Here is a 141,257-nt window from a genome sequence, read left to right on the forward strand (position 1 = left end):
TAACTGGGCGTAACACCCAGAGCTCTTAGTAGTTCCTATTTCTGAAGGAACATCAGACTGCACTGCAAGTTAGTTTGGTCCCTCTTGGAATGTATGCAACCCATTTTAGGCCTAGGTAAATTTATACTTCATTTTTAGGTAAAGGTCCGGATCCCGGACCATTAGGTCCAGTCGTGACCGACTCTGGGGTTGCGGCGCTCATCTCGCTTTATTGGCTGAGGGAGCCGGCGTACAGCTTCCTAGGTCATGTGGCCAGCATGACTAAGCCGCTTCTGGCGAACCAGAGCAACGCATGGAAACGCCGTTTACCTTCCCGCCAGAGTGGTAACTATTTATCTACTTGCACTTTGACGTGCTTTCAAACTGCTAGGTGGGCAGGAGCAGGGACCGAGCAACGGGAGCTCACCCCGTCGCAGGGATTCGAACCGCCGACCTTCTGATCAGCAAGCCCTAGGCTCTGTGGTTTAACCCACAGCGCCACCCGCGTCCCTACTTTTTTTTTTAGAATGAACTAAAAATTGAATTCAGTAAAGAAACTTTTACAGAGATTGTATACAATTAGCAAACTAGTTTTTTCAAACGACAATCTTTATGTAGCCAAAACACTTCTATCCACATACAAGAGAAAAGTGTCACTGAGCTTTGAGAACCCTAAACTTTGCATAAACAAGAGAATAATTAAAAAACATGGGGGGGGGGCAGATCAGCGAGGGCTGAGCATGCTCAGTTGCCATGCAATGCTGGCTGACTACTGGAAGGGTTGGGGAGGGGGGCAGAAATAAGAAAAAAAAACAGGGTTCATAAGGAACATATGTTCTAAAATGGGCATGGCTGGCTTGCTAGGACACCAAAGAAGAGCTTTGGATCCCGAATGCCACAAACCCGTAAGTTACTGTTCCCGTTTGTGAACTATTTTTGGAAGCCGAACGTCTGATGGGGCTTCTGTTGCTTCTGATTGGCTCCAGGAGCTTCCTGCAGCCAATCAGAAGCCGCGCTTTGGTTTCTGAACGTTTTGGAAGTCGAACGGACTTCTGGAATGGATTCCGTTCGACTTCCAAGGTACGACTGTATAGAAGATAACCAGATGAAGAGGCAATGGGATTATTAGATAAAGGTGTTAAAGAGTATTAGACGGAATACAGGGAAGATAAACCAATAATCTTCACTGTAAATGCTGAAGAAATCTACACAAAAAAACATTGTTTTGGGGGATGGCATGGGCAGAGCAACCAACAACCGACAGCAGCTGCAGCAAGTAGTCTCTGAAGCTGCATGCATAGTAAGTGCTTATGAGTTACCCAGATATTGCAGCCGTTATCCAAGGTAAGGAGCCTGTTGAGGAGTTCTAGGGGAAATGTTTGCAATGGGCACAAGTTCCCATGGGAGCTCAGGAGCCAAACATTTGGCAAAGTGGTCCCTTGTGCTAAAGTGCCCTTTCTCCATAGCTACCCATCACCAGAGTTTGCCTTTGCAAACTCAAGGATACATGACACATGGCTAGAGAGAAATTGCCCCATTGCTGCATTTTCCGAGTCTATAGCCTGCTGGAGGTGTGTGTTGTGACTGGAGGTTGTGTTACACTATTCCAACACAGTGTGGCAAATTTATTTCATGCGTTCCCTTCCCCCTATCTTCAAGGGGAGGAAAAATACTTGCATCACACACACACTTAGAGTAAAGTCGAAATGTCACTGTGGGTGTACTTCTGAAAACTATGCTGTGGAAACTTATGCCCTGTGCTTTTATACTAATTTGTCAGCCACCTTGAGGGTGTTCAGGTCAAAAGGCAGGTTATAAATCCTATAAATAGAGGTGATGAAAAATATCATTTTAACAGAATACAGAAAAGAACCCATTTTTTCTGGTGGTGGGGGGACAGGGAGAAGGGGGGGACGGACTATCCTTTCACTCCAAGAAATCATTGTGTGCGCTTCCACTCATTAGCTGAATCCATCCCAAACACTGGAACACCAACCAAGCTATTTGACACTTCTCCCCACAAACAAAAAGAAAATATTTTAAAATTATATACAGTATAGATTACACACTGGGGGAGGTGGGCGTTTTGCAGCACACATATCCAGGTACAATTACTTCACATAAGGGCAAAACAGACACTTAAGAGTCAGGTGCAAGTTTTAAATAATTATTTGATTTAGTGTTCAAAAGCTCCTTAACAATTCATAATGACATACTTTTAGAAATACAGAACTTTGCATATCTCGCAAAGTGAAGTTATACAAACACAAGGCACCTTTAAAACTTGGTAAAGCAAATATAAGGCACATGATTACATTTAACGAGAGAATTAGGTGAAAACTCTGGATCAGAGTTCACTGTGCAATCAAGCATGCTAGATAAACAAGCAACGTAGTTTGACTGGAAAGTTTTTTGAAGATGGGAATTATTTTTAAACCACACCACGCTCCAGCTCATCTGTTTGAAGTGTCCAAGGAGCTTTTTCAAGCAGTGAAAAACACATCTTACTGGAGCAGTTTAAGATGATTAAAATGACTCTTTGAAGTCAGTAACAAAGCAGCACTGTAAGGATTAAGTTTCATTACTTCCCATCGGTTAAATCCCTCCCATTCATTGCCACTAACTAAAGAGGACCAAGATCCCCCCCTTGCCAAGCGATCCAAATAAGCTTTCAATAAAAAGAGAAAAAGATCAGGAAGGCCATTCAGAGCCCCATGAGAAAGTGCAGGAGTACCTTTGAAGGGATACTGAAAGATTCCGCAAATCCTGCAAATCCTAACCAGAGAGAAGCAGGAAGACTGGAGGAAACTGTATAAATTGCTTCCAGTCAAGTAGCTATTTTGTCCTCAAAGCCTTCCCCACTGATCTTAAAACATTACACTTGCATTTACAAACAGCCCATCTGTTGTTTTTTTGGCTAAAGAGATGGCAGGAGGAAGAAACAGCAGGAAAAAGGGAATTATTTACTCACTTTCAGGGTTAGCTGAAATGAGAATAGTAGCTAAAGCAATGAGAATGTTTTGATGAAGGCTAAAAATGCCTGTTTGGTAGTGAAGATTCATAAAAACAGCAGCTTTAGCTAGTATTCTGAACACCAAATCAGAATAATCTCACATATTAAGGGTTGGAAAGGAAAGTATATACTCTCTATACTTATTTTCAAAGATGCTAGAAAATTCATCAAGATAGACTGGAGGTAAGAAGTGCGCCTGGGTGGGGCTAACAGTATGTATCAAACATTTTTTTTTAACTTCATTTATTCACAGATTCAATCCTACATAAGAACCACTAATAAGGAAACACGCTGACAATTCATGGCTCAAGCGACAAGATTTAATTTGGTATTGCTGCTATGAAGTTGTGGGGGTTTTTCACTGTATGTTATTGAACTAGAAGTAGGGTGATTTGATTTATTTTCTAATACGTATATCCTGCCTTTCTTCCATGGAATCGAAGTCTAAATGAAGCAGGGCAGAGATGGGGAGAAACAGAACTGCACGCAGATCCAAACTTTATCACAAGCAACTAGACTCTTCCTAATAGCCCTGTCTACAGGAGCAGTAGGAGGATTCCCTTCTCACCCAACTGCTCTATGCTAAGGGCTTTTCTAGATGTGATTTCTTCTCCAACCCCTGGTACCCAATCCAAGTGTGATTCCTCAAAACAGTGTTTCCATTGCAAATAACTTTTCTCAGCATTAGCCCACAATACTAAATTCATTGTTCAAAAAATGAACTCTCTGCGCAGCAAAAGCAGAAAATATTGAGAAAGTCACTGTGGATCTTCAACAAAAACAAGTGACAGAAACAGGTAAAAGGTGTGTGAAAACACCTGTCACTTGAGAGGAGCAGCACATCCTTTGAATTTACAGATCTATTGAAACTGAGTGCTGTGTGACGTTGGCAACTGTTAGAGATAGCGATATCTCTAGTGATCGATGAAAATTCCTATCTGTCTGTTATTCTGTAGAATTTTTAAAAAAGTACTTGTAAAAAATATTCTACAGAGGCTAAACACTTGCCTACTGTACATGATAGAATCTCCAACAGTGACAGATAAGCACAGAAGTGGGCAAAATCCACAGGAAGCCAAAACTTATATGAGAAAGGCAAACTGAGTTGCAAGAAGGAGAAAAGGGCCAAGTAAAAAACCTTTGCCTTGAAGAGAACAGGGAACATTGCAGTATTGGTAGAAACGCCTGACTCTTCAGCATTATACAGCTGCAAGGCATCATATTATTGTAACCACCGAAGTTTACGACGTAGCTATGCTCTTTGAGCAAATATTGTCGAAAGCATCAAATTCTTAAAGAATGGCACCAGTGTGTGCAAGAACCAAGTTGGAAGTAAAGGATTAGTTTGCAATTTACTAGTTAGTTACACTTTTGTTTCAGATGGACTTAGACCAGGGCAAGTAATTCTTGGTCCACAAATTATCACAGATAGTTATATAAGGCCAGTGATGTAGCAACAAAAAGGAGAAAGTCCAAAGAAGGCACTAATGCTGTAGTGCAAAGCAGTGTGATATAAAGAAAAGCACAGTTCTGTTACTAGAGCAGAACACCTGGTTATAGGCAGGGAACCCAGCCAAAGCAGTATCAAAATTAAGGTATTTCTGTCCTTTGGAGGAATGTTGTTAAAAATAAAGACCAAGCACCTCCATTGAGAGAGAGAGAAATGTTCAAGTATGCAGATGCAGCTGCTAGCCCTCTTTCCACCCGGCACTATCATATCATTATTTGTTTTATCACAGTGACAAAGATCAGTCTACTTCATCCTTAGTCTCAGTACTGAAGCACTCCAAGCACCCTTTTAACTGGTCCCCAGTGCCAAAAAGTCCTGAAATGTCTAACCCTAGAATTATTTCCCCAATAGCATTACCTTCAAAGGATCCTGTGTCAATTTCCACCCAAATGCACGAAGTAACTTTAGCCTCTCAGGACACACGGCCCCAACTATTCTGTTTGGCCACCCACATTTCTATGAGCCACAAAGTAGAGACAGGTCAAGGTTCCTAGGATGTCTCTTGCACAGCACCAGACACCGTAGCTCCACAACTGCTTTTCTTAACACGATTGGCATCTAGTCTTTTCCTTCCTTCTCCTAGCCAAGAAGAACTTTTTGCATCCTGCGCGCTGCAACCATGGCTTCGTCTTCTGAATCGGACTCACTCTGGGAAGTGGAACTCTGAGATGCTGAGCTGCAGGGGGAGGAGCACTCTGGCGAGCACAGGTAGTGCATCAGCGGAAGGCGGTACTTCCCACAGAAGTCCACAAACTTGATTTGTCGGACACAGCTGTCAAAATAGACTCCTACGGGCAAAAGAAACGTAGTTTAAGCTTTCATATTTGTAGTTAAAGTGTGCATGTATCTTATTTGTATAATTCCTATGCCATATTCAACTGGGTCCAGTCAGCACAAGAAATTCCATTAGCACAATGGGACTTCCCCCCTCTTCTTCCCTTGCATCCGCCCCAAATCTGTTCCTAAGGGGTAGGGGGAACCCCCTTAACAGACTGAAGGGGTGCACAGGGGAAGGGGGGGGGGAAGTCCTATTGCACAAGCAAAATCTTTGTGCTGATTACACATTACTGTACTCAGTGCTATTTTAGATGAAACCCTAATTATCTTTCTTCAAAAGGCACTAACAAACAGGAAAACACCGTTGCTGATTTAGGCTGTCTCTGGTTTTAAATTGATGGGCCAGAAAGCAGAAGTGGGTTATGACCCATCCTAACTAGGTTGAATTAGTGGCACCATTCTCTTTTTCCCTCTTGAGGATGGGAAGGTATTTTAAATAAATAGGTGAAAGGGTATTACTGATTGCCAACTGCTGCACTAGGTGGACCGATGAGAAAAACAAATGGGGAAGAGACAGAGATGGAGAAAGATAGATGAAAACAGTAAAATAAATAAAGTCCCATGGTGCATGTTGCAGTTAACCACTGTTGACACAATTCTATTCAAGTCTACTCTTCACTTCATTGGGGCTTATTCACAGGTAAATGTGTATAGGACTGCAGCCTAAGTCTCTGTTCTGAAAAGGGTGATGACTCCTTTCCTAAATGAACTGAAGTTCTCACAGTTCTGATTTAACACCTATTTCTCCAAATTATCTGCCAGAACAGTTATTTTTTTCTGGGCAAGAAAAATGCAAGGTTGCCTTACTGAAAGTTGAGGGCTAGTTTGTTAAGTACACTGGACCCTCCGGATACAAACTTAATTCGTTCTGGGGGTCCGTGCATACCCTGAAAAGTCCGCAACATGAGGAGCTGCTTCTGCGCAGGCATGTGGCACGCAGAGTGTGCGGCAAAACCTGGAAGTGCGTTCGCAACCCGAAAGTTATGTTACCCGACGGTAATGTAACCCGAGGGTCCACTGTTTATCATTGGTTCCTATGCAGACAGGGATATATTTTGTACTAGTCTTTAAATTGCTATGCCCTAATATTAAATAAAATTGACTGAGTAACGTCACATGTGAAAAGCAAGTTAGTTCCTCATGCGTCAGCTTTAGAAATAAACCTGAGCAATTTGGGCCCTAAGTCAAGTCAAGGCTGGGCTTTGCATGTCACCCAAGCCAAAACTTATGATTAGCACAAGCTGCAGCCAAGGTTTGCTCTTGAATGTTGCTCATGGTCACTAAGGAAAGTGTGTAACTATGACAACATGTTTTATCAAACCTTAGGTTGGCTTATCATGGCAGTAAAAAGGAACAGGGAGGAACAAAGTGGCTGTGAGTCCTCTCCTGGTGCCTGTATACTTGTGTAGGAAGGTAGGAGGAATGTCCCACAAGAACAGGGAATAGGACATACCTCCACATTTAGGGTTGGGGCAGTTGCTGGCTAGGCTCAAATAGCGGAGGAGATTCCCAGGGAGGTCACTAGGAACATAAGGAACATTGCGGGTTTTAATGGTGCGTCCAGCCAGTTCTTGGAGACTTGGAGGATTGTAGGTCAAGTCACGGACAAATCGTACAACCAATGGGTTCCCACGCAAACTCAATTCTTCAAGATGAACGAGATTGAGGATTTCCCGAGGAAGGTATGTCAGCAGGTTATTGTGGAGGCTAAGGGAGCGCAAGGAATGCAACCTGGAAACCAAACATCAGAAAACCTGGGGTAAGGCAAGACCATAATTCCAGTCCTCCGGTCCCTCTTTCCCTTACACTTTCCGCAGGAGAGCCTAAGTCTCCTGGATTAGACCTTGAAAATTCCTTTCAAGAACCCAAACATATGCAGTATGTTTAAAGCTCTTTGTATGTTCAAAGGGCATTGGATTGCTGCTTTGATCCAACGGCTTACATCCTGGTTTTTGCTGCTGTGATAACCTCACTTCAAACTTCAGATCATACATAACGCCTTTCCCTTCTCAGGTCTGCATGAGATTATTTCCAAACCATTCAAAGGTGTCAAAATAACATGGCTGATACAGAATGCAAAACTGCATAGACAAAACAGCCCTAAATAGACTAATGAGAAATCGAAAGGAATTACTGCAAGATCCAGTATTGCCATTTTTGCGTAAATTTAACAGTACACATCAATGTGATTAAGCTGCATAATTTCATTTAGAGACTTTGTCATATGACACAATTGCACAATATGTTTGCGACATAAGCGTGCTGTGAAGCCACAGCTAATCACAACTGGCTTGCACGTACAACAAAACACCTTGCATGCTTCTTCCTACACACAAATACCTGCTGAAGCAGGAGTTACCAGGTTCTGAAGAGCTAGATATATTCAAAACAGTTAAATTGCTCAAAATACTCACTGTGCCAACTGAGGGGGAATACTCTGTATCTTGTTGTCACACAGGACTAGGTAATTGAGTAAAGGCAGATTAGCCAACTCTGGTGGAATCGAAGTAATGAAGTTTCCTCCAAGGTACAAAAACTCCAAACTGGAAGACAAAGAGAAAAGCGACACAAAAAGTTTATAGTAATGATTTCTCTCAGCTCAGAATTTCAATTCACAACACTGCCCACTTTTGGAAAGAACACGGTGCAAAGGACCCGTACGGTCCGGAAGAAATATCAACAAGAACCTTTTAATGAGGGGGAAAGAGGAGAGCACAAAATATGGTCTGAAGCTCAACATCCAAAAAACGAAGATCATGGCCACTGGGCCCATCACCTCCTGGCAAATAGAAGGGGAAGAAATGGAGGCAGTGAGAGATTTTACTTTCTTGGGCTCCATGATCACTGCAGATGGTGATAGAAGCTGCGAAATTAAAAGACGCCTGCTTTTTGGGAGAAAGGCGATGGCAAACCTAGAGAGCATCTTAAAAAGGAGAGATATCACCTTGCCAACAAAGGTCCGTATAGTTAAAGCTATGGTTTTCCCAGTACAGTGGTACCTTGGGTTAAGTACTTAATTCGTTCTGGAGGTCCGTTCTTAACCTGAAACTGTTCCTAACCTGAAGCACCACTTTAGCTAATGGGGCCTCCTGCTGCCGCCACGCCGTCGGAGCACAATTTCTGTTCTCGTCCTGAAGCAAAGTTCTTAACCTGAAGCACTATTTCTGGGTTAGCGGAGTCTGTAACCTGAAGCGTCTGTAACCTGAGGTACCACTGTAGTGATGTATGGAAGTGAGAGCTGGACCATCAAGAAGGCTGATCGCCGAAGAATTGATGCTTTTGAATTCTGGTGCTGGAGGAGACTCTTGAGAGTCCCATGGACTGAAAGAAGATCCAACCTCTCCATTCTGAAGGAAATCAGCCCTGAGTGCTCACTGGAAGGACGGATCCTGAAGCTGAGGCTCCAAGACTTTGGCCACCTCAAGAGAAGAGAAGACTCCCTGGAAAAGACCCTGGTGTTGGGGAAGATGGAGGGCACAAGGAGGAGGGGACGACAGAGGAAGAGATGGTGGGACAGTGATCTCGAAGCTACCAGCATGAGGGAGGCTGTGGAAGACAGGAGTGCCTGGTGTGCTCTGGTCCAGGGGGTCACGAAGAGGCAGACACGACTAAACAACTCAACAACAACAGCCATTGATGGCTATGTCTCATACAAGTAGCAGAAGGAAGACTGGTGCGCTCAGAACCTCCTTCCGGGAAGCCTCTGGCTGGTGTTGCTGGGAGCAGGCTTTGAAAGCCTCTTTTCTTTTTTAACAAATTAGGTAAAGGTCAAGGGACCTCTGACCTTTAGGTCCAGTCGTGGCCGACTCTGGGGTTGCAGCGCTCATCTTGCTTTATTGGCCGAGGGAGCCGGCGTACAGCTTCCGGGTCATGTGGCCAGCAGGACTAAGCCGCTTCTGGCGAACCAGAGCAGCGCACGGAAACGCTGTTTACCTTCCCGCCGGAGCGGTACCTATTTATCTACTTGCACTTGGACGTGCTTTCGAACTGTTAGGTTGGCAGGAGCAGGGACCGAGCAACGGGAGCTCACCCCCTCGCGGGGATTCGAACCGCCGACCTTCTGATTGGCAAGTCCTAGGCTCTGGGGTTTAACCCACAGCGCCACCCGCATTCCTTTTAACAAATTAGTTTTCATTAAAGTTTTTTTTTGTTTTTGTGATCCTAGAATTATAGTTGGGAGGGACCCCGAGGGTCATCTAGTCCCACCTCCTGCGATGCCCGGCCTTTTGCCCCCTGCGGGGCTTGAACCCGCAGCCCTGAGATTCCGAGCCCGGCCTGCTCGGGTCCCGAAGCCTCTCGCCCTCCGGCCCTCGGTTCTCTCACCTGCTGAGCTGCTGGATGGCGGGCGGGATGCCCTGGAGGCGGTTGCTGCCCAGGCTGAGGCTCTGGAGGCGGCGCAGGCCCAGCAGCGCGCCGGGGACTCGCGTGAAGCGGTTGCCGCTGAGGTTGAGGACGCGCAGGCTGCGGGCGAGGGGCGCCCCGGCCAGGCCCTTGGGCAGCGAGCCCTCGGCGCCCAGCCGGTTGTTCTTGGCCAGCAGCGTGTGCAGCCGCGGCAGCTCCAGCAGCTCCGCGCCCAGCGCCAACAGCCCCGTCCCGCTCACGTCCAGCACCTCCAGCGCCGGGAAGCGGCGGCCCAGGCCCGACGGCAGGCCGCCCTCCGACGACAGCCACGACGCCGGCGGAGCCAGGCGGCGGGTCGGGGACGCGGCGGCGGTAGCAGAAGCCGAGGCCTCCTCCGCCGCGGCCTCCTCCTCCTCCTCCGCCTCGGCCCGGCCCGCCTCCGCCGCCGCCGCCATCGCGCTCCGTCTGAGGAGGAGGAGGAGGCGGCCCCGGAACCTGCGCGCCGAGCCCGCCGCGCCTGCCGAGCCGCTTCCGTCCTCGGGGCCGCCGGCCTTACACAGGTTCCCGGGCTGCGCCTCCGCCTCGGGCCTCGCTTAGCGGGGCGCCGCTTTCTCGTCAGGTTTCTGCACCGCTGGAAGAAGAAGAAGCGGTGTTCGCCTTCAGATCGCCTCCAAAGAGGAAACGGGGAAAGGGAGGGAAATCGGCAACGCAGCTTAGAAACAGCAGAAATTAAAATACTGAAACAGATGATGATGATTTTATTATTACTATTATTATTATTACTACTATTTTTTATTATTATTTTATTATCATCATCATCATCATCATCATTTCTACAAACCTGCCTACCTGTTTATTTTCTGTCTACCTACCTGTTTCTCTCATTTGTCTATTTATTTCATAAAATTTACACGCCATTGTAAAAGTACAACACCTTCAAAGCGGTTTACAAAAAGATGAAACGGTGAAATTGAGGGAAATCGGCAACGCAGCTTTAAAAACAGCAGAAGTTAAAATACTGAAACAGATGACGATTTTATTATTACTATTATTACTACTAATTACTATCATCATCATCATTTCTACAAACCTGCCTACCTATTTATTTTCTGTCTGCCTATCTGCTTGTTTCTCTCATTTATCTATCTATTTATTACATAAAATTTACACGCCATTGTAAAACACCGCCACCTTCAATGCAGTTTACAACAAGACGAAACGGTGAAACTGAGGGAAATCCACAACGTTGCTTTAAAAATGGAGCAGAAGTTAAAATGCAGAAACTCTCTACCTGCTTATCTATTTATGGTCTACCTTCCTACCTATTTGTTTTTCTCGTTTTATCTATTTCTCCTATAAAATGTGTACGCTGCTTCATTGTAAAACAACACTGCCCCAAAGCGGTTTACAAAAAGATAAAGTGGTGGGTCATCGAATTGGAGATTTGTAGAATTGGAAGGGGCCAATTCAACCCCCTGCACAAATGAAAACAGAGGAGTCTCACCTGTCCCCTTCCCTCGCCATCTGCACCCTTGAACTTGGCCCAGCAGGAAATCAGCAACCGGTGCAGAGATCTGAGCCCAGGTGTTTTATGCTGACAAGATCTCACTCTTGTCCGCAGTAGCGCTGTAGCGTTCTGCACTAACTGCAGCTTCTGGATGAAATGTAAATTATTATATATTTATTTATACCCCCCCCCAAAGAGACGCAAGGTGGCTTACAGATAAAAACATGCAAATTAAAAAGATAGGGGATCATTAAAAAACAATGAAACATAGAACTAAAACTATGTGTGTACACACCCACACTCCCCGCTTAGAACCATGCAAATAATTACAAAAAAAACACACAGCACCAGCCGTTCTATTAAAAAATGTCAGATCCTTGTTGCCACAAGAAAGTCTAGGCATTCCTGACATGGAGGTGGTGACGGGGTGGTGATTAGAGATGGGAAGGCCTGGGGGAAACCCAGAAAAAATAGGGGGGACCGCCCCCCCCATTCTTTCCAAATGGAAAAAAATAGCTTTGGGGAGAAAAATAATTTCCCCCCAATTTTCCTGGGTCCCCCCCCCCGACCTTCCCATCTCTAGTGGTGACTGGGCACATCAGACAGGAGGGACCAGGCCTAGAGTATTCCCTGGCCGGCTCATCTTCCAGACACGGGGTTTGCTTTTTTGTCTGTTGGGTTTTGGTCGGAAGGAGCTAGATTCCATCACACCAGCTGCCCCCCGCAATCTGAAGTGTTCGCAGCCCAGACACGGCCCCTGCCCCACCAATCCTTAGTCAGCTCCCACCTGCCTGCCTTGCTTACAACCAGTCCAGGTGGGTGGTACTACCTGCCAGGTTGCCCCTTCTTGTTTTCAGCATTGCCTTTGCAGGATGGGGGACAAAGCGAGAATTGGTTCCACCTGTCATTGGCTTTGGCTCCACCTACTGTTGGGCTCCCTGCTTTCCACCCTAACAAGCCCAGTGGAAACCAGGCAGCCCTGCACTCAAGATGTTGTCATCTAGCAAGTCATTAATTATTATTATTATTATTATTATTATTATTATTATTATTATTATTATTATTATTATTTATACCCCGCCCATCTGGCTGGGTCCCCCCAGCCACTCTGGGCGGCTTCCAACAAAACACTAAAATACAATTACCTATTAAACATTAAAAGCTTCCCTAAACAGGGCTGCCTTTAGATGTCTTCTAAAAGTTTGGTAGTTGTTGTTCTCTTTGATATCTGGTGGCAGGACGTTCCACGGGCGGGCGCCACCACCGAGAAGGCCCTCTGCCTGGTTCCCTGTAACTTGGCTTCTTGCAGGGAGGGAACCGCCAGAAGGCCCTCGGCGCTGGACCTCAGTGTCCGGGCTGAATGATGGAGGTGGAGACGCTCCTTCAGGTATTCTGGGCCGAGATTAGGCTGAAGGTTGTGGGGACCCAAGTGGATAAGAGTGATGCTGTGTTTTGACATGTACCGTGGTGGAATGGTGAAAAGGGGTTGTCTCCCAAACGTGCCTTCATCATTTTACCGTGAGAAGTTCAATCAGATTATTTTCAAGGCAGCTTACAGGACAGATCCATACTATGAACTGTGCTTGTGTCTTCTGCATACCAGGCATGTGCCCCACCAACAAGCTATGGCTGCGCATGTAGCACATTGGCACTCCAACACTTGCACTGGCTCTCCCATGGTCTTCTAGGTGTTGCTGAATATGTTGGCATTGACCTATAAAGCTTGAAGTGACATACTTAAGATTTGTCTCCAGTATCTCTTTTCCTAATCTATGGGATTTACCAAAACTTCTATCTTCAGTGTACTATCTGTGCACCAAGTCTAAAATGGCAAACAACTGAGGCAAAGCTCCATTTGCTCCTTTGCGCTGGAACTTCCTGCCCTGTGAAGACCCTAGCGGTTAAAATGGTAAAATGCCCTTAACTTCAGGCTGAAAGGGACAGCTAGGAGATTTTAAAGTTGTGGGATACTGGAATTGTCTGTGCTTTCAGGGGATGGAATAAAGGTAAAGGGACCCCTGACCATTAGGTCCAGTCGTGGCCGACTCTGGGGTTGCGGCGCTCATCTCGCTTTATTGGCCAAGGGAGCCGGCGTACAGCTTCCGGGTCATGTGGCCAGCAGGACTAAGCTGCTTCTGGCGAACCAGAGCGGCGCACGGAAACGCCGTTTACCTTCCCGCCAGAGCGGTACCTATTTATCTACTTGCACTGCATGCTTTCGAACTGCTAGGTTGGCAGGAGCAGGGACCGAGCAACGGGAGCTTACCCCATCGCGGGGATTCGAACCGCCGACCTTCTGATCGGCAAGTCCTAGGTTCTGTGGTTTAACCCACAGCACCACCCGCGTGTAAACAAATAGCACGGTCATGGTTATTGTAATTTTTGGGGCACAATCCAGTTTAGAGTTAAGTATGCTTAAATCCCCTGAAATCATAGGCTTAAGTAAATCTATTGACTAGTACCTTTTGAGGGTTGTTGGATTTAAACATTTTTATAATCAACAATTCAATTAACCCTTCTCATTACAATTCCCCCCCTCTATCCTCAGGCCATATTTCCTAAAGTGATGGTGGTGAGAATTGAGAAAGTGGTTCCAACAGTTTGCATGCATTAAGGAAGGCCATTTAGTTATGGGGGGGGGGGCGGATCTTGCCTTCCCTTTTGTCAAAGTCTTCTTGAATCCCTGGAAGTTTTCACTACTGATTCAAATAGCAGTTGGGGGAGATTTACATCAGGGAGGAATGACATGGGGGAAATTGCTTTTGGACTTATTCCCAAAGATTGGGGCTATTCAGAAGGACTTGAAATTTCAATCTAGGATAGAGTTTTCAAAGATAGGCACAAACAACAATGCTTCTGATAGTTACTATACCACTGTGGGGAGATTGAGTCCCCTGATTTTATTGCCAAAATTCCTAAATAGCATGGAACAGTCTCTGGCATCACACCAACAAATGCAATGTATTGATGGGTTTGCATATTCTCCTTTCTTTACTTGGTGTTTTCCTTCCCTCCTTTGCTGGAGGTTCTTTCCTTTCACTGCATGGGAAAAGTTGTGTCAGCACTCAGATCAGCAGCCTGCTTGGATACCCCAGCTGTGCAAGTCTCCTTTTGGAAATTTCAGAACCAGTCCCTAAGTAAAGAAGCACCGGGAACTTACACATCTTAGTGACTGCAGTTCCAAAATTGCTTCCATAGCATGAGGAGAACTTGTACGTGTTTGCCCGACATAATATTTCCTTCCATTTAATGTAACAGGATTGGCCTTCAATTCTTTCTGAAGCGAATAATTCTTCCCCTCCCCTTCCTTGAAGAATTGACCCTGTGGGAGACAGTCTCCTTTGAAAACCCTATCCAGCTCTATTCACGCACGAAAGAAGGCTCTTTACCATCAAGGATGCTGAAATATCAATTCCAGAAGGGCCCCGTATGCTCTGAGCCCCTCTTTGGGCTGCACGGATTTGACTTCTTTGTTACATGCAGCTATAATACAAAGCACGAACCAGAAGTACAGCATTTTTCAGTAACTATAAACAATATCTATAAATCAAAGATACAAAAAGCTCAGTTAAAAGTCATTACTTAAAAAAAAAGGAATCAGTGTAAGAGTGTGATAAGAAAATATACTGTAGCACCTTTGCAAAGAGAGAGGGAAAGAAAATGAGGTCGCTTTGGGACTCAATGCAGTGGGCTATCCGGCTTCTGGCAGAGATTTGGTCTGTGTTCACCAGGAGCTCCCTTACACACAGGCACAGTAAGCCAGTCTGAACGGCCAGATACTCTTTGGGAGCAGAGCATGGACAGGAAAGGGAAGGCGGGATGAAAGTTGTTCACGTGTGAAAACAGAAAAGCCAGTTATCAAGATCGTGAGGCTTAGCAATATCCCGTGGAATATATGCTTAGCCATAGGCACTTCCTTTCCAAGTCCCTGCAGTTATGCTAGTAGCTTTTAGGCTGTCAGCAAAACTCAAGAGAGGCAGCAAGGTCCCACACATGATAGGAGCTCAGGTGTCAGGAATGCTACACCCTACGTTCCCCAGACTAGAATTATTTGTGGTCCTCACTAATGCCCTCAGTTCAGTTCCTTTCCTCATTGTAAAAAAAAACAACCACCATGATACAGAGGGGTTTCTCTTAAATTTTAAAAGAAGCTATTTTTTCTTTGCCCCTCCCCCATTGCTATACAATGTAAATATCTGTGACTGGGCAACAAGTCCTACACACATTTGCATATTGAAATCAGCACTGAAGGAAGACGGGTGGGTGAGTCAGGCGACACACACCGGCTTCGGGCATCTTCCGCTTGCGCGCTTCGCTTACATCTCTTTGGTGGCCGTTTGCTTGGTCTTCTCAGATGTCTCCTGGAAAGGAAAAGGAGAGAAATCTAATGCTGGCACTGTGATTTCACAAGCTGGTGCTAGGATAGGGTGCCCACAGAAAGAAAAAACTACTTATCCGGTCCATTTTATACACTCAGTTCTTATACAGTGGTACCACTAGATACAAACGGGATCCATTCCGGAGCCCCGTTCGCATCTAGAAGCAAACATAACTAGTGATGGCACCTCTGCGCGTGCGCACGTTTCTTTTCGCCGCTTCTGCGCATGCGCGTGACGTCATTTTGAGCGTCTGCGCATGCACAAGCGGCGAAACCCAGAATTAACGTGCTCCGTTACTTCCGGGTTGCCGCAGAGCACAATTTGAACGCGCTCAACTTGAACCATATTCAACCCGAGGTATGGGGCTGTATTAACAGGACACAGTTCTTCCCCCACCCCACTAAGATCTGTCTGGGATGAAAACATGTTAAATATGAAGCTGGAACAAATTTTCAAAATGTTTCAGTTCCAGAACTGTTGTTTTAGGACCCAGAATTACACTTCTGATTTGAGTATTTGTCTATGTCAGGGGTCAGCGACCTTTTTCTGCTTAACTATGAACCATCTGCAAAGGCCCCCTTGAGGGAAGTTTTCCTCTCTCTTGTAACACTAGTACTCAGGGCCACTTGATTTGTGGGATGCTATCCCCAAAGAGGCTCACCGGGCACCTTCATTACATACCGTATTTTTCGCTCTATAAGACACACCGGACCATAAGATGCACCTAGGTTTAGAGGAGGAGAACAAGAAAAAAGATTTTCTCTCCTTCTCTGCTCAACACCTCTCCAGCAAAGCGGCAGAAGAAACAGAAGTGTCTCCGTTTCTCTTCCCGCTTCGCTGAAGAGCCACTGCACGGCTCTCCCTCTCTGCGCAGCGCCCCTTCAGCAAAGCGGCAGGAGAAACGGAGCCCCTTCCATTTCTCCTCCTGCTTCGCTGAAGGGGCGCTGTGCAGAGAGGGAAAGCTGTGCAGTGGCTCTCCAGCGAAGCGAAGCCAGGAGAGCAAGAGGAATCGATCCCTCTTGCTCTCCTGGCTTCAGCGAAAGCAACGCGAAGCCTCCGGAGTGCAGCGGGAGGAGTGCTCCGCTGTGCTCCGGAGGCTTTGGGTGGGTCTCCTGGCTTCAGCGAAAGCTGCGCAGCCTGCATTTGCTCCATAAGACGCACACACATTTCCCCTTACTTTTTAGGAGGGGGAAAGTGCGTATTATAGAGCGAAAAATACGGTATATTTAGGCACCAGGTGAAAATGTTTCTCTTAGGCTTAGGCTGACTGGACATTCAACGGCCATTTAAATGTGTTTGTGAAAGAGGGTATTGGTTTGTTCTTGTTCTTGTTTTATTATGAGTTTTGTGTTCTCTTTTTTATATTGTGAAATGCCTTGTTATCTTCAGGTGAAGGACGGTATACAAACTTAATAAATAATAGTAGTAGTATTAATAATTATAATTATAAAACACAACACAAATACATCCCCTCAAGCACTGCCCACTAGTGTTGACAAGATACATCAAAATGGATTTTGGAGGCATAAACCGGAAGTGCTTATGTGTGGACAAAGGTGCACAAATGTACACATGTAAACAGTGACTCGTGTACGTGTTAAAGCTCTAGTGCGGACCATGGCTCAGGGCAAGGGGTTCTGCATAAAATTCCCTGCATAAAATTCCTTCTTGACTTTGGTGACCAGGCAAGTCACTAAAACAAAACTGGCTGGAGTTATGTTGTATCCCTAGTTATTCTCAGCAGCCTCCAATAGTACAGAATCTTATAGCTGTTCAGCAGAAAGACCTATAGAAATAAATATATAGCCAGCATGTTTGTAAGGCAAAGAAATCTCTACAGTCCCCTTCCAACCTGATGCTTTTGTAGCTCCTGAACATATCTGGCCAGTTCTTCTTCAGTCATCTTATCTTCAGGCTGTTGCCCTTCAGACGGCACTTTTTGGTTCTTGCCTACAAGGATAAGTGGGTTACACAACTGTCACAGTTGGCAGAACACAATGTTTAGGAAGTTTAAGGCAAAGAGAGTAAAGGTAGAATCAGAGCAAGTTCTACCACCACATCAAATTTAACACAAAGTGTTGGCTCTGTTGACCAGAAGACAGAAACCACTGAGGTTGAATACTAGCAAGGAGAAAGAAGCAGGCTTAGAAATATCTCCATACATATCCTATCATAGAGGTGTTCATGGTGAAATTCATAGACACACCAAATTAGTCTAACCTTTGCAAAAACCCAATTCCAGCTGCCCAGTCGTGGTCTTTGCAGGAGCTGCAGAACCCTGGGGTAAGCAGCAAGAATACTGAAATGAACTTCCTTAATGTACCCAAGAACTAATGATGAAACCAGTTCATCTCATTCTCTTCCCTCATCCCCACCCCCTTGGTACGTAGCTTGCAACCAATCACACAACCTCCCCAAGCTTGCGACAATCTTCAGGTAAAACAGTAGCACGCTACTAGACCCCGTTTGCCACTAGGTGGAATTGCTTACTACTTGGTGCAGCCACTTAAAATTCTCGCTGAGGAGCTCATCATGGCAGCCTGTCATCCTGTCAGACCAGCCTTTCTCAGCAGCAGTTAGTGAGAAAATGGAATGGGCCAAAGACTGAGAGGTAAAAGTACTGTCACTGGTTCAAAACATGATGAAGGAAAGGCAGGTCATCAGTTTTATGCCTGGCATGGAGTGAGATTCAAAGAGAGGCAGAAGGAATGGTTACAAGACTAAAACATAAAAGAGCTGGAGTTCTCCCCCTTATAAAGGGATCAGTAAGAGGAAACATAATAAAAGGGACTCTCCTCGCATAATAATAAGAGGCCATCAAAAAGGAGCCTGGGGTTTGGGCACGGAATAAATGCAAATTTTAAGCTGATCAAAGGCAACAGTGCGGCGCAGTTTTTCTAATTAGATTGGAGTTTATTGCCGCTTTGTGTGCCCCCTCCTGGCCATCAGCGTTGCAGCACCTGCTATTTATCCTGCCTGTTCAGTTCTTCAAGCTTCCCACTTGCTCTCCTGGCCTTAGATCTAGAGGGTAAGTGGTTTAAATTGCCCCATGTCCTCCTCAGCTTTGGCTGAACAAAGGCACAAGCTCCCACCTCCTTCAGCCATATGCAACAGCAAAGTTTCTCAGGAGCTTTCTCCTTTCTCACAAGACACGTTGGCCTTTAGCTCTCAAAATGAACTGCCTTGCACCCTGGACAGTGTATGCTGGGCCTTCATCTGCCCTGGGCAGCCTTGGGGAAATGGACCACCCTGAGGGTACAGGCAAGGTCACAGGTCAAGATCAAGAATTTAATGTCATTCAAAGAAATGTAACAAACAAAACCAGGGTCAAACCAAATGCATCTGTGGTTGTTATGGAAGGGCAGGACAAAAGAGGAAACAGCCTCTCCTCTTTTGCTCACCTAAGTGATTAGTGTTGCCATCATTTGTTTTCCACTCGTGGAAGGGTGTGTTAGGATATTTCCATTCCACCTTAAAAGGGAGCAGGCTTTGTGAGTCACAGAGCCTGCGCATTTCCTGTTTCACAGGATGTTTCTGTTGTGTCTTTGCTTTCGTTTCTCTCTCTGTGCCAGAGGCACTGAAGCAGGCAGTCATGTTTTCTCTTTGTTCTGACCAACGCTGAATAAACTTGTAAATATGCTCTCCTGAGTGCATCTTTCGCTGTGTGCATTATCTGCTGATAGAGCGTGCATCAGCTCTGGAATGTGGCAAGCTATTTCTGGAGCTTGTGTCGCTAATTGCTGATACTGCGTGTCTACGGGAGATCGATGGACGTCCGGAGACGACGTGGAGTCATGATGGACTTTGTCTCCCTGGCAGTATCCCAACAGGGTGGACATTTTTCTATTCAACATTTCTATGTGGAGTAGACAGTGGGATCGGTCTTTCCACTCACCCCATTCCACCAAAATTCCGTTGTTCTCCCTAGTTTCCAACTGGCAGTGCTAAGCTGACATTTGGCTTTTCAGAACTTTCTTTTGATACAAATTACAATCTAACATTTACATGTCCTATATATTTGGAAAGCTGCTTGTTTATCTGTTTGCTGTGCATTGGGGCTCCTCCTAAGATAATGTAATCTAATTTTGCATGAGGGTTCCTGGGGTAAAAGAGGAACAGGTTTTCGTCTCCTAAGATAGTAAAGGTCAAGGGACCCCTGACCATTAGGTCCAGTCGTGGCCGACTCTGGGGTTGCGGCGCTCATCTCGCTTTTTTGGCCGAGGGAGCTGGCGTACAGCTTCTGGGTCATGTGGCCAGGATGACTAAGCCGCTTCTGGCGAACCAGAGCAGCACACGGAAACGCCGTTTACCTTCCCGCCGGAGCGGTACCTATTTATCTACTTGCACTTGGACGTGCTTTCGAACTGCTAGGTTGGCAGGAGCAGGGACTGAGCAACTGAGCTCACCCCGTCGCAGGGATTAGAACCACCGACCTTCTGATCGGCAAGTCCTAGGCTCTGTGGTTTAACCCACAATGCCACCTGCATCCCATCTCCTAAGATAGTGTAACCTAATTTTGCAGGAGGGTTCCTTGGGTAAAAGAGGAACAGGTTTTTATACAGACGTACCTTGGTTTTCGAACAGCTTAGTTCTCGAACATTTTGGCTCCCAAATGCCGCAAACCCAGAAGTGACTGTTCCAGTTTGCAAACTATTTTTGGAAGCCGAATGTCTGATGGGGCTTCAAATTGGCTGCAAGAGCTTCCTGCAGCCAATCAGAAGCCGTGCTTTGGTTTCCGAACGTTTTGGAAGTCAAACAGACTTCTGGAATGGATTCCATTTGACTTCCAAGGTACAACTGTACTCCATTTTGAACCAATTCCCATGGTCCTTTGATGCCTTCAAATAATTAATGCCCAAGTAGTCCCCGGAACTGAAGTGACCAGAATAGTACATTGGGAGTATATTGGGTAGTGGGAGAAGGGTCTCTTCTATCACGAAAACAACATTTTCCGATTTCCAGGTTATAAAATAACTGATCCCAGACCAAGGCTGGTTCATGGGATTTCGATCTGGAACTCCTTCTGCATTCAAGTACTTAGAGCAAAAAGCCAACGGTCCAGACATCACATTTTGTCCTCTGAGGAAGAAAGATTGTTCTGAAATGATCCAAGATTTCCTTGGTTGACATACCTTCGCAGGTCATGGCAGTACACACCCAATTCCCACAGGCACAGACACAGCGGTTACACTCCACCTGGGTCTCGGCTCCATCCTCATAGGTTTCATCTTCCAAGGCACATTCTAGAAAGATCACAGAGAATGGAATATTGTCTCAATATACAGTGGTACCTCTGGTTACGAACTTAATTCATTCCGGAGGTCCGTTCTTAACCTGAAACCATTCTTAATCTGAGGTACCACTTTAGCTAATGGGGCCTCCCGCTGCCACCGCAACGCTGGCGTGCAATTTCTGTTCTCATCCTAAGGTAAAGTTCTTAACCTGAGGTATTACTTCTGGGTTAGTGGAGTCTGTAACCCGAGGTACCACTGTATATGAAACCTGTGGCTTAGTGTGAAATGTGGCTTATAACATATGGATAATGATAGAGCAGACTAAAGATTAATGACTAATCAGAGACAGGTTGATAAGACACTGGCTGGTTTTTGAGACACAATTCCAGCCCTAAATCTCTCTGCTCCTTCTACTCTTTTAGGAACCTCAGTCTCTCTCTGTGCAGACAAGGTGTTCCTACTTTTTTCTGGTGGGTTGAAGGCTGGATTGAGGCATTTCAAAAATTCATTGAAGCTAAGCTTCCAGTCAGCATTCTCATCAGAGAGCTCAATGAGGGCATCTACGCAGAGTCCCCTGCAAGGAACACAAAAAAATACAAGCATCAGCCTAGAAGACATCACAGCAAAGCAGGAATGGCTAACATGTTTACAATGAAATGTTGTCAAATCGTTTCACTTGGATTTTCTGAACATGTGAAGCAGCCCACCAGATTATCGGCATTCAATGGCTGCTGATTCTTCCCACGGTCTAAACATGAGCAACTACTCCTTCTCAGGTAACTTGACAAGTTCCACAATCATCACTGGCAGTTACTAAACACCTTTACAGGCAAATGCAGAAGAGCAGGAATGTAGGGTTAGGTTCAAATACTTGGTCATTAGCCTTGCTGCTTTAAAAGGTGACAAGGTTTTTTGCCTGGCAACGGCCAAGAACGGGAGCTTCCTGACAGGTTTGTCTACTGTTTGAATCAGCAGGATTCCAGATCATGACTAGAACCACCCTGTGATATGTGCAAGCTGACAGCGCACTGTTTTTGCTTGTGTTCCTGTAAAGGAGGGGCGGACCGTGGGCCTAATTAGATCTGGAACGGGCCCCAATTTGATCAGGGGAAAGAATCATGAACCTAAGTGCCGTTTGCAGTTTGAATCTCATTCGCTTTGATTTCTGCCCCACGCTACCTGAGCAGCTTGTTGGTCTCTTGATTCACATAGGTGGTGATGTTGACCGCTGTCTCATTTTGTTCCACAAACTTCAGGAACTCACTGGAATCCAGGCGAGAATCCCCGTCATCGAAATTCTACAGAAGTACAAAGCAGCATGCAAGAGAGGCTGAAAACAACAGCGCTGCTTCCATGGACCATTAGCTATTTCCTTTCACAACTTCCACTACTTCTTCACTTGAATGTAGCAGTGGATGACATGGAGGGGCTGTGTCGCTCACCTGACTTCCATGCAGGTGAATCGCTGCAGAGGAGGAGTATAGTGGTGGCAAGGCTAGTGTGGTGTCAGTGCACTAGGAGGAACACTGGATTGACTCCATCAGTGTGTTTGTTCTGCGAGCATTCATGTCATGCTTCAGAGATGCACCTTTGGCCGTGCATCAGCAGAACAAAGCGATTAGAGTCTCTTGCCAGTTTAAGAGTGTTTAATGATCACAGCAAAAGAACACAGCGGCCATTCTCAGAGCGAAGGTGCTCCCCATTAAGTTTGCCTCCTTCCCCCGAGTCATCGTCACTTCCCCTTCTTGCAACCTGATCTCCCAACCACTGAGCCCCCGGCCTAGCAACCTTACCAGCTCTCCTTGCCCTTGGAGAGATAGGCTGGACCCTCTCTAGCGAAGGGGAGTCATTTATCTCTTTTCCTGTTCTGCTTCTTCTAGCTGTTCCTCACTCAGCTCTTCCCAGCTGTTGTTTTCTGAACTATGTCCCTCTGCAAACCAATTCTCTAAATCTATGCTGCTCCACTGTTCCTGAGCAGCTTCAGGATCCTGGTCAGGAGCAGGAAGAGGGGGAGGTTCCCACCATTCCTCTTCAGAGCTGTAATCCTCAGTGTGGTCTCTGGCAGTCCAGCTACCATCACATTGCTCCCTCTCACCACCTGGCTATGCTGGAGCGCCTCAGCCAAACAGCAGTCAGGGGAGTGGCACAGTCCCACTGTTCACCCCCCCCCCCGCTTGATCTTTATTTGTCAAGTGCCTTGATCACCTCAACTGTAATGGAGACAGCATACAGAGTATTATATGGCCATACTGCCACCATAGGAGTCAACTCCTAGGGGGCTGTGGGGGCTTCGGACCCCACAATAAAATATTTGAGGGGGTCTGGCCCTCCACAAAGTTGATGGGCACGTGGTTGATTGTGCAGGGCGGGACTTCCCTGGGCCCCCACAATATTTTATTCAAGTTGGCACCCCGATGGCCAGTGAAGTTTAGAGACTACAGCTTTACGCTTTCCTTTTAGGGGGATGACTTGCTGGATACAGCTTGCTCATGTTCAGGTCTGAATGAATGGAAGCCATATGTGCAGTGGGGAACAAATTCTCTCCCAAATCTGATTAGCTTGACTTCGCTGCCTCAGACCTCTACAGTTTTTTTTCATAGTAAGCTGCTTAATTTTCTGTCTTATTGAAAGGGTCCCAACACTGTTTGTTATTTTTAGATTGTGTGGGAGACTGAATTATACTTGACACAGTTCCAACAGCACCCCCCAGGCCCGCTGTTGTCTGAGAGTATTAAGCTAAGTCTTGCACATTTATCTGCAAATCAGGCATAATTGTTTTGTTGAGAAATAACAGTTTATCCAACATGAATATACAGGCCAGAATAATCTATAATATGGTGATAGTGACTCTCCACAAAGCTGTTTTGTCTTCTGAATTAGCCATGTGTTTACTTGACGATTTCTCATTCATTTACGATCGTGATTGAAGGCTGCTAGAAGATCTAATGGAGGGTTTATTATAGAAGCCTATAATCTGATCACATCTCTTTTGTAAATATAGAAAAGCAAGTGAAGGCTAAAGGCAGAGGTGAGAATGTAGAATATTCACAAGCTAGTTTGCCAAACAAATTAGTGATTCAGGAAGGTTCACACTAATACTATGAAGCAAATCTCTAACCACCTCTTCCATCAGTTCACCATTTCTATTTTTCTTCTCCTGCCATCTGTACCTTGAAGTACTTGTCTAGGATTTCAGTGTAGTTGTTGCCTTTAGAGAACCAGCCGTCAGGAATGATCTCAGTCTCAAGCCACTGGATGACACGACGCCGGAGTTCGTCCCGGTCAGTCTGGTAACAGACAACTATTGAGTGACAAGAAAAGGGGAGAGTTGGACCAGGGATGTCAGAAAGTGGGGGAGACAGCTAGATGGCAGGCAAGAAGCGTCTCTTCATCTCAAGTGCGAAATGGATCAGAAATCAGCAGACTCCCAGCTTATGGAGTGATAGGCCATGTTTATTTTCCTCTGCTGTTGAGGCACATGAGAAACTACCACTGATTATGCACAGTGCTATTTTCAATGGGCAAGATGAACAAAATAAATTCTATGTTTTATTTCTTCAATCCAGAATATTAAAGGCGACAGTTCAGGAGCAGACAGAAGGCAAAATCTCTTTTGCCATTATCCACTGATCCTCAGTCAACCAGCTAGGCTTCATTTTTCATGTTCTACTTGGCACATTTCTGTTATTGTTTTTTATTACCAGCCTGGTGAGGCACAGTAGCCAACTACAACTGAACGGAGACTAAAAACAGAAAAGAAAAGGTAAATTGGGGGGTGGGGAGAGACACAAATTCCCTTATCCTTGAATTTTGCACATGAAGTAAACACTGCAGCTCAAGATATAGAACGTAGCTTAACCCCTTTCGTGAGAAGAGTGTGGTGCCCATAGGCGAGATATTAACCATGATATGTTGAAAGAGGCAGTGAGGAAGGTGACTCATAGCCAGCTGGGATATAGGAGTTCCACTCTGTAAACACTTTTCCAGACAGGATCTGCACCTGAAAGGCATTCGGACACTTTCCCCTTGACCTATATTGAAGAAATGTAACATGAGGAACAGCCCACAGACTGCACAGCACAGGCAAAGGCATATTTACCTGGACTTGCAGCGGAGTTCTCCGGCTTCTTCTCTATTTACAGAAAGAAATAAGAAAACTTCAGGTTGAAGGTACTGGACTGGTCTATGGTTTTCCTGAAGTACACCTCATATCTCCCCCAGACATTGCTGGGGGTGGGGGACAGTATTCAACTAACCCATCCCATTAATTCAATTAATTTCTCCGTGCTCAATAGGGCTTCTCCCCACCCACCCACCGCCCTCGTTCAGAGTCTGGGTGTCTTGCCTAGAGGAATCAACAAAGGCATTTTCAAGTGCAATGGTGCTCACAGGGCACCGCACTGGCAACCCTTGAGGAAACTACTCGAAAGTTTAACATCCTTTTCTTGACATTTTGGTTGACCCCCCCCCCCATTAAAAGTATTGCCCAACTTTTGATTCTGGAACATGATGGTGATGGTGATGTTTTCCCACTTACTGTCAGCTGCACTGGAGGTCAGGTGGAAATATAAGTATTGTAAACGAACAGCTTGTCCCTTACAGTATTGCAAGGAACGTTCATGTGGTAGGACTCAGTAGCACATACAGTTGTTCATCTAGGGCTCCTACTTTCACCCGAGTTCGGCCACAAAACACTCAGCCAAGCTCCAGGGAAATCATCCCTGGTATGGCTGACTGCAGATTGTAAAATCCACCTACTATTGACATTACTTCCCATATCTTCCTCTATTTCCTTGTTACTATGCTGTCTCACAAGACCAGAGAGCGATGTTTTTTCACCCCACAGTCAGGGCTGCACTGCAATGGGCTGGGTCAAAAGTCTTATGTCACAGTGACAACCAGCTCCTTGCTTTGTTGCCCTCACTTCTGGGGCCAACCAATAATAATAATATTATAATAATTTATAATTTATACCCCGCCCATCTGGCTGAGTTTCCCCAGCCACTCTGGGCGGCTCCCAATCAAGTGTTAAAAACAGTAGTGTTAAATATTAAAAACTTCCCTGAAGAGGGCTGCCTTCAGATGTCTTTTAAAGATAGGATAGCTGCTTATTTCCTTCACATCTGAAGGGAGGGTGTTCCACAGGGTGGCGCCACCACTGAGAAGGCCCTCTGCCTGGTTCCCTGTAACCTCACTTCTCACAGCGAGGGAACCACCAGAAGGCCCTCGGTGCTGGATCTCAGTGTCCGGGCTGAACGATGGAGGTGGAGACACTCCTTCAGGTATACAGGACCTTCAGGTATACAGGATCCAACACACCCTTTAGGAGCAATATTCAGTGGAAACAGGCAGGGAATGTTGTGGTACATTAAGTCATGTGCCTTTGAAAAACCAAAATGGTTATCTGGTGCCAGAATTCCCAAAGCTGGATTGAATTTGAATGTCCTCTAACCCAGGACTTACTGGAGTAGTAGCTGTTCTAGGGGTACCCCAGCCCTGAGGATCCGACTTACCTTTGCAGTGACCATCATAGTCCACCTGAATTTTGGAGCCAGTGAGGCAAGCATCGCGATGCAGCTCACAGTGGTTCAGGTATGTCTTGCCGTTGCTGCCACAAACTGGCCTTTTGTGAGGCTTGCATCTCTGCAGCAGCAACCAAAAGAAAATGACAGATCCAATATAACTAGGCTCCAAAGGTGGAAGGGGACACACAGGGCATAAAGATAAGCAGTTTCACACAGGCAATATAAATTAGGAGGGCTTGAGAGGGAAGCCCAAACTACAATTGACATAAATCACAGTTTGCCGCTGAGTGCAGGATTTTCCTTCCTGAATAGTGGGAACTTCCCCACCCACTACAAATAGCAGACATGCGGAGTCCAGTTTGGATTGGCACCACAGTGGGGAAACGTAGTCAGATCAAGGGTTACAACGCACAAAGAAATAATTCATCAACAAACAGAAACAAAGGATCCAGACATGTCTAGGTTTTGATGAGATTAACTTTAAAGTCTGAGTTTGTCCCAAAGCTCATGAATTCTTAAACTAATTCAGGGAGGGCCTGAATAGGGAAAGTGACATACAGGATAAAATCATATGCATACACTGTTGCCGCTTGTTTTTCTTCCCTGATTAGAAGACATCCGCCCTCTCATTCTTCAAATCCCTCCTCAAATCTTCCACAGAGCCTTTAGCCATGCCCAGTGCTTTTTTCTGGGGGGACGCAGGGGTACTCACACCCCTAAACATTTTGTGAATCTTTGTACTTTTGTCCATTTACTATATTTATTTTCCTTGATTTGAACAATAAAATGGTGATTTTCTTGAATAAAAATGTGAGTACCCCCTAAACATTTTTTAAAGAAAAAAAGCACTTATTATCCCTGTTTTAGCTTATTGTAGGGGTCAGCAAACTTTTTCAGCAGGGGGCTGGTTCACTGTCCCTCAGACCGGGGCGGGGGGGCGGACTATATTTTGGGGGAAAAAGAACAAATTCCTATGCCCCACAAATAACCCAGAGATGCATTTTAAATAAAAGCACACATTCTACTCATGTAAAAACACACTGATTCCCGGACCGTCCGCGGGCCAGATTGAGAAGGCAATTGGGCCGGATCCGGCCCCCGGGTCTTAGGTTGCCTACCCGTGGCTTATTGCTTTAGTTCTTATCCTTTATGGAAAACTAAGCCCCACAACGTGTAACTTACTGAACTGAAAGCATTAGTCTCCCCCTAATTGGGCTTATTTACATCTTCTCCCTCCTCTTCTTCTATCGCTTCCTGCTATAATGTGGGCAATATATACTGTAGGCAAATGCACCTTAGGGAAACCTACATTAGTGAAACAACAAGTAATACTGATAATCACAGTCACAGGCTGCATCAAATAGGCGCTTATGACGGTTTGCTAAGTATACTCCGCATACCAGCCAGAAGACCAAAATGCTTTGGAGGGAAGCAGCAGAATAGGACGTGCTGTTAAGTGCTCAGGAAATGTGATGTTGCTACGGTGATACCTCAGGTTAAGCACTTAATTTGTTCCAGAGGTCCGTACTTAACCTGAAGCTGTTCTTAACCTGAAGCACCACTTTAGCTAATGGGGCCTCCTGCTGCTGCCGCGCCACTGGAGCACGATTTCTGTTCTCATCCTGAAGCAAAGTTCTTAACCTGAAGCACTATTTCTGGGTTAGCGGAGTCTGTAACCTGAAGCGTATGTAACCTGAGGTACCACTGTACAATGAAAGAATTACCTTGAGAGAAGATTTGAGTCGTTGATGCAAAAAAGAAGCATACAGTGGTACCTCTGGTTAAGAACTTAATTCGTTCTGGAGGTCCATTCTTAACCTGAAACTGTTCTTAACCTGAAGCACCACTTTAGCTAATGGGGCTACAAGATTTCTGTTCTCATCCTGAAGCAAAGTTCTTAACCCAAGGTACTACTTCCGGGTTAGCGGAGTCTGTAACCTAAAGCGTCTGTAACCCAAGGTGTATGTAACCCGAGGTACTGCTGTAAATGCAACAAACCAAGAAGGCTGGGCAGAAAATCCCTAGGACCACAGAGGAAGCAGGAGGGAGCACACATCAGCCCCTACCACTAGGCGTGCTGGTCCTCCACATTTGGGATGACATCAGCCTTTGATCTCAGCAGTCGGTCCCAGGACTTCGCTTACCTCAATGCAGAGACAGGTGGGCTCGCTCTTCTCCGTCACAGCGCACTCCCGGCCAGCCCCACAGAACACATTAGCACAGATCTTAGATTTGCTCATCGGCTCTTCCTGCAAGGCATAAAAGGAAAAAATAGTTTGTTTGGGAGGGGGGGGAGAAGCCTTCTTCAGATAAAGACTGTGTCTTTTATTTAGCTACTACATTGATATCCTGCCCAATAATAAAAGTTATGGGTGGCCAACAATGAAAGAAAAACTTTAAGAGGTAAAAACCACAAACAGCAACCAATAACTGCAACCTTCTCACAGATCTTAAAAGTTCCAGAAATATCAGAAGAACCACAGATCACTAGCAGATCGAACAAGCCTTTGTGGGTGATTTGTTGACTTTAGCTGGCAGGTGTCAATCAAAAAGTTATTGACACCTTCTCAGTGCCTTTGCCAGAAAATGGATTACATGCACGTCTTTAAATGTTGCAGCTTTTCCTTCAATCCAATCTGCTGCTGTCCTAACATATCTTTCTCAAAATTAAAATTGAACAAAGGGTGTCTTTCTTATTCACTGGGAAGCACAGCAGTTAAAGCACTAGGCTGTGAGCTCCTCTTGGCAAAAGTCCACTTTGAGAGGATGGGCCATGACATTAGTCAGGGTGGGGCAGGAGTGGCCCTCCAGATGTGGTCAGCCATGCTGGCTGGGGCTCATGGGAGTTGCCACCCCACAACATCTGGAGAACCAGAGCTACCCCACCCCTTAGCACAAGTTGGTCTGAGAAGCAGAGAAAACAGAAAAGTTCACCTCTGCTAAGCAAAATTTCACACGCCAATATGCACTAGAATAACCACAGAAAATATTAAGGCTACCAAGGTGCGTTTTTCAAATTAGACAGGAAGTATTTATTGTTGATTCAGAGTCATCTCTCAAAACAGAAGGGCCAGGTCTGTGCATCTGTGGTTATGTATGTGTTATTGTGACCATAAAGAAGGCTGATCGCCGAAGAATAGATGCTTTTGAATTCTGGTGCTGGAGGAGACTCTTGAGAGTCCCATGGACTGCAAGAAGATCCAACCTCTCCATTCTGAAGGAAATCAGCCCTGAGTGCTCACTGGAAGGACAGATCCTGAAGCTGAGGCTCCAAGACTTTGGCCACCTCATGAGAAGAGAAGACTCCCTGGAAAAGACCCTGATGTTGGGAAAGATGGAGGGCACAAGGAGAAGAGGACGACAGAGGACGAGATGGTTGGACAGTGTTCTTGAAGCTACTAACATGAGTTTGACCAAACTGGGGGAGGCAGTGGAAGACAGGAGGGCCTGGAATGCTCTGGTCCAGGGGGTCATGAAGAGTCAGACACAACTAAACAACAACAACAATTGTGACCTGGAGTGTAAGGAGACTGGCATTAATGCCAACCCCCTTCACAACAGTCTGAGCAAAGGGGAAATAACAGCTTTGAGTCTATTAGTTCAAGCACCCCACAAAGCTTCTGTATTAAAATGTCCAACTCTGACAATGTTTTCCCAGCTTGTCATAAATGTTTCCCCACCCTGCTTCACTTTCCGAGACCAGCCAAGCGCAAACTCCACCCATCTTACATCTTACATTCTTGGCTCTCACACTTTCTAACAAAAACCAACTGCAAAATACACCCCCAGGAGGAACGAGGTCGCTGCCTATGCAGTCAGACCTCAAGTCTCCAGGAGGCTGGCCAATCAGAGCATTCCAGAGTGACGTGGTCACAGGGGCTGAAGCCATTGTTTCAAAGGAGCAAGAGCCTCCCAAAGGATCTGGCTGCACAACCCCGGACAGCAGAACATGCAGCTCCCCTGCCCTGTCAGAAGATTGGAATGCCCTTGAAAAGGCAATATTGCAAATATGTGCAAGGAAAGTCACAGCAATGTTTTTATTCCTCTCTTAGCAGCTTTTGAAACTTTCCTAGCACCAAACAGTTGAAACCACATGAATGCAACAAAGACAATGGAAAATCAAATGCAGGAAGCTTCCTCCCCTTGCAGTGCCTCCACTAAAATGTTAAAATGCTACGAACTTAAAAAATAAAACCCTTTCCGTCTCTACCATTCCATGTGCTTAGGAAATCGGAGCACATTTTAAGGAGGACCTAATGCTCAATGCCTAGACTTTTATTTTATAAAAAAAACTCCACTCTTAGAACAATCTGAAGGCATCGAATTGTTTATGTAAAATGTCACATAAGAACATTCAATCTGCATATTCTTAATATTCTCAAAGGCTCCAGCCTGATATAAGAACTCTCGAAACAGAAGTGAAGATCAGGCAGCAGGCCAGGGCCTGACCTAGGCTTAGGTCACTCTGCAGAAGAGTTTTTCTTCCCTCCTCACCAGCTGTTTCGCAGTTCAGTTCTTCTGAAGCCTCCCCAGAAAACTGGCCCCAAACCACCTTCTTTTTACATTTATATTCTACCTTTCCTCCAAGGCAGCTTACATGGTTTCTCCTCCATTTTATAATCACTGCAACCCTGACAGACAGCAGTGAGCTTCATAGAACCTGCACCATCTTAGTCTGGCTCTTCAGGATCAGACCTTATATCATTCAATGTCAGCTAGAGACACGGGTGGTGCTGTGGGTTAAACCACTGAGCCTAGGACTTCCCGATCAGAAGGTCGGCGGTTCGAAACCCCGCGATGGGGTGAGCTCCCGTTGCTCGGTCCCTGCTCCTGCCAACTTAGCAGTTCGAAAGCACGTCAAAGTACAAGTAGATAAATAGGTACCACTCCGGTGGGAAGGTAAATGGCATTTCCGTGCGCTGCTCTGGTTCGCCAGAAGCGGCTTAGTCATGCTGGCCACATGACCCGGAAGCTGTACACCGGCTCCCTCAGCCAATAAAGTGAGATGAGCGCCACAACCCCAGAGTCGGCCACGACTGGACCTAATGGTCAGGGGTCCCTTTATCTTTACTAGGAGCAGACCAGCAATCCAGCCTCACCTCACATGTGTTCGACATCTACCACTTCAACCAGCAAACACACAACTGCTAATGGTAGGTGTGTGTCATGCAACACAATGCATGCCTAAGTATGCTTACTCAGGTGTATGTTCCACTGTGTTCAGTGAGGCTCCCTCTCAAATAAATGTGGTTATGATTTCTTCCTAAGACCAACTTTAAAACTAAATTTATTCACCGCGCTGATCAAAATTCCAGGTCAAAAATCAAAATAGCACTACTAGGGCCACACTACTGGCCCTCTGACCAAAACAGTGACAATGACCCTGAAATACATAAAAGGGATCAGGGAGGCAACTAAAGCAGAACATCTTCATGCACAGGAAGCCACATTCCTGCATGTGCACACAACTCCCTCTCACACACACATCCAAGATGTGCTGCTAACACACTTAGGAGACGTTAAGGCACTTACAGATTCGCTCAGTGTGTTGAACCCAGAGCAAACTGCTTCAGAAGCTCTGCATCTTGATAATCAAGATAGCCCCACAATTAATTGATAGTTTCTGTAACGATGAGCTCCTATATAAAATCATAGAATTGTAGAATTGGAAGGGATCCCTAGAGTCATCTAGTCCAACTTGCTGCAATGCAGGAATGTTAATGTTTATGAATATATGTTTTTTATTCACTTGCTTTGATCTAAGCTAACTGGCTTGCTTTAACCTTATCTGTGGGCTTGGGGTGCTGAGCTCTGAGCCCAGAAAGGGGGACTATCTATTAGATTTGGGTATTGGCCACCTATGCCCTCATCTGGTCAAGTGATGCAAAGTCCTGCCCAAAGTGGCATATGCTGCTTTGTGTACAAAGAATGTATAAACGTTTGCTTGGGCACAGACTAGTCACGGCAACCTCTCATAGTTGGGGTCCGTCCTGCACCTGTAAAGGCAATGTGACTGCACAGGCTATGCTGCAAGCTTACATTTCCTTTTTTTAAAAAAAGCACTAGAACCGATCACTCTGGCATTTTTGACGTCCTTCTTCAGTATACCTGCCCTGCTTTGGTCTGGTGGACCAGGATACTCAGGCTCCAAAAGATGGCAGTGGAGCATCATCGAAGGATGTGGGAGGAGTCTGAGAACTGATCTGGAAAAACAGCTAGATGGCAGCATTGCCCCTCCATCAGTTGTTTGCTACAACTACCTCCTAACTGATGTGTGCCTGCTGAAACAAGTGGGGCAATGTTTAGTGCATTTGCACCCGAGTTGCCCAACTGAGCTTTTTCAAGCAGCCAAAAGTCCTGCTACCTCTTGGTCCACTCAGTAGCCTTTTGTGACCAATTTGCACAACACTTTACAGATGAATTTGCCCAGTTACATGCCGACACAGAGGTCAGTTAGTCAATATAACTTTGGCTCCTGCTTATCCGGTTTCATTTATTTATTTAGATTTCCCCCCCCCTGTTCAGCCCTTCGAATGCTCGTGCCCCCACTTTGGGCAGTTATGTGCACAGCCCAGGGAAATGGACAGACAAGATCCTTGGAGGGGAGAGACCTCCTTGGTGTGAGCGATTCTTAAAGCTCCCCGGGAGACTGGTCAACAGGATAAGGGCATTAGTAAGTGTCTCCTTATTCCAAGAGGACGTGGTGTTGCAAAGTATAACGGCTGCAGAGCTCTGTCCCTCCACCAACTCTCTGATACACGTGAGAACTTTGTCTTGGCCAAACTGTACTGGTGGAGAAATACTCCCTCCCCTTAGCAGCTGGGATCAGCTTCTTCCACATCAGAGACGTAAGGGTCAGCTGGAAAGCTCTCTGCTGGTGAGTGCCAGGCCCACCATTCCAACCACGGATGTGAAAGCCGAGCCTTCATGAGGACTTTCTCCCTTGCAGCATCACAGCCTGGCCACACAGAACAGGTCACTGCACACACAGAGTCCCACTGCAACTCCCTACAGGGGCAGGGATGCATTGTCTCCATCACAGCAGGAGGGAGGCTGAAGCAAGAACATTTGAAGAGCACCACTCCCTTTCTCCCAGTCCCTTTTCCCGAAGCACTCACTGCTCACCCAGGTCCAGACCCCATGCATTGCAGCCACTGATCAACGTTTCCTTGCCTACTCAAGGCTCCAGGGAGTGTAAACCAACAAAGGTGGCATGAGCTTTTCCTTTACAAGAAAAGCTACCTCCTGTTTAAGGGCAGATTAAACAATTCCATTTTAGCAAAGGCATAAACAGGCAGACATAGCTGCACTCAGTAAGACAGGTCCAGAGCCTGGTCTTGACCATTTTACGAATGTGATGAAAAACTGATGTACTTAATAAGAGTACTGTTTCTTTGGCAGGAAGATGATGTGGTTTCTGGTTACAAACCTTTTTCTTATGCAAATAAAGCAATTTACTGATCAAAGGCGCTCTTGTTCACCTTGCCATTACCATCCTTGCCAACAACAGCATCCAGAGCTGTTCAGGAACAGCCAAGAGTTCTCACAACCTGTCACATTTTCCAGACTCCTAAGCCCCTTTCTGCCAAATTACAGCCAAAGAGGTCACAATATGTAGCGCATTCTTTCTTGGCTACATACTGGAAAGGTTTTGCACAAAAGCAGCTCAAACCAAGTGGTGAAAAAGCTGCTTGCTTTCAAAGACATCAGAGGCATTTCTGTCTTACAGTTTCCCCAGTTTGGGAGCTTGTGGTGATCAGTGGAGCAGACCAGACTGCTGGAATAATCTGAGAGTGTGGCCAAGAAAAACCCTCTCCAGCAAGACACACTTAAGAGTGCACTAAGGAATCCCAACATCTGCAGAGAGAACGATCTCATTCTCAAGCGACACCTCCTGATCAGTATCACTCCCGAGTCCTCTGCGCATGGTGAACTCAAACACTGCACCAGGGGAAAAATTAAAACCGGCATTCCAGCCCTCTTCCACTGGCAGAAGACTCTACTCCTACGCCAGTGGAGCACTGCCAGCACATAGGACAAAAAGTCAGCAGAGGTGGAGGCATGGTGAACAAGGAACAAATCTCGGGAGGAATCCTAGGCTTACTCAGGGCTCATTCCTACTCACTGTGATGGCACAGCAGTAGCATCCTGCAAAAGCTGTCATTAACATTAAAACGCACCCTTTGGAGACCATTTAGGTTCTCTCATCAGGGAGCCTTGCCAGGTGCCTAGCCTGAAGTTTTCCTAGTGACAAGTGAAAACTTTTTTATTTGCCTTTGCCTTTTGGGTCAGGGAACCTGCAGCCCTTCAGATGTCACTGGACTCCAGCTCCCATCAGCGTGACCAGGATGATGGGAGCTGGAATTCAGCAACTAAGGGTGCAGGTTCCCCACTCCTGTTCTAGAATCTGTACGCTTTTAATCAGACTCTGATAACCTCTTTTTTTATAGGCTCCTCTCCTGCTGTGTCCTCTGGTCTCAGGGGAAGGCACGGGAGTCAACCTCCTTGCTGAAGCTGAGCAAGTGTGCCAGGACAGAAGACTCTCTGGGAGCCATGTGCCCATTGCCTTGAGTCCCACAACAGAAGAACAGCCAGAAGCAAATGGCATAGACAATTCCGTGTTTCTCGTGTATCATTTTTCAAGCCGTGTTTTAAAATATTCTGCCAGGCACTTGGAGAAGCTTTTACTTGAGAGTGGGGTAGAATATGGGGATAGGGGAGTGGAAGTGGAAGTTGAAGAAAGACTGCAATAGGGGTCATCCCTGGGGATACATTGCCCTGCAGTAAAAGCGCCTTTTTGCCTCCACTTAAATAATGTTGCATGTTGTTGTTGTTTTGCAGGGGGGATCAGGACAAATAGTACAATGACAACCTAAGTACCCAGCTTTCTCTTATCCAAAGGAAACTAAACTTGGTAGCAGTGCCCTTGAAAATATCATCGCTTAGAACCGGGGAGCCATATTTCAGTACCTTTTACCGAAAGCCTTTATTTCTGTTTTGTTACCGGTCCAAAGCCGAATTCACCATCTGCAGTTAATCTATAAAAAAGGGGCAGCGGGCAGCCCACTAGGGACCTCCGACCTCCAGAATGCATATTCTGTCCTTTTTGCCCGCTAGCCCACAGCAGCTTGAGTTTATTTTCTTTAAATCACTTCCACATTTCCCAGCCGTAATCATCAAATATTTTGCCTCTGACCTCATTTTCAGGGAGGCTGCAACTCAGGGGATTCAGACACCATTCCTTCATTCCAGGTCAAACAAAACGTTTGGCTTATGAAAGAGAGAAAAGAGTCCCAGCGAAAATACTTGCGGAGAAGCAGATGATCCTCTAGAAGGGCTTCCAAAAATTTTTTTGAAAAAGAAGGGAGGTGGTGGCACCGCCAAGGCTTTATGAGGAGACCTTTGAGACCTCATTTTGCTCACGAAATTGTCTCCTTATGGGACCTCACCGTGAAGCTGAGGATTGCTTCCCCCCAAAGGAAAGAAGAAAAGCTGTTTCTTAAAAGAAAGGAAACCCATCTTTTCTACCCTGGGTCTCAAGTCTGAATACCCTTGGTACTCAAACAACTTGGAACCCAAACACTGCAAAGCCGGAAGTAAGTGTTCCGGTTTGCAAACTTTTTTCAGAAGCCGAACGTGCTCCGTTTTGAGTGTTACGCTTACATTTTGAGTGTTATGCTCCCGACTTGAGTGTTACACTGAGCTCTGTCTGTTTTTCCTATGTATTTTACGTTTTCATCGCTGCGGCTCTCTTTTTGTTTTTGTGGAACCCAGTTCAGCTCCTGATGGATTGCATGGCTGCAAGTACATCCTTTATTGCTTTCATTTTAGGGATCCATGCTCTCCTCAGACAGCAGCACTCATGTTCAACTGCTGTTTGAGGGGTTGTTTTCCGGAGTCTGGAACGGATCAACCCGTTTTGCATTCCTTTCTGCGGGAAAGCGCGCCTTGCTTTTGGAACGCTTTGGTTTCTGAACGGAGTTGCGGAAGGGATGAAGTTTGAGAGCCGAGGCGCCCCTGGATAAACTCCCTTTTGCCCCCAAAAAGTTCTTTCTTGCTGGAAAAGCCCCCCGCTTCTCCCGCCCGCTTTTGTTCCCCGCCGGGCGGGCGCCTTTCCCGAAAAGCGGCCTCTGGCATTCCGGCCCCTCCTTCCTCCCCGGCCAGCGAAGTTCTCTCTGCCCGGGAGGGTCCCGGGGCGCCGGCTTGGAAGGCCGCCTCTCCCTCCCGCCCTCCCTCCGTCCTCCTTCCCGCCCGGCATCTCCTACCTCCGCGCGGAGCCCCAGGACGGTCCCGGCCAGGACGGCCACGGCGAGGCTCCTCCACAGCTGCTGCAACTGAGGGAAAGAGAAGAGAAGAAGAGAAGCTTAGCGGGCGCCCGAGGAGGAGGACGAGGGGAAACTTGCCCGCCCGCCTCCTCTCCCCCTCCGGCCTCGCTCACCATCTTGGCTGGTCCGGCCGGAGTCGCCGAGGGGAGATGGGCTTCTCGCTGGCGCCTCTGCCTCTCTGCCTCTGGGCGCGGATGCTGAGGGGAAAGGCGGCTCCGCCCCTCGCGGCTCCCTCCTCCTTTTTCGCCTTCTCTCTCTCTCTTTCTTTCTTTCTTCCCTTCCCTCCATCCCGCCCCCTCAGCGCGGGGAGGGTCGTCTGGGGCGCCGAGAGGAGAGGCGGGAAGGCCGGGCGGGGGGGGGGCTGGGAACACGGGAAGAAAGGAAACAGTTTCCCCCCGTTTTTCTCCAAAGCCGTTTTTCCCCCGGGAAAAATGAAGGGGGAAAAAGTGTGTGGAATTTTCAAACTACAGTGGTACCTCGGGTTAAGAACTTAATTCGTTCTGGAGGTCCGTTCTTAACCTGAAACTGTTCTTAACCTGAAGCACCACTTTAGCTAATGGGGCCTCCTGCTGCTGGAGCACAATTTCTGTTCTCATCCTGAAGCAAAGTTCTTAACCCGAGGTACTATTTCTGGGTTAGCGGAGTCTGTAACCTGAAGCGTCTGTAACCCGAGGTATCACTGTAAAGGTGTCTATATCAAGGGGAAGATGAATCTCAATGGGATTCATGCCACTGGTCTACTACAATTGTACCTCAGGTTAAGTCCTTAATTCGTTCCGGAGGTCTGTTCTTAACCTGAAACTGTTCTTAAACTGAAGCACCACTTTAGCGAATGGGGCCTCCTGCTGCTGCCACATGATTTCTGTTCTCATCCTGAAGCAAAGTTCTGAACCCGAGGTACTATTTCTGGGTTGGCAGAGTCTGTAACCTGAAGCATATGTAATCCGAGGTACCACTGTATATCAAACTGCTTTTTTCAATTTTCCAGGAAAACCCCCCCTGGTTTCCCCCCAGTTTTTACTGGGTTCCCCCCCCCCCCAGACCATCTCCAGGGGAGTCCCAGCAACGTTGGTGAGAAGCAGTGGCTCCAAACTAAGGGTACCAGATTTCCTCCAACAAATCCAGGGACACTTTTCAACTTCAATGGATTTTGTATGGGGACTGGTTTGTAAATCTGGGGACTCTCCCCGGGAAACGGGGACGTCTGGTAACCATATTCCAAACCTGTTTTTGGACATGCCCCACCCAAGCATCTCTCAAATCCTGATGACTGCAACCCCCGTGACATATAATTCTTCTTATTCAAAAAGTGAACAGGTCCTATTCATGTGATGGAAAGCAGAGCGCATGGAAACACCGTTTACCTTCCTGCCGCAGCAGTACCTATTTATCTACTTGCACTGGTGTGCTTTCGAACTGCTAGGTTGGCAGGAGCAGGGACCGAGCAACGGGAGCTCACCCCGTCATTGCGGGGATTCGAACTGCCGACCTTCTGATTGGCAAGCCCAAGAGGCTCAGTGGTTTAGACCACAGCGCCACCCACTTCCCTCACTTTGTCTAATGGGTGGGCCAGCCCTGCTTTTTTATTTAGCTGCTGCCATTACCCCTTCTGCCCACTTTCCATGCCCAAGAGGCTTCGCCTTGGTTCCATCAATGCATCCCAAAGGCCCAGCCAAATACAGTGGTGCCTCACAAGACGAAATTAATTCGTTCCGCGAGTTTTTTCGTTCCGCGAGTTTTTTCGTCTTGCGAAGCACCACTGCATTTAGACACTAACAACGGCAGGAAGGGTGGGGAGAAGCAGGGCAGCTGCCGCAGCCGGTACCTCGGACTCACCCGCGCCTTGTGGCCACCGCGCGACGCAGCTGCTGGAGGGCGGTGGGGTCAGGAGTGCGACTCCGGCTGCAACGCTGGTTGCTGGCGGCAACGGCTCCTGAGGGGAGCGCGCGAGGGCGGTGGGCAGCGGCGCGAGGCACTAACCGGAAGGTGGGAGGGAGCCGGAGGAGCGGGAAGTGAGCGTGCGTGCGTGCAGTGACCGTCGCCATGACACGAGAGGCAGGGCTGTTTTGTCTAGCGAAGCAAGCCCTTAGGAAAATCCGTCTTGCGAAGCACCTCAGAAAACGAAAAACCCTTTTGTCTAGCGAGTTTTTCGTCTTCCGAGGCATTCGTCTTGCGGGGTACCACTGTAGTGTCACAAGTAGGGGGTCTGTGAGAGACCATGTTGTCCCCAGCAACACCTCAGCACTCCTCTTTCCTCTGCTCTGCCAGGCATTTTTCATCTGCGACTCCAGCCTAAGCAGCACACACACCTTTGGCCGCACCTTGCCCCCGTGATCTGTGATGCTTGGATACCAATGTGACCCCCTTCTGTCTCTGCATGCCCCTGCCTTCACTCTCGCCAGCCACCACTTCCTTCCTCTCTCAATTCCAGCACAGCCTGGAGAAGAGAATCGAGACACACGGACTTAGCCTCTCCTCGCCCCCATCCACATGTCTAGCAGCTGTGCTGAATAGAAGCAGTGAGAGAGGAAGGGGCAGTTGAACTTTACCTGGTCCCCACTGATGCACCACAGTAAAATTGAGGATAGAGGGAAGGCAGAGAAGTTGGCCAAGGTAGAAACCTAAACTCAGGCCTGATTTATGAGTTTGGAATACAGCCTTCTTGCTTGTGCATTGTTCAGTGTTACCAGTTTCATGCTTCAATTGGGCTCTCAAGAGCGTGGCTCTTCAGCTACCTACTTATGCTCAGAACAATGCATGTATTTCAGTGGCATAGCAGCATTTGCCAGTGCCCGGGGCACGTGTGAGCAGTGGCGGGGTGTGGAGGGTGAGTGGAGCCAGCCCAGCTCTCGCCACTGGAGTCAATGGGCCATGCTGTGCCACCAGCCTGCCTGCGTAGGGGGGAGCCCAACCAGCCGACACAGCCCTTGGCAGGTGAATCCCCTCGACACCCACAATGAAGGAATGCCCGGCCAAGCCATGCTGGGGTCACCGCTTGCCTGTCTCCGTAGGTGGCCATTCAGCAAGGGGGCTGGGGATGCAGCGTCGGGGCCAGGTCACACCCCGGGGTCCAGAGCCCCTGGTGGCAGGCAGGGCAAGACAAGGATCTCGGGGTGGTGTGGAGGTGTGTGTCTGGTTTGCACCCCCTTAAAATTGTGTGCCTGGGGCCACGCTTCCTCCCAGTCCCCCAGACTACGCCCCTTGCAGCATAATTTCCCCGCTATCCTCTCCTTGGTATGACCCTGGAGAAATCCAATACTTGGCCAGTCTTTTATTTAGAATTGCTTCTGGATTCCATATATCTGGAGTGATCTCTCATTTCCCATGCACCTATCAACCATGTTCACAGATCCATGGGCGTAACCAGGGGGGCAGCTGCCCCCCCCCCACAGTGTCAGGTTTACATTTTTTTGGTACAGAAAGTATTGGTTTAGAGTGTAGAGATCTCTTCTATTTAATTCAAGAAGGTTCTGGAAGCTTCTCTGTGTGATGCAAGCTGGAAGTTTCTATTCCTCCTGGAAACAAGCAGAAGGTTCCTGACGTTTGGGTTATTCCTTCCGAGAAGCCGATTGCAGCTGCTTTAAACTGGTCCTGTTATCTTTCCATCTCAAAGTCATGCTGCGCACAACAGCAGCCCAGAGGAACCTGGTTTTCACTTTCTGTCTCTCATTCCTTCTGGTGTGGTGGTCTGTAGTGTGCTTAGTGCTAAGGTTTTAGTCTTTACTGCAGCTGGATTTTTGCTATGCCAATCCTGAGCTTATGGATTTGAACCGTTATGCTCATTTACCTTCAGTCAACTCTGCTGAATGGAGCTGACTGCCTCTGAGTTGTCATTTGGGAACCCTGCATTGTGTTTGAGCCTGAACTCTACAAATTATATGTTGAGGTCTGCTCTGGAGATCAATAGGGAACAAAACTATGACACAAGTGAAACAACAGAAATCAGTGAAGTGACCAATCGGGTTGGCTCTGCCTCCCAACTAAGTCTGCCTCCCCCCAACAAAAATCCTGGCTACACCCATGCATAAAACCATAGAATTCAAAGGGACCTCAAAGGTCATCCAGCACATTCCCAATCTACCAGTGTATCATCCACGATCGGTAACCAGCCACTGCTGAGAAACCTCTGTTAACAGAGAGTGTGCAACATTCCGCATGAGTCTGTTCCACCAATGAACACTTGTGGCCATCTGGAATTTTCCTCATGCTGGCAGGGAGGGAGGGAGAGGAGCTGCTTCCTTTGAAACCCGGGAAATTTAAGGGACATCATCAACAAAGGACAGCAGCGGGACATAGCGTGGGGATAAGGGACTTTCCCGCCAAATAAGGGGCGGTTGACAGCTATGGATGTGTCCAACATGTTGCTGGTGACAGACATGAAATGCATCTTTTATCACAGAATATTTCACTCTGTATATGTTCAGCTGTATGTCTTTTTAAACATTGCCCTTTTTCACATGGTAGCTTTAGGGCAAACGTGAGCTACAAATTCAATGTGTAGGGTAGGATTCTGGGGAAATTGTTTTTTCCCATGTATCATTCTGAATAGTTGAAATATATATTCGTACAGTTTTTTAGACCTATTCAAGTGCTGCTTATGCTATTGTTCTTGTGTACCCATCATAGATTTCGTTCTTTCCCTCCCCTTTTTAGTGTTGCTCTGCTGTGTAATAAATGCTGTATCTAGTTCACCTAGCAAAAAGCTTGAAACTGCTATAGTAAGAATTTTGGCAGACTTCGTTTTTGCACATAACCTTGTACAATCTCAAAACAGAGTCCAGCAACATAAAAGTATATCTGGACTCTATTGTATTATATAATTTTCTTGTTCTTGAATATCCTTGACGTTACAACTGATGACTATGTATTTCTGAGCCTTTTTCTGAAATCTTTTAAGCTAAAAAAGAATCACGTGCAAGAAACAAGTTTGCAGCTACTAATTTTGACACCTTTTAGATCTGTAGAAAAGTATACTGTGTTAAAGCAGCATACAGAAATGAGTGCTGCATTTTTGGATATTTTGTTTTATCTTTAGTTGACACCAACACGGCGTTGTATTCATTTATACCAATTCTAATCTATGACACATTGTTGTAGTATGGATAATTTGTAATCTTTATTTCCCCTTTGTATTCATTCAAGCATCTAAATAAATTGCAATAAAAAATAAATACTGGTTGCCTTTTGAGAGGGGCTGTAGGATTTTAGTTGGTGCCTGATGTGAAAATCTTGAAAATAGAATTGCAGTAGAGACAGGGATGCAACGAGGCAGATTTCACGTTTCTGAAATGGTTGCACTTTTCTGCAAGCAATTATGGCTAAAGACAGGAGAACATGTTCTGAAAACAATGCAGCGGTTTGTATTACAGTATATGAACACAAGGTTCTCTGCAAACAAGACGAACTCAACAGCAAGGTCAGCTGAGTGTCCAGGGAAGGGTGGAGATCAAATTAATCTTCCAGGGAGTAAGTCTATGATCTCATCTAATTAGCACACAATATCCCCCCCCCCCCTTTGTAAATCCTACTCACTGGGGAATGGGTAGTGCTGTTTATCTCATACTCCAGTTGGAGCCAACTGTGTCATTAGCTCTTGGCCGCTGCTACACGGTCTCCTCTTGCGCTCACCTTCTGAGCTGGCACTAAGGAGTCCTGCCTGCCTTAATCAGTGTCAGAATTATCTGTCCTCCAACGCAGATCCCAATGTCATCTCGAGCAGCACAACCTCGAGGAAGACCTATTTTTAACCTCACGATAACTCTGCGTTTCTCTGCGAAGAGAAATTGCCTGACTATCCAATCAGGAAGCAACTCTCTGTGAAGCAGAGAGGCCCTTGAAGAGATGTCTCATGGTCCCGGGAAGGGAAAGAAAGAGTTGTCCAATAACCAATGCAGGGGGTATGAAACACCATCCAATGGGGTTATTTATTAGATTTATAGACCACCTTTTCCTTCCAAGGAGCTCAAGGTGGAGTACATGGTTCTCCTCCTATCCATTTCATCCTCACATAACCCGGTGAGGATGCTTAGGCTATTCCTGAATGTGGCAGCTAGACTGGTGACTGGGAGCGGACGCCGAGACCACATAACACCAGTCTTGAAAGACCTACATTGGCTCCCAGTACGTTTCCGAGCACAATTCAAAGTGTTGGTGCTGACCTTTAAAGCCCTAAACGGCCTCAGCCCAGTAGACCTGTAGGAGCGTCTCCACCCCCATCATTCTGCCCGGACACTGAGGTCCAGCGCCGAGGGCCTTCTGGCGGTTCCCTCGCTGCAAGAAGCCAAGTTACAGGGAACCAGGCAGAGGGCCTTCTCAGTAGTGGCACCCGCCCTGTGGAACGCTCTCCCACCAGGTGTCAAAGAGAGAAAAAACTACCAAACTTTTAGAAGACATCTGAAGGCAGCCCTGTTTAGGGAAGCTTTTAATGTTTAATAGGTTATTGTATTTTAGTGTTCTGTTGGAAGCCTCCCAGAGTGGCTGGTATGGGCCAGATGGGCAGGGTATAAATAAATTATTATTATTATTATTATTATTATTATTATTATTATTATTATTGGTGGTGACTAGCTCAAGGTCACCCTGTGATTTGAACCCTGGTCTCACTCTATCCATTCTTCTTTGGCGATCACTTGTAGGGGAGTAAGATTGTCTTCCATGAGCACAGTCTGATCAGTGAGTCCATAAGTGATTGTGGAGGCCAATTCTGGATCCACACGTCCTTCCACAGTGGGGACATAGGTTTCCGGGCAGGAGTTGATCACAGTGAGGGTTTGCCAAACGTGCCTTCCTCCTAGCACGTTTCTCCCTTGTGTCCTGAGTTCGAGAGTCTTCAAAGCCCACGACACCTTTGGTAAAGGCTGTTCTCCAACTGGAGCGCTCGCAGGCCAGTGTTTCCCAGTTGTCGATGTTCATACTACATTTTTAAAAATTTGCCTTGAAAGAGTCTTTCAACCTCTTTTGTTGACCACCAGCATTACACTTTCCATTTTTTAGGTTGGAATAGAGGAGTTGCTTTGGAAGATGATCATCAGGCATCCGCACAGCATGACCAGTCCAACGAAGTTGATGTTGAAGAATCATTGCTTCCACACTAGTGATCTTCGCTTCTTCCAGTACACTGGTATTAGTTTGCTTGTCTTCCCAAGGGATGTGTAAAATTTTTCGGAGACACCCTTGGTGGAATCTTTCGAGGAGCTGGAGATGGCGTTTACAAGTGGTCCACGTTTCACAAGCATAAGCTATTCATTACGCCACATTGGCTCACGATGGGTTGAATTGATGTCCACCTGCTCTTTCGGTGGTACAAGTTCTGCAAGGTTCAAGGGGCATTGCCAGCAGGTGGCTGGGATTGGCATGTAGGGAAACTGGGCCCATCGCACACCACATCCATTCCCAGCCCATGGCACATCCCAGTTTCAGCCATACCACTGGCTGCAGCTCAATAGTATAGGACCTTTCCACACAGAAGGTCCAGGTTCAATCCCTGGGTTATCTAGGTAAGACTGGGAATGTCCCTAATCTGATACCCTGGTTTATGTATCTCTGTCTGCGTGTGACCTGCTTATGTTTCCTCCGGCTCCGATCCACTTCCGGTCCTGGGAGACAGTGAAGAAGTGGAGGTGAGGGGAGGAGGAGGAGGTGTGGAAGGGCCTAATTCTGCACCAGTTTGGCCAATTTCTCCCTCCTTCACGCATTCTTCAGTCTCCAATCCTGCAGCTTCTCCTGCCTCTGATTCTCTTTTTTTAAAAAATATAATTTTCATTAGGTTTTTTTAACATAACATTTTCAACAGTAATTAAACATACTTTTACAAATTATTCAAATTTTTGACTTCCATGAATCTTGCCTGAAAATTTTCCAATCTAATCTCTCAGTATGCGTTTCTTATCTTCCCTATTACATTTCAAACTCATAACCAAAAATCTCTATCTTTTTCTACTTTGTAACACTTCCTATATTTCTCCTTACAAAACTTCTTGTAGTCCTACTGGCGTGATTTGTTGATTACTGTTGCTCTTCAAATAATTCATATACTTCTTCCAATCTTCTGTAAATCTCTGGTCCCGCAGGTTTCGAATCCTTCCTGTCATTTTGTCCAGTTCTGCATAGTCCATTAATTTCATCTGCCATTCTTCTTTCGTCGGAATTTCTTCTTGTTTCCATTTCTGGGCTAACAATACTCTTGCCGCAGTTGTTGCATATAAGAACAGTTTAACATCTTGCCTTCTCCTGCCTCTGATTCTCGTCTCTCGTCTGTTCCAGGTTACCCAGATCACAGATCCCTTCTTCTTAGTCAGACCTCAACCCTCCTTTTCCCGGTGTCCAGCCAGTCGCTGACACCCTTTCACAGCATGTCAGCAGCAGTATATAAATACCTGCCAGCAATCATTCAGAGGAAAGGTCACACCACACAGCTGTCTCTGTCTCTGTGGCCTCATGTCACACCTACTTAGAGCACACAAAGAAGGATTTTGGGTGGTGATAACGATGGGAAAAGGGTCCTTGGCAGAACAAGATAAGCACAAATATAGGAAGAGCACATTGCTAATACTTATATTTTCCAAAACCTTGCAGCAGCAGGGCTGGGGAACTGATGGGTCTCCAGATCTTCCTAGACTTGCACCCCCATTATTTGCAACCGTTGGTTATGCCAGCTGGGGAATGAAGGTTGCAGTCCCACCACAACATCTGGAGGCGAGTAAGAGGAGACGTGAGAGAAGTTTGTAAAATTAAGCCCTGCATGAAGAAAGTAGATAGAGAGAGATTTTCTCCCTCATAACAGTCATGGACATTCCATGAAGCTGGATGTTGGCAGATACAGGAAAGATGAAAGAAATGGGTGACAACAGGACTCTTGTCAGCATCAATAAATCAAGCTGGGTAGGTATTTTCAAATATCAAAATACAACTATGGGGGCAGCTTCATCTGTTGACATTCTGCATTGCTTGTGTGCAGCACCCCTGATTTACTTTTGGGCTCTAACCCCTCTCCCACCTGCTAAAAGAGGACACACATTTGCATATGACTTAATGTGTACGCAAACTTTATACCATTCTGAGTCTTTTTTGCAAGTGTGCAGATGGCTCAAGTCATGTGCGCATGTACAGTGGTACCTCGGGTTAAGTACTTAATTCGTTCCGGAGGTCCATTCTTAACCAGAAACCGTTCTTAACCTGAAGCACCACTTTAGCTAATGGGGCCTCTTGCTGCTGGAGCACAATTTCTGTTCTCATCCTGAAGCAAAGTTCTTAACCCGAGGTACTATTTCTGGGTTAGTGGAGTCTGTAACCTGAAGTGTATGTAACCTGAAGCGTATGTAACCCGAGGTACCACTGTATTTGTTTATCCGTGGGTGTGGCCATTTCCCCTTTATCCTTGAGCTCCAAGACTTTGGCCACCTCATGAGAAGAGAAGACTCCCTGGAAAAGACCCTGATGTTGGGAAAGATGGAGGGCACAAGGAGAAGGGGACGACAGAGGATGAGATGGTGGGAGGGTGTTCTCGAAACTGGCGGAGGCAGTGGAAGACAGGAGTGCCTGGCATGCTCTGGTCCAGGGGGTCACAAAGAGGCGGATACAACTAAACGACTAAACAACAACGAGATGACACTTGGATAAGAACAGGGGTCTTTTAACCGGCCCATGAGCTGCCCCCGAACCAAGCCGCCCGCTCAGCGAGTCCCAGCGCACTGTGCTAAAGTGACACGGCACGGCACGGGGACTCGCTTCTGCGGTGCTGGAAATCGTGTCTGCGCAGGCAGATGCCAAAAATTGCGTCTGTGCAGGCGCAGGTGTTGGAAATGGCGGGTGCACACGCATGAGCATACACACAATCCGGCCCATGAAGGGATCTCTGCTGGAGCAAACTGGCCCAGGCAAGGGAAACCTTGCCTACCCCTGGATATTATGTACATAAAATGCAGCATTTGAAGACATTGTATTTAAAATACTGTAACGGGAAGTTTGCCTTTGGCAAAAAGGTTCCACTCTGGCAGAAGCGGCAGAAAAGGAAGGTGTTTATGCATTGGCGTGAGATAAGCTACCCTGACGACTCATCTCTGGAAACATGAGCTGCAGAGCTGCTCTCACAGCAGGAAGCTGAATCTCGAGAAGCCAGTGGGGGCCTGTTTAGAGATGCCAAAGGTGAAGCAGTGGCTGCAGATAAGTTCTGCAATGGTGAACAACCTTAGGAACCTCCTCTGAGACCAGAGAAAGGAACGCTTACTGAACTACATAAAGGACTGAACCACACTGCAATGTGTTACTTTGTTACTTTGTAACGTTATCTTACTGTAGAGTCAAACCTTGGTTCTTGAACAGCTCCGTTTTCAAACATTTCAGCTCCTGAACGCCAAAAACCCGGAAGTAAATGCTCTGGTGTTTGAACATTTTTTTGGAACCCGAACGTCCGGCGTGGCTTCCGTTTTGAGTTTCCCTATTGAATTGAGGCTTCCGCTTTCTGTTTTCGGATATTTTGGAAGTCCAACAGTCTTCTGGAATGGATTACATTAGAAAACCGAGGTTCCACTGTAACTAGTATTTAAGACTGTTCTACACAATGCTGAACTGCTTTAACAGGGCCATGCAGAAGCAGCGATCTCGACAGAAGCTGTCACTGAAAAGAAGGGGAGTTTCTCCCAAACAAAAGATTACTGTAATGTCTGTACATTGTATCTCAAGTTCTATCACTGCTAGAAACTTACCTCTATCTTTTGTTTAAAAAATAAAAATAAAGCTGAGAATTGGATGATTGTGGGTTTTTTTTGCAGGGGAGGGTGCAGCAGCAGCAGCGAAGACAGATGCGAATAATTCCTCCAGTTTCTCTGCTATCTCCTTCTCCTTTTGCCCACCTTTCATCCTTGCCGAGTTATGCAGATCACTGCACGAAGACCACTTTCTGGCTCACCTGCCTGCAATATTCGCAGCTGACTACCTCGCAGGGCTGTCCTGAGCCCCCCCGCCTCGCCCCTGCTCCCCCACCCTGCAACATGGAATAGCATCGTGGAAATAATAGGCTTTGTTGGCATTAGCAACTTGCCTAGAAGGGACAATTTTTTTTATTGCTTTTCACAATATTATAGACAAACACATAAGACAAACAAACATAAATCATAGCCTTATTGAAAATTGCACTTATATTAACTTTGTTAACTGACTTCCCTGCTTCCCCCTGGTTGAATTTCATTGCATATCCTTTTAACAGGACAATTTTTTTTAGATGTTTAAACTTAAAAAAAAAGTGAATGTTTCATGAGAAATAAGCCCTGAGTGTTTTTCCCCGCAAAATTTTTTGTTGGTTTTCACAATATTATAAACAAACAAACAAACAAACAAACACAACAAACATAAATCATAGCCTTATTAAAAATTACAGTTATTAACTTTGTTAAGTGACTTCCTCGCTTCCCCTTGGTTGAATTTCATTGCATGTCCTTTTAACGGTTTTCCAAATCCCATTTTTTATGAAATGAAATAAGCCCTGCGTGTTTATTTTATTTTATTTTTAGGGCACAAAACTCCTCGGGTTATTCTGATTCTGGGGGTGGAAAATAACCCAACCCGGGAGAAAAAACCCGCCGCTCTCCCTTCCTCAAAATGGCTTCTCTTCCTCCTTTGCCTTTCTAGGCATTCGGACCCGGAAGCCTCCCTTGGCGGAACAGGAGGCGCCGCTCTCTCCTTTCTTCTCTCTGCGGCGGAGGCGAGAGGCGGCGCTTCCGGGTCAGGGGTCGGGGAGGCGGGGCTCGACCTTGGCCGCCCGCTGCGTCCCGGCCGCGCTCAAGATGGCGGAGCCCCCCTCGCCCTACGAGGCGGCGCCCCTCTTCCCGCGCCCGCCCCAGCTCGACCCCGCCGAGTACGACGCCTCGCCCCAGCAGCGCGCCGCCCAGGCCGAGCGCCTGGCCATCCGCTCCCGCCTCAAGCGCCACTACCTGCTGGAGCTCAACGACCCCCGGAAGACCAGCATCGTGAGTGGCCGAGGGGGGGGGGGCGGGCCAGGCAGCGCTTCCCAGGCTTGGGGGTCTCCAGCTGCGGTCGGACTACAACTCCCACCACTCCTTGCCCATGGTCCTGGGAGCGAGGGATGATGGGAGTTGTAGTCCAACCGCAGTTGGAGACCCCCAAGTTTGGGGAAGAAGAGAAGGGAACGGGGGGGGGGGTGCAGGGGGGGGGAAGAACATTTTCTGAACTTCCAGTCAGCTGCAAGTTTGAATAATAATAATAATAATAATAATAATAATACAGTGGTACCTCTAGATACGAACAGGACCCATTCTGGAGCCCCGTTTGCATCTAGAAGCAAACGTAACTTGCGATGGCACGTCTGCGCACGCATGCGTCGCTTTTTGCCGCTTCTGCGCATGTGCGTGATGTGATTTTGAGCATCTGCGCAGGCGCAAGCAGTAAAACCCAGAAGTAACACGCTCCGTTACTTCCAGGTTTCCGCAGAGCGCAACTCGAACGCGCTCAATTCGAAGTGTATTCAACCCGAGGTATGACTGTAACAGTAGTAGTAGTAGTAGTTTAGTCGTTTAGTGGTGTCTGACTCTTCATGACCCCCTGGACCAGAGCACGCCAGGCCCTCCTGTCTTCCACTGCCTCCCGCAGTTTGGTCAGACTCATGCTGGTAGCTTCGAGAACACTGTCCCACCATGCCTTGCCGTGGCAAAGGGGCTTGAATAACTCGGAGAAGCTATGAGCTCTGCTGTGCAGGGCCACCCAGAATGGACAAGTCTTAGCGGAGAGTTTTGACCAAACGTGATCCACCTGGAGCAGGAACCGGCAAGCCACTCCAGTATCCTTGCCAAGAAAACTCCATGGACAAAGACAACAAGCATATAAAAAAGTGGTAGTAATAGTAATAATAATAATTTGTTACTTATACTTCACCCATCTGGCCGGACCACCCCAGCCACTTTGGGCAGCTCCCAACAGAATATTAAAAACCTGACAAAACATTCCCGCTTTGACTGGGGTATGTCTTCCTCTAAGTATGTTCTGTATGGGGTTTGCCAGGTGCTGTATTGTTTAAATATTCATACACACACGTGCATATGGGGTGTATGGGTGCAAGAGGAGGGGTATTACCTCTGTTGGGAAACACGCTGTGCTCCCCCGGGGTAGTGTGTCCATCTTTGGTCCGTACCCTGCACTCGGCTCTCACCTGTGGCTCCTAGAAGCTGTCAGCAGGCGACAGTGGCCACAGTCCGGGAACAGCTTTGAACAGCGGTCTAAACCAGGTGAGGGGAGCCAATGGGCCTCAAACCCTCAGGGAGTAAGGGACTTTGCCTGAACGCAAAGTCAGGCTCCTGCGGATTGAGCAGACGAGACCAGTAGTGAGTCCAATGGTCAAGTTGGTTTCTGCACGTGCTGTAGAGGGAAGTGAGGGGTAGATGGGGCTCATCCACCTGGGAAGAAAATCCATCTAGGAGAAGGAAAATTCTGCTCCATCCATCGAGGAGAAGGAAAATTCTGGTCCTAAAGTTCTGCCGTCTTGTGGGATATCTTCAGGAGAAAGAAAAGCTAAGGAGTAAGCTGTACACAAATCCAGATTGGAGTCCCTAAGACAGTTGGCTGGTGCCTTGGTGCACCTCCTTCTGGCAACTGCTGCAGCCAAGCTGGTCCAAATGTATTGCTCTGCTTTCCTTTGGAGCACATCAACAATTGCAGGGTCTTGTCATCTGAGCAGCCCAGGACCTCCATATACACTGCTCAGGTTGAGCCCTGGAGAAGACACTTTAGTGCTGCTAATGCAGCGGTTTGACTTCACCCCCTGGAAGTGCACTCAGTTGTCTCTCGAGACAGATGGATCACACACACACACACACACACAACATAAGCAGAGGTAGGGCCATAGCTTAATGGCTGGGGATTGCTATTCAAGCAAAGGGTCCCAGTGAGCAGCAAAAAACCCCAATCTGCCAGCACATCTGCAAAGCTAAGTAGGGTCTGCTATGGTTTCATACTGGGTGGGGGACGGCACGTTGAGATCCCTGCATTGCTGGCATTTGGACTGGATGACCCTTGGGGGTCCCTTCCAACTCTATGATTTTATGAATTCCCCAACATCTCCAGGACGCCTGCCTGATGTTGCTGGGCTACAGCTCCCATCACCCCAGGGCTGGTGGTCAGAGACGATGGGAGTTGCAGTCCAGGTTGAGAAAGGTTGGCACATAAACAGGACTGAGCTACATGGACCGGTGGTCTGACTCAGCGTAAGGCAGTGTCCTATGTTCCTTTCTGTTATAATTCACATAATTCCTTTCTGTTATAATTCCCCTGTATAATCCAGGGGAAGCAACCCCATTCTTATTATCTTCTGCATTTGCCTGTGGTTGCACTTTGTGCCTAAGATGTACAGTAGATTACAAGTGTCAAGGTGAGAGCTGGCATTACCTGGGTAGCGTTTGTTACAGCGCACATTTGGGCAGATGTTCACTATCCTCTCTCTGCTTTAGGATGACCCTGCTGTGACTCGATGGGTTTACGCCCGAATGTACAACGCCTATCCTAATTTCCGTGTCACCCCAAAAACTTCACTGCTGGGAGCTGCTTTTGGACTAGGGCCCATTTTTTTCTGGTGGTATGTCTTCAAAACGGACAGGGTAAGGCTATAAGTATGTGATCGTAGACAACTGTGTAGTGTGAGAGCCAGTAACTGGATTTACTAGCATAAATGGCTTGCTGCACAGGAGCACTAGGTTTCGTGAGAGGCATATCATCATGGGAAAGATGTGTTCTGCTTGATCACACCTTCCTCAGTCCCTTTCCCCTGTTATTTTTGTATCAATCTGGGGACTCTTGACAATTGACAACAATTCTAATTTTTGGGGCATCCAAAACACTGGTTTCCATATTTCAGAAATGGTCCTGTTAGCTAGGGATGATGGGAGTTGTAGTCCCAAAACATCTGGAGGGCCGGGTTTGCTTATGCCTGTTCTAAATGGTACCCAGGAAGTAATCTGGCAGCTGCATTTTGGAGCCGTTGGAGATTTCACACCACCTTCAAGGGCAGTCCCACGTAGAGTGCACTGCAGTAGTCCTGGAGGCGTCCCAAGGCCAAGTAATGAAGAGGCAACAGCTGGCTAATTAGCCATAGCTGAAAATAGTCACTGCTAACCACCAGGCCATCTAACCCTCCACTGATAACTGATCCAGGAGTACCCCCCAAGCTGCAGCCTTCCTTTCAGAGGAGTGTAGCCTCTTCAAAACAGACCATCTCTCCAACTCTCACATTCTAGAACTTAATAGCATACAACACTTCTGACTTTCGTTAAATTGCCCTGAAATTTTTTAATTGAAAGCGGGTGTAAAAATACTTTAATAAAATAAAATGTTTACTCAGCAGTCTCATTGCTTGGGCTTAGTATTTAGTTAGGGTTGCAGTCTTCTGCTAACTCTGTTGTCTTTGGGCATCACTTTTGTTGGAGCATTTCTTTAGCCTTGCTTAGATTGGTGATTTTTTCCCCTGTTTTTGTTTTGCACAGGATAGAAAAGAAAAGCTCATACAGGAAGGCAAGTATGAGCGACCGTTCCCTCTCTTCTATTAAGTGTCCTGTACCTGCTGCTGCTGAAGAGGCTTGTACTCCATCTCTAACCTATTTCAAAATAAATCTCAGTTAGAAACTGGTTTGTTTCCTTTGTATTTCAAGTGCAGCACCTAAAATAAAATTTTTGTGTGTGTGCTGAAATTTATTGTGTCACTACAGCTTGCAATTCTGCTTTCAAAAAATGGGTTTTCAGATGTCTTCACATTTTCACAAATTACCGTATTTTTCGCTCTATAAGACTCACTTTTTCCCTCCTAAAAAGTAAGGGGAAATGTGTGTGCGTCTTATGGAGCGAATGCAGGCTGCGCAGCTATCCCAGAAGCCAGAACAGCAAGAGGGAGCGCTGCGCAGTGATCCCTCTTGCTGTTCTGGCTTAGCTGCACAAAGACTCTTCAGGGCAGCTGGCTTCTGGGATTCAGAATATTTTTTTCCTTGTTCTCCTCCTCCAAAAACTAGGTGCGTCTTATGGTCTGGTGTGTCTTATGGAGCGAAAAACACAGTACTGGCCAGAGGGCGGGGGGGGGGGGTGCAAAGGCCAGGGACAGAGGAATATTGTTTGAGCAAGTGAAGGGACAACTGACGTGAGGCCTGGTTCTTAAATCTGGTATTAGAGTTACCTCCACACAAGAGGCTACAGAATTCCGGAACCTTGTTTTCACGATAATGAGGTGACCCCCTTTACGCCTTCCATGGAATCAATTTGTAGAAATGTAGCTTTACCCATTTCAGATCTGAGACCTGAGCCTGAAATTCGGCTATTTTCATCTACTTGGTTTCAAATGCATTTAGGTATGTCTGCTGTTTAGGTGTGGATTGTGCCATTGCTAATGTTTCAAGGATAAAATGGCTCCCATTCACCAGACTGCCACGGATTATGATAACCCCAACCAGTCTGGGAGCTGTAGCCCAACAACATGGAGGGTCACCGATTCCCACCCCCCGTTCTAGGCTAAATTACTGCCTTTGAAGGCTGTCCTCAAAACTGCAGTTAGTCCCAAATATAGCTGCTAGGATGCTACCTGGGACTGGGTGTTGGGTCACATCTCACCGGTGCTTTAACAGGTAAATTGACTCCTGGTTCATTTTCTGGTTCAAAATTCAAGTGCTGGGGATAGTTTTTAAATCCTTCTGTGTCTGGGATGTTTGAAGGATCCCCTCCACATCAGCCTGCGCAAAATTTCCATCTTTAGAGGCCCTCAGGTGAGGTGGGAGGTAACAATCGATTTCCCCATTTGTGCACCTAGAGAGGTTCACCTGGTGCCTTCTTGTCACCAGGTGCCAGGTTGTTGTTAATGGTAGCATATATTTTCATTAATGTTTCATTCTTGATTAAAATCCAGCATGTTTTAAAAGCTTTTTTGCTGTTAGTTTTAATTGTTTTGTAAAGTTGCCCCAGAGCAAGGGTCAGCAACCTTTTTCAGCCGTGGGCCAGTCCATGATCCCTCAGACCATGTAGTGGGCTGGACTATATTGGGGGGGGGGGGGGATGAACGAATTCCTATCCCCACAAATAACCCAGAGATGAATTTTAAATAAAAGCACACATTCTATTCATGTAAAAACATGATGATTCCCAGACCGCTTATGGGCCAGATTGAGAAGGCGATTGGGCTGCATCTGGCACACGGGCCTTAGGTTGCCTACCCCTGCCCTAGAGCAAAAGAATGTTTTTGTAATAAATTGTTGGCATCCATCTGTCTCGAGAGACAACTGAGTGCACTTAGAATCATAGAATCATAGAGCTGGAAGAGACCACAAGGGCCATCGAGTCCAACCCCCTGCCAAGCAGGAAACACCATCAGAGCACTCCTGACATATGGTTGTCAAGCCTCTGCTTAAAGACCTCCAAAGAAGGAGACTCCACCACACTCCTTGGCAGCAAATTCCACTGTCAAACAGCTCTTACTGTCAGGAAGTTCTTCCTAATGTTTAGGTGGAATCTTCTTTCTTGTAGTTTGTATCCATTGCTCCGTGTCCGCTTCTCTGGAGCAGCAGAAAACAACCTTTCTCCCTCCTCTATGTGACATCCTTTTATATATTTGAACATGGCTATCATATCACCCCTTAACCTCCTCTTCTCTAGGCTAAACATGCCCAGCTCCCTTAGCCGTTCCTCATAAGGCATCGTTTCCAGGCCTTTGACCATTTTGGTTGCCCTCCTCTGTACACGTTCTAGTTTGTCAGTGTCCTTCTTGAACTGTGGTGCCCAGAACTGGACACAGTACTCCAGGTGAGGTCAAGTCAAACCACTGCATTAGCAGCACTGAAGTGTCCTCTCCTGGGCTCAAGACTGAGCAGTGTGTCTGGGGGTCCTGGGCTGCCCAGATGACAAGACCCCCCCCCCTTGGCCTCACTGATGTGGTCCAAAGGAAAGCACAGCTATATGTTTGGCACCAGCTTGGCTGCAGGAGTTGCCAGGTGGAAGCCTACAAGGCACCATTCAACTGTCTTGGGGACTCCAGATTGGTGGAGGGCTCACTCCTTAGCCTTTTCTTCTGAAGAAATGCCTCCCTAGGTTGAGGAGCCCCATCTGCCCCTCACTTCCATTTACAAACTCTCAAAAGTTGGATCCAATATTGTTTTCGCCCTCTCAACCCGCCACAGCCTGTCTTTGCATGCAGGGGAAGTCCCTAACTCACCGAGGGTTTGAGACCCATCGCCTACCCTCACCTGGTTTAGCTGGCCAGTCAAAGCCATTTTCTGGAAAGTGGCCAATGTCATCTATTGAAACCTAAGAGCCACAGGTGAGAGCTGAGTGCAGGGTGGGGACCAAAGGTGGACAAACTACCCCACAAGGAGCATGATGTGTCCCCCACCAGAGGTTCCACCCACCTAGAACACCCCATAATTTTTTATTTAATAAATAATAAAGTAGTAATGGTATAATGGCAGTTTAGCTTGTGCAATGTGTTGAATATGAGAAGGACTCATGAGAAGGACTTGGGTGTCACTGCATGTCAGAAATCATAAAGGCAAATTGCTAATATTCCTTTATTTTAAACTAAGAGAGAGACTCAAAAACTATCTCTCTGCTGCCAGAGAGACCAAATACAAAATCATTTTGTTACACTGGGTATTATATGATGGGAGGTTTTGGGGCTTTTACATTTTAAGCAAATGTAAAGGTGCACTTGGCAAATAAAAATTTGTGGTAGTTCTTTGGTTTTACGTTTACAGGTCATTCATCTTGTCAGCTGTCCATGAGTTTCTGCATGTAATATGGACCAAGACGCTGTTAACAGCTACACAGCTGCTTTCAGCTAAGCAGGAAAGAAAAATCAGAGTGACTGCACATCGGGATTCTTCGGGTTGAAATGGCTCTTCAGGGTTTCCCAGCACTTGTAGTAGTTTTTATCTAGGGAACTTTTCAGCCCCCATTTGGTGACAGCCAAGCTAAAAGAAGACTCAAACATGAAGGCCTGCAGGAAAAGTCACATAAAACGTTGAGAAAGGGAAAGTAACTAGCAACAACCGATTAATTAAATGCAAACAGAAGTTGCTTTAACAAGAGTTGTTGCACAGTGTGTTGCGCGCATGATTTGAGAGAGAATCCGTTATACACACGAGACCTTAAATTGTATCTAGAAGTATTGATAAGTCTAGCCTTTGACTACTCACGTTTACAAATTCTCATAAGGTTGCCCAGATATAGAGATGAATATTCAGAACTGGGTTGACTCAGCCATTGGAAGTCTACTGAGAAGCTGAATTTTGATTATCAGTAGAAATAAGCAGACTTTCATATACAGTGGTACCTTGGCTTACAAACACCTTGGGTTACAGACTCCGCTAACCCAGAAGTAGTACCTCGGGTTAAGAACTTTGCTTCAGGAAATCACGTGGTGGCGGCATGGCAGCAGCAGGAGGCCCCATTAGCTAAAGTGGTGCTTCAGGTTAAGAACGGTTTCAGGTTAAGAACGGACCTCCAGAACGAATTAAGTTCATAACCAGAGGTACCACTGTAGTTGTTTCATCTCATGATGCTGAATTTTAAGACTATTACCTAATTCAATTTGCGTGGTATATTTGCATGAGCATGTCACATAGAACTTGGTAACAGGCACACAATTCTGCATATACTTTGCTAGACTTGACAAATCTGAATTCTTACAAAGCCTGAATTCTTACAAAGCCTGAATTCTATTTACAAAAGGCAGCATGCCTTGGCAAGACCTCATAAAACACCACGGATTATTCCCGTGCAAGTTAGTAAATGCATAATGCCCACAAGTGATTCCTGCTCTGCATAATCAGCGCCACGTGGCTGTTGTGAAGAGAGCTTTGTTCACTACCTTGGGCTCCTTGGATGAGCCGTGGAATATAAAGGAAATAAAAAATGCAATACAGTGGTACCTCGGGTTAAGAACTTAATTCGTTCTGGAGGTCCGTTCTTAACCTGAAACTGTTCTTAACCTGAAGCACCACTTTAGCTAATGGGGCCTCCTGCTGCCGCCGCGCGATTTCTGTTCTCATCCTGAAGCAAATATCTTAACTTGCGGTACTATTTCTGGGTTAGCGGAGTCTGTAACCTGAAGCCTGTAACCTGAGGTACCACTGTATGTCTATAGTCTTAACATCTAACACATTCAAATTCCTTTGTAGTCTCAGGCTGCTTGGAAACCCCTTTGCACCTCAGGTTTAAAAGGAAGAAGACGCCCCCCCCCCTTTTTCCATGTTGACTTGGGACACCCATTCATCTGTGAAGCCCCCTTGGGCTTCCTTAAGGCATTATTTTCGTAGAATCAGCATTGTGTTGTTGGAAGGGACCCCAGGAGTCCTTAGCTCCTGCAGTGCAAGAATCCCACCCACAGTCGTCCCTGGCTGAGCTCTTGGTTGCCTTCTTTTGGCAGCCCACAAACCACCTGACTAATAGAGTTCGTTCTCTGGCTAGCTAGACATTTTACTTCTCTCTCCCAATCTTTTGACTGGTCAGAAGTTATTCCCTCTTGTGGATCGCTTCCTGTGTAAAATAGGAATGACTCTTGCTGCCCCAATGGGCAACTCTTCCATTTGACTCTCCGCCTGGAGAGCAAGCTGGAAGAAAACCCCACATTGCAGCTGCTAGGCTCTTACCATGGTTCCTTCTGCAATTCTCTCGGGCACCAGCTTGCTTGTGCTCGCCTTCTCAAAACAAGCGCCATCTGGCCCGTGGGGCGTCATCATACTGTGCAGAGTGGCACCTCCAGCAACAAATCCTTCTTCCTTTGCCTCATAAGTCCCTTTGATCAGGCCCATAAACTCACTCATGCAGTTCCCTGTGGAAATTAAAAGGGGGGGAAGTCACAGCTGGTCTGCAATTTGGCCACCGTGGGAGTTGGTCAACTATGTTGTAGAGGCTCAAGTCTGTCGTAGAATTGGAGATATCTGAACCACGTTACAGATGCTTTGAGATGTGATGGCCCTTACCCATTCATTATTAAATTAAGATTTTCTAATTCTTTAGAAAAAGAATTATTGAGATCTCAATTTCAGCCACACAGGAAACTGTTTTAACTGCTATAGCAAGGGTGTCTCTGGATCTTAAATTGAGGCTCATACAACAAAAAAATAATATTTAGAATATACTGGACCCCATTATGTTTGTTTAAAAAAGGGCTGTCTGACTGTTGGAAATGCAACGGGGACAATGCTTCTCTAAAACATTTGTTTTTTCATTGTCCTGTATTGAAAGATTTTTGGCAGAAGGTAACTGAAACCATCAACAGAACTGTACGGAACAACCTTACATTTACAAAGCAAAATATCCCCTTGAATTATATACCCAACACATGGAACAAAAGGACAATATGAGTGGACTCTGTGACCTGACCACAGCAAAAAAGACTGATACTGATGAATTGGAAAAATAAAAATGCTGCTCCCTTCTACGATTGGATTGAAGACTTATACAAACTCACAATATATGAACAACTTGCACATAAACACAGACTTGCTATGGACAAATTTAATGATATTTGGAATCCATTCTAACAAATACTATAATAGGTTGTGATCTGGCGAAGTACAAAAACAACCTTGAAAAAAACATTTAAATTAAGCTTTTACAGCTGTTTTAAAGAATGAATAAGCAGCAGGCCACTTTATTGTACTTCCCTTTATGGTGGTTTAGAGGAGACTGTCTTTTATCCAGTCACCACTTATCCCTCTTTCCAGGTTCTGTTGAAGAGACAGCTAGGCTAGCAACGAAACTCTGCTAAAGGAGGTCTTCTATCTGTTGTGCAGAACTGAAGCCTTTGTGGATGTATCTGTCAGGGACCATGCTGAGAAGGGCTACCTGAGGAGGAATGGTGCCTCCCCCTGCTCCTGTTCAGGATCCTGAATCTTCCCAGGAACAAGAGGACAGTATAGATTTGGAACAGCGGTTTGCAGAGGGGCATAGTTCAGAAGGCAGAAGCTGGGAAGTACTGTGTGGGGAACAGCTAGGAGCCGAAAAACTGGAAGAGAGAAAGTTAACAGACTCACTGTTGCTAGAAAGCGTCCAGCCGCTTAGCCCAAGGTCAAGGAGAGCAGATAAGGTGGCAGCACAGAAAGCACAATGGTTGCGAGATCAGGTTGCAAGAGGCGGGACCAGGGAGGAAGTGGGTAGAACCCTTAATTGGGAGGACCTTCATTCCTAGGAATGACTTCTTTGTTCTCTCGCTGTGATCATTAAAATTTCTAACTGGTAAGAGACTCCTTTCGCTTTGTTCTGCTTATCTACTTGCCCAAAGGGGCAGGAGAGGAAGCCGATTCCCCAAAGACTGACAGGATCTACTGTAACAGTTTCACAGCATAGCAGAGCAAGTGACAGACATACTGTGGTAATAAGGTGGACGGAAAGTCTTGGTGGCCACTGCCCAGCGGGGTGGGAATATAACAAAGTCAGCAACCGCCACTCCAGGACGAGTTGACTTTGCCGTCAGGACAGTGAAAATAGAAGGATCCTGCAAACAGAAAGAAGATTGACAGGTTATTTAAACAGGGCCAAGTGCTAACCTGATACATGAGATATATTGTATGAGACAGGCAAGGCATATCTCCTAGAGTACGTCTCATTGATTCTGTGATGGCCTGGGACTCGGACTCAGACTCGGAACCAGAGGAGTCCCAGTCTGCACTGGATCCTTTGCCTCAGGCATCATCTGAACCAAGTCTGGGGCCTGATCCTGAAGAGTCCCAGTCTGCACAGGTTCCCCTACAACAAGCACCAGCTGGGCCGAGTCAGGGGCCGGAGCCTGCCCTGGCTCCAGATGCGGGGATGACCTCATTGCCTTCAGCTGGGCCATCACTTACAGCTGCTCCACTACCGGTTGGGCCAGGGGAGGCTGAGGCAGCCTAGTCACCCACTGACGTCTCCCGAGCTGCAGAGACTCCTCAGGTCTGCGAGAAGGAGAGACCGGAATACTCGCAGGAGGAGTGCTCGCCTCCAGGCGAAACAAGGAGGTGAGTCGCCGGGGGATCAGGACCGGCCGTTATCCCAACAAAGATAAAAGGCTGTCGGACCTCGCCCCAGGTTGCTGGAGCAATGTTACTTTATGCCAGATCCTGCCTGAGATCCTGTACCTGTCCTTGCCTGGTTTCTTGCCTTGTGTCCTGCCTTGGCCCTGTTGGACTGTCTCCTAGCGGAGCCTTCGGATTCTGGACCGGACCTGGACCGTGTTTCTCGGGTTACCCCCAGGCCCAGCACAGATTCCAGCATGAATTATATATTCCCAAGGTGGGGTTTTAGCCTCCAAATGTACTTATATTATTATTGCTACAGGACTACTCTCTCCCTTGATTCCAATCTTGCCTTTGACGGTGCTGGCTTTGGAAAGAATTACCGTATTTTTTGCTCTATAAGACTCACTTTTTCCCTCCTAAAAAGTAAGGGGAAATGTGTGTGCGTCTTCTGGAGCGAATGCAGGCTGCGCAGCTATCCCAGAAGCCAGAACAGCAAGAGGGATTGCTGCTTTCACTGCACAGCCATCCCTCTTGCTGTTCTGGCTTCTGAGATTCAGAATATATTTTTTCTTGTTTTCCTCCTCCAAAAACTAGGTGCGTCTTGTGGTCTGGTGCGTCTTACAGAGCGAAAAATACGGTACCAAACAATAGAATGTTTCCTAAGGTGAGACTTCAAACTTACCCAGGACATCCAGAAACTTACCGCATGGTCGAAAGCCACAGAATTAATGACCATGAAATTGCTGAGATTGTACTTGTATGGGGTGTAGTTTCCATGCCAGGCCACAACATTGAATGGAGAAGAGCTCTGTAAGATTAAGCAGAATGCCAGCACCTTTACTTGTGCAAAGTGTCTGGTATTTATGGAGATTAGAGAATGTAACGGGTACAGTCTTAACACATCCACGCCCCTTAAATGTATATTTTATCTTTCTGTTACAAAATTGTACACATAGAAATTGTAAAACATGACATGACTGGGGGGAAATGGGTCACTAGGGGGGTAAAATACGAAACATATTATTTTAAAGTAAATAATAATGTGGTGATTACAGTAAACCAGTTCCATAATCTCCATTATCTGCTCACTTGCAAACAGACAAGCTCTGCCTGCTCCTGCGCATCGCTTCTCCTTTGTATTTGGGACGGGGTCTTACCTGCATCCCTGATTCCGGCAATTTCTGATTGGTCATCTTTGTCATGGGGGTAGGAACCTGGTCATGGATTCCATGGTGGGCTCCTCACCCGCCAACGACCCACTCCAAACTGAAGCCCATTGGAAGTTCCCTTGTGGGTTTCCCTTACTGCCTGAAGAACCTGCCTTCTGTGCTCCAGTTCCACTCACCTCACCAAACCTCCAAAACATTGCAAATCTGCTTAACCAGATTCCTTTGCTCGCCTTTGAACTTTTTAGCTTTGCCTCGGTGGATATGCCCAGAACTTGCATGGTTTAATCAGTGTGGCGGACTGCATTTAACACCTCAACCCTTAGACTGACATTGAATGAAATGCTTCATTTTCTAAAGGGAAAACTGTCGTGTCCGAACCTGCTGTGCTGTAAAGAGTTTCCCCTGGTACTTGTTGACAACCGTGTAGCCCTCAGCTACTTGGCGATCTTCGTACCAGGCAACTGGCACAAGGAAATCTCGTGGGTTCGCCAAGCCATTGGCACCTGGTAAAGGAGGGCACAATCAGGTCTTTGTAACAAATTGTATAACTGGGCACTCGGAAAATATATATACACACACACACGCACACACACACACAGTATAAAAAGGTAAAGGTAAAGGACCCCTGACAGTTAAGTCCAGTCACAAACGACTCTGGGGTTAAGGCGCTCATCTCGCTTTACTGGCCGAGGGAGCCGGCGTACAGCTTCCGGGTCATGTGGCCAGCGTGACTAAGGCGCTTCTGGCAAACCAGAGCAGCGCATGGAAACACTGTTGACCTTCCTGCTGGAGCGGTCCCTATTGATCTACTTGCACTTTTATGTGCTTTCGAACTGCTAGGTTGGCAGGAGCAGGGACAGAGCAACGGGAGCTCAGTCCATTGCAGGGATACGAACCGCTGACCTTCTGATCGGCAAGACCTAGGCTCTGTGGTTTAGACCACAGTGCCACCTGCGTCCCATAAATGTATGTATGTATGTATGTATATATATATATATATATATGTATGTGTGTGTGTGTGTGTGTGTGTGTGGAGAGAGGGAGAGAGAGAGAGAGAGAGAGAGAGAATTCAGATTAAAGTTTTACAATCACATATCCAACATAAAACATAAAAACAAGATTCCAAAGAATCTCTTGGACTTCCCTCCTCCCCTTTGTGGGTCCTATTGTTAATCATTTCCTCCTGTACCTTTTATGATAATCCAAATCTTTTATATCTCCATTATGTCCAAAATTCACCATTAAACTACAAGTGTTATTCCAATCCTACTAACAGTTTTAGCTGTTTACGACGGTTTTTAAGATAAATTATAAATTTTCCCCATTCCTTATTAAAATTTTAGTCTTCCTGATTTCTGATTCTTCCAGTCATTTTTGCCATTTCGGCATAATCCATCAGTTTAATCTGCCATTCTTCTCTGGTAGGGACTTTATCTTCTTTCCATCTCTGGGCCAATAACATCCACGCAGCACTGGGAATATCAGTCTATTCTTGGACAGCCTCAAAAGAGCTTCTCTCTACTTGAGATAAAAACATTTTATGCTGTATTGTATATTTAGATGTTACTGTAGAAAGGTTTTTGGCCAATGATTCTTGTGGAAAGTAGGGATTTCTAAGTAACAGAAAGACTTCCGTACCCTTGCTTCAAAATGTGCATGTCCTCTAATAGTTGGGAAGTATCTGGGAAATGTGAGCCAAGTCACATGATTACTACTCCTAAGCCCTGCAGCAAAACCTATTGGTAGCTCATAACGTTACCAGGTTATGTTGGTAGGATCTGGAAATATAAACTGGCCTAGAAGACCTTTGAGGTCTCTTTCAATTCTATGATTCTATAATAATTGTAACTTCAAGAGGCTGGAATTCTAAAAGGCTGCTTGGAGTACGTATCGCTCTGCTGAACCATAGCAGGGTGGGGGTCCACAGAATCTTAGCATTTGGTTTGTAACAGCAGCCACCAAGTACTTCTTGGTCTTCATAAACTTTGAGGTGGCTCATCCACACTTTCTTTCGTTCCACTGCTTTCCTCCAGGGAAAACTGCTCTTTAGTGCTCAATAAATGACAATTTTGGCTTTCTCTGGACGGACATTTGCTTCAATTGAGCACTAAAGAGTGTCTTTTCCCTGGGAAAGTGTGGGTCAAGTGGAAAACTGCTCAGACCCAGATTTCTAGCACAGGACAAGCGGAAGTGTAGACAAACCCTCTCTCTTGTTGCTTGTCTCCTGCATCTAGTGTTCAGAGATACACCGTTTCTGAATATTCCACCAAACTACCATGCTGACGATAAATGAATTTAAAGGCATGGATTTTAGTCTAAAACCCTTTTCAAAGCCATCGAAGCTAATGCATATCACCACATCTGGTGCTACTGAATTATGCATTGGGTAAATAAATATCTTGTTTTGCTTGTCCTGGAATCTTCTGCCAACCAAATTCACTGAGTAACATGGCAAATTGTAGGCTTTTGTGCAAGCCTGAAATGTGGGGTGGGAATTCAACAGTACTGCTGCGTGTGTGGACCAGCTTTCAGTTTTGGGAAATTAATATTTTACTATAATAAAAGATGGAGGAAGTATAATCTGAAACATCAATGTAGCTCTGAAATCCTTTTTCAACTTCTGGGGCCCACATTTTATTTTGTTGTTAGTAGTGCGAAGAAGAAATACGGGAAATTTTTTAAAAATTGCTCTCTGTTTTGTGATGTTGTAATGATTCTAACAGAAAGCATTATATTGTTATTGAAAGCAATAAGAATAGTCAGTAGTTACCAATAGGTCCCAAGTCTGGCAGCTCAAAATGTCCCCCATATATCTCCAGGATATAGCCTCGAGTTTCTCCCAATACTTCTACACTGAAACGCATCCCTTGCTGGGAGACAAAGAACAAAGAAAACTATTAGGAAGCTCACCTCAGGATTATTGCTTCAGGCCATTAACTAATTGACCACACCAATGACTAAGGATGTGTCAATAGGACTTGGCCAATGCAGCTTGCCTGACCTAGACTGATCCAAATAGCTAAATCACAGACATGGCACAGAAAACGTAGCTTTCTGACCTAGGATGCCAGAATGCTTAAAAAAAAAAGCATTGAGTTGCATCTTTTTGTTTCCAGTTACTGCATCATTCCAAAAAGAGCCAAATATAAGAATTTACGGAGGTGAGTCACTATAGTTTTCTTTAATGCATCATAATTTTTGGCAGAACAACTTTTAAAAAGAATGTGCTGATGTCAGAGCCGAAATAAGAGACAAGGATAAGAACATTTTCAATATTAATTGAATGAAATTTAATATCTAGCAATATCCAGGCTTCCTTCCTTCATAGAAACAGGCCACAATTTCCCAGTGAAGATGTATGCAATTCAACTTGGATGTAGAACCAAATTCAGATGTGGACGTACACTGCAGTGCTAATCTGGCCAGTGCCGGATTTACGTATAAGCTATAGCTTAGGGCCCCACTCTCATGGGGGCCCCCCAAAAAATTTGAAGGGGAAAAAACTGGATGTACATTTCCAAAATATAAGATAAAGAACAAATAAAATAAAACCTACATACAGCAACAGTGTTTTGTGTTGTGTAGGCTCCTATGATGTAAGTAATGGGCCCGCCTGCTAGCCTGCTCACTAAAATATCACTGGTTTGCTCATTTCTATATACAGGGTGCCTACATTCTGCATGGACTGGTTGCAGGGCAACATGTAGCATGCAGCTGCAGACTGCAGTGCAGCGCAGTTGAATGTAGGTCAAGCTGTTGTACCTGTTATCTAATATTAAAGATGCTTGTAGACTGATGATCAGGCAGCATGGACTGAGCGTATGAGCCTTATGCCTACTGATTGATTTCATGTAGTACATAATTTGTTGGTTGTTTTTTTTTTATCCCATTATGGTTTTAGATACCTGTTAGGTCCATAAATTACCATATAGCATATATTCAACACAAAAAACCACCAACAATTATTGTTGACAAAGGACAGAAGAAGAAGAAGAAGGGTTTGGATTTGATATCCCGCCTTTCACTCCCCTTCAGGAGTCTCCAAGCGGCTAACATTCTCCTTTCCCTGTGAGGTGAGTGGGGCTGAGAGACTTCAGAGAAGTGTGACTGGCCCAAGGTCATCCAGCAGCTGCGTGTGGAGGAGCGGAGACGCGAACCCGGTTCCCCAGATTACGAGTCCACCGCTCTTAACCACTACACCACACTGGACATATAAAGGGCCCCATTACCTTCAATAGCTTAGGGCCTCATCAAATCTCAATGCAGCCCAGGCATGTCCCTCTCCAGGGCCTGCAGTCACATGCAGAAAAGGGCAGCTATTTCCAATAAACGAAGAGCAGGCGCATGAGGCCAGCATCAATGGAGCAGCTGCACAGCTGTGGTGGTGACTCGTATGTAGGAAAAGCAAAATACAAGGAGACCCTCAGGCGGCCAACGGCTGTGTGATAGGATCCTACGGGAGTCTTGCAGCACCAACATTTTTGCCCAGAAGATCAAGGGCAACATACAAGGCTGTTTGCGTGTTGCGCTGTCCAGGGCTTACCTGAATAACACAGATCTCATTGGGCTCCACCATCAGTTTGCCAAACTCTGTAGTGATGAGCAATGTGCCTTGCTGTGGGACTGGAGGAAGGAAGCACAAACATAGATGCTGTGGGACTGGAACACATTCCTGTTCCCAGGTAACTCTCCAAAGGTAGAGTGCTTTTGTTATGTGCCTGATCCTGCCTTAGGAAAGCCACTTGGAGCAGATGGTTCTCTAATACTACAAAGAGCTGTGATTCCATTGTTATCTACTTACTCTCTGCAATCTTGCCCTTTGCTCCAAAACCCTCCCAGTCCCCTCTGTGTCAATATTGCAGCTTTAAATAAAACAGAGAGGAAAAAAGAGCAAAGAACAAATCAGAATGATAAAGGTCAGAGGGACAACTCACCAATCAGGAAGTCTCCATCGGAATTATAAAAGCATCTATAGAGGAAAAAGTAATTGCTGAGTGTTCAAAATTCAAGGTATCCACAATAGAATCTTTTTAAAAACTCTTTAAACTGATTTCAGCGAAAGTGAGTCTGCTAAGAAAATTCCACAATGCTGTGTGCACAGGTGTGGAAATAAATGTTCCTGGACTCTGGGATGTTTTTCAGTGTCATTGTTTTCAGCTCAGAGGGACACATTGAGTACACTTCCATGACAGCCGGCGCCGAGAGGGTTAGGTTAGAATCGTAATCTTTGGCATCCTAGTTTTCTATGTTCAGGGAACATGAGACGTATTCTGGGTGTGAGGAATCATGTGAGGCCCCACTCTGAAGCAGTACAACTGGGTACAAGTTTACTAGCTCAATGTCTACCATTATGGGATGTCTTTATGAGTCTTTCCTAGTAGGTTGCTTACTAGACAAGAGGGGGCCATTGTGGTGCCTCCCAATGAGGTCTCTGAACTACAACTCCCATAAGCCCCTGCCAGCATAGCCAATGGTCAAGGATGAAGGGATGATAGTTGTAGTTCATCTACATATGAAGGCACAGGCGCCAACTCCTAGGGGCCAAGGTCCTTCCACACACCCCAATAAAATATTCAAGGGTGCCTGCCCCCTAAGCTGATGGGCCTGGCCATTCAAAAGATGTGTGTGACCAAGTCATGTGATAAATCAAGTCCCCCCCCCCCCGCTTGGAGGGCAGAACACTGGCTACCCTTTTACTTCAAGACTCTGGTGCCGCAAGCAGCATTCAAAATACTTACAATGCATGGAATAGGAGAAAGGGGAAAGAAAAGAGGGATGATCAAGGACTCCAAATATTCAAATAAATCTTTATAGCCTGCCCTTCACGACAAAAGCGATTCCAGCAGTGGCAAAAATGTATAAATCTAAATCAAATAAGTGTTGGAAATGTAAAGAGAAAGAAGTTTCTTTTATCATATGTGGTAGTAAGGTTAAGGCTTACTGGGAAATGATATATAATGAAATGAAAAGGATGTTTAAAATAACCTCTGTAAAAAAACAAAGCCAGAAGCTTTTCTTTGGGAAATTATAGGGACAAAACTACCTAAAATGTATAGAAACTTATTCATGTGTGCTACTATAGTGGCAAGAATGTAACTCACCCCAAAATGGAAAGAAGCAGAAGCCCAGCAAAGGAAGAATGGATACAAAAACTTATGGAATATGCAGAAATGGTGAAACTCACCGGAAGAGTAAGAAATCAAGATAACAAACTTTTTATAAAAGAATGGAAATGGTTTATTGAATATTTACAGATAAATTGTAAACAGATAAAAACATTGGCAGGATTATTGTGATAACCTGCAGTTTCATAAGAGTATATATTTAAAGAAGATGAGTAAATGAGAAAATTAAGTTAATTTGGATATGCAGAAGATATTAAAAATAAATGTAAGGAGCCGCAGAAAGAGGGGGAAGGAAGTCAAGTTTTGAAATGTCAACATGATTGTAAAATTAGTGAACTGTATAAAATTAGTGAAATGTTTAAAAGAAACAGCAATGACAATACCACAACCCACCCAATCAACTGCAGCACAAATTGTATTGAAACAATATTTAGTATTTGCCAGAACTGTCAAGGAAAACCTTCATTGCTCATGCATTGCTCACAGACCTGTTAATCATGGAGCTGTTACAGGTAAAGATGTGAATCGCAAGTCCTTCTCGAGACCTGGGCTCACCAGCGCCACACACAGTGTGCAATCCCTACGGAAAATATGCACTTAACATTAGCATAAATCACAGGTGCCTTTGGTTAGTCTAACCCCATCCCCAAATTCTCTCCGCCTTAGATAAACACTTGCTTTCACTTTAAACAACTCTAACAACTTTGAAATCCACTCATGATTGTGGGAATGTTGTGGCCAGTAGGAGAGGATATATTGATTCAAGGAGAGGATAATATTGATTCATTATCCTTCCTCCCTCACATTAGTGAGTCAAGTAAAAAAGGTAAAGGTACCCCTGCTCTTACGGGCCAGTCTTGACAGACTCTAGGGTTGTGCGCCCATCTCACTCAAGAGGCCGTGGGCTAGCGCTGTCCAGAGACACGTCCGGGTCACGTGGCCAGCGTGACATCGCTGCTCTGGCGAGCCAGCGCAGCACACGGAACACTGTTTACCTTCCCGCTAGTAAGCGGTCCCTATTTATCTACTTGCACTTAAGGGTGCTTTCGAACTGCTAGGTTGGCAGGCGCTGGGAATGAACGACAGGAGCGCACCCCGCTGCGGGGATTCGAACCACCGACCTTTCGATCGGCAAGCCCTAGGCGCTGAGGCTTTTACCCACAGCGCCACCCGCGTCCCAGTGAGTCAAGTAGCAGAGCACATTTCCCTTATACAGCAGGAAGCTAGTTTGCAGATTCGTTTGAATCTCTTTAGTTAAGCAATCCACTCTGGCATGCCCAGATTGGATTATTCCTGGTAAGTCCCCTTTTGATCCCTCTCTAAAGAATAAAAGACACAACAGTCTTTCTTCAAAAGTAACAAGAAGTTTACTTACATTCAGTTCACAGTTTGATCCCTGAAGGCAGGTTTTGGCTTGTAGTTACAGTTACAGAGAGAGGTGTGGATTTATCCCATAGGGGGACTTATCCCATGCAGTCCAACAGAATCAAAAGGAGTCAAAAGAGCAAAAGAGGAAGATGGCTGCGTGACTGGACCTTGTGTAGGGTCTCCCGAGGTCACATCCACCTACCGGTCACATGCAGGGGGAGGATGCTCCAGACCAGGTGTAACAGGAAGTCCTCCTGGCTGGAGGAACATCCCCCTGTCTGCTTCCACTCTAGGAAAACAAGGAATGCTGTATTTGACTGCTCCAATGGATTACATCCCACAATGATGACAATTAAAAGTGGTCACTCGGTGAAGAGTTAGAGGGATACAGAGAAGTGTATTTTGTGTTTTTTTGAGGGAGGTAGGAAAGGTCTATGTCAGTTTCAGAATTTCTCAGGACTGGGATGGGGGCTGGAGGGTAGCATTATCCCAAGAATTCATACAGTTTCCCACAATTACATGTGAATTAAGCGGCAATGGGGCTGATGTAGCCTCTAGCCCCTTGGGTTGTTTTTCTTTTTACATTGGCCTGTCCAGCTATTTCAGATAGATGGATAGAAAATGTGTGCGTATATTTCATTTACATAGAAAAATTACAGTATTTTTTCATGTGATCTTAATACCTACAAGCAGAGAGGCTGAGTACTCTTTTGTTAACAAGGTTTAAAGCAGATCGCCCTTCCTCAGTTTCCTCAGCTACAAAATGTACGGCACTATTCCTTCTTATAGTTTGTATTTTTTTTTAACTTACAGTTTGGTCTTTAACTTACGGTTACAAAGTCCACCTTTCTCTGAGTGGCCTTTGGGATCTCAAAAGGTTTCCATCGCAGCTAGAATGAAAGAGAGAAATAAAAATTATTATAAGAATAAATTAGGTAAAGGTAAAGGGACCCCTGACCATTAGGTTCAGTCGTGACCGACTCTGGGGTTGCGGCGCTCATCTCGCTTTATTGGCCGGGGGAGCCGGCGCACAGCTTCCGGGTCATGTGGCCAGCATGACTAAGCCGCTTCTGGCGAACCAGAGCAGCACATGGAAATGCCGTTTACCTTCCTGCCGGAGTGATACCTATTTATCTACTTTGACGTGCTTTCAAACTGCTAGGTTGGCAGGAGCTGGGACCGAGCAACGGGAGCTCACCCCGTCGCGGGGATTTGAACCGCCGACCTTCTGATCTGCAAGCCCTGGGCTCTAGGTTTAACCCACAGCGCCACAGCTTCCCTTAAGAATAAATTATGACATCTTTAAAAGAACAAATGCTTTTTTGAATGTAGGGGTCCCTATTTTTGCCCCATCCTTTTTTCTCAATAGCACTCTTGGCCCACTAGACTAACTGCCTCAAGTCTGACCTTGGCTCTTATGATGTCAGTCCCTTCCACAGGCACTTAGCTGAGCCCAACATTTGAGAGTTCAAATTGGGGGAAATAAGTACAGTAAATGGACAAAAGTACAAAGATTCACAAAAATGTTTAGGGTTATGCAGACCCCTGCACCCCCCCAGAAAAATAGCACTGGTTACGATTATTGTCTGTATAGAAGTGATCACGCTGAGGAGGAATTTTAAATTCTCTTCTGGGTTTGAGTTCATGTGTCTCTGGCATATCAACTGCTATCTCTGTGAAACATTGGCCTTCCTGGGAAAGGAGCCAAAGGTTTCGACTTGTCATGTTATCATTATTCCTTGCACCTGTGATTACCTGATTGGGTTCAGGCTCAGCTTCATCCCAGGTATGTGTCAGGTAGCCCTGATGCACAGGCTGAAAGGGCTTGTGGCAAACAGAAGGCAGGATTCTGTACAGCCAGCTAGAGAGGAAAACAAATGCAGAGAAGTTGTGGAAACTTGGCTGACTAAATGCCTCTGCGACATGCACTACTCCAGTGCAGAATCTGTCATTGTGCTTTGGACTGCGGAAGAACTGAACAGTCTCTGCTCCCAGGAGTGAGATAGATTTTCTGGGCTGCAGTTGCTGTGTGTGTTGAGAGGAGGCAGTAGCCTTCACAGAGATCACCACCAGACATTTCCAGGACACTATTGTGCTGTATGAATGAGCATCAAAGAAGGAGCCTCTCTGGGAGGCAGGGTACATTGAATCTGCATCATCGATGTGGCCATAGCTGTGTGACTGTAAGCAGATTCCTTCCAGGGCATTCCACTCCTGCTTTCTTGCAGACGTGGACCTCTCTTTCAGGACTGATTAAGGGAGCAAGAGTTCTTAAAATCTATCCCGTAAGCCTCTATACCCTAATCCCTTAGATGAGGGAGCACTCGGCAGTTGCTCAAAGGCACTCTCCACAATTACAAGCTTGCATGTTCCAAGACTAAATAAGCCTTTCTATTGGAATCAGATCCCAGAGCAAAACACTGGGAGCCTCTGCGTTGAAGCCAAGGACAAGGTCTCCTATTGACACATTCCTCAAGGGCTTCTGCACATGAAATTGAGAAGATCCATAGTTGAGAAGATCCATTTGGGGGTGCCAAATTTTGGCCTCACTCATACAGTCAAACCTCAGTTGTCGAACATAATCCATTCCGGAAGCCCGTTCGGCTTCCAAAATGTTCAACAACCGAGGCGTGGCTTCTGATTGGTTGCAGGAGCATTGGACGTTCAGCTTTCAAAAAAGGTTTAAAAACCGAAGCATTTACTTCCAGGTTTCTGGCATTTGGGAGCTAAAACATTCCAAAACAGAGGCTTTTGGGATCCAAGGTTTGACTGTACAGTGGTGCCTCGCAAGACGAAAAGAATCCGTTCCACGAGTCTCTTCGTCTTGTGGTTTTTTCCGTCTTGCGAAGCAAGCCCATTAGCGGATTAGCGCTATTAGCGGTTTAGCGGCTATTAGCGGCTATTAAAGGCTTAAGGGATTAGCGGATTAGCTGCTAAAAGGCTATTAGCGGCTTGGATCAGCTGATAAGTGGCTTAGATCAGCTGATAAGTGGCTTAGATCAGCTGTTCAGCGGCTTAGATCAGCTGTTCAGCAGCTTAGCGAACAGCTGTTAAGCGGCTTAGGGGCTTGGGGAAAAGGGGGGGAGGGGGGAAAAAACCCAGGAATCGCAAGACGTTTTCGTCTTGCGAAGCAAGCCCATAGCAAATTCGTTTTGCGAAGCACCTCCAAAACGGAAAATCCTTTCGTCTAGCGGGTTTTCCATCTTGTGAGGCATTCGTCTTGCGGGGCACCACTGTACTACCAAATATTACCAAAGTCTACCCCTAGTCTATCACTACCAATACTAAGCAGCATCTGTGTTTTTTGAATAAAGTTGCAGTGCCTTGTAAAACACCATGCTGGTGCCAACAACATTTCCCTGTCTCCCCCTCGCTATACAACTGATTTCCCCCAATCCATGCATACCTTCTCCTGTTTGTGGATCGTGGGCAGGTGAAAGCTGACCCAGAAAGCTGCTCAGCGTACAGACCATATGGGCAGATCTGAGGGCTGTTCTAAACCAAAGCAGATAAGATGAGTTAAGCATCCATGCTTAAAAACCTTCACTGGAAACACCAACAAAAAAGTCATGGAAGGGATGAATATGGATTGGAAAAACTGTCTCAAACTACAGTTTCTCTGCTTTAAACACACTCCCAGCCACTTTTGCTCTGAGGGAGCAAAAATATCTATTTGCAAAGTCAATGGGTGGGTTAGGCCTCTAGGTAGCACTGGAAATTATCATGGACGGCTGAGTCACCCCAGAGGCTGGCCGTGGCTCCCGCTGTGAACAGCATCCTCCTCACATTTCAGGTGTCACCAATACCTGTCCTTCTGGCAAGGCTCCAGGGCAGCGTGGATCTTCAGAGCAAAACTCATTACCAAATCCTGACATGTACTGCAAAACAAAAAGTTGTTTCACACAATGAAACCAGCGTCTATAAATAGATATGCTACTTCCTCCCCCCAGCACAGACCACCCCCCCAAGCGTCTCTGTTTTCCAGGGACAGTCCCTGATTTAGAGAAGCCGTCCCGGTTTCGGATATGATCACAGAATGTCCTGCTTTTCCTTAGGATGTCCCTATTTTCACTGGAGAAATGTTGGGGTGTGTGGAGTTATCCGATACCCAAGCCGTCTGAAGGCAATCCTGTATAGGGAACTTTTTAAAAGAAATGTTTAATGTTTAATTATGTTGGAAGCTGCCCAGAGTGGTTGGGGCAACCCAGTAAGGTGCATGGGGTATAAATAGTAAAATGGTCATTATGGAATGGGACGAGCTCTGTTTTGAATTTTCATACAAATACGGAGCTGGGAATTAGCAACCCATTTCCGCATTTGTCCAAAAGAAAAAATGTCATGCTTTCTAGTTTTTATTTTGCTTACTCGTGTAATATTCGTACAGTGCTTAATGCAAATATCTTTAAAAATTCATCTGGCAACATTTTATCTTTGGTTTGGCATTTTTAAACAAAACTGGGAGATGAAAGTCCACCAGAGCATAAAAAATTAAACGATGTTCATTTATTTGAATGAGCTGAATATAAAGCTGAGTGCTCTCATTGCAAGCTCAGTTCTGGCCTACAAACCCGGACCTTTCATTGAAGAGATTAGACAGCAGGCATGGACATAGACTTTTGAAGTTGGATGGCATGAAGTGGAATATGAATAAGGTTGCTTCTCAAGCACTGTGCATAATGCATTTTCTGAAGGCCACCCTGGTGATGGCTGTCTTTGAAGAACTCCTGTTATTCTTTTACAAAATGTGGGAGGCATTCCGGGTGGGCCTACACATACAATGCAGGCTGCAAAGCTGAGAAAAATAAAAGGCTTTAGATAAATAAACCGTGCGTGTGTCCATCTCTGGATGGAAAAGAGACACACATCTGACCAGTGCTAGAACCACCCACACTAGAGACATCACCTTGCCAACAAATAGTAAAAGCCATGGTTTCCCCAGTAGTGATGTATGGAAGTGAGAGCTGGACCATCAAGAAGGCTGATCACCAAAGAATTGATGCTTTTGAATTCTGGTCCTGGAGGAGACTCTGGAGACTCCCATGGACTGCAAGAAGATCAAACCTCTCCATTCTGAAGGAAATCAGCCCTGAGTGCTTACTGGAAGGACAGATACTGAAGCTGACGCTCCAAGACTTTGGCCACCTCATGAGAAGAGAAGACTCCCTGGAAAAGACCCTGATGTTGGGAAAGATGGAGGGCACAAGGAGAAGGGGATGGCAGAGGACGAGATGGTGGGACAGTGTTCTCGAAGTGACCAGCATGAGGGAGGCAGTGGAAGACAGGAGGGCCTGGCGTGCTCTGGTCCAGGGGGTCACAAAGAGTCGGACATGACTAAACGACTAAACATGTGGTGTGAAACTCCCCAAATATCTCCTCCTTTGGTGAAAAGGAAAGTATTTCAGCTGCAAAGGCTGTTTGTGATGCACCCTCCCTGCCTCTCAGTCCAACACATGCACACATCTTCTCTGGAATAGGTAAAAGGTAAAGGTAAGGGACCCCTGGATGGTTAAGTCCAGTCAAAGCTGACTCTGGGGTTGCGGCGCTCATCTCACTTTCAGGCCGCGGGAACTGGAGTTTGTCCACAGACAGCTTTCAGGGTCATGTGGCCAGCATGACCAGCTTCTGGAGCAACAGGACACCACGACGGAAACCAGAGCGCATGGAAACGCCATTTACCTTCCCACTGAAGCAGTGCCTATTTATCTACTTGCACTGGCGTGTTTTCGAGTGGCTAGGTTGGCAGAAGCTGGGAAAGAGCAACCGGAGATCAGTCCATTGCAGGGATTCGAACCACTGACCTTCCGATCAGCAAGCCCAAGAGGCTCAGCGGTTTAGACCACAGCGCCACCCGCGTCCCCTTCTCTGGAATATTTGCATACCCTCCAAGGGTTCTGATTTCCCAGGGACAGTCTTGGAATTGTGATAGGATTGCCATATTGTTGAGCTTTTTTAAGGAAGATTTCACAGTGTTACAATTCTTCCCGGCAAGCCTTAAACTACAGTGTCCAGAATTCTTTGAGGGGGAATATATGCTTTGAATGTGCTTTAAAGGTATACTGTATCCTAGTCAGGCAGCAGATTTCTGCTAGAGCTATTTTCATGGTGCAAATAAAAAACTAAAAATCTTCCAACACATCTGGAAAGTTCTTGTTCAGTCTAGAGACTTTAGAGTTAACTGAGAGTTGTGCAAAAGCAAGACGGTATCAGTACGATTGGCTGGAAGAGGAACACCCCCCAAATACCAAGAAGACGTGTGCTGGGGGGAAGGGATGTCAAAGATTCAGCTGGGAAAGAAAAGACAGTCTGGCCTGTGAAACTGAGGGGAGTTGGGATCTGCAGTTAAAAGAAAAACCCACTTGCCACCCAAATTTAGACAGCCAAAATCAAAATATGGGGAGAAAATGATTCAGTTAAATAGAATGACTGACGTTTAAAACTTTTCAGATCAGCAAAAATGGAAGGGACATTTGAAAACTTGCAATTAAATGAACAGGTTAATAAAACTGTTGGCTCCTCTGTCCAAGCCAAACAGTAGAACGATCTGGAGGCACCATACTTCCCCTGCACACATCTGGATTTAAAAGCACATGAAAACATCTGGTTTCCATTCTGCACGCTGAAAACGTTTGCAGCCAGCATTCCAAATAAGATTTAAAGGGATTCCCACACCAGCTTGAAACAGAGTATTCTATAGATCTCCTAAGAAATAATAGTTGCTGGAAGGAAATTGGAAGGCGAGGAAATGTTTTAGCTCTTCCAGAGAGCGCTCAGGGCTCTCAGCGCTACGGTTGTCTTACCTTCAGCTCTGCAAATTTGTCCATGCTTGTTGTGCTACAGGGGAAGTCACAAAAGCTTAGCCAGGTGTTTTGTCCAGCTGATAAGCCAGGGAGTTCCAGTGATGGAATAGTCTTTATTTTCTTGCGGCGGCAGCTGAGGACAGTCTTGATCGTGTGATGGCAAGAGCTCGACCCTGCAAGCGAGACAGTCCAGGAGAAGTTTTGAACTAGTTACTCAACCAAGCCTGAGTTTAATAAGAAACAGACTTCTCTGCTAGAGCAAACGGAGGAATTGATCTTTGCAGATCAACAAACAGAAAGGGGGGAAAGAGGGGAGGGGAAGGAAGGGCAGCTTGTTGGCAGTTTTTGTTCACTTTATTTCAGCTCACGTTAGCAAGGAGCCAAGAAAATCTAAGTATGGATAGACATTTAAGTTAAAATAGCAACAATTAATAAGGAATGATTAGAATTATGACAAACATATGGACAAAAAAATAGAATATCCCTTTTGAGCTATTGGCAATATGCCTGGTTTTATATTGAAGGTAACTTTGGGGGGGCTCGGGGATATTGTGGTTGTGCCTCTTGTGAGACCATCATTTTACATTTTCTTTAGCTGTTCCTTAAGAAAGTGTTGAAGGGACGTGGGTGGTGCTGTGGGTTAAACCACAGAGCCTAGGGCTTGCCGATCAGAAGGTCGGCGGTTCGAATCCCCGTGACGGGGTGAGCTCCCATTGTTCGGTCCCTGCTCCTGCCAACCTAGCAGTTCAAAAGCACGTCAAAGGGCAAGTAGATAAATAGGTACCACTCCGGCGGGAAGGTAAGCGGCGTTTCTGTGCACTGCTAAGGTTTTGCCAGAAGCGGCTTAGTCATGCTGGCCACATGACCAGCTGTACGCCGGCTCCCTCGGCCAGTAAAGCGAGATGAGCGCCGCAACCCCAGAGTTGGCCACGACTGGACCTAATGGTCAGGGGTCCCTTTACCTTTAAGAAAGTGTTGTGAGCCAGTGCAATCAATTCTTTCTTCTATATTCAAAAGGAAAAGCAACTGCTCTACGTGGTCTATCCAGCACCTCATCTTTTTACAAAAAAGTGAAAGAAACCCAAACCCCAATCTCACTGCATAAGCTGTTGTTTAGGGTGGCATCTCTCTGAGGGTGCGCCACGCCACAGTGTTGTGGCAGGAGAGGGTGGCAAGTGTGGCAGGGAGATTCAAGGACAATCCAAGAAACATTTGAACATTTCAGGGTAGGATAGGACAGGGTGGATGCTGGGGGGGGGGGCGGGCCGCCCCGTGTGTCACCACTGAGGAGGGTGACAAAAAGCCAGGTGGCACTCACCGTGGGGCCTGCAATGCGCCTGAGCCACACATCTCTCCTGGTAGTGATGTGGTGACTTGGGCACGTGCAGCCTCTGTGGTGCCCCAAATGGTCCACCCACACCCTCCCCCTCAGCTGTAGGGCGGCTAGGGGGAAGGAGCAGTGGCGTAGGGTGGGTTGTCAGCACCCGGGGCAAGGCAAGTAATTTGCTCCCCCTAACCCATGGATTTGCGCCCCCTAACCCTACCCCCCAGATGTTGAGCCTGGTGCGGCCGGCCCCCCCTGCACCCCCACGCTACGCCACTGGGGAGGAGGCAGGCAGACTCCTTGGAGGCCCCCTGGAGCATCCTGCCCTGACTCGCCCCCTCCTGTGGGCAGCTGGCCCTGCCTCTGGGTGCAGGGCACACGTGCTGCTCCAGGCGCCTGATCAGCTTACTGTGCCACTGGGATAGAGTAGAGTCCTTTTTTAATTTATTTTTTGTGGAATATGGATAGAAAAGTTTCAAAATGAGAGCAAGAACATTGGCTATTCTTTTATTATTACTATTATTTTGTTTTACATATTTAATATTATAATCATATCACAACACATCCGAAGTTACAAGGTTCCCCCGAATCTCTAGACTTCGCACCTTCCCCTCCATGGTTCTGTTGTTAAACCTTTTCTATTGCATCTTTTTAAAAATAATCCATATTTTTAATAACTCCATTGTGTCCATAGTTCTTGTTATATTACAGTGGTACCTCGGGTTACAGGTGCTTCAAGTTACAGAGTCCACTAACCCAGAAATAGTTTATTTCCTTGACATCTGATGGGAAGGCATTCCACAGGATGGGTGCCACCACCGAAAAGGCCCTCTTTCTGGTTCCCTGTAACCTCACTTCTCACAGTGAGGGAACCACCAGAAGGCCCTCGGCGCTGGACCTCAGCGTCCAGGCAGAACGATGGAGGTGGAGATGCTCCTTCAGGTCTACTGGACCGAGACCATTTAGGGCTTTAAAGGTCAGCACCAACACTTTGAATTGTGCTCGGAAATGTACTGGGAAACTATGCTCATTCTAATTCCATGGTTAGCACATGCTTGGAAGTGTGGGATAAGTGTGGCACAAAATGCAGACGTAGGGAACCTGTGCTTGCAATGCCATTTTATTCAAACTTTTTATGTCAGCTGATGGGTCAGGGCTCCTATCTGCACTGTCTCAGGTGCCTGCAGCCAAAGCAGCAGGATTTAACCCCCCACTTAGCAGATGATGGGTTAAATCCTGCTCAGTTTGATCAAACTTGCCCATTCCCTCTTGTGATCAGATGCACAAAGCCAAAGGAAGCAGCAGGGGGGGGGAGGGGGACAGGTCTGCTATCCTTCACTGCAAGCCTGTTTCTTGGAAGGTGTGTGCTGCAAAAACAAATACTTTTTTTTCCTGCATCCCTGCATGATGAAGAAGTCTTGCTGCGTGGAGGGAGAAACCTGCTTCATGTAGACATGGGCTCTGATAGGGACTTCTCCATGGAGCAGTGCTGCAGGAAAAAATGGCGTCTGCGTGCTTTGCTGACCCTGGGTTTTTCCACCTACATCACTACACAACAAAGAAATTGTGCCTCCCACAGGAAAAGGGAAAATAATTATTTAGAAAAAGCAGTTCCTTGCAAAAGGGGTTCTTTCACCTCTGCTCCCTGTGAGCGCATGCTGAGCATGGGTTAAATTCTGCCCAGTTTTGCTGCATGCAAGTCCCAGGGGGAGGAGTGTTTACCCAAGGATACCTGCCAGTGCAAAAGATACACAAAGCATGTCCTGGCTGAAGAGAGTTTCTGATGGACAGTGACTGGATTTAAGAGGGCATTCAGACCTATTTCTCAACCTTCCCAGACATATGCTCTAAGTATTCGAGTCCTGTGCATATGAGTATCTAGTGTTCTTTGCTTAAATGCAAAAACTCAATTAAATATCCACCAGGTTTTTAATTTTTTATTATTGTGCTTAGCAACATCATTTATTTTCAATGTCGGCTTCCCATTTCACTCTCTTATTTTTTACACAACTCGTTACAGCTCATAGATATTTTGGGTAGGGGGTCCCTTAGCAACAGGATGAAATCAACGCCATAGCATCAGCAAAAGTATTGTTCAGTAAGCTGGAATGCTGATGTTTTCATTGCTTATAAGCCTTTGATTCTTAAATTATTTTTCCAAATCCACCTCAGTGCAACCATTCTGCTAGGGGTGGAAGCACAGGTTCATAAAACTTTCAGAACACAGAAAAAACATGGGTTTGCATTCAACCAAGTCATGCTCAGAGGAGACCCCTTGGAAATAAATAAACTTAACTTGTTCATTGACTTCAGTGGGCCTACTCTAGGTAGCACTTGGATGGATATAACCCCATTTTATGGGGCAGCATATTCCACGATCCAGTGAAATCATTGCACTCTGTCCAAAAGATCTCGGGTTCTTTCCAGAGGTCTGGAAGGAGATCCTTCTGCACATGTTCAGAAGCACTTGAAGTGGAGCAGTCTTGGCTTGGATTTATGTGCTCCAAAACTTGATTTTGTTAGCAAAAGTATCTGTTGTGGTAACAGGAATGTTGCAGTAAAAGCGTTATCGTTCTTTTCCCATAGTCTCTAGTTGGCAAGTGGTGGTCAGTCGTAGTGAAGATTCTTTACAAAGCCGCCTCCAAATCTTTTCCTCTCTGGGAAGCTAGGAATCTGTTAGACAAAAAACCTTACATTAGAATTGGTTTTTACCAGTCCTTTTCAACCCGTGTGCCGTGAATGATGGTCAGGGGTGCCGCAGGCAACAATGGCCTCTGTCCCTCTTTCCTTCCCTCCCTCTTCTGATCCCTTCTTGCATCTCTGCCCCCCATAGACTTGCAAGGCTCTTTGTTGCAGCAACTCTGGCTTCCAGCTCTGCAGGCAAATGGTGCCTCTGCGAGGCTCCTCTCTTGGGGCGGGGGGGGGGGGAGGGCAGCCCAGAGACATGAGGCAGTAGCAGCGGCTGCCCGGAGGACTCCCGAGTAGAGGGGAGAGGAGAGGAGGTTGAGGGAACACTTCATAAAGGAGGGTGTTCACAAAGGGGTGAGGGGTTGCTGGTGCTGCAGGGGTGGCATAGGGGGTGCCGCAGAAAGAATGTAGTTGGTCAAGGGAGCTGTGGACTCAAAATGGCTGAAAATCTCTGGATATACAATCTTGGCAGAAGTACCTGGCATTGCCCGGGAATTTTTAGAAACAAAGAAATACTGCCTTTTGCAATTTCAGAACCACTTGAAGCATCCATCGTGTTGAGGTATTTCAATTGATTTGTTTGATGTGTTCAATGCAAACAGCTGAAAATCTGTAAATTTTGATAATAACCCTGATTTGCAATGGGGGTTGAATAATTCTGACTGCAACTCTATGATGACATAACTACCATTACCAGACATTACCTTCTGCGTACATTTTGAGACATACCTACTTGCTTTCCTTCCCAGCTCTTTGCTGAGGAGATTAAAAATTAAGCAAAGCAGAGGCTTTATCTCATTGGTGAGTTTTGCAATGACTAGGATTACATCAGTGCTTGTCCTTTTGACATCTCTTCCTATTTTCCCCCCTTTGCCAAAGCTTTCAAAATTTTAACTGTTAAGGAGAGAGCACACCTACCTGGTTACCATCTCGTAAGTAGTACCTCTTCTCTATGACCTGAAACAAAAATAAAAAGAGAAGAGGAAGTGTTGTGCATTGGTTTATACAACAGATGTTGTGGCAGCCCTATTGGTTTGAATAAGGATGTTTCCATATGGTGCCATTGCCCAGCCTGGCTGAGTGTAATTAAATTCACACAGCATTGCAGCCTGGAGCCGGTTACAATCTATGGCAAAGGCTGAAAGAGCATGGGACTTTTTTCTAAAAAGAAAGAAAGACTTTTAAACACAGGCCCTAGAAGGACTTCGCAATGAGAAGGTATTTTTCTCCCTCCAAAAGATTGCCCTGGATTTTTTCTGGGGCATTCTGAGAAGAACTGTAGAGAAAAATCCAGTTTGATGTTGAAGTCAGGATATCTGTATTAACTTTGCAGCCTCAGCAGCGTAGGCCAGCCCACTGCCTCAAGAGGCTTCGGCCAAGAGGGCAAACAAATCTAAGGGCTCCTGCATTCCTGCAGTGGTTGAGAGTTGGCTTCCGTGGGGTGTTGGCGAGGGAATGGAGAGTTGGCTTCCTCCACCATCTGCTGGCTTCTGCTTCCTCTGGCAAGACCACTGCCATCCAGCCAACCTGCAGGGAGAGGCGCTGCCCTTTTTTCATATAACTTTTATGAAATTTTTTGTTTTACAATTTAAAATACTCATGTTAACATCCTTAAAAGATCAATGACTTTCCTTCTTATCTTTCCATAGTTCATTTTGCATATCCCATATTTTACAAAAACTAAACCATTCAGTCTTCCATTATTGCATCCATCCAACTTATTTACGCTGTTGGATTTATCTTAAGGCTGCCGGCGTTTTCACATGTACACAATTTCCCCCCATATATTCAATAAACATTTCCCGATCTTCTATAAACGTATGTTCTTCTTGTTCTCTTATTCTATATGTTAGGTCTGCAAGCTGCACATATTCCATCAGCTTAAGTTGCCATTCTTCTTTGGTTGGGACCTTGCTCATTTTCCATTTTGGGGCTAATGAAACACGGGCCGCAGTAGTGGCATACATAAATACGGTAAGTTTAAGTGAAGTCTGTTGCAGCTGGATTTCTTATGAACAGTGCCAATCCTGAATGTACGGGATTTGTGACCATTGTGCTCATTTGCCTTCAGTAGCAGTAAAGCTCAGCTGAATGAAATGCCTCATTGGGAATCCTGCAATGTGTTGTAAATTTTTACTCTGCTAACTATACATTGGAATCTGCTCTGGATCAATACTGAGTAGAATTTCAATGACACCTCATTGCCTTCTATATACAGCTGTTGCATAGTCAGACAGGCAGAAAAATCTCAGAGCCTTAATTTAAAACCCAGAAATGGGCTGAGTCAGAAATGGGTGACTTCTTGCCTGTAGCCTTCTTCTGCATTACGCAAAGTACTTCCTGTATGTTCCTGCTCTGCTGTTCTCTTATCCTGCATTATTTCCTGGCGCTACCTGAACTCTTCATCTCCAGTCTTGTTAATCTGCCTATTTATCACTTGTCCAGTGTGCCTGAACTGCTCTCACAGAATACAGCACTCCCTGACCACAAATTTTTAGGTCCTCAACAGGTTGTCTCAGCCTGGCCTGCTCAGTTGCTGGAATCTGTTCAAGCAGCTGCAAAGGAAATTCAGTGGCCTATGCAATTCACATCAGGTTACTCACTTTCTATGCTGCAAAAATGAAAAAGCAATAGATATGCAGTACCTAACTGAAAGACTCACCTTGTCAAAGAATCTACTGAGCTTCACAGCGTTGGAGGAGCCTGCAGCCAGGTAGCGCGGGTTGGTGCAGTCCTGAAAACATCAACAGGTAACTTTCTCTTGAGAGTCATTGAAACCACAATCCTTAACAAGCACATGAGTTCTGAACTGCAAGACATCATCCTGTGCTCAATAGGGCTGGGCGATATATTGTCCAAAACAGGTTTGAAGTCCATATTGTGATAATGATTTCAAAATGTTTGACCTGGCAATCTCTCTCTCTCTCTCTCTCTCTCTCTCTCACACACACACACACACACACACATATATATATAGTGTGTGTGTGTGTTATGCAAAAATCACAATGTGGGGAAAACTGTGAAGCCAGCCAGTGCCTCTACATAGCTCCATCCTTATTGCAGACATCATGATAGATCAGTATATCACGATGTTTAGCTGGTGATATATCATGATGCTGAAAACCAAATATCGCCAACCCTAGGGCTCAAACTGAAGCCATAGCTGTGTATTAGAGTCAGTTCACACAAGGGAATTTTTTTATGTGGACAATCAGTTTCACGTAGAAAGACAGGAATCAACCAGTTGTGCCCAAGCTTGGTAGCCAACAATTATTTCTATTAGCCACTGAGAATATAACAGAAATGTCCTTGACCACCTGAAGAATGCTGCTCACTTTCCACTGACCAAATGAAGCCTGTCTTGCCACTTACACACAAAATTAATTAAAAGATCAAGTAACATCTTTTCTCCACAAGTTCATGCCCCTGAGCATCTATGTCCTGAATGAGGTAACTGTGCCCCTGAAGGACCAGGTGCACAGCCTGGGAGTCAATTTGGACTCACAGCTGTCCATGGAGGCACAAGTCAATTCTGTGTCCAGGGCAGCTGTCTACCAGCTCCATCTGGAACATAGGCTGAGACCCTATCTGCCCGCGGACTGCCTCGCCAGAGTGGTGCATGCTCTGGTTATCTCCCGCTTGGACTACTGCAATGCGCTCTATGTGGGGCTTTGAAGGTGACCTGGAAACTACAACTAATCCAGAATGCAGCAGCCAGACTGGTGACTGGGAGAGGCTGCTGAGACCATATAACACCGGTCTTGAAAGACCTACACTGGCTCCCAGTACGTTTCCGAGCACAATTCAAAGTGTTGGCGCTGACCTCTAAAGCCCTAAATGTCCTTGGCCCAGTATACCTGAAGTAGCGTCTCCACCTCCATCATTCAGCCCGGAGACCGGGGTCCCTCTCCTGAGGGCCTTCTGGCGGTTCCCTCCCTGCGAGAAGTGAGGTTACAGGGAACAAGGCCGAGGGCTTTCTGGGTAGTGGCGCCCGCCCTGTGGAACGCCCTCCCAGCAGATGTCAAAGAAATAAACAACTATCTGACTTTTAGAAAACATCTGAAGTCAACCCTGTTTGGGGACGTTTTTAATGTTTGATGCACTCCACCTCATTTGTGCCTGAGCACAGCCTAACAGAAATTTGTTTTCAGTAACAGGCTGAAAGTGTTTCCCCCACAGGATAAATCTACTCTAGGTTTTTCTGGCAGCCTAATGTAGTTGCTGTAATGGAATCTCTCTCCTGGCCTCCACCTCCTGCTGCAACCAATGCTGTGAATAATTAGGCTGCCGCTATTAAAACTGACAGAGATGCAGACGGATTATCATTCTTTAACAATAGCAAATTCTCTGAATTATTTAAAGTATGCAACGCATACTATTCTGGTTAACTCTGTAACGTTTGAGTAAATCATTTGAAGATTGCATAAACACAATAAATCTGATTTGGGGGGAAAGTATTCATGCCCTTTTCCATATACATATATATAAAATCTTAATCCAAATTGACAAAAATAAGGTCCAAAATACCAACCAGATTAATTTCTTCTGCACTGAAATCCTCAGCAAGGAAAGCAGTTCTGGTCAAGACGTCACTGCGTTTCCCTTCTGGGATCTGGTCCAGCTTGGTCCCTATGACAAGCAGCGGGATCTGGTTATCAGCAAACTGCTCACGGTCATAGTCCCTACACAAGAAAAAGAGGATGTGTGTGTGTCAGTAAATGATATTTTCCACTGGTCATTAAATTCACTAACTGGGAGGGAAGCAGCAGCAGATGTAGAACGTTTGTTCATATGTGGTGGACTTGTAAAAGGGTAAAAGAGTATTGGGAAATACTCTCCAACACACATTTTGGAAAAGGGGAGAGACACTCTCAACTTATCTCACCCCTCCATCACATCTGCCGTGATTGTCAGGTCCTCTGCAGACTCACCCATTGGTCACCAGCACTCCTGATGGGCCCACATCTCTGTTGAGAGCTTCCAAAGACCACCGATACAGGTTCTGGGAGGACTTCTTGTTGGTTAAGTCGTGTACTAAAATTATGCCTAAATAAGTACAAGGCCATTCATAAATACAATGACTTCTTCCAAACACCGTCTAAATTATGCTGAAAGACATTGCAGGGTGAGAACACAAGGCAAGGTTGAAAGAACCGCACAACTAGTTTCACATACCCAAGGTAGTTTGGGTCTTTTTGTTTCCTGTACAGCACCCTATGCAATTTGCTTTTGAAATCAAAGGGAATCTCCAATTTACTGCCCTTGATTATTCTCTTTTCTATTGTTCCAAGTCCTCTCCTACGGGAAAACTGGGGTTACATGCTTCCCTCACGCCATTCATTATGGACTACCTCTCAGAATTCCCTTTGATCAATGCAGGAATTTTGAAAGTCGTTTTATTTAAGAGATGTTGCAACTTATGGAGATCAATCTTATAGCACCCCTTTCCATCCCCAGCCAGATAGTTTCAACAGAACATTGCTACACATGTTGAGGACTCTAGTCCCTAAACAGGAAAGACAAGACATGTTAACTATTTCATATATCCTTCTAAGTGTTCTTCTCCTTCAGAGTTGGTGTTGCACGTTTGGTTCTTTCCAACCATACAGCTCCATGAACACAAATTCTAAAAGGATCAGAGCTCCAAGGGCCTTGTGCTTTTAATCCCCAGTCTCTCAGTATGTGTGGCGTTGTATGCACTGTGGCAGAGGGTTGCCACAAATTTAATCTGTTTGCAAGCTTGTGTCTACCAGGTTACAAACAGGCACCATGAACACCTTTACACCCAGAAAATGATTTCAGAAAGCAATTTTAAGCAGATTTGCCAGAATGTACATGTATATGGTATCTACAAAAGTAAAAAAAATTCTTATCTAAATTCAGCCAAGTAAAGAACCCTGCTGTGATATCAGAAACTCTCCCTTGCAGGACTTCTGGAATAGCTTCTGCATGAACCAAGTTAACAGGTGTTCTCATAGAATGAAAGTAATAGGAAACAGATCTTAAAACCTGCATACATTACCGTTAACTGAGTTGTAGAACACAACACGTGTGCTTTTTACACTACTGGCACTGCCCACTGAACCACCAACATCCCATAATTCAATATAATAAGTCTTCTCTTCTGGGGTTCCTTCTTTGTAGTCATGAATCTGAAAATGAAAGACCAAGAGCGCCATGTATGTAGAACAAGGAAATACAGATTTCTACTTGAAGGCATATGGCTTGGTTACAAACCATCAATCTATTGTTGTGCCTTTTGTAATGGTTTTGTCCATAAAAATAAATATAAGATTCGTTTTCGTATTATCCTAACAACTACTTTATATAGGGCCATCAGCATGCATAGCACTTTGCTGCTCCTCCAAAGGCCTTCATGAAAAGGGTGGGTTTTGGAGAGGGGTTTAAGAGCATGAGAACTGACATGCTGGATCAAAATCCATCTGGTCTGACATTCAGCTTCCACTAGCAGCTAGCTACCAAAAGCTCAAGAACCAGGGGCATGACGATGACAGCTGTCCTCTCTTTTGGCTCCAGCATTTGGTACCAAGATGCAAACTGACGCTTCACATGTAAATTCCATTTAATTTCCCTGCCAAATAGCTGTTGATAGGCACCCCCATGACTTCTTCTAATCCTTAAAAAAAATCATTTGAGGGGAAGGAGGCACTCGATCCATAGATCATGTGCTTGCTACCATGGTTGCTTCTTCTAACATTTCTAGAGGACATAAGCGAGGAACTACTATAGGATCAGTTGAAAAAGCTGCAAGTTATGAGTATATTTCGTCCCATTCCTAGTCATCCAGATGTCTTCATTAATGGTCCAGTGGTTCCCAATTGGTGGTCCTTGTAACCCCCCACTGGCACCATTCTCCTAACAAAACTACCACAGAGACCTCAAACTTTTCAAAAGTAGGGGGTCTATGGCTTGGCTGTTAAAAAGCACGGGACCCAAAGTATTTAGCTAATTGGGAACCACTGTATTAGACAAAATATGTGAGGGAACACATCATGGAGGGAATAGCACAGAGGAGAACAAACTATTCCCCAACCACTTCTATGAATACAGCCAGTGCAGTCTGTCAAAGGCAAGTTGATCCGCTCAGGGCTGTTCAATCTCCTGCAAGGGCAAGCATGTGGTCTGCCAAAATTTGGTGATTTGATGTATCAAAAGCTGCTGCAAGGCCACACCAGTTCAACTGGGTAACGTTACCTCAGCCTTCTGTTTAACAAATTGCCTGCCTGGTATCCATAGGTGACCAGGAATTCCTTGCAAACATGTGACCAGGCTGGCAAAGAAGAGACAACTCTTTCCATTCCTTCTCCACCAGTCAACTTAGCAGCTGGCAGCGATTAGGGGAGACTTCCTTTCTTCTGTCGCCAACACAAAACCATGGTCTACTAGCTTTTCAGGAGTTTAGAAAAAAATGGTGCGCCCGTAACTTTTGTGGGTTTATTTACAAATCTGCATTACTTTATCTACACCAGAGGCTGGATTGAAAACAGATAAACCTACTAATGCTTGCCTGCTTCAGAACCAAGATTTCTTGCTCCCTACTGCAATAGCCTATTGTTTCACAATTCCCGTTGCAACCTGATTAGATGTTTTTACTTTGCCAATAAGCCTTCAGAATTTCCCTCGTCTTTGAAGTGAAATACCACCAAACAATAGAAATTTATAGTTCCACCTACTCGGACATCAACGGAGCAGCCTACAGTCCAAGACGGGTTTCCCAACATCTGATTGTGACATAAGAGGTGAACAAGCGACGACTTCCCCACACCTGCAAAAAAAGGCAACTGCAAACTAAGCCTTCATAGCAAGTGAGACATCACTGCCTTCCTTGTAAATTTTCTGTGTAGTTTAAATTAAGGAGGAACAAGCAGATTTTGAAACTCCTAGTAGGATAGCCCTTAGAGCAGCCTTCCCCAACCCTGGGTCTCCAGACGTCCTGTACCTTTCATACCTTTTACCTGCAGGGTGAGGACTAGAGATGGGAAGGCCTGGGGGGGGGGGAGACCAGAAAAATTGGGGGGAAAGCCAGGTTTTTTCCAAATGGAAAAAAATGTCTTTGGAAAAATACCTGGTTTATTTCCATATTTCCCCGGTTCTTTCCCAGGCCTTCCCATCTCTAGTGAGGACCAAAGGAGGGTGATGTGTCCCCCACCAGAGGTACTACCCCTCTCCCTAACACCCATTAAAGGTAAAGGACCCCTGAGAGTTAAGTCCAGTTGCAAATGACTCTGGGATTGTGGCGCTCGTCTCGCTTTACTGGCCGAGGGCAGCCGACGTTTGTCCGCAGACAGTTTTCCCGGGTCATGTGGCCAGCAGGACTAAGCCGCTTCTGGCGAACCAGAGCAGTGCACAGAAACGCCGTTTACCTTCCCACCTGAGTGGTACCAATAATAATAATAATTTATTTCCCCAGCCACTCTGGGCGGCTCCCAATCGAGTGTTAAAAACAACACAGCATTAAATATTAAAAACTTCCCTAAACAGGGCTGCCTTCAGATGTCTTTTAAAGATAAGATAGCTGCTTATTTCCTTCACATCTGAAGGGAGGGTGTTCCACAGGGCGGGCGCCACTACCGAGAAGGCCCTCTGTCTGGTTATTAATCTACTTGCACTGTGTGCTTTCAAATTACAGTGGTGCCTCGGGTTAAGTACTTAATTCGTTCCAGAGGTCCGTTCTTAGCCTGAAACTACTCTTAACCTGAAGCACCACTGTAGCTAATGAGGCCTCCTGCTGCCGGAGCCCAATTTCTGTTCTCATCCTGACGCAAAGTTCGTAACCCGAGGTACTATTTCTGGGTTAGCGGAGTCTCTAACCTGAAGCGTATTTAACTTGAAGTGTATGTAACCCAAGGTACCACTGTATTGCGCTTCTTGATGCATGCCAGCCTTCCTTCTGGATCGTGTTAACGAACACCTTCTACCCGAATACAGTGGTACCTTGGGTTAAGTACTTAATTCGTTCTGGAGGTCTGTTGTTAACCTGAAACTGTTATTAACCTGAAGCACCACTTTAGCTAATGGGGCCTCCTGTTGCTGCCGCGCCGCCAGAGCACGATTTCTGTTCTCATCCTGAAGCAAAGTTCTTAACCTGAGGTGCTATTTCTGGGTTAGCGGAGTTTGTAACCTGAAGCGTCTGTAACTTGAGGTACCACTGTACTAGGTTGGCAGGAGCTGTGACGGAGAAACGGGAGCACACTCTGTTGTGGGGATTTGAACCGCTGACCTTTCGATCAGAAAGCCCTAGACTCAGTGGTTTAGACCACAGCGCCACCCGCGTCCCTACACCCATGTAACACCCATTAAAAAGGTAAAGGACCCCTGACCATTAGGTCCAGTCGTGGCTGACTCTGGGATTGCGGCGCTCATCTCGCTTTACTGGCTGAGGAAGCCGGCGTATAGCTTCCGGGTCATGTGGCCAGCATGACTAAGCCGCTTCTGGCGAATCAGAGCAGCGCACAGAAATGCCATTTACCTTCCCGCCAGAGTGGTACCTATTTATCTACTTGCACTCTGATGTGCTTTCAAACTGCTAGGTTGGCAGGAGCAGGGAACAAGCAACGGGAGCTCACCTCGTCGTGGGGATTCGAACCGCTGAGCTTCTGATCGGCAAGTCCTAGGCTCTGTGTTTAACCCACCCACGTCCCTACACCCATTACATCTATATTATTATGAATTATTACTATTATTATTATATACAGTGGCACCTTGGGTTAAGAACTTAATTCGTTCTGGAGGTCCGTTCTTAACCTGAAACTGTTCTTAACCTGAAACACCACTTTAGCTAATGGGACCTCCTGCTGCCGCCGCACGATTTCTGTTCTCATCCTGAAGCAAAGTTCTTAACCCGAGGTACTATTTCTGGGTTAGCAGAGTCTGTAACCTGAAGTGTCTGTAACCTGAAGCATCTGTACTCCAAGGTACCACTATACTCTCCTTTTCCTCCTCATATTGAAATCCTGCCCCTCAATGAGGCCAAACTTAGAGGCACAAAACGTTTAGGGATCTGCGTCCCCACAGAAAAAAAGCACTGGATAATTCCCAAAATACTGAACACCATGTATTGCAGCAGCAAATACAGTGGTACTTCTGGTTACGGGGTCTGTAACCTGAAGCACTATTTCTGGGTTAGCAGAGTCTGTCACCTGAAGTGTCTGTAACCTGAAGCGTCTGTAACCCGAGGTACCACTGTATTATGAATTATTACTATTATTATGATATACACCCAGAGTGTTGGCAAGTCACTTCCTCTTCCCCGCAGCCTGAAGTCAACTGTGGGGATTTCCCTTCCCTTCTCCCCTCGCTGCCTGCCGGGACCTCACCTGCCCTCGCCCCCCCCCCCCCCCCCGCTCACCTGAATCCCCCAAGACCAGCACCTTCACCCTCTCCAGAGCAGCCATCGCCCCTGCACCAAGTGAGCGACGCGCCCGCCAGCCAATAGCAGCTCTCCGAGGTAGGAAAACCCGTCGCAGTTCCTCTCTTTCTCCCTATTGGCTGGCAGCCGCGCCGCTCGGCCCACCCCACTCCAGCTTTCGCGCTCGTCATTGGCTCTCGGAGTGGGGCGAGGCGGGAAGCCGCGCGTCACGGAGGGACCGTTGCCTTACCTTTCGCCGGCGTCGCGCGGCAGTGACGCGTCTGCGCCGGCGACGGCCTCGCTCGCCCACTTGGTGCGGCCTGGCGGCGGCAAAGAAGCGGGCTCGTCCGGTGCTCCTCGCAGGTCAGTCGAACCGGCTCTCGGGGGGGGGGGGGGACGGAGGCCGAATCCCCGCAAGCCTTCGCCCCCTAGCCCCGGCGCACGCTTATGACGTCCCACATCCCCATTCTGCCCCCTCAGCCTCCGGGTTGCCCTTAGCAGCAGGAACATCCCTTGGTACCTCAGCCAGACAAGAGATGGGGAGGCCTGGGGGGAAACCCGGAAAAATGGGGGGGGGGAGCCAGGGTTTTTCTGGGGGGGACCGGGGCGGGACTGGCTTTCCACCCAATTTTTCCGGTTATTTCCAGGCCTTCCTATCAACCCCGGGCGGCTCTCAACAGAAGACCAGAAACACGACAAAACTTCCCTAAACAGTTGCCAGTCTTTTGGGTGAGGTTTTCTGCTTTCTCCACATGAAATTTAAAATCTCAAATGAAAGGTGGAGAAATAGTGGAGAGTATGCAGTAGAAGTAAATAATAAAAATTATATCAGATTCCCGTACAGTGGTACCTGGGGTTACAGATGCTTCAGGTTACAGACTCCGCTAACCCAGAAACAGTGCTTCAGGTTAAGAACTTTGCTTCAGGATGAGAACAGAAATCGGGCTCCGGTGGCGTGGCAGCAGCAGGAGGCCCCATTAGCTAAAGTGGTGCTTCAGGTTAAGAACAGTTTCAGGTTAAGAACAGACCTTCAGAACGAATTAAGTTCTTAACCCGAGGTACCACTGTATCTAATTTTGTGCCTGTTCAAGTAGAAACGGAGGGATTCCCCCAGCCCGCAACTGATGAGTAAGCCCATAGAAAATAGAAAGCCCGAGTATAAACTTGTTGAACTTTATACTTTATTAGGCACTATATGAGGGGAATGGGGAAAAGATGAAGATTTATCGAAAGAAAATCAGAAGAAGATGGTTTGAAAGCCAGAGGAGTGTGGTATGATCAACAATCCCCTGGAAGTTTGGTAAAAGGGCAGAGAAGATGATGATTTGTCCAGGAGAAGATCCATGAGTACCATAGTGAGAGCACTTCTAATGAAAACTAGATTGAAGAGGATCAAAGAGAATTGAATAACAAGCAGGAAAGGCAGTGTAGCTAGAAGAGGTGGGTATGACTGGAAAAACTTGGTTCAGCTGAGTAATGAGGAGCTGTAGCTTATGGCAAAAAAAAGAAAAAAAAGATCAACTTTGTTCTCAAGTATGGAGGCAGGAAATACAGAGAGACAGATGAGATTCATATTACATGTTATTAAACTTTTTCTACAAGATTGAAAGATCTGGATGGGAGGAGTGGTTAAGGAAGGGTTGAGAAGTCGAAAACAGGACTCCAAACTAGAAATAAGTGATGGAGTAACATATCCTTGAATATATGTAGATAACTCCATCTGCCCACAAAGCCAGTAAAACAAGATTAACTTGAATGATGTGTCTGACAAAAGGTTGAATAGATGTAAATAATAGGCTGTTGCTTATTTAGATAATTGGGCATTGCTGGCACTACTTTGTACTAAAAGGCAATTTCAACTTAATTTGATCGCATAGCCAAATTAAGGCTGCTTACCTAGGAGGAAGTCCCATTGAACTCAGTTGGGCTGAGAAGACAACTACAGAGTTGCATTGTAAGCCTGCAGATATTTCTGCCTTTTCATCTTAAAATCAAAAATTTCTGCAGATAAGGCAAAATTGCACCTAACTTTATCTTTGGTGGGTGGAATATTCTTGAACATCCAGCACAAAGAAGCATAATTCAAAAACATTGGCCCCGTTACAGGTAGTATAATTGTTTTTGAGATTTCATTTCTTGGTACGGATTTAAAACCCATCTGTGTTGACTGGTGGTGTGTATCTACCATTTTATGGTAAACCCAGTGCAATGACAGTGGCAATACTGTTGCTAACTGGTAAGGGGAAGACATAGTTGTGGTAATCAAAATTATTGGGCCACGGAGCTCATTTTTATAATTTCCTTCTATTGTGTTTGCAGACTTGATATGACAGACCCAGATGTTCTCACGGAAGTCCCAGCTGCTCTGAAGCGCCTTGCCAAGTATGTAGTACGTGGCTTCTATGGTACTGAACATTCCTTGGCCCTGGACATTCTGATTCGGAATCCATGTGTGAAAGAGGAGGACATGTTGGAATTGCTGAAGTTTGACCGGAAGCAGCTCCGAGCTGTTCTCAACACTCTGAAAGGGGACAAGTTCATCAAATGCAGGATGAGAGTGGAGACCGCCTCCGATGGCAAGACCACCCGGCACAACTTCTATTTCATCAACTACCGCCTGCTGGTCAATGTTGTGAAGTATAAACTAGACCACATGAGGAGGAGGATTGAGACAGATGAAAGAGATTCCACCAACCGAGCCTCCTTCAGATGCCCAATTTGCTTTAGCACCTTCACAGATTTAGAGGCCAACCAGTTGTTTGATCCCATGACAGGTAAGGTACAAGCATTCAGTTCATAAGGAACCCAACTGGGTTGGACAAATTTTTGGTGCCTTATCTGAGCAGGTTGAAGCTAATGTGGGAACAAACCACCTAACCTGGTTAGTCCATGTGATTGATCCATATTAACAGATAATTACCCTGGTGGTGGGGATATGTGGCTCGGAAACATGGAAGCATCTTACAGGCTTCATGTTGCCTATGTCTGGCTAAAGGAGATGAAAAAGCCTTCTGGAATTAAGTCTTAAATGCATCTTGGTGGAACAGCTCTGTCTCATGAGACCAGGGCCCTGCAGGATCTGATTTCTTTCCACAGGGCCTGTAAGACAGAGTTGTTCCGTCTGCCCTTTGGCTTGGAGCCAATTTGATTCCCTCCCTCCCTCTCTTTCTTTTTTCTTTTCCTTCTCCTCCTGCGATGAGGCTACATTTTAATGTTTTAATGTTTCATTATTTTAATGTTGTATTTTAATTTTGTTTTTAAGTTGTAATCATTCAACTTGTTTTTATTATTGCTTGTTAGCCGCCCTGAGCCTGGCCTTGGCTGGGGAGGGCGGGGTATAAATAAAAATTATTATTATTATTATTATTATTATCATTCCAATATCATTGTGCTTTTTCCTTTTGGTATTGTGAGGGAAATCTTTTTAATAATAAATTATTCTACTTAAAATGCTACTTAGTTGTATCTCTCTTACTTCATAGCAGCTTCTCTTCTTAGGACTTTTTCGCTGCACCTTTTGTGAGACTGAAGTGGAGGAAGATGAATCGGCAATGCCCAAAAAGGATGCACGGACGCTGGTGGCACGGTTTAACGAACAGATAGAACCTATCTATGCCCTCCTCCGCGAGACTGAGGATGTTAACCTAGCCTACGAATTACTTGAACCTGAGCCTATGGAGATTCTCGCGCTGAAACAGAGGTGGGCTTGGGGTACTGAACCTTCTGCACCTGGTACTGGTGTGTTGATATTCAAACATCCTTTTGGTGTTGGATATGTTAGGACCGCTCATGTGGCCCAGTCTTCCTTTGCACAACCTGTTGTGTGAAGAATCAGGATGCATTTAGTCTGCAGCTAAGGGGAAAGAAGACAGACCGCTGAAGAAGTAGAACTCTGTAGTGTGGCACGTAAGGATTAGTTGCTTAGCAATATGTATTACCAATTACTTTGTCTGTTATGACACTGGGATTGCTTAAGCTTCTACAGTGAGAACACAACAGTCAAATTCCTATGGGTAGCTAATTTTTTAAGCGAAGCCTTAAGTTAGGGTGGCTAACCTTTTTTTTTAGCTTGAGAGCAGCATTTACCCTTCACCAACCCTCCAGGGGAAAGTATGGCCTCGTCACACCCGCAATACGTTGCACACGACCCTCACCGTTCTCAGAAGATCAGCTGATCAGCAGATTGCTTCCTCTCTGTTCCTCACTCTGGTGACTAAGGAGTGGACAATTCCCAGTCCCATTGCGCTGCTAAACTCCACCCACCCCAGTTCTGTCTACCTTATTTGCTTAGTTATTTCTGTTTCCACCACCCATGTCGGTGAGGCCTTGGGGAGTGAGAAGAAAATGTGTGTGTGGGGGGGGGGTTGGATCAGGCCCCTGAACTGAAGCTTAGTCACCCTGCCCTATGTGTTTGAAACTAGACTCTTGAAAAGAACAACAAAAAACTTGCTTTAACAATACAGCTGATATAAAGGTGTCCATAATCCAATAACTTGTTCCAAGAAGAGGTGCTAACCATTCGTCTTCTAATGTTACAATTTTTCTCAAGACGCTTATTCCCATTTGATTTATATATAATAACTGCAAATATATTATGGCCCAATTCTTAGTTAAAAGCTCAGAATCCTGTTGGAAGATGATACTGTCCACTTGTTACAGATTACGTTGCTGATATATTAAATTAGGGCTTATCCCTACACATGACGCAAGACTAGGTGATAGAAGCCTGAGGTGATAAAATGGATTGTACCAGGCCTAATGTCCCACCCATGCACATGTAACAAACCCCAAACTGCCTGAAGGTTTAAGAAACAAAACCCAAATACATCAGAAGAGAGGTACTAGCCCAGACTGCTCCATGGCTGTACCAATTTATACTCAGAGGTAAATTAGTTTAACGTATAGGAACTTACAGGAATCCTTCAGCTATAGTCTGAAGTGATACTGGCTGTTATATCATCTCAGAACTCTTCCACCTCTCTCTGCTGTGTGTGTTTAGAACAGACTTTTATTTAGACAATATATGCCTATCCCTAATGGTTCCATTATCTGTCTTTATACAGTGGCGCTCCTCTTCATAATCCAACATTAATAAACATATAGTGATACTTATATCCCCCAGTTGAAATTTCTAGAAATTCCTGAGATAAAGACACTGCTGAGAAATCTGCATGGTTTATGGGATCATTCTATTTATTTAATTACATTGATTAATCCCCCCGCAAAGCAATGTTCTGAGAGCCACAAATCTAGTAAAACACCAAAATCACAGTGCAGAACTCTTATGAAACAAACAATCCACATCAGAGCAGAAGCTAAAAAAAATTTCAACCCTAATCACACCTTCTAATAACAGAGCCACAATTTTTTCCTTGTAGATCGAAAATGTAGAACGTTGTAAGTGTGATTTAACAGGTCAGTTTATTTAAATGAGTGAAAATACCTGTGTTAGCAAAGTGTTGTGTTTTATAGACTGGGATGCGAATGGCGCTGTGGTCTAAACCACTGAGCCTATTGGGCTTGCCGATCAGGTCAGCGGTTCGAATCCCCACGATGGGGCGTCCCAGCTCCTGCCAACCTGGCAGTTCAAAATCACGCCCGTGCAAGTAGATAAATAGGTACCACTGTGGCGGGAAGGTAAACTCTGTTTCTGTGCACTCTGGCTTTTGTCACGGTGTCCCGTTGGGCCAGAAGCAGTTTAATCATGCTGGCTACATGACCTTGAAAGCTGATGTGGACAAACACTGACTCCCTCGGCCTGAAAGCAAGATGAGCACCGCAGCCCCATAGTTGCCTTTGACTGGACATAACTGTCCAGGGGTCCTTTACCTTTTTTTTACCTGTGTTTTATTATTGTCTACAGCAAGGAGCGGGCTGCCGGTGCTTTGGCAAACAGCAGTTTATCAAGTGGGCAGCACAGGGAAGCCTGGTCTACAAAGGGACCCTCTTATGAGGACTTGTATACCCAGAATGTCATCATCAGCATGGAGGACCAAGAGGATGTGCATCAGCCAGCTAATGAAGGGAAGCCAGCTAGAGAGAGACCAGTTTGGCTGCGTGAGAGCACAGTGCAAGGGGCTTACGATCCTGATGAAGTGAAAGAAGGTAAGAAAGCTAAAAGGCAGGTATAGAATTGTCCTGTGAGCCCTGGATACTTATGGAGTAGTGGTGAGATGAGGCTAATACGAATGTCTATATAACATAAGCACTGGAGAAGCATGTGCTCTATTGTTTCTATTTGTCCAGAATTACAGGGGCATTGTCTCTCTGAGGAAGCAACGTCAGTACATAACCTCAGAGCTTAAAAGCTTGTACTGGCTACCCATGTTATTGAGGCAGGTTTAATGCTCCCGTATTAATTTCCAAGGTCCTTAGCAACTTGGGTTCATGATATCTTAAGGAGCGCCTGATCCCTTATACCCCTGCCCGTTCATGGAGATCTTTGGAGAAATTAGCTGAATGGTTCAAAACTACTAGAAGCTGTGCCTTCAGTGTTGTGGGCCCAAGCCTGTGGAACCCCCTCTCAATTGAGATTAGATAAGCAAACTCCCTACTGAACTGCAGGCACGTAGCAAAGACTTCCTTATTTCAGCGGGCATTTTAATGTACACTTAGAAATTCTGAGTATTAAGCAACATATAAATATCTGAAATTTAAACAGATCTGGGAGAAATAAAGAAGTGAAAGTGCATAATTCAGAATGGGGAAGTGTGTGCTCTACATATTTGTGCACATGCGAACACACTGTCTTAATGCTTACTCCTGGTAAAGTAGCTGCCTTCTCAGAGATGTGTAAAAAGTGTGATTAGTTTACGCTCCTTAGAACATTTACACCAGGCATAGGCAAACTCGGCCCTCCAGATGTTTGGGGCTACAACTCCCATCATCCCTGACCACTGGTCCTGTTAGCTAGGGATCATGGGAGTTGTAGCCCCAAAACATTTGGAGGGCCAAGTTTGCCTATGCCTGATTTACACTGTTTGTTTTCTAACACTGAAGTCTCAGTGACAGATGCTCTGCCCCAGGTTTGGATTTGGATTTGGATTTGATATCCCGCCTTTCACTCCCTTTAAGGAGTCTCAAAGCGGCTAACATTCTCCTTTCCCTTCCTCCCCCACAACAAACACTCTGTGAGGTGAGTGGGGCTGAGAGACTTCAGAGAAGTGTGACTGGCCCAAGGTCACCCAGCAGCTGCATGTGGAGGAGCGGGGAATCGAACCCGGTTCACCAGATTACAAGACTACCGCTCTCAACCACTACACCACACTGGTTGATTTTTAGAACTAAAGATTTTCGGAAGGTTGAGTTCCAGAAGGCTTAGTTCATTGCAGCAAAACTAACAATGTCTTGTGGGACATCTGTAGGACTTAAAATTGACATGATGCTTTCAGAAAGCTTGGAAGCAATTTATGCACATTATCTTACTGTAATTCTCACTACAACCATTTAAAGTAGCCTGGTACTATGATCCCTATATTTCCCATTGGGATGTGGGGTCAGACTGAGCAACTGGGTTGCATAAGGCTGACTGATTCATGATCAAGGTGAGATTCATAATGCAATCTCTTAGCTGCATTATACCAGCTTACCTTAGAAACCAAAATTTTGGTTGTGGCATTGCACTTCTTAGTGTCACCACACCTTTGTGGGGTTTAATCCATCCCCAGTGTCACAGGTTTACCACATTTCCTAACTGGGAATGGAAAGAGGACTGAAGATACCTCTTCCCTGCCATGTTGTTTTTTCTATGTACAGAGAAATTTCTATAGTGCTCAGTTTATAGCAGGGGTCAGCAAGGCTTACCGGGCATGGGCCAGATTACTCCCACAGAGATCCTCTGAGGGCCAGACTGGCACAGCGCGATGCCGGAAATCGCTTCTACACATGCCCAGACCCCGGAAATCACACCTGAGCCTCTTGGGCTTGCTGATCAAAAGGTCAGTGGTTCAAATCCCTGCAACAGGGTGAGCTCCCATTGCTCTGTCCCAGCTCCTGCCAACCTAGCAGTTCGAAAGCTTGCCAGTGCAAGTAGATAAATAGGTACCGTTGTGGTGGGAAGGTAAACGGTGTTTCTGTTTGCTCTGGTTTCCGTCACGGTGTTCCATTGCACCAGAAGTGGATTAGTCATGCTGGCCACATGACCCAGAAAGCTGTCTGTGGACCAACGCTGGCTCCCTTGGCCTGAAAGCGAGATGAGCGCTGCAACCCCATAGTCGCCTTTGACTGGAATTCATCGTCCAGGGGTCCTTTACCTTTTACCTTTAGTATTGCCGCAGTAGCATGTAAAGTTGCATCCCTTGTTTTCTTGCAGGTGGTCAAGACACAGATATGTTACAGGAAGGGGAAGAGGGTCAGGCTGCCCTAGACAATAATGAGGAGGTGATGCAGGCTCTGCTCATCCACGAGAAGAAAACCCCCTCTGCCTCTGTAGCTGCCATGGGAGGTCTTGCCCCATTATCTGCCACCAACGCCAGTGACTCTGAGAGCGAGACGAGCGAATCGGATGAGGACTCCCCTCCCCACGTCGCCCCGGCTGCAACAACACTCTATGGGCTGACAGAGGAAGAAGACGATGATGAGTTTGAGGTGGTGACGGAAGACCCCACTGTCATGGTGGCGGGACGCCCATTTTATTATAGTCAAGTAACCCAACGACCTGAGCTGGTGGCCCAAATGACTCTGGAGGAGAAAGACCAGTACATAGCGATGGGCCAGCGGATGTTTGAGGACATGTTTGATTAGCTCCCTTCTGCTTGTGTGCAGCATTTATAGATTGTAGTCACCTGGAAATTCTGGAACAGAGCAAAATACTGAATTATATTCCCATACATTCTGAGTTAATTCAATTGTTCTTTAGATTGACACAGAAAATGCCACATGAGTAATCAGTCAGACTAAAGAGGCAGCCAGCCAAAGATGTATGAGAGTGTGAGAGCTTGCTGGGCAATCTGGATTCCCTTCCTCACATATTTGTGTGCAGACTGAAAGTTTCCAGAGCCATTCATTTCCATGTACTTAATAATTGTTTGCTTTTGATCTGGGAAATAGCAATGCCCTTTTGATTGCTTGCTTTTCTGCCCTGAAAGGGGGTTGTAGAAGGCATTGTATTGAGTTTCCTAGATTCTGAGTCAGTCATAGCATCTCCTCTGAAAATAATATCTAAAGATGGTTGCTTCAGAACTGCATATGATCTGCTTGTAACTACTTAATGCTCTGCATACTTAATATATGGGCATTTTTTATTTCTTACACCCAGACAAGCAGGATATATATTTTGTTCCCCATGTACCATTTTCTTACAGATCCTATCGTTTCTAAAATCGATCTATAGCTGCAGAGAACATATGTACAATCATGTTAATTAATGGATAGTAAGCCACCACAGTGGTTGAAATAGCTTTTTGGAGAAAGAGGCACACTGGAGACAAGTAGACATTTTAGTTATTGCTGACTAGGAAGAAGCTGTCACAGCCTCAAAGAGCATGGTGAATTTTACAGTCTCTTAAAACTTGTCATTTTTGAAATTTATTTTCCAGGTCAGTGATTTTATTTCTTTGCTAACATGGGCGGATTCCTGGCTTTTCATGCAATCACTTCGCCTGCAGTGCTATAATTTTCAAATGAGTGGACTTGACTTCAAAATGTAAATTACCTTCAGTTCAGCCCCTACTTCCAGAAGTGCTCTTATATTTCCCATTGTATGTCATAATCTAAAGAAGGGCCAAAACTGTCAAAACATATTTTTCCCCATGCTGGATAGTCCATGTTGAATGAAAAACACTCTTCTCCATTCTTGGACTCTGCCCAAAAAAGTGATTTTGCCTAAGTTAAGACTCGGGCAGGGGATATTTTAATTTGGCACAAACCCAAAAGGTTTTCTCGATTTTGAATGATTATGCAGAACTTTGTTGTGTGTCAGTATTTAGCACAGAACAGTCTATTTTATATATCCAGCAGTGCCTACACAAGCAAAGCCGATCTTGTAATGTTTTACGTTTTAAAAACATTTACAGCTTTTAAAAATCATTGTTTTTCTTATTTGGCATTATAGTAGAGCAGAGTGGTAAAAGGACTGTGTATTTTAAAACTGTAGCATCTGCCACACACGCTGTTTTAATTTACTGAAATGGTACATGTTATCGGTCCCTTAAAATGTAAAACCGTTGTATATTGACCCTCTATGTTTTGTTAGTCTGTGAAGTTTCTCTTAAGATTTTATCTTTGGAAATTTTGATAGGTAATAGACACACAATCTTTAAACTATGGTCTAAATTTTAATTCCCTCTTAAAATAAAAAGGCACAAACAACATGTTCCACCGAACAATTTAGAGCAGCTTGCTTTTTTCTTTTTTAGCTTAATGGGATAATACTTGTTGAAGAGTTCTTGTAATACCATGTTGCATGCAGACTTGCTAGGTAACGTGGCCTCGTTGCTGCTGGCTGGCTCATTTGCAGTATAGTGGGGAAATCCACCCAGATGGGCGGGGTATTAATTAATTAATTAATTAATTAATTAATTGTGCCATGGCCTGGCAATTGGAAACAATAGCTTGTCTACCCCACCTCTACCCCAGGTGAGGAGAGGATGACGACACGCCCAAGGGATCACCAAACCATGGTTTAGCATTGCAACTGCATTAAAACTCTTGCATTGCAGATGAGATCAGATCTGAAGCATAATTGTGGTATGAAGTATGAAGTAGATTGTGAAGCTCTTTGAATGGTAAAACTATCTGTGTCTCAAGGATGTTTTAGACAAGGAATGTCTTCGGTATGTGGATCCATGAAGAAACAAATCTTATTTCCAACTGCCTTTATTCCTCCACATTTCCAATCCTCTCTTAGATTGGATTATATGACACTCAGTACTACGGAATTCTATCCAAGATGAGTTTTCAGAATGCCCCTGCCTTCCTTAGGGAAGCAGTCAGTTGCAGTTCTTTTAACCTGCATGTCCAATGGGATTGACTCTCAAGTTTGTGTGCATGGGTCATAACCTAAGAGCCTATAGATGTTTACAGAGAGATAATTTATTGGGGTTCACTCCCAACATAGAGTGCACATAGAATTGCAGACTAATACTGCAGATAAGTAAAGCATGTTGTTACAGACTGGTTGCATTTATGAGTCTTGACATTCTAATTTTAACTAATTTCTTTTGGGCATCTGGTGTCCCAAAGGCCCAGGCAGGGTAAGTTATAATCTAAAAATGAATAATTAAAATGTTTCCAGCAGTCAGACTTCCTTGAATATGTCTGAGCTGGGTTTCAAGGAGACTAAGACAGAAAAATGCTTCGCTGGTTCTTGGAAATCTAGTTCTATAACACAGGAAGCTGTTTTGTCTGGAAATGTCAAGTTCTTATGCCCCGTTTTAAAAATCTCTTCTCAGGAACCAAGCCCCCACACACATATGTTTTGCTTTCTGAAATATGATTCATGCTGCTCTTGGATAGGCTTCGTCGTGTTGCCTTCATGCGGTGACAGCAATCTGTGCACTGCTACCAAGTTCGCTGTAGCATTCGTACAATGGGCTATTGTTGGGTGGAGTGGCAGGGAGGGAACGCTCAGGATTGTGGCAATATATAACAGGTGCTGACATGCAGGTGCTGCTGTGCTCAAGCTTCTCTTCGCCGCCCCCTCCTCACTACTTGAGTAAGGTAATGGAGTATAATACCAGCACAAACTCCTCATCGTGAACCTTAAAGCTGTCATCACCATCATCATTTTTTATTTGTATGCCTTCTACAGTTAAAAAAACAATGCTCAAGGCAGCTTACAGCATAACAAGATTTACATAATTACAAAAGTCATAAACAATAGGTAAAGGTAAAGGGACAGAGATGGTGGGGCAGTGTTCTCGAAGCTACAAACATGAGTCTGACCAAACTGCGGGAGGCAGTGGAAGACAGGAGTGCCTGGCGTGCTCTGGTCCAGGGGGTCACGAAGAGTCGGACATGACTAAACAACAACAACAATTTTAGCATAAAATATTATCTTCCACAAGGGAGGAGGAAACCTGTTCAGCAACCCAAAGCTGCAGTAACATAAAGCCTTGAATCAGCTGGACCAAATGCCATCAAATGCCCAGTTTTAATCTGGCACCTAAAATATGTCAGTATCAGCAACAGACATGTGCCACTCATCATAATGAGCGTGGACATTCCACCAGCCTTTTCCAACCTGCTACCTTCAGTGTTGATTGGGGATACCTGGAGTTCAGTTCAAAATATCTAGAGGGCATTGGCGAAAGCTGCATTATTCTGACTCCCGGTGATCCATCTATAACCCAGTCACTGGCAGCATTTCTGCATCACCCCAGGTAAGTCTTTTCACAATCTGACACCTGAAGCTGGAGGCAAGAGCTTGCTTTCCTTTTAGCTAGAGCGACTAGGGACAGAATCCGATACAGTGGTACCTTGGTTTTCAAACTTCATCTGTTCCGGAAGTCCAAAGCATTCCAAAACCAAAGCGCGCTTTCCCATAGAAAGTAATGCAAAATGGATTAATCCGTTCCAGACTTTGAAAAACAACCCCTAAAACAGCAATTTAACATGAATTTCTCTATCTAACGAGACTAGTGGTCCATAAAACCAAAGCAATAAACAATGTACTGCAGTCACACAATCAGTAGCTGAACTGGGTTCCACACAGTCACAAAAACAGAACAAAAAAGCCACAAAAACCAAAACACAAATAGCAAAAACAGACAGACCTCAGTGTAACGCTGAAAACAGAAGTGTGGCACTCAACACGGAAGCGGAACACTAAAAACAGAGTGCGTTGGGCTTCCAAAAACGTTCACAAACCGGAACACTTCCGGCTTTGCAGTGTTTGGGTTCCAAGTTGTTTGCGTACCAAGGCATTTGAGAGCCAAGGTACCCCTGTATTTTGCATGGTTTCATTTGAGTAATTAGGTATTCTTCCGAGCCGAAGGGGAAGGTGGAAATTTGTTTTGGCACTGAGTTCCAACTCACTTGGCAGCCCAATAGTCAAAGAGCTGCTTCTCCAGGAGAGTGGGTGGGGATCTTCTATGCCATAGAATAGGTGGCATAAAAATTGTTTGCTAAGGAACCTGAGCTAGGGAATCTTGAAGAGGGTTTTCAAATTTGTGTAGAAGGAACATAGATTACTCATGATGTTCAGTAAATTGCAATTTTTCAATAATCCCCTCTTTCTTTGTGGACTCACTGGAATCAGGGGAGGGGGTTGAGGTGGATTTTCTTATCCGGTATGGACATGTAGGCTTGGCACACCTCTAGGAGTAAGTCTTGACACTTGGAGAATGGCATTTTCAACATCTGTGCTGGGAGAACTTGTTCAACCACCAAAAGTGGAAGTGAAAGGTGAGAACTGGGAGAGATTTCCAATTGGCTTGTGGCAGACCACTGCAAAGAGGGATTCCAGTCTGTGGGCATGAAGGAGACTTGAAACATTAAAGGTAGAAGGCTTTGTAATGAGGGAAAGCTAAGCATTGTGTCTGGTGCACGGAGAAATAGTTTTATCCGTAGAGCTTGTAGTGAAACGATGGCAAACACACGAAGCAGCTTGAAAGTGTGAAGAGTCTGTCCTGTTTTGTAGGAAACTCTAAGGTTTTATTACTGCTTGGAAAAGACTATCTTAGAGCATTTTTAATCAACTTTAGGGAAAATGCTGTGGCCTAATTTTGTAACAGGGGCTTTCTTGGCATATAAGTGTGTCGCAACTGCAGCATTATTCAAAATGCTGTTATGAAACTTTAGATTTGCCTCTATATTTGGCTTTCCATTCCCCCTTTTTTGTTGCTTTCTTGATGCAAAGCAATTATCCTGATAACAGCAAAGAATATGTGAGGCAGGGGCTAGATTCCAGCAAATAAATTAGGATGAAAGACTCAAACAGTTCTCTGCACATCTGTGCAGGCACTTAATTATTTAAGATGGATAATGAGAAGGGGGGAAACACCTCTCTCCTTTTTCTATTTAAACTAATGTAGCAGGCTCTGAGCAGGGAGGGTTGGCAAATGCAAACCACAGAAGGGGTCTTGAAAAATGAGAATGGAAGCAGTAGGCAAATGCCTCACCCACAGCTTCAAGCTGTTCATAGAATTTTCATAGGTTTTTAAGACCAGGACAAATTGTTTAATTAGCTAGACTGATTTTCAGAGTTTTATTTATGCAGAAGACTCAACTGGCATTTCTTGAAGGAGGTCCAGGAAGCATGCTTGAATTAGAGGATTTTCTTCACAGCAGGGATGGGAAACCAATTAAGGTAGGTCCCGATTTGGCCCAGCCGTCCCGCCCACCGGAAAATACCCACCTGCTTCATACTGCTGACATAATATTCATTTTGATTATTTAATCAATTTATATTCAGCCCTTCTTCCGAAAGGAGCACAGAGCAGCAAACAAGAGACTTAACGTCTTAAAAATAATTCCAGTACAGATGCAGATGTTAACTTAAAAGGCTTATTGGAAGAGGATCTTTAGTAGGCACCAAAGAGAGAGAATTCACAAGCGTAGGTGCCTCAACACTAAAAGCCAGATTCATGTGGGACAGATAAGGATGTGGCTGCAAAGGAACAATCACAGAATCAGAGAACTGGAAGGGACCAGTTCTAGTCATCTAGTCCAACACCATACAATGTGGGAATCTTTTGCCAAGAGCTTAAAGTGAGGTTGTGTTGGCTCCTTTGCATGTGGGGCTTGCAGCTTGCATATCCATGGAACCATATTCATGGAAGACAATTTTACCTGGCTACAAGCAATTGCCAAAGAAGAAGATATGGAAGAGGTACTGCTGAGAAGTAAGCAAAGCAAGTATTTCCCTAAGAATTCCTTTGAGAGCAGCTAGGAGAGCACTGATCCAGCAGATGTAAGATACATAGACTTCAGTATCTTCAATATCAGGGGCCCATTCCACTTTTCTATTTAGTATTACTCACTTTTCTATTGCATTTGTTGTTGTTTCGTCGTTTAGTCGTGTCCGCCTCTTCATGACCCCTGGACCAGAGCACACCAGGCACTCCTGTCTTCCACTGCCTCCCACAATTTGGTCAAACTCATGCTGGTAGCTTCGAGAACACTGTCCCACCATCTCGTCCTTTGTTGTCCCCTTCTCCTTGTGCCCTCCATCTTTCCCCACATCAGGGTCTTTCCCAAGGAGTCTTCTCTTCTCATGAGGTGGCCAGAGTATTGGAGCCTCAGCTTCACGATCTGTCCTTCCGGTGAGCACTCAGGGCTGATTTCTTTCAGAATGGATAGGTTTGGTCTTCTTGCAGTCCATAGGACTCTCAAGAGTCTCCCCCAGCACCATAATTCAAAAGCATCAATTCTTCGGCGATCAGCCTTCTTTACGGTCCAGCTCTCACTTCCATACATCACTACTGGGAAAACCATAGCTTGAACTATACGGACCTTTGTTGGCAGGCGATGTCTCTGCTTTTTAAGATGCTGTCTAGGTTTGTCATTTGCATTACTCAGTTGTATACCTAAAAAAGTGAAGTGTGAATGTGACAGGCATGCTTGCAAACACCCACTGGAAATAATCAAATCATTAGGCGTTCTAAGGCAACCCACCAATTGCAATATGGTGACAATGGTAATCTTAATGGGTAGAGCATCAAACTCTCCTCATCTCAGGGTAGTTGGTTCAAGCCCCACATTGGGCAAAAGATTCCTGCATTGCAGGGGGTTGGACTAGATGACCCTCAGCGTCCCTTCCAACTCTACAATTATATGAATACTCAGAAAGTGCATCGTATATGATGGTAACAGCAGCACCATCAAAACAGGGAGTCCAGAAACGCTGCACCTGGAGCTGGATTGGGTGGCTCCTGAAGACCAATCATACTGCTGCATTCTGGATCCTATTGTTCTAGGCCAATCATACTGCTGCATTCTGGATCCTATTGTTCTAGGACCAATCAGGCTGCTGCATTCTGGATCCTATTGTTCTAGGACCAATCAGACTGCCGCATTCTGGATCCTATTGTTCTAGGACCAATCAGACTGCCGCATTCTGGATCTTATTGTTCTAGGACCAATCAGACTGCCGCATTCTGGATCCTACTGTTCCAGGACCAATCAGACTGCCGCATTCTGGATCCTCTTCACCTCAGTACGTAACAGGCGGTATATAAATTCATTAAATAAGAATCAAAAGCCGCCTCCTTTTCTCCGGCGCCTCCCTGAGGCGACCAGGCCGCGGCCTCCATTTCCCTCCCCCCCTCCCGGCGCCGCCGCAGCGCTTTGCCGCCTCCGCAGATCTCCCCTGATTGGTCGGCGCTCCGGGTTTGTTTGGGGTCGCTTGACTCCCCCTTGCGATTGGCTCCCTCAAATTCACGGCCTGGCTCTCCGGCCTATCAGAAGATCCCGAGGGCGGCTCTCATTGGGCCCCTGGCCTCCCTCCGCCCCGCCCCCCCGCCCCAGGTCCCTCTCCGCGCCGGGCGAGGCGCAATTGCCGGCCTGGCTGGCTGCGGGCGCGCTGCTCCGCCCTCCCTTCGCGGCCAGGTCGAGGCCCAGCCTCCGGAGGAGGAGCAGCAGCAGCAGGAGAAGCCGCCGCCCGGGGCTCCAGCACCTCGGAGAGCGGCTGGAGGCGAGGGAGCCGCGGCGCGCAGGACCAGGCGAAGGAGGACTGCGTCGCCGCCGCCGCCGCCTCACAACTCCCCTCACAAGCCGCTGTTGGCGCCGCTGCTTCCATTGCAGCTGTCCCGGCGCCAGCCTTGCAGTCTTGGCAGGAGGGCTCGGCGGGGCGCGCTTCCCCCTCAGTCCCAGGCGCAGTTCTTCGTCGGGGTTCCGGGGCCCACCGAGACCTCCTCGACAGCCACGCTTTCACTGAGGGACAGCCGGCCAACAAGTTCCCTCTCGGGCCTCTCCTCGCTCGGCGACCCGCTTCTCCCGCCAGGGCCCCCTTCGGACGCTTCCCGTGAGGCGAGAAATTATGATTATTATTATGGGCGGCTACGTCGGAAGGAGCCCGCCGTGTTCGGCTTCCCGGAGCCCGGCAGCGCCTCTAGCCGACGTCGCGGGCCGGGCTTGAGGAGGCGAGCGAGACCCGTCGGGGAGAGATCCCCATCCCGGAGAGATCCCCATCCCGGAGAGATCCCCGTCCAGGTTGCCCGGGCGGGAAAAATGCCGCCCCGCCAGAACCGCTATTTGGATGTCCCGGAAGCAGCCCGCTGAGGGGCAGTGGATTTCTCACCCGACAAGATCCCTCACGCGAAGGTTGGCGGGGAAGATCGCGAAGGATCCGCAGTTGCTGTAGGTGGCAGGCAAGCTGCCGTAGCCGCGGCGGGATCTGGTCGTTCAAACATACGCAGACGGGAGAGAAAGAAGCGCCGAGGTCCAGATCAAACCATCTGTTACAGAGGCGGCCTGGGGCTTGGGAACACCAATTCATATGGAAATATATTTTTTCACAAGAGGTGATGAAAGTCAACATGTCAGTGAGTTCTTAGGCCATTAGGGCAGTTTGAATGCTGGCTTGAATTCTGATGGATAGTCTTTTTTAACACCTATACACACCTATACACACCTATACACAATGTGGATTCTTTATAAACGGCTTCCTATGAGTGGCTACAATTCACCTCTTCTGAATTCCTCACGTTGGGTTTGCTGAATTGGTGGGATTCTGCTCTCCCAGCCCTTTTTAAGAGTTTTGATAAAATGGAGTCTTTATATACTTCCATCAGTAAAACACCATACTGATAAAATTCAAAAGACCGTTTTGCTGCATCACTGAAACATTTGAAAGGCACTTTGTTTTGCTTTCCACTTTGGGATTGCTAAATGTGATCCTCACCAAGGCAAGCGGTTCTTTCTCCTTTCTAAGGTTACTTTCTTCTTCTTCTTCAAAATGAAGAAATTTAATTTTCACAAAGTTTTGGATGGCTTAACTTCATCCCCGGGCGGCAGCAGCGGCCCTGGGCCTGGCAGTGGCTCTGTGCCCTCAGGAGGAACTGCAGGGACTCCCAGAGAGGAAATCCAGGAGACTCTCACGTCAGACTATTTTCAGTTAAGCAAGGTAAGAACAGCCTGTGGGGGTTTTTAAGCACAAGAAAAAATCTGGAGTGCTAAAGCCAAGTCAAAATGCCTAAAGGATGAAGTGGAACAACATCTTTTACTTTTTAACTACTGTTACATTAGAAGTTGGATCCCAATTATTTTTTCTTCCCGGTCAGAGTAAGTAAAAATGTCAGCATCATTAAGGGTCCTCATAGGACTTGGTCTCAGACATATATAGCAGATCATACTTTTGTATGACTGTGGGCTGTAGTCAGATTGAACTATGACTTAAAAGTGTTTACAAGTGCTCATCATAAATACTAGTTTATCATATTTATCATTTTTTAAAATTCTGTGAACACTGGGTGCATTCTCTGAACATTCTGTATGAAATATATTCACTTTTGGCCTAATTTTAAGCAGGGATCAGCTAGAAGGCTTCATTTTTAAATTATCTTGGGTACAGGCCTTTTCATTTCGTAGGAGCATTACTGATACATTAATTATAGACTGTGTCTTTGTATTCTGTCTATGTTTTCATAATAGATGTTTTGCTTTTTGTATAATGAAGTCAATTTTAGAAACCCAGCACCTATAATTGGCAACTTTAATAATGGAAAATAGTTGGGATCTATGTTTGAGTTGCTGACATGTAGTCTGAATTATGTGGGAATTTTATCTGAAAAGGAAAAGCAGATTTGATTTTTTTTTTAAAATGTTATGCAGCATTCAAATATTTTAATTTTTTTGGTACAGGGTGAGAAGTTATTTTTTGTTCTATGTTAATAATAGTTTTAGTAGTAATTTAGTAGTAAGATGGGGAAAGCAAAATGGAATGATGTCCTTTTTCAATTTAGGATTTTTTTAGTTACTGTTAAGTGAACAAAATTGAATTCTTTATAACTGAGGTTTTCTTCACAGTATCAAAAGCATGTGAATGGGTACAAAATGTAACCATGCAAACACATTTGTTGTGCATTAGATGTTTCAGTAATGTGAACATTTGAAATAGGGTAAAGATGAAGTACTCACTTCATCATATTTTTCAGATTTAGTATATAGAATTGCCATTAGCCTCATAGAGAAAAGTATCTCTGATTTCATTTGTTCTTGGGGATATTTGCATTAGCCTTACAGAAACAATGATTAATGGTGTTTTGGCCCTTTTGGATCAATTGACTTGTCAGCTGCATTGAATTAAATGTTTACCCTTAATTGCACCATGGTAAAAGCTGGCTTAATTGGCTACTTCAATAGAACTAATATTTTTCCCCACATGGACTTTACATTAATGTGGAAAAGAAACTGAAGACATCCAACCATTATATTGCATTACCAGTACAGGCCTTCTTTACTGAGTGACAAAGCCACACACATTTTTAAAGGTGTCTAAAGATTAATCAGCTCCCTAATATCAAATTCACATGATTCTTACATAAGAGATCAGAGGCCCTTTAATGGTACTTCATCCCACATTGCTTGCAAAGCCACAAAATCAGTAGAGACTAGGTAGTCTGCATTGGTGAATTTTGATTTTGAGCAGGAGGGGACCCCCATGGGGAAAAGCAGGTATGTTTTGGTAAACATATTGGTGTAAATTTGTGAACTAAGTCCCTCATCCAAGACTTCAGTGAAGAAATGAATTGTGGCATATCTGTGGCATATCAAATTTGCAGATGTTATCATCCCTATTCTCAGGGGTTTATTTTTCCAGCCGGAACTTACTGGAACTCAGTTCCGGCACCTCTCAGGTAGCCACCATTACCGTTATCAGAGAACAAGGGAGGAGCTCATGGTGGGTTCTTTTTCTAGAAAAACAGCACTTCTTATGCTTAAATATTTCCCTACGAAAACCTGGACATTCTGCTGATTATCATCTACAAGACAAGGCTTTTTATGTCAAATAGGTAAGACAGTAGCTAGACAGATAAGCTAAGTTAACTTTGCAAATTCTTGTTTTTCAATATATATTTTCCCTAAAAGACTTAGTGGGGTGAGGTGGGGGAGCTGACTCAGTCCTTCTAATTCATTGTGATACGGCTTCAGCGATAGCTTGAGTTCAAAGGTAGTAATAATTTTGACTTAAGTGATAGTGCATGTATACGTACTAAAGAAGATGCTGTCCAAAACAATATCTTCCAATCCCTGCCACAAGATGTGTAGTTTAGCACCTGTCCCTGCTAAACACTGTCCTTATTTTGTTCCTGTTTTGTTTTTGGGTTATTGGGGAAGCATTTTCAACATTTTGTTAGTGTGCCCTAATATATAGTGGAGCAATGGCCTCAGACTTTTGCAGAGCCATGACATATGCTATCTGCCCCATCCTGCCTTTGAGTAGGGACTGTCTTGGCATATACGAAGTTGAAACAGCCTCCTGAGTTGAAATCAGCTGCCACAGTTATCAACACCCTTGATGAGCTCCATAAATGTCTAAGAGGCAAGACTGGGTGTGGGGGAAAGGATAATTAATGAAATAGATTTAAGCCACAGAGGCTGTGTGGTGAATTTTGTTATCATTATTCTTTATTAAATTTGTATACCGTCCTTCGTGGTTTTGGAAGGGGTGGAGCAGGTGGAAGGTGGAAAGCTAATGAGAGATGGAGAATTAAATGAAAAGGTGAGAGAGCTTTTCTTCCTTGTTCTATGTCCAAAATACAGGGTTGGAGGGACGTGTAAGGATCTTTACCTTCAGGGTAAATCCCTAAAAAAAAGTAAAAAAAGAGGAGACTTTCCTAAGCTGTGGCAAACCTCTATTAAGAGTCCACTGGAGGGGAGAGTGCAAAAAAAGAAAAACTCAATTCCAGACTTAAGTGAGTCTATGGTTATGACAGCAAGACTGTGGTTATCATAGCCTTCCAAGCTCTAGGTGGAATGTAAAATTTTAAAATGAAAATCAATCTGTGTGTTGTATTGTATTTTGTTATTGTGTTGTTTTTGGCAACCTGTTTATTGACCATCCATTCTGATTTGCTTTTGCAAAACTTATGTGATGGTTATATTTTATCTTATCCCTTGGTAATGGCTCCCTTGGTAGGACTGCAGTTTTAAACCTCACAGTTTTCCTTACTACAGGACTTGTACAGCACTTATCTAAGAAAGTGTGACGTTACATGTGTCTCCTCACTAAAAGCAAACAAGCACCTATGTACAGGGGAAGAGCTTTCATATAAAAGGGTCCAAGTATGGTTTTCAGAGGGACACGGGTGGCGCTGTGGCTTAAACCACAGAGCCTAGGGCTTGCCGATCAGAAGGTTGGCAGTTTGAATCCCCGCAACGGGGTGAGCTCCCATTGTTTGGTCCCAGCTCCTGCCAACCTAGCAGTTCGAAAGCACATCAAAGTGCAAGTAGATAAATAGGTACCGCTCCGGCGGAAAGGTAAACGGCGTTTCCGTGCGCTGCTCTGCTTCGCCAGAAGCGGCTTAGTCATGCTGGCCACATGAGCCGGAAGCTGTACGCTGGCTCCCTCGGCCAGTAAAGCAAGATGAGCGCCACAACCCCAGAGTCGTCCGCGACTGGACCTAACGGTCAGGGGACCTTTACCTTATGGTTTTCAGACAAGATTGACTTCATACCTCTTACTTAGAAATTAAGCCATGTTACACGCCATAAATTTTTGAATTTGTGTATTGTTTACAGGAACACCTACACATCCATTGCAAAAAAAAGCTAAGGAAACACACAAAAACTTTAAAAATGTGAGGACGCTTGCTTTGAGTTGCAGTGATTCCAAGGCCATCCTCTAGCATATTGGGTTATTTTGGGTCCTTAAAAACATTAAACATCCAACAACTTATTGTTCCTTTCTGGTAATGGGGAAGCCCACAGTTTACCTGCAGCTGAATTTTGCTGGGTAGACTTTAGGGATGGGACATATCTGGAAGAGCTGCCAACACTGGTTTAGGTGTCTGTGAAGTCACCATCAAATAATTCTGATAGGGGAACAGGTCATGGTGCTCCAAAGGTGCTTGTCATCACAAGGAAACTCTGGAGCCATCGTGGAGGATCTGGCCCACAAGGTTCATGCTTCAGGGCAGCTCCCTCCCCCGTAGTGCCCAGAGCAGCTGCACCAGCCCTGGAGCTGCAGTTACTTGAAGAGACGGCCATCCTTTCCTAGTTAATATTTATTTGTTTGTCCTGGGAAAATTGTCAGGGCTGAGTCACAGAGTTGAAGATTCCCATTCTGCATTAAGCAGCTCTGACACACAGAAGGAGCTTATGATACTGGCATTAGCCTGCAAAAGTGAATTAAATGACTGAACCAGAATCGTACTGAGGACCTGGAATCAGGGTCAGAAAACTGAACTTGTAGTTCTGTGCTTTCTCAAATTCTGTCACAAAAGGCTTATTACACAGCTGATGCAGACCAGACTGGAGCTAGGCATACAATGAGTGGATCATTCTGAGAGTGACAAAGAGGCTTGGTAGTGACATTTCTGTATGGCACCGTGAAGGAGAAAATGCTGCTCCTAGTTTTATGGACTAATGCAGCAGAAATGTACTCTGTTGGCTCTCCTGGACCTCTCAATAGCTTTCAGTCCCTTCATCCATGGTAATTTTCTGTATCACTTGTCTGAATAGGAGTCGGGGGCACTGCACTTTGTTGGTTCCAATCCTATCTTACAGGTAGTATTAAGAAGGTGATGCTGGGGAAACTCTTGCTCTGGACTGCGGTGCTGGGAGGCAGTTGCTGCGCATCGTCATGCCATATGCTATGGGGTTTCACATGCCTTTAATGTTTACATGAAAACACTGGGAGAAATCAACTCAAGATTTGGGGCAAGGTGTCACCAAAATATGGGTGATGGCCATTTCTCTTTCCCCTTCATCTAGATAAAATGGCAGTATTCAACCATTTCTGGATGGGTTGCACTCTGCCATAAAGATCGGATTTTCAGCATGATACCACTTGAGCCAGTTTTGCAGCTGGATAAACAGCCAGATGGGTGGGGTATAAATAAAAAAATATTATTATTATTATTAAATGGAGTTCATAGCACTAACTTCATTTCCAGTGCCATCTGTTCTCCCAAATGTCAAGTCTTTTCTATTGGAGAAATCTGAAAAGGGGGAGGGGAGATGTTTTCTTTCCTGATTATTTCTGGGAACATTTTTGCCTGGTGCCTAAAGATATGTAATGAAGGCACCAGGCAAGTCTCCCTGGGGAGAGCATTCCACAAACGGGGAGCCACCACAGAAAAGACCCATTTTCATGTTGCTGCCCTCCAGACCTCTCATGGAGGAGGCACACAGAGAAGGGCCTCAGATGATGATGATAACTGAATCTGGGTTGGTTCATATGGGAAAGGGTTGATCTTTGAGGTATTCATGCCGGAGGTATCTGAGAAAAGATTACCACATTGGATGCAGGATCTTTGATAGCTCCAAAGCTGGCAACTTACTCCCACAAAAATCAAAGCCCAGCTAAGCTGTTACATACTGAGCCAGGCCTTGCTGTTCCAATCAGGCTTTGCCATCCCTAGTTGGGTATCTTCACACTTGAAGAACCTGGAAGTCCAAGGTGCTTGGAGACCTCCTGGAAGTTCTCTGGCACCTCTGTTGACCAAGGTCACTGGGACAGAACTTCATGGAGTTGCTGTTGGCAAGTTGATCAGGGCTAGTTGCTCAAGTCCAAAGATGCAATCTCTTTGCCCTTCTGTTCTTTTAGACTGAGCTTCTCGTTCAACCGAGGGATATACATCTTCTGTGGCTCGCTCTTCCTCCTGGTAACCTTGGCCAGTCTTGGGGTTCAGACATGATGTTTCTTTCCTTTAGTGCCCATATCTGACTCAATGAGTGGGTGATGACAGAAGGGGTGCCTCATTAGCCCCATCTGTTAGCCCCAGCAGTGCCTCTTCCTGAGCAAGTTTCCAGTGTTCCACTTCCACTGGGATGTCCCCTCTCTTTGTGCCATCTGACATCATTGGCTTGAAGGGCCGGTTCTCCCCGACCAATCTGCCCTGCAATTATTTGATACTTTGCCATTCAATTTCTTCTGTAGAGGTTTGTTGTGTGTATTTGCATACTGTGGGTGGAGGCAGCAGATGGGCAAGTTTTCCATCCCAGCCACCAACAGAGCTTCTTTCCTTCTATGACAATCTATCTCCGTCAAAGAATAGTGTTTGAAAGATAAATGGTCTGTGAAATATACTGACTTGCTCTTGTTGACATCTGTCTGACTTACAAGAAAATGAAGTGCACCTCTGGGAGTGATACTAAAATTGCCCCATGTTGTAGATTAGTTTTAGGCTTTACTTTGTGCCCCTCCTATACCTTTACTGTCCAGCTATTTTAGGCCTTTTCTGCAACGTGTTTCTCCCTCATCTTTGTTTACCTTTTAACTTGGCCTGCCTGCAGCTTTCCCTACTGAATTAGGACTCCCTTTGTGACTGCAACTCTCCGTAATTTAAGAGTTTAATCATGTAAACAACTCTGCAGCAAATGTAGAAGCACAAGCCCAGGAATCAATGCACTACCTTCTTTGTTCTAATTTTGGTGGGGAAATATTATTGCATTGTACAACTATACCATATCACTCATGTAACATTGCTAATTTGGAAGGAAAAATACAGCTGAACTGGGTGAAGGTGGGAGATGTGGTCTTCTGTCTTTGACTGAGAAGTACACTGTGCATCCATTTATCTAAAGCGAGGTGCCTTTTCAAACCTGTTTACTCAGCCATGAGGGAAATGCACACAGAGTGGCAAAGGGAGGCCAGGAAATGGGGATTTAGGTTCTAGCTGTGTTCACTGCATGAGAGAGAGGCTGACAGAGAAGCAGTGCTCTGGCTGCATATATGAAGCTCTGTCTTGCTCATGCGTTTGGATGAGCATTTCCTGCACTACCTAATACGTTCTTTTAATCCATTTTTAGTCTGATGTTGTAAAGAAAAGGTGTCTGGTTATTTTATTATGAGCATGCGGTACATGTCCTTCCTTCTCCAGAAGAGGCTGGCTTAAAAAATGAAAGAAAGAAAGGAAGGCAGACATACTCAGCTGCTGATATGACTCTTTAAAGGCTAACAGATTGATAGAGCTATCTAACCCTCCTGAGCAGAGGGGTGAGGTTGGATTAGGTGCCCAGCTGTCCTGGCTAAATTGGTCCCCTAATGGAGGGACACAAGCATCATTCTGTTGATGTGGCACTCCTCCTTTCACCTGCCAAAAGTGTGGGTGGGCATGACAATGATGCTTCTGGAAGGCACCAAGGTAGAGAATGTCATGGCTGCTTCTGAACTCTCTGCTTCAGATCAGGAGTGAGAGGAGAAAGGATGAGACTATGTCAACTTTGACATGATGACGAAGCCCCTCCTCTGCTTCCAGACATGCCTGGTCCTGAAAAGATGGGAGACTCAGGGGCTGTGGAGGATGATGGGGGCTCAGGGTACAGTCTGTTGTTATAGAGCAAGAGAGTTTAGACTAGGAGGTGGGCCTGGGTGCCTCCCAGGGAGAGGTGTCAAGAAAAGGGAGGAAACCCATCTCCTTCCCCCCCCCCCCCCAGAGGAGCGCCCATCTTCAGGCCGGGAATGCCCACATGGAGAGGGATTCTTGTGAGTGTACTTTTTCCTTCTCTGCTTAAAAGCTTGTTGGGTAGGCAGGGTAACTTGCTGGAACAACATTACAGCTCCCATATAGCCTTGGAATTCTTGTTGCTGATCTTGGACTTGTAAACCCTTACTCTTGTGCTGGACACATTACTGCTAACCCTTCACCTTGTAAGAGCTGCTGGACTGTATTTGGTATTTCCATGCCTCTGAGTCCATGCCAGTAATCTGCTTTAATAAAATACCACCTCCTTACTTATAAGTGCACCTGTTGTTGTTGTTTTTAGCAGGACAAGGAGGGCCTGGCCTGGCCCGGGAACCTTTGGATCCCAATCTCCTGTATTCTCACTGGCATCATGAGATTGCATTGGGACCAATCCTGCAACTCACCTTTTGCTGCAGCTGCCATGAGCAGTAGGGCTGCAAATGCAGCAGTGCCTCCAATCTGCTCCACAAAACCCCACCTACATGGAGGTGAAGTTAGGCTTGCGCCCGTAGTCTACTTCATCGGATGTGTGAAGTGTAACCCTGAATTTGCAAGCATATGCCCACTGGGGGGGTGGGAGATGTAGAGCAGGCTTCCTCAAACTTGGCCCACCAGATGTTTTGAGACTACAATTCCCATCATCCCTGACCACTGGTCCTGCTAGCTAGGGATCACAGGAGAACAGCCTTCTCAGTGGTGGCTCCCAATTTATGGAAACTCCCCAGGGATGCACCACTACTGTGTATTGTTAGGTGCTGGGCAAATGCATTCTTGTTCCCCCAGGCTTTTGGAACTTATTTTTTGTTTATCTTCTGGAGTTGAGTCGATTCTGTTCTTTTCTATATGCTACTGATGTATTCTGGCTTGTATTATTATTGCTTTTCCACTTTTAAAATGTTACTTGTAAGTTGCTTTGAGTTCTCTTTTCTGAAAATAACGATAATAGCAATAATAATTTCTTCAGACTCCGCTGCCACAGGTTGTACTTTACCTTAATTTATCTGTATTTCCTTTTGAACTGAGATACAAAAGGAGCTTCTATATTAGGGTATGATAATATTTATGTAGACGTGTATATACATTATTATTAAATATTAGAATTTGCCTAGTTCATTTGTTAAAGAATATAATTAATTTGTTAAAAGATCTACATTCAGTTGACAGCCTATTAATTAGTTTGGTTATCCAGAGCTTTGTTTGCTCCAGAAATAATACTTAATGATACTGTAAAGCAACTACTCTACATCAGCTGAGTTTCTTTCTTCTTTTGCAGACAGTTCGCCATGGGTTTCCTTATCTTCCCACTGCCTTAGCTTTTGACCCAGTTCAGAAGATTCTGGCTATAGGGACAAGAACAGGTGCTATTCGAATGTATCCTTTGCTAGTATACCAAACAGTATGATTTGCAGCATAACGTACATTTTACAACCTGCGCTTTTAGCTTGTTTTCCTGCGTTTGTACATTCCAACAGGGGAACAGGAGGAGGATGGCATGGGGAGGGGGCTGAGACAGGAGGGGAGGCAAGGGCTTCCATCTCCCAGTTGCTTTGGATGGTGAAGCATGTCTTCCCTCTCCGTTTGGGGAGCAGAGCAAAGGAATCCAGGGAGGGAGGACATCTGCACTGCCTCAATAAAGGCTGCTTCTTGCTCTCCTCTGAGGTTCTTCCCCCTACTTTTGCAAGCTCCAGATTAAAGCAGCATCAAACAGAGTCTTTTTTCTTCTTTTCTACCAGTCTTTGAAATGAGCAATATATCCATGTCAGCTCATTGTTCAACCTCTGGGTTCATCTCTGATGGATTGATTGAGAGATATAAAAACTCTCATCTTTCTCTCTCTCTCTCTTTCTGTCTGTCTCTCACACAAATAAACACTTAGATTGATGGTAAACTACCCCAAAAGTATGTTTGGCATGCATGCAGAGTGGTGATGGAATTTGGATTATTCATGAGCTTTTTATTGTCAATGGAGAAGGGAAGAGGAGGTCCTTGGGCGCAAACTCCTCCATCCCAAATGTTTGACTGGTATGAGAATGGTGGGAGAGATTTTTTTCATGGGTCAGACTGGGCCTCTTTTTAATTTCTTTTTTATTTAAAGTACAGTGGTACCTTGGTTCCCAAATAGCTTAGTTGTCAAACAAATTGGCTCCCGAATGCCGAGAACCTGGAAGTAAATGTTCTGGTTTGCAAATGTTTTTTTGGAAGCCAAACATCTGATGTGGCTTCCACAACTTCCGCGGCTTCCGCTTGAGTGCAGGATGCTCCTGCAGCCATTCAGAAGAAAAGCTTTTGGTTTTCGAATGGTTTTGTGAGTCAAATGAACTCCCGGAACAGATTGTGTTCAAGAACCAAGGCACCACTGTATCTGAAAATTTGATATGGGCTTATGTATGTAGCAGAAACCCCCCCCCCTCAATGTAATGTAATGCACATATGAATCACCTTAGGCACTATATTCCACCAGCACCCCAACCGAGCTTCTGTTTTGCACAAAAGAATACTGTCTCAAGATGACCTTGATAAAGAGAAGCAGTAAATGCCACATACAGAAAGTTCTCCCTCTGCAGATAAGCAAGTTAGAACTGCTAGGTATCTTGAAAATTCAGGGTCTCTTAGAGCAGTATTTCCTAACCTTGGGTCTCCAGCTGGTTTTGGACTATCATTCCCATCATCCATAGTTAGCAAGACCAGTGATCAGGGATGATGGGGAGTTCAAAAACAGCTGAAGACCAAAGGTAGGGAAACACTGTCCTAGAGCAAAGAAAAATGCAATTTCTCACTTTATTCCAAAGACAACTACTAGGCCAGCCTTGTCGTTAAAATATTCCATGTTATGATGCTATGCAATTACGTACCAACTCCACTATATATTTTATATTCTGTGTTTTGAATTAATTCCTAAATTAGTAAAGAAAATAACTTTTCACTAGTCTTGTTTTAGAATTTGTCTTTCTAAGTAATCTCTGTGTGCCTTATGCTCCAATAAGGAAACATTTGGAGGAGGCAGCTGCACTGGGAAACCAATCCATTTAAGTACAACAAAGCCTGTGACTTCAAAGTATAGGAGTGTACATTAGGGAAATCTCACACGGGGCTTAATCTGCCCCAGGGAGACAGTGGAAGGAAAACTGTAAAATTAATGCTAATTAAACACACCTGGAAAAGGACAGAGCTTAAAAGTGTTTAGTTTGTTTGTTTGTTTGTTTGTTAAATTTCTACACTGCCCCTCATCCCAGGGCGGTTTACAATATAAGAACAGAAGAATACATAACATAGTAACAAACGAAAACAATACTTCTCAGCTTAAAAGGCCATATCTTGTTTAATTAGCCAAAGACTAATTAAATATAGCAAGGACAGGTGTGTCTTCAGGCCACCGCACAAAATCAGCTTTTGTTGTCCTACCATTTGTCCCTGGACTATAAGAATATAACTAAATAAAGTGTATTAACTTCCACAAATATCAAGGCCTTCGCCAATGCAACATACTGTAGTACCAAACATGCCCACATCGCATACTTCAGTCACACCTCCAGCACCTATCTGTATTAGACAGTGCCAGTTAAAAATGGTTAACTGTGTTTTATTTTGTTTTGCTTTTATTTCAGCTATCAAAAACTGGATTAACTGATCCTTAACTTTGACTCTAAACAGATTGGGCAGACCGGGTGTTGATTGTTATTGCCAACACGAAGGTGACGCTGCAGTTCTGCAGCTTCAGTTTTTGATCAATGAGGTAAGGTTATATTTACAAAAATGCAGATGTTTATTTAAACATGAGCAAAGTTATGTGTTCAAGTTTTTTTTCTTTTTAAGGGGGCATCTGTGGGTGGAATTCCCAGTTTGAAAAAGCAAGTTTCCAGCATTTGTAGAATCTGAGATAAAAGGCAATACATGGAAGCACGCCACTTTTGTGTGTGAGAAACCAGCCCCAGCCTCCTCTTACCTCTCAGTGCTTTTGACCAATGAGTGCAGCCATAGAAATGATTCACATTTAGGATGTGATTAGGCCAAGAGAAAGTTAGAGTGAAACACTGATTGTTTAGACCAGTGGTTGCCTACCTTTTGGGGTCCAGGGCCACATTTGGAATTTTGAGAAGCTGCCGAGGGCACCAGAAACTGGCTGCCACCAGGGGTGGAACATAAGAAGCTGCCTATCTAGGTAAGTGGCAGTAAATCTTTGGGGCCTCAGGCAAAGGTTCTGCAAGCAACATGAACATTACTAGGTATGGAGTTGAAATTCAGAACCTCCAAGGCACCTTTTTCAGAAATGCTGTCACAAGAAACTGCTTATTGCCAAGTCAGACCATTGAGTCATCTAGGCGGCTATTGTCTACTGCAGCCTCTCTCAACCTTGGGTATCCAGATGTTGCTGGACCATAACTCCCATCACCCCTAGCTAGCAGGGATGATGGGAGTTGTGGTCCAACAACATCTGGATACCCAAGGTTGAGAGAGGCTGGTCTACTAACTGGCAGCTTTCCAGGATTTCAGGCGCGAGACATTCCCAGCCTTACCTACATTGGTTTCCAGTATGTTTCCAAGCACAATTCAAAGTGTTGGTGCTGACCTTTAAAGCCCTAAATGGCCTTGGTCCAGTATACCTGAAGGAGCATCTCCACCCCCTTCGTTCTTCCCGGACACTGAGGTCCAGCTCCGAGGGCCTTCTGGTGGTTCCCTCCCTGCGAGAAGTCAAGTTACAGGAAACTGGGCAGAGGGCCTTTTCGGATGCCCTCCTATCATATGTCAAGGAAATAAACAACTATCTGACTTTTAGAAGACATCTGAAGGCAGCCCTCTTTAGGGAAGCTTTTAATGTTTGATGTTTTATTGTGTTTTTAATGTTCTGTTGGGAGCCACTCAGAGTGGCTGGGGAAACCCAGCGAGATGGGCAGGGTAGTAATAATAATAATGATAATAATGATGATGATGATGATGATAATATTTGTACCACGCCCATCTGGCTGGGTTTTCCCAGCCACTCTGGGTGGCTTCTAACAGAATTTTATTATTATTATTATTATTACCTGAAGATTGAACCTGTTGGACTAGATGACCCTCAGGATCCCTTCCAGTTCTACAATGTTATGATTCTGTGACATTTCACATGCAAACGTGCCGCCCCACTGCCCTTTCCACATAGCGGGCTAGTTAGACAGGTGGGGCTGAGGCATCTGGATGCATAGATGAGATGGTGGAGTTCAAAGGAGGGTGTTTGGATTTGTTGGAAACTCTGGAGCATTTCGGGGCAGGCTGATCTGTGCAAAAGGAACAGATGACACTTGAACTGAAATGGAACCAGACTCTTGGTGCTTACATATAAAAAAAAAAATAAAAGCACCAGAGCAGCTTTTGAACTAACCCCTGAAGGAAAGCACACACAGGACCTGGAGATCATCCAAGATGAAGGTGAAAGTGTTCCAGATCTTCCAGATGGCAACGTGATAGAATACCAATGGGCTACTGTTGTCCCTGGATACAAGCTCTCTAGGAAGAACAAAGAGGACTGTGTGATACAGATCTGCGCTGTGGCCACCTGCCACTTTGAGATTGCCCAGGATCTTTTATTCCCCATTCTGTCTTGGTGGAGAAGTCATAGCCCCCCCTCGAAAACACAAAGTGCAAAATAGGTTCTAAAGGGCAGGTAGATGCAGAGATCAGGTGGCAATTAATCCCAGAACAGCCCATCACCCAACTTCAGAAGGTTTCCCTGATGGATGTGAATGGCTAGACAGAGCAGCTTGCCAGTCAGGAGCCACCTGAGCTCAAATCCTTTAAAGCTGGAATGTAGTTAACAGTCCTTTGTCACAGACTTTGGAGCTCCCTCGCCAGAGAAGCTAGACTGGCCTCCTCCTCATTGTACTTCCTCAGGCAGGTGAAGGCGTTTCCGTGCGCTGCTCTGGTTCGCCAGAAGCAGCTTAGTCCTGCTGGCCACATGACCCGGAAGCTGTCTGCGGACAAACGCTGGCTCCCTTGGCCAACAGAGTGAGATGAGCGCTGCAACCCCAGAGTCATCTGCAACTGGACGGGTCAGGGGTACCTTTTCCTTTAAGCTGGCAAAAGGAGAAACTGAAGGTGTACTTTGGGCTGGCAGAAAAACTGTCACAAGCAATAGGATCTTGTTGTTCAAATGCAACTTCAAAAATTACTAGAACCCATCCACTTCTCCATAATGTCTGCAAGATTAAATCAACACTTGACACGCTTTTTTTCTGTCGTTATTATAGGGTGCTTTGGTCAGTGCAAGTTCAGATGACATGCTCCACTTGTGGAATCTAAGGCAGAAACGGCCAGCGATTCTTCATTCACTGAAATTTAACAGAGAAAGGTAAGGCATAACAAATTCTCACATTTAGTTCCACAGATTTTGCTGTTGTATATTCTCTTAGTATCTGAAACCTACTTAAACTATGTTTATGCAGTTAATTTTACAGTAGTTCCTGTATAGAGCTGAGACCAAGAGCAGCCACTGCTCCTCTTCTCTGACGCCATTTCTTTTTGTCATGGACCAGGTTAGGTGGGGGAGGGTTAGCATGCACTATAATATTTGGGTTTTGAAGTAGTTGTAATTGCCAGGTTAAATTATACTTGTAGTAATAATAATAATAATAATAAATTTTATTTATATCCCGCCCTCCCCAGCCGAAGCCGGGCTCAGGGCGGCTAACAACAATAAAACAGTACAAACAACACTCTAAAATCATTCATTATAAAATTAATTAATTCAAGCCACTGGCAACCATTGGGCCAGAGCTCTGCGAAGATTGCCGATGGAGGGAGTCAGGCTGTGCCCTGGCGAAAGGCCTGGTGGAACAGTTCTGTCTTGCAGGCCCTGCGGAAAGATGTTAAGTCCCGCAGGGCCCTGGTCTCTTGTGACAGAGTGTTCCACCAGATCGGAGCCACGGCCGAAAAAGCCCTGGCTCTAGTTGAGGCCAGCCTAACTTCTCTGTGGCCTGGGACCTTCAAGATGTTTTTAGGATGTATGAACATTTTTTTCCTACTGAGAAATCAGCTGGATTTCCAGTTTCAAAAGATAAATGATAGGGAGCGGAGCCATGGGTGTAGCCAGGGGGGGCAGGGAGGGGCAGCTGCCCCCCCATCAATAAATATACATAGCAAACTGAGGTTCTATCCCCCTAACAAAAGGCCTGCCCCCCTCACAAAAATCCTGGCCACACCAATGACTGGGAGCTGCATAATTCTTTCTCCTGCCCCTGCTGTTTGTCCTCACAAAATCACCCCTACCCTGAATAGCTTTTCTCTCCACAGGGGGAAAGATGTAGGGACTGGTAAAGCGAGGATTAAGCCCCCACACCTGCTCCTGCTGCTCTTCCACCTTCATTTGCTGCCTCTCATATTGCTTTGTAGTGTTGAAAAAAGCCAGCACATAAGTGACACATAAACAGTTTCCGTCACCCACGTATTGTCTAGTTGTTGCCCCGTGATTTGCACTGTGAGAGAAAGGAAAAGGCAGGTGGTTCTTTAAAACTCACAGCTGCTAGAAAATAAAGAAATGGTGTATGGAATCCTGCTTCCTCTCCTTTTAGTAGTCAGAATCTGATTTAAAATGCCCTTTCATCAACAGCATTTTATTATTGCTTAAATTTCACCCGGGTATCCTTTGTAACAGACTTTAAAATGTATTCTTAATTTTGGTAGCACTGTCTGTTTCATGTACCTAAAATTACAATTAGGGCTCAATTCACACTTTCACTTGTCCCCTATTTTGATCGGATTGTACACCAATTAATTCCCTGGTTCAGAGAGCTTTTCTCATTATTCCACAGTGTACCTTGTGAAAATTCAATCTTACCTGCTGAATTGAAGCCTGATTAAGCAAATTCTCTCTTTGGATTTTCCATGCATCTGATAAGATCTGATTCAGCAGGTAAGATCCAATTTTCACAAGCCCCAGCCGCAAAATAGTGAGAAAAGCTTGATGCACAATACAGTGAAAAAGGAGGTCAAGCAAAAGTGTGGATGAGCCCTTAGTGTAATCCAGCATGGTTTCATTTCAGAAATCTCTCCTATTACCTTGCAGTAACAAGATTTAAGTCTTTCTGAAAGTAAAGCTCACATCTCTGGATAAAGGCACATGTGTACTTGCAAATCGAGGGCCATCAACCCAAATGACTTTATCATGAAATGAACTCAAAGCTCAGTGTTAAGCAAGGGGAGAAATTCCCCACGGATCAGTTCTGTTGGTGGCAAGGGAAAAAATGTAGGTATAAAAGGACAATTCACAGGATACCAAGATCCAGGTTTGGGGCAAATACTCTTTGCTGAGAGAACCCTAGCAGAGATTTAAAATCACAAAACATGCAGGAAAGTAAAGCATGGAAATATATGCTGTTAAAATTTTAAAATATGTGCCCTTGTGAGTTCCTTCCAAAATTTCCATTTTGCCCGAGCATAGAAAAAGACCACACCTTTGGTAAGTTAACAATATGCTTTACTGTACTTGCCAAAGATCTTTCCAACTTTCTCAAGATCAGATTCGTGTGCTTCAGAACAGGTTGCACAGACAGTAAAATTTAGCTGTTACAAAGTGGTGAAAGTTCTTAAAGTATGGATATAGGAACTCAAGACTGAGTGGCTGGTGAGAGCCATGCGGTCCGAGCTTGGAGCAACCAGGTCCACATCCTCACACACTAAGCTCCTCAGGTAGATTGGGGAAACAAAGACTTGCTTACCTAGTCCCTCTCCAGGTGAGCTAAGCCTTTCAGGACAACTTACTCTATGGTCTTAACTCCTTCATGCATTAATTAGAACTTAAACACGTTGGTTATATGAGGCTGGTTATCCCACAAGTTCAGTGAATGCGACTGAGAGGGAAGGTAGACATATTGATGGCAGCCTCATATGTATCTGCATTGGGTTGCTATCATGGTTGCCCTATAAAGCAATGTTTGGGGTGATTAAATAATGAAAAATGGAGCATCAGTGTGCAGGGTCAAGATGCTGAACTAGCCCCCATCTGTGACTTTCATCACTGAATTGCTGGGGCTCATAGTCTGAAAAATAAATCGCACTGAGTGGGGGGGGGGGACTGGTGGAGAGATGGAGTTTTCAAACTAGGGAACGGTTCCACCCTGCTCATTGCTGCTTGCTTTATTGGAAATTAGCACAATCCCTTGTCATATCTATTTTGCCCCAAGTATTATGTGATGGGCACAAGGCAGCAATTGGATACTGGAGTCGTAGGCAAATTCACTTTGCAGAAATATGACCCAGGCCCAATTCTGCAGATTTAATTTTTTTAATTTTTCCCTCAGTGCTAAGCAGGAATTTGTCACATACGAAAGTACATAAGGGCATCCTACATTCCATGCTCATTTGTCCTTAATTGTTCAGCAGTTCGTGCCACACATTTTTTAAAATAATGTTTTCATTAATCTGGGCAAGTTCTTCTCTGAAGCTCAGTAATGATGATGAGCTTCTGTGCCTGTAGCAGGCTCCCTCCCACACAACCCATTTTCTGCTCATTCTGACTTGGGTTACCAAGGCAATGAATTATTGCACATAAACAGAATCTCAAAGGAGGATAAAGTTTCTCGCCTGCAAGTTTCTCATGGTGCATGAAGCATTGTGCTGGCCAGCGCCTCTGACGCGCCAGTGACCCACCTTTAATTGCTAACTGCATGGTGAGAGTGGCAGTGCTGCTATTGATATGCCAGCTTTGTGGTTGTGGGCTGATGAAGGACACAAAGCATCAAGGGGGAAGGCCAAGCCATCTCAGCCTGCCCCCTTGCTGTTCCCATTGGCTGTGGAACCCCAGAGTGTCTGATTGAGAGAGCTCACTGCCATTCTCTCACGAGTTCAATTTTTAAATATATATAATTGCAATTTAAATGGTGTACAGGTGGAGTGTTGGCTGCTAATGCAATGATCAGTACTTTCTGTTAGGTCGGCCATAAAGAAAGCTGTCCTCATTTAAATTCTCTCGGTCTATTTTGCAGGATTATTGTAAAGAATAAGATGTGGAAAAACCTGAGCTCCTTGGAGAATGGGTACAATTAAACAATGGCACAACTCTAACTACTCTTTAAGTTGCCCTTCCCCTTCTCTAGCTTGCCATTTTCCTCCTTTGAAGTCTGCTCTTCCCAAAGGAGCTATTAAGTGCATACTATTAAACACATTAGTGTGTAATGTACAGTGAGCAGCCAAATGCAGATGTAGAACCTTCACCAAAATACTGAATAATTATTTACTCCTTACCAGGAGAGCTTGTCTAGAACGATAATCTCAATTTTTCCTATACATACTGGAAAAGCTCCAATTTAACTGCTGCAACCTGGTATGATTTGTGCATGTGAAAACAAACTGTTGTCACTGTATTTGTATCCATAACGTCATTGTATTTTTCCAAATACAGAATTACTTTCTGTCACTTACCATTCCAAAGCAAATGGCTCTATGTTGGAACAGAGAGAGGGAATACTCACATTGTGAACATTGAGTCGTTTATACTTTCTGGATACGTTATCATGTGGAACAAGGCCATAGAACTGTAAGTTTTTAATTCACCAGTTTTCTATTTGCTGGTGTTTTTCTGTTTTTTTTTTTATGAATACCAGTCTCTGTCTATTATATGTGCTGCCTTGAGGTATGTTTTTAATCTTCCTCACTCGCATCCATAAAAAGTATTTTCAACAAATGTATTTTCATGTGTCTATTTCCACCCCAAGAAAAATCTTCTGTTAATCTAGAATTAACAGAAATCAAGGACTTCCAAAAAAGATCTATGTTGACTTTGCACTGAATAATTATTGTTTGTATAAGAAACAAACATAGACTTAAAGGTAGGGAAATGCAGAACTTTGCTTTGCAGAAGCCAAGCTGATTCTTCCTTGACAAGGCTTATTCTTCTGTATGTTTAATGATTCTCTCTTTTAATAATGTTTTCCACCAATTTGCTCATGACAGCTCCCCACCCTCTTTTAATTCATTGCCTTCTGTCAACGAGGCTGATTTTGAGTATAATCGCCACTTTCCACCCACAGTTAGGATTATACTCAGTTCAGTTATATCACAATATCCACAACATTTGGGGCGACTTCCTTTAATATTGCCCATTTGGCCTACAAGGTAAAAAAAATCCATTTTACTCAGTTTTTCATAGTGTTGGTTTTGATTTGCAGATCCACAAAGACTCACCCTGGCCCCGTGGTGCACCTAAGCGATAGCCCAAGAGATGAAGGGAAAGTGAGTAAGAGGAACTACAGTATTTTACTTTTGTCACTCCAACCCTTTTCCTCCAGGGAATAGCCTTATGTAAGAATTGTTGAACTACTACCCCCTGGTTCACAAACTACAACATAGTGAGACTTCACAAGCGTCTGGACTCCTGGAGAGGAGTTTGCAGCCGCTTTGCTTCTCCCTTCCCCCACTTTGCTTCCTTTTTGATACTACCCCAGACTGAACTAAGTCAGAGGGCTCATCCCACTTTGCTGTCACATGCCTAGAAAACACAGCTCCATGCAGTTTTCAATTTGCCCTGCCACTTTCTCCAGGAAAAGCTACTCTTTACTGCTGAATCGGAGTAAACCTCAATCCATGGAGAACCCATTTGCTGTTTGTGCTGGTTCAGTGGTAAAGAGCGTTTTCCACCCCATGCAAAAACAGCAGAACAAGCAGAAGTGTGGTTGAGCCCAAAGTTTGACTAAGTGTTCTGTCCTAACCTGGGCTTGTGCTTAAGCGCTCTCTCCTCACTAACTGTAAGCTGTAGCTAAGAACACTCAAAGTTTGGCTTAGCATGATGTGCGAACCAGGCTATATGTAGTATACTATTATATACTAAGCAATGTGCTTCAACTGTCTTCTGTGAGACAAAAACATAATTTTATTTAACTGGAAGCATTTATTTACTTGTGGATTTTGTCTTGTGTATATTAGTGCTTGATAAAACTCGAGGTTTTTTTTTAAGTCAGTTAAATTTTTTGTGCTTATGAACTGACTGATTAGTTAGCCAATATAATATTACAGCATGATACAGTACAAATATTGATTCTAAACTGTGTAGTAAATCATAAGATAATTATAACTTGAAAACATAATTGTTTTGTTTTCTCCCCCCCCCCCCCTTAGCTGTTGATAGGCTATGAAAATGGGACTGTGGTATTCTGGGACTTGAGATCCAAAAGAGCAGATTTAAGACTATACTACGATGAGGTAAGCTATTTATATTTACTTTAAAAGCACAACCCAAATGTTTGGGTGTGTTGCAAAAATGCTATTAGTTAAAAGGGGTCCATTTTCAAAAATGTGTACCGTTACTGTAGTTGTGTCAGGGGGTCTAAGTAGATTTGGTTAAGATTTGGTTCTGTGTTGATTACTTCCTGTATGAATGACTGCTTGAATTGTTGTGAATTTATATATTAAAAAGCTTATACAGGCTTCTCAAAGGAAGGCAGTCATAACTTTCACTTTATTTGTATTGCCTTACTGATACCTGGCGTGCTCTGGTCCATGGGGTCACGAAGAGTCGGACACGACTAAACGACTAAACAACAGCTGATACTATTTAGGGACACTGGTGGCACTGTGGTCTAAACCACTGAGTCTCTTGGGCTTGCCGATCAGAAGGTCGGCGGTTCGAATCCCCGCGACAGGGTGAGCTCCCTTTGCTCTGTCCCAGCTCTGTCCCAGCTCCTGCCAACCTAGCAGTTCAAAAGCACGTCTGTGAAAGTAAATAAATAGGTACTGCTGCAGCAGGAAGGTAAGCAGCATTTCTGTGCGCTGCTCTGGTTTTGGTGTTCCATTGCGCCAGAAGCGGCTTAGTCATGCTGGCCCCATGACCCGGAAAAACTGTTGGTGGACAAACGCCAGCTCCCTTGGCCTGTAAAGCGAGATGAGCACTGCAACCCCAGAGTCGTCTGCGACTAGGCTTAACTGCCAGGGGTCCTTTACCTTTACTACCTGCTCATGTCTGGTCAGAATTAAAATTTTGGTAAGAACTTTCCCATCCCTAAGCAGTCTGGAGTCTTAAGGAGCACTTTTGCCTGTGTGACCCTGCCTGGCCTTTCAAGATCAGTGGTGAAGGCCATACCATTTGCCCTTCATTAGCAAAGGTTTGATGGGTGGGTACCAGGAGCTGGACCATGCTGAATTTCCTACCCAAGAGGTAAAGCAGGCTCCCTCCTCCCTGTTTTTAGTCGAGTGTGTCTTCCCCTTGTGCATTGTTCCGCTCTCTGGACACCACCACCCTGAGCTAATTTTGCGGGGGGGAGGAGAGAGGGGGAAATCCCATTGCATAAGCCAGGTTCCTTTCATAGGGCTTCAACTGATGAAATTCAGTGCATTGGGCTTCCACTGATAAGAGTTTCTGACTAAGCTTGAGGAAATGCTTTTTGACAGTAAGAGCTATTTGACTGTGGACACTCCTCCTTGGAGGCTTTTAAGCAGAGGTTGGATGGCCATCTCTCATGGATGCCTTGGCTGAGATTCCTGCATTGCAGAGGGGTGGACTAGATGACTCTCGGGGTCCCTTCCAACTCTACCATTCTATGATTCTATGGTGCTTTAGGTGAATCCTGCCTACGATGTTTATTTCCATGTAGGACACTTTAGACAATTAGTTTGAAAAGTGGACTACAGTCATACCTTGGAAGTCGAACAGAATCTGTTCCGGAAGTCCGTTCGACTTCCAAAACATTTGGAAACCAAAGCACGGCTTCTGAGTGGCTGCAGGAGCATCCTGCAGCCAATCGGAAGCTGCAGAAGTGCCGGATGTTCAGCTTCCGAAAATCATTCAAAAATCGGAACACTCACTTTCAGGTTTCGATCATTCGGGAGCCGATTTGTTCAGGAGCCAAGGCGTTTGAGATCCAAGGTACAACTGTATAAATAAAATAGTAATATGGAACTGATCTATATTAGCAGAATACTTGTGAAAAATGTTTCTTATAAGTAGCTTATTTTGTATCGTTTTGGTTTTATGTGTACATGTTCCCTAGAGCTAAATTATGGCATTTGGATGGTAAAATAGAGAGGATATTTTAAGCTTCTGTAATTCTAAGGTATAATGGTTTTATTGTCAGATATAGACTATTTTGCCTGTCATTGCTAATATTTTTTAATTGTTTTTTAGGCTATTCATTCTATTGGATGGCATAATGAAGGGAAGCAGTTTATGTGTAGTCATTCTGATGGCAGCTTGACTTTGTGGAATCTAAAAAGTCAAAGCAGACCTTTCCAGATAATTGTTCCACACGGTAAGTTATGGGGGGGCAGACACTAAACCCTAATTGGTCACACAGAACTGTGACCATAATCTTGAACTTCTAGAAAGTAGGTAAATAGTGTGCAGATTGTTTTCTTGGGGAAAGAAGCAATTTGCTGTACAGAATTGATTACCCTGATAATTCAATGAAATGCAATAGAAGGATTTCTACATTTGAAGTGGGATTTTCATTGCACCATTTACCTAATTTTATGTTGTAGCTGCTTCACCTAATCTCGATTGCCATTGTAAAGAATATGTCAGGGGAATGAATACCCCCACCATCTCTGAAAAGAGAGAAAATCTCCAGGGATGGGTCCCGTATGAGGTGCAGACTGCACCAGCTGTTCTTGGGATATATCCCAGCAGAGAACCATGCACCCTTCTTTTAGTCTAAATATTTGGGATAAATAGGTCAAGCTTTGCCTTCAAGGATGGAGAATTGCAGCAGTTTCTGAGTTCAGGCCACAGAAATTGGTTTATCAGCACCTATCTGTTCTTCTTAGCTCAGGACACCGCATCCATCTCTGGATGAACTGCCTGGCCTGGTTTCCTTTTGACCAGGTGTGGGGAACCTTTGGCCCTCCAGACGTTGTTGAACTACAACTCCTATCAGCCCAGCAAGCATGGCGATTGGCTAGGGATGAGAGTTGTAGTTCAGCAGCATACAGAGGGCCTAAGATTCCCCATATCTACAAGGTGTGACCGGAAAGTTCGGTGAATGGTCACAGAAATCGGACAGCGAGAAATATTCGAACATGCAACCAGCATTGGAAACCCACAAAATGCTCACAATAGTGTACAGAGATGAAGCTGTAACTCGAAAGAAAGTGTATGAGTGGTTTAAGTGTTTCCATGAAGGGTGGCAAACCATCGAAGATGACCCTCAGTCTGGCAGACCATTGATGAGCAGAACAGCAGCAAACTCATGAACAGAAATGAGTTCATGAGTTATTGATGTGGGATCAGCATTTGTCCATCCGAATGATGGCGGAAGAATTGCATATTCTGTGTGAAATCGTTACTGAGTTGTCCCACCCTCCATATTCTCCTGATCTGGCCCCACCGGATTTCTTTCTTTTTCCAAAACTGAAATCTGTACTGAAAGGGCACAGATTTTCCAACATTTCACACGTCCAAGCTGCTGTGACAAGGGAACAATGCAGTACAGAAAGAGGACTTCTCCAGAAGTTTCCAACAGTTCTATGAACTTTGTCAACGATGCACTGTATCAGAGGGGACCTACTTTGAAGGTCTGTAAGGCATGTATGTTCAAATATTTCTTGCTTTCCGATCTCTGTGACTGTTCACTGAACTTTCCGGTCACACCTTGTATTTTATATGTAAATGTTGCCTCCCACCGGACACCCATTCCAGGCAAAATCTGGCTCATTGAATGGTTGGAATCTACAGATAATCACGTGGAATGTTTTTTTTAATCCACAGTAGGTTATTGTTTCCACCCTGGTTCTTAAAGAATAACCCTGAATTTAATAGCCAGTACAAGCAGTTGTGATTTTTGCAAACGCCTTAAGGTAAAATAAATTTGCTATTTCTGTGTGAACTTTTAACAGGTAAGATTCAACGAGATGGGAAAAAAGTTGAATCTTGCAAACCAATTCTTAAAGTAGAATACAAGACCTGTAAAAATAGGTAAGTAGGGTTTTCCCCCCACATTGCCCTTTACTGTGCTGGAAGCTTGATCACATTAGTAGCTGTGCTGAACCTCCCATACATGCTGTTTCTGGAACACAGAGACTGGCAGAATGCTGTAGGTTCCATGTCCACTCTCAGAAAAACAACACCACACATTCCCAGCTAGACTCTGCCCCGTTTTAAAACATAGGTCTAGGGAACCTCTTTAAAGCCTATGAATGTGCTGTGGACATCCCCTTCGTACCTTCTGGAATAGTTGTCCTAAAAGTTTCTGTCTTGCAGGCCTTAAGGCGGAGGGCCCCTAGCCTCACCTCCCAGCATATTTCCACATGAAAGTGCTAGAAAATAATTTGCTTGAAGCAGAGCTGCTAAAAACAGCAGGCAGTCCTGGGATAAATGGACCGGTGGCCTGACTTGTATCAGGCAGCTTCATAATTAAATCTTTTCGCGACTCAGTTCCAGAACCCTATAAAGATCAGTGTGAGCCCTTAGAATTTAATCACAATTTACATACAGACAGAATTCCTTTTTTGCAACTTGCAAAAATATTTGGGCTGAAAGTCAGTGCAAAAATCTGAAACAATCATTTTTTTTTCCATTTCTTCCCAATATAGTGAGCCTTTTATCATTTTTTCTGGTGGACTTTCTTATGACAAACCTTGGAGAAGACCTAGTCTGACAATCATGCATGGAAAAGCAATTACAGTACTTGAAATGGATCATCCCATTGTCGACTTTTTAACTCTTTGTGAAACTCCGTACCCAAATGGTGAGCGTGTTTGTGTTACAATCTTAGCCAGAGGTCTGAAAGCAAGTAGGGACCTTGTACTCACAGTAAAGCTGAGAGACCAAAGATAGCAGGGTTGAAAAAAAATCCTCCAATAATTCCAGTCTCAAAGGTTCTGCCACCCACAGCTGGTCTAGGATTTTGCTGAGCCGCCAATTTTTGTGCCTTGTCTATGGGAATGTGTGGAGCAGAGAGTTTGTTCATACTAATATTGTCCAAAGTTACTGAAGTGTCCCTCAATTTAAGTGTGTGTATCAAATCTGATCTGTATGTGCCATAACAGCAGAGTTACCATAAAAAGTACTTCTGTGTAGTTTGGGCCACATGTGGCAGCGGGACAATGTAATATGCTTCCAATGTGGATTTTCTGGATTGCATGGTGAGTACCTAGGCGGCACCACAGTTCTTCAATGCCCCACATGAATAAAAGGTGCTCCAATGAAAACTGGTTGGTTGGCATCTGTCTGTCTCAGGAGACAATGGAAGAGTGGACCTTTGGGGATGAAGTTGGAGAGTTACAGCTCCTGCTGTGGCTCTAGAGACCGATATGGGAGAGACATGGTTTGTTGCAGCTGGGGCAGATAAAGCCATCCAATTGTGCCGATTCAGGTGTACCATGGTGTTTCTTCTTTCTGTACAGTCGTACCTTGGTGAACAGCTTAGTTCCCAAACGCCGCAAACCCAGAAGTGCGTGTTACGGTTTGCAAACTATTTTTGGAAGCCGAATGTCCGACTGGGCTTCCACGGCTTCCAATTGGCTGCAGGAACTTTGGTTTTTAAACATTTTGGAAGTCGAACGGGCTTCCAAGGTACGACTGTACTTCTTTCTGTACTCCTCCCAATGGTTATTCCTCCTCTGGTCACTGCTGCAGATACACAACTTGACTGTCTCCAAGCGCTGCAGTCGTCTGCAAGGGATTCCTACACTGCGGGGTTAATGTTGCCAGTCTTCACATCATGTTTGCAGACATCTTTGAAATGCAGAGTTGGTCTGCCAGTGGGCCTGGTGCCTGAAGCCAGCTCCCTGTAGAACATGTCTTTGGGGCCCTGACATCTTCCATTTTGTGGACATGGCCAAGCCGACATAGATATTGCTGAGACAGGAGCATGAACATGCTGGGAATTTGGGCTTGGGAGAGCACATTGTTGTCTGAGACTCTGTCCTGCCATGTGATGCCCCAAATCTTCCTGATACAGCACAAGTCAAAGGCATTGAGGCGTCACTCCTTGTCTTTATACTAAAGACAAATTTATAAGTTCATAACAATCAAGTTTACATCATCTCCCCATCAGTGTTCCAAACAGGCTTTTTCCTTTTTAAAAATCATTTTATTAATTTTTCCAAACCATAATTAACAACAGCATAAATTTCAACTCACGGTACAGCTCATAAGGCAGCTACATAACTTACAGTCCAATAGTTCCGTTCGCGTTTCCCACATCCATACCCTTTCTCTCCCTTTTCCCATTATAAATCTTCCCCTTTCCTTCACAGGGAAGTCTTATCCGCATCAGTAGGAATGTAGTTTAATAGCATTTGTTTCAGTTTGGAAAACCCTCTTCAGCTGTTCAGAACCCTGCCTAAAATCCTTCATTTTGTGAATATATATGATCTGGTTATTATTTAATGTCCTAGTTCACTAATATATGTGCTTAATTCTTGATTCTTAGAAGTGCAAGAACCCTACGCCGTAGTTGTACTATTGGAAAAAGATCTCATTGTCGTCGATCTGACTCAAAGCAAGTAAGTATATGGTCTGCAGGATGCTGCTACTCGTTTGAGTGAAGGTCAGCTTTATTTATTTATTTTATCCAAGCTTGGAAATATAGAATAACAAAGACAAGCCATCATGTGTTAAACAATAAACAGGCTCAGTTTCCATCTGTAATTGTGTAAAATCCATCTTTACGTAATTACATAAGCACATAATTTAGAGTCTCTTGCTGTGTAATCACTTTTTATGTGCCTTTCCGAAGCTTGTTGAGTTATTTGTTTTCCATTTTCCCATTTAAAGGGAGGTGGGAAGAAAATATTCTGGGATTAAAGTTCCAAATGATAAATGTACTGCTTTTATTACATATGTTTGTGACTGTTGTTTTTTCTATGGTTTTTTCCATAACTTTCTTGCTTATCCTACTCTCTTTAGTCTTGCCACCTCAGGTCTTTGCAAAGAATTGAAAGAGAATGAAGACCGGTCCCTCATTTTGTTGCGTTAACTTGGTTCCCGTCACTCTGATTAAATAGAGGCAAAACTGCCTTATAGTGGAATTTATGTTCAATTTATGTTCAATTTATCTTTTTAAAAGTTCTGATAAGCTGTCAATGATTTTTTTTTAAAAAAATTCCTCCCATAGATTGCCAGTATGTTTTATTTTAGTAAACTTTATGTATTACATAATTTTCTGCTTTAAAAGGTGAGCTAATGCAATCCCATAAAATATCTTTCTCAAATAGCTTTCCAATATTTGAAAATCCTTATCCCATGGACATTCATGAATCACCAGTTACCTGCACAGACTATTTTGCTGACTGTCCTCCCGATTTGATTCCTGTGCTATATTCCATAGGCGCTAAGCATAAGAAGCAAGGATACAGCAATAAGGTAAAAAGAGGAAAAGTTGGGTGCATTCTATTGAAGCAGAACTGTATATTTATTGGCACAGTCTTCTGTATAAAGCCTCCAGACTATACTGTCTGCTTTACAGTACAAGCTTTTAAAAATAAAACTTATTAGTTGATGATGTAATGCAGTTAGGAATGTGGCCAAGCAGGTTTCTTTTGAAAGCATCTTCCCAATGGTTTGTGCTTCTTCTTTGCTTGTTTTACTGGGTTGAAAGATAGAACACAGAGCATAGCTTCTCCCTCAAGTCTCAGGGGGATAGGAGGAACATATGAGAGAGAGAGAGAGAGAGAGAGAGAGCCCTCCTGGACGTACATAGGAACCACCCAATTTAGGGCTTAAAAGCAAGCACTGGAATCTGGCCCTAAAGCACAAAGACAGCAGCTATAGTTGAATGATGACCAAAGTTTATTTTTAGCTTTACCCCTCACACTTCCCAACAACCCTTAAGAAACTACAGTGCCCAGAATCCTTTGGGGGAGAGAGAATGAGTGTGCTTTAAAGCAGGGGTCAGCAAACTTTTTCAGGAGGGGGCCGGTCCACTTCCCCTCAGACCTTGTGGGGGGCCGGACTATATTTTGGAAAAAAAATATGAACGAATTCCTATCCCCACAAATAATCCAGAGATGCATTTTAAATAAAAGCACACATTCTACTCATGTAAAAACACCAGGCAGGCCCCATAAATAACTCAGAGATGCATTTTAAATAAAAGGACACATTCTACTCATGTAAAAACACGCTGATTCCCAGACCATCTGCGGGCCAGATTTAGAAGGCGATTGGGCCAGATCCGGCCCCCGGACCTTAGTTTGCCTACCCATGCTTTAAAGGTATAGTGCAGAGCTTTCCAAACTTTTCATGTTGGTGAAACGCTTTTTAGACATGCAGCATTTCACTACACAGTAATTCAATTTTACTAGCTAACCAGAGGTTAAACGAACCCCTTTCCAGCCCTGGGAGGAGCACACGCAACATTCACATGACACACCTACATACTGCAGCTGACACACTAACATATATACAGCTGTAAGTTGTCACTTTCCTGGAAATAAAATGCATCATTTCAGTATTCTAAATGTAACTCCTCTGATGGTGTTTAGGAGTGGCCTATCAGTGGCGGAGCATGGAACCTCGGAGCACAGACGTATCCTGAAATTATCATAACAGGGTAAGGAAGCTGCTATTATAGGATGCTGCTTACTGAAGAAGTGGTGGACCCGTTTACGGACCCAACCAGTTTCTGATTTCCCCTTGATCTTGCTAGCTGTCCTCGGGGGTTGTCTCTGGTGATTCACAAATTGACTTCTAGGCTTCTTGTCCCAGTTTTCAGAGCTCAGACTTTCCATGCTTTAATGAAGAGCTGAAAGATGTGAGGCAGCTAGGCTCTTCACAGCTGCTTAACAAGGACTGGCTGTTGCGATGACTTACCAGCTGTGTTCAGTCTGTCTCCCTCACTGCAGGGAGACCGAGGGCCCCTCCAGTACAGTACTGCAGGTGTGTTCCGCAGCATGTGCTTAACATGGGCACCCCCAAACTCGGCCCTCCAGCTGTTTCGGGACTACAACTCCTATCATCCCTGACCACTGCTCTTGTTAGCTAGGGATGATGGGAGTTGTAGTTCCAAAACAGCTGGAGGGCTGAGTTTGGGGGTGCCTGGCTTAACACAATAATAGTGAATTCATGGCGGATTTAATTGTTCTTTATTAGCGTTTATACAGTGTTTCCTCATTATTGATATGTGGATGGACTTCAGCATGAAGTTGCAGGATATGCACTGATTGGAAAAGAAGCAGTCTGACTGCCCAAAACATTTGCTGCTGCAAACAGTATTGAAAGTGAGATTGCATTTGACTGCCCCAATAGCACCATGAGCACAAATGATCATGAATGTGCAATATATAGGACATCTGCAGGGGCCTTGGTATATATGTGACGTTTAGGCTGTGTACAAACTGGAGCTTTAAAGCACATGTGAAGCAGATGGGCAGGGTATAAATAATAGAATTCTTCTTCTTTCCCTCAAAGAATCCTAGCCACTGTAGTCTGTTGTAACTCTATGAAGGGTTAAACTAGAATGCCCAGAATTCTTTGAGGGAAGAAATGTGTTCTTAGTGGTCTTTAAAGCTTCAGTTTGTACACAGCCTTACTAAAAGGTTAACTGTTCTGTACTTTGTTTTAATTGACTTTTAATCTATTCTTTTTAAGTCATGCAGATGGAACAGTGAAATTTTGGGATGCTTCTGCCAGTAAGTGCCAAAACACAATTTTTAAACCATTAATAACTGCATGCTACAAATTTAAAGGAAATAATTGTTTAATTTGTTCATTATTGAAAGGATGGGATTAAACAAAATATTTGTTTAATTTGTTTGTTATTGAAAGGATAGGATTAATGTAACGAATGGAATGAAATTGATTCCCGACATTTCAGTGAGAATGTTGGTGGAAGGAGATCCACATCACTGTGGGGTTTCTTTGTCCAAAGCCATTTGTTCCCCTTTGCCTCCCGTTTCTGTGACATCATGCTCCAGGGTGACAAAATAAGAAATCCTGAAATGTATATATGTTGTTTTCTTTTTAATTCCAAACCAGAGATGGCCAACCTTTCAACATCTCAAGGTATTTTTCAAGGTAGAGGAATTCTGTTTCTAGGGACAGGGTGATCAAGTGAAACATTCAAATGACACCTAGTTTTTACACACGCTTACCTGGGAGTAAACCTCACTGAACCCAGCATGAATTACTTCTGAGCAATGCATGGGGTTGAACTGTTATCCCATTGCAAGGGAAATTATGGATTTAGAGAGGGATGATGAATCAGGGCTTTTATGCTCTGGAAAGGCATTAGTTTATGAAAATTATTATGGCTGGAATTCAGCTGAAGAGCTGCACTAGCGCAAGCGCTTTTGGCTGTGCAATGGAACGTCCCCTCCCTGTCCTCTTCCCACATGTCTTCTTAATCCGCTGCAGAGCGTTGGGGGGAAATCCAAAACAGATTTAGGAAGCATGCAGAGAGAGGAGAGGGAGGGGAAGTTCTGTAGCTCAGCCAGCAGAACTGCTTAGTTTGATACTGCCCTGTGCTACTCTGCTTTCGTTCCCTCACAAGTTCTCTGAATTATATATAGGCTAAAAAAAGAGCCTGGGTACAGCTAGGTTGCATACATGCTATCTAAGTTTGTAGCACAGAAATGTAGTTTTCATGTTTGCCCTCAACATGCCGCTTTCAATCTTGCTTGATTCTAGATCTAGCCATGCACAAGGGTGGGTGGGTGGCTACTTGATATGTGTTTGAAAATCCCCCCATTAGATTATCCACACCTTTTCCTCCCTGCACATGCCCCGGGAGAAGGAAGACAAAAGTGGTGGTTGCAGTCTTGGTATATGCCCACCCAGAGTGCTATTGGGCAGGTGTTAGACATCCCCTATTGCCAGACCACCTACATGGGTTTTCCATTGCAGGGCAATACAGAATCAACCTGCAATGAGCTTTTATTTTTGAAACGAAATCAGTTTCTCAGTAAGTCCTTTTTAGGGGCAACAAATACGCAACGGATCTAGACCGTGTGTGCACTAAATAGAAAACAACAAGTATTCCCTCTCCGTTGGTTCTGGAATGAAATGTAGCGTGTGTTGTAGCCCTAAGAAACAAAACGAAGAAGGGGAAATTTCAGTGCTGTTTTAATTCTGTGCTATGTGGCAGCACGCAGTGGGGCATATCAGTATAGCTTGTGGTGGTGGAACAGTGGTTATACAGGTATCTAATTCTTCTATTGGTTGATTTCCAAGTGAATCAGCCACACACTGTTATCAGTGAGAGTAGCCTTGATCCTGCAGAACTGGTTTGGCATCCGTTTTTCCTCATCATCTTCTCCTGCCCCATCTTTAACCTTTGAGCAGGTGGGAGTACGCACTTGTGAACCTGGGCAGTTGGGCTTAATTTAAAAGCCTTAAATTTCAGAGTCAAAAGGCTGGGGGGAGGGGCAGGGCAGAGGAAAGGAAGATCCCTGGATCCAAAAAGGAAGAGTGGTGCAGGAGGAAGAGGCTCATTGCCGTCCAAGTTCTTGGATGCTCACTTTCTTCCACCTCCTTCTCTCCCACACCCCCTTCGCTCTCCTGTGCAACGCATCACTTTTGAGCGATGGTAGGGCTTGTTGCTTACTAGAGGGGAGTAATTATCTTGCTCTCCCTATTTGTGGCACTGTTATTGTTCTTCAGACTCGGAAGGTAGGGTGTCTGTGCTGCCAACACACACCAGTCCCAGTTGCTGTTTCTCCAACATGTCAATTACACTCTTCTGTCCAGAGCATGGAGCAAGAATCAACACATTTGCAAACGAGGCAGTTCAATTAGTCTGCAATGGTAATCATGGCCTCCATTCAGCAGAGCCTCGGGGCTGATTTGTTGAAGTGGTGAACCATATGCTGCTCAAACACTTGGTCTATTAGCCGGCTCTTTCTTGACTCCAAGCAGGACTCTGGGTTGCCATGTTATTAGGACAGAAGTTTGGCACTACATCCAAGTACATTTGTTTTGGATCTTGTTAAGTAGGTGGTTGTTTAAGGAATTTTGCCATTCCTTTTGAGAACAGTGTAGCATGAATGAATGCAAATTCAGACTCCGCTTCCAATGCCTTTAACCCTTTCTGTTTGCTCTGCAAACAAAAAAGAAGACTAGCAGGTTGGTTGCTGTGTCCGTGGCACAGAAACACGTATCTGTGTTGTGAGCAATGCTTTGCTGTGTGAGGGGCTAGAATGTGCAGCGGTAGGAACTCCACTGTCTGTGCCTTTTTAATGTTGTGTTTTAATGCTGTAACCCACCCTGGAACCTCAGGATGAACTGTGGTTAATTAATAATAATTAATTACAGTGCTGAGTGACACAGAGTTGTGTGGGAAAGAAAGATGATAGAATTCACATTACTTAAGAACCTCCTGTAGCACGTAGCATAGAATTGTGTTTAGAACAAGGGAGATACAGTACAGTATTTCATACAGTGTGACCCCTGAGCAGCAGTTGTGTTCCCTAAAAATGCCAATGCAATCCTACCTCATCAGGGAAAGGTAGGGTTTAGGGAACACACTGTGAATTGCACCAGTGTTACAGGGAAAAAATACTAAAAATACATTTGTATCCCATACAAATGTGTTGATGATTGATGCAAATAATTCAACAATCGACATATGAAGGGAGTTGTTAGGTAAGGCCTTTTGAGGCGCTCTCCCTCTATCGGTGTGGCTTGCTGGTTTTTCTGCATTCACCTTGCTGGCCTTCCTATTAGTTTCTCCTAGGTTTTAGGGTTCTTGCTTTTGTCCAGGATGGTCTGGCAGATTGGAGATCCTTCCCATGGATGAGTCAACCAGCAGTTGGCCTTGCTCCTTGATTAAAAGGGGGAGGGAATGTCCTGAAGGATATTTAATGCCTCCCTTGAGAAAAGGAACTTGTGGTAAGAAAAAATCCCGAGTTTTGCACTTTTCAAATGGAAGCCAGACATATATTGAACAACTGTGTCCAACTTGATGTGCTTACAAGATGGGTAGGGTGATAGATAAAGATTTGAGCACCCTTTGCACATCTTATGGCCTCAGAATTGTATGACTATCTTCAGTATATATATTTTCATTCTTTTTATTGTTATCCTAAAAGGCATTACAGAAAGAAGCAAAGAAAGTAAATGGGCAGGATTGAACTCAGGTCTTGCGTGTGTGGAAGGTGGTCTGCTTGTACAACCGGAACGTGGTCCATCTCCTCTCCACCCAGTAAACCCGCTCTAGTGGGGTGGGGAAAACCCCAGAACAGGTTTGGAGGGAGTGCAGAGGGGGTTACGTCCCATTGCATGAGTCAACCTTGTTCTGCCCACACCTGCTCCTCTTAGGGCTACATTGGATTCCATCATAGATCTTCAATTTTTTTAAGGTAGAGGATTCCTTATGTTGAAAGGTTGACCTTCTTTTTCATACACCCTAAAAGAGCAGGGCTGTATCCTGTTGCTAAGGTATGTCTCTCTTTTTCGTCTTCTCTGAGAGCAGAGCACAGATAACAGTAGATATGATCTAGTATGAAACTCAATAATGCTGCATTTTGCACTGTTTCACTGTAGTATCTAACAATACTGGAAAAGACAGATTGTGATATTTACAGATAATGAGCATATATTAATCTAGTTTAAAGCAATATAATAGATGTCTTCAATATTCTCCAGTTACACTGCAGATGTTATACAAGTTAAAAACCTCAAAGGTTTTTGAAAAGCAGAAGTCAGAAGGAAAACCAGCGCCAGAAAACACAGAAGAGGATCCTTTTGCCATCCAGTTGATGTACTGGTGCCCTGAAAGTAGACTATTTTGTGTAGCAGGAGTCTCTGGCTATGTTATTGTTTACAGATTCAGCAAGCATGAAGTGAATACTGAAATCTCAGTAAGTTTGCATGAGTTTTGCTTATATATTGCATTGCTTACTTCAAGGCTTGGTGGGGAGTTTTGAAACACATCATATTCCACAGTTGCATGTAGCATAAGTGAAAAGCTTAGATTTTGTTAATCAAGTAAAATTTCAGATAGATGGTGTTAAGTTGTGGGCGAACATATCAGACGACACAGTGATTTCTCCAGAGCAGCTCTTTATTGTAAGCTGGACAGACTGAACAGCAAACAGCTCAGCCGGCCTGCTTTTATAGGAGCCAGCTGTCAACATTGTATCAACAACAACCCAGGGTTTCCCGCCTAAAATAACTGACGTGGACCTGAGTGAAAACTATCTACAGTATCCCCCTGTTGGCCCAGGGTGAGAATATCAGTACATAACTGTCAGGGAAGAGATGGGATGTTGCAACACAGAACTATGTTTGAAACAGGCAATGCAATAATGACTGCACGTTTTAACTTCCTCTATATAATGTATAAATATATACAATATAATATATGCCAGTGATTGTAACACTATTTCATGTGTACTACTGTGAACTGTTACATAGGAAGGCCTTGGGTACAGATTGCATTTGAGCCAGTT

The 141,257-nt window shown here is 45.1% G+C and overlaps 7 protein-coding genes and 1 long non-coding RNA gene across 10 annotated transcripts in view; 4 read left to right on the forward strand and 4 right to left on the reverse strand.

The window, feature by feature from the left end:
* Nucleotides 1–2,132: 2,132 nt before the first annotated feature.
* Nucleotides 2,133–10,173, reverse strand: LRRC58 (leucine rich repeat containing 58). The gene is made up of 4 exons (XM_083420479.1): nt 9,663–10,173; nt 7,754–7,882; nt 6,793–7,070; nt 2,133–5,290 (listed from the first exon to the last, which is right to left on the reverse strand). The coding sequence occupies exons 1-4, from the start codon at nt 10,133–10,135 to the stop codon at nt 5,082–5,084; spliced, it is 1,089 nt and encodes a 362-aa protein (XP_083276605.1). The 5' UTR covers nt 10,136–10,173; the 3' UTR covers nt 2,133–5,081.
* A 2,268-nt stretch (nt 10,174–12,441) lies between these two features.
* LOC310668082 lies at nt 12,442–78,614 on the forward strand. The gene is made up of 2 exons (XR_014506612.1): nt 12,442–12,574; nt 77,358–78,614. It is a non-coding gene; the product is annotated as an uncharacterized lncRNA (long non-coding RNA).
* FSTL1 (follistatin like 1) lies at nt 14,051–36,887 on the reverse strand. The gene is made up of 11 exons (XM_083420553.1): nt 36,764–36,887; nt 36,591–36,659; nt 28,470–28,574; nt 26,314–26,443; nt 24,900–24,932; nt 23,971–24,101; nt 21,980–22,098; nt 21,262–21,374; nt 20,699–20,809; nt 17,419–17,516; nt 14,051–15,548 (listed from the first exon to the last, which is right to left on the reverse strand). The coding sequence occupies exons 1-11, from the start codon at nt 36,764–36,766 to the stop codon at nt 15,504–15,506; spliced, it is 957 nt and encodes a 318-aa protein (XP_083276679.1). The 5' UTR covers nt 36,767–36,887; the 3' UTR covers nt 14,051–15,503.
* On the forward strand, nt 48,351–52,274 carry NDUFB4 (NADH:ubiquinone oxidoreductase subunit B4). Its single transcript, XM_083420887.1, has 3 exons — nt 48,351–48,613; nt 51,104–51,250; nt 52,133–52,274. Exons 1-3 carry the CDS (start codon nt 48,431–48,433, stop codon nt 52,193–52,195), a joined length of 393 nt encoding a protein of 130 aa, XP_083277013.1. The 5' UTR covers nt 48,351–48,430; the 3' UTR covers nt 52,196–52,274.
* Nucleotides 55,173–75,323, reverse strand: HGD (homogentisate 1,2-dioxygenase). Its single transcript, XM_083420254.1, has 14 exons — nt 75,077–75,323; nt 72,086–72,157; nt 71,686–71,774; nt 70,035–70,140; nt 69,110–69,169; nt 67,400–67,491; nt 65,721–65,755; nt 65,330–65,409; nt 63,557–63,656; nt 61,165–61,289; nt 60,321–60,425; nt 58,992–59,118; nt 57,269–57,450; nt 55,173–55,614 (listed from the first exon to the last, which is right to left on the reverse strand). The coding sequence occupies exons 1-14, from the start codon at nt 75,098–75,100 to the stop codon at nt 55,474–55,476; spliced, it is 1,338 nt and encodes a 445-aa protein (XP_083276380.1). The 5' UTR covers nt 75,101–75,323; the 3' UTR covers nt 55,173–55,473.
* On the reverse strand, nt 78,323–89,549 carry RABL3 (RAB, member of RAS oncogene family like 3). The gene is made up of 8 exons (XM_083420724.1): nt 89,458–89,549; nt 86,783–86,874; nt 85,111–85,240; nt 84,020–84,134; nt 83,620–83,770; nt 81,751–81,822; nt 80,007–80,045; nt 78,323–79,073 (listed from the first exon to the last, which is right to left on the reverse strand). Exons 1-8 carry the CDS (start codon nt 89,501–89,503, stop codon nt 79,008–79,010), a joined length of 711 nt encoding a protein of 236 aa, XP_083276850.1. The 5' UTR covers nt 89,504–89,549; the 3' UTR covers nt 78,323–79,007.
* A 130-nt stretch (nt 89,550–89,679) lies between these two features.
* On the forward strand, nt 89,680–99,782 carry GTF2E1 (general transcription factor IIE subunit 1). 2 transcript variants are annotated; one of them, XM_083420321.1, is made up of 6 exons: nt 89,680–89,820; nt 90,646–90,897; nt 91,777–92,231; nt 92,956–93,157; nt 95,321–95,562; nt 97,769–99,782. In XM_083420321.1, exons 3-6 carry the CDS (start codon nt 91,784–91,786, stop codon nt 98,197–98,199), a joined length of 1,323 nt encoding a protein of 440 aa, XP_083276447.1. In that variant the 5' UTR covers nt 89,680–89,820; nt 90,646–90,897; nt 91,777–91,783; the 3' UTR covers nt 98,200–99,782. The 2 variants fall into 2 exon arrangements, with proteins under 2 accessions (XP_083276447.1, XP_083276448.1); XM_083420322.1 differs by lacking the exon at nt 89,680–89,820 and adding an exon at nt 90,105–90,186.
* Nucleotides 99,783–105,871: 6,089 nt separating this feature from the next.
* STXBP5L (syntaxin binding protein 5L) overlaps nt 105,872–141,257 on the forward strand; it is a 62,366-nt gene continuing 26,980 nt past the window's right edge. For both annotated transcript variants that reach the window (XM_083419537.1, XM_083419538.1), the window contains exons 1-15: nt 105,872–107,461; nt 116,242–116,339; nt 118,620–118,701; nt 121,193–121,293; nt 125,341–125,475; nt 126,107–126,170; nt 127,053–127,136; nt 129,055–129,178; nt 130,761–130,839; nt 131,457–131,611; nt 133,301–133,373; nt 134,085–134,232; nt 135,354–135,421; nt 136,459–136,499; nt 140,452–140,666. In XM_083419537.1, the coding sequence (XP_083275663.1) occupies nt 107,294–107,461; nt 116,242–116,339; nt 118,620–118,701; nt 121,193–121,293; nt 125,341–125,475; nt 126,107–126,170; nt 127,053–127,136; nt 129,055–129,178; nt 130,761–130,839; nt 131,457–131,611; nt 133,301–133,373; nt 134,085–134,232; nt 135,354–135,421; nt 136,459–136,499; nt 140,452–140,666 (1,635 nt within the window). In that variant the 5' untranslated portion in view covers nt 105,872–107,293. The remainder of the gene's footprint in view (nt 107,462–116,241; nt 116,340–118,619; nt 118,702–121,192; nt 121,294–125,340; nt 125,476–126,106; nt 126,171–127,052; nt 127,137–129,054; nt 129,179–130,760; nt 130,840–131,456; nt 131,612–133,300; nt 133,374–134,084; nt 134,233–135,353; nt 135,422–136,458; nt 136,500–140,451; nt 140,667–141,257) is intronic.

Source organism: Podarcis tiliguerta (genome assembly GCF_965153285.1).
Source record: "Podarcis tiliguerta genome assembly, chromosome: 17".
NCBI classification, from domain to species: Eukaryota; Metazoa; Chordata; class Lepidosauria; order Squamata; family Lacertidae; genus Podarcis; species Podarcis tiliguerta.

Bases quoted from the DNA above. Each gene is read 5' to 3' on its own strand.
- FSTL1 (XM_083420553.1), bottom strand. The intron at 24,102-24,899 runs GTAAATATGCCT...GTCACTCAATAG, and splicing joins GAACTCCGCTGCAAGTCCAG to TTGTCTGTTACCAGACTGAC. The intron at 22,099-23,970 runs GTACAGATGGCA...GTACTTCTGTAG, and splicing joins TCCTAGACAAGTACTTCAAG to AATTTCGATGACGGGGATTC.
- GTF2E1 (XM_083420321.1), top strand. From the start codon at position 91,784: ATGACAGACCCAGATGTTCTCACGGAAGTCCCAGCTGCTCTGAAGCGC. The intron at 92,232-92,955 runs GTAAGGTACAAG...TTCTCTTCTTAG, and splicing joins GTTGTTTGATCCCATGACAG to GACTTTTTCGCTGCACCTTT. The intron at 95,563-97,768 runs GTAAGAAAGCTA...GTTTTCTTGCAG, and splicing joins TCCTGATGAAGTGAAAGAAG to GTGGTCAAGACACAGATATG.
- LRRC58 (XM_083420479.1), bottom strand. From the start codon at position 10,135: ATGGCGGCGGCGGCGGAGGCGGGCCGGGCCGAGGCGGAGGAGGAGGAG. The intron at 7,883-9,662 runs GTGAGAGAACCG...TTTGTCTTCCAG, and splicing joins GCCATCCAGCAGCTCAGCAG to TTTGGAGTTTTTGTACCTTG. The intron at 5,291-6,792 runs GTATGTCCTATT...TTTTGCCCGTAG, and splicing joins CCCCAACCCTAAATGTGGAG to GAGTCTATTTTGACAGCTGT.
- RABL3 (XM_083420724.1), bottom strand. From the start codon at position 89,503: ATGGCTGCTCTGGAGAGGGTGAAGGTGCTGGTCTTGGGGGATTCAG. The intron at 84,135-85,110 runs GTAATGTATGCA...GTACTTATTTAG, and splicing joins GTTCTACAACTCAGTTAACG to GCATAATTTTAGTACACGAC. The intron at 79,074-80,006 runs GTAGGTGTGCTC...TTTGTCTAACAG, and splicing joins ACTTACGAGATGGTAACCAG to ATTCCTAGCTTCCCAGAGAG.
- HGD (XM_083420254.1), bottom strand. From the start codon at position 75,100: ATGGACAAATTTGCAGAGCTGAAG. The intron at 71,775-72,085 runs GTATTGGTGACA...GCTTTGGTTTAG, and splicing joins GAGCCTTGCCAGAAGGACAG to AACAGCCCTCAGATCTGCCC. The intron at 59,119-60,320 runs GTAAGTTTCTGG...TTCTGTTTGCAG, and splicing joins CTGTGGCTTTCGACCATGCG to GATCCTTCTATTTTCACTGT.
- NDUFB4 (XM_083420887.1), top strand. From the start codon at position 48,431: ATGGCGGAGCCCCCCTCGCCCTACGAGGCGGCGCCCCTCTTCCCGCGC. The intron at 48,614-51,103 runs GTGAGTGGCCGA...TCTCTGCTTTAG, and splicing joins ACCCCCGGAAGACCAGCATC to GATGACCCTGCTGTGACTCG. The intron at 51,251-52,132 runs GTAAGGCTATAA...TGTTTTGCACAG, and splicing joins ATGTCTTCAAAACGGACAGG to GATAGAAAAGAAAAGCTCAT.